Source organism: Ixodes scapularis, unplaced genomic scaffold (genome assembly GCF_016920785.2).
Source record: "Ixodes scapularis isolate PalLabHiFi unplaced genomic scaffold, ASM1692078v2 PGA_scaffold12__126_contigs__length_90152505, whole genome shotgun sequence".
In the NCBI taxonomy this organism is placed as follows: Eukaryota; Metazoa; Arthropoda; class Arachnida; order Ixodida; family Ixodidae; genus Ixodes; species Ixodes scapularis.
Genome location: NW_024609838.1, coordinates 72126273 through 72270451, shown reverse-complemented (window position 1 = coordinate 72270451; position 144179 = coordinate 72126273). Strand labels below are relative to the sequence as shown.

The 144179-nt window shown below is 47.2% G+C and overlaps 2 protein-coding genes and 1 pseudogene across 2 annotated transcripts; 2 read left to right on the top strand and 1 right to left on the bottom strand.

Annotated features, from left to right (window-relative positions):
* The first annotated feature begins 23448 nt into the window (after positions 1–23448).
* On the top strand, positions 23449–24454 carry LOC115310492 (annotated as a pseudogene).
* A 2088-nt stretch (positions 24455–26542) lies between these two features.
* LOC120842393 lies at positions 26543–27283 on the bottom strand. The gene has a single exon (XM_040213487.1). It carries the CDS (start codon positions 27281–27283, stop codon positions 26543–26545), a length of 741 nt encoding a protein of 246 aa, XP_040069421.1.
* A 31699-nt stretch (positions 27284–58982) lies between these two features.
* Positions 58983–106640, top strand: LOC120842392. Its single transcript, XM_040213486.1, has 2 exons — positions 58983–59144; positions 106026–106640. Exons 1-2 carry the CDS (start codon positions 58983–58985, stop codon positions 106638–106640), a joined length of 777 nt encoding a protein of 258 aa, XP_040069420.1.
* The last annotated feature ends 37539 nt before the right edge of the window (positions 106641–144179 follow it).

Sequence of the window (144179 nt, the reverse complement as noted above, 5' to 3'; positions counted from 1 at the left end):
TGCATCTCTTAGGAAGATATCCAGATGTTTGAGGAATAGAATTCGAAGCTGCACTAATTATACATTCAGTGACATAAACTGTCGCATTGTCGGGGCTCATAGTACGAAGCAAAGATGGATCAATCACAGCCTCTAATTCAAAAATAGACCAATCGGCATTTTCTAACTTCCACCTGGGAAGGCGAGTAGGAATCAATGGAATTGGTTTAACGCTTTCTAAAATAATGGGAAAATGATCGCTGCCAAAAGGGTTGTTTAAAACCTTCCATGAAAAACATGGGAGTAACGATGGTGATGACAGGGACAAATCAATAGCTGTAAAAGTGTTATGGGCGGCACTAAAAAACGTTGCTTCTTTTTGGTTTAAAAGACATAACCCGGATGATAATAAAAGTCGCTCAATGACTCCACCACGAGAGTCCTGTCGAGGACTACCCCACAAGGGGTGGTGGGAATTAAAATCGCCAAGAATTAAAAAAGGCTCGGGTAGCTGGCCGACGAGTCCCTGAAGTTCTTGCAAATGCAGCGGAGTGTTGGGAGGCAAGTAGAGTGATACAAGGGTAATGAGGCGGTCCAGAAGAATTCGAACTGCAACTGCCTCAAGGGGAGTCTGTAGAGGGACTGGAGCACAGGCAACTCCACTCTGCACTACCACTGCTACACCACCCGAAGGGTTTGATGAAATGCGGTCCTTTCGGAAAACCTGATGACGACGTAACACTTTTGTGTGGGTGTCACTCAGATAAGTCTCCTGTAGGCATAAGGCCACAGGACAGAGCTCATCAAGAAAAAAATGTATGTCATCAATGTTACAAAAAAGGCCGCGACAATTCCACTGCATAATGCTAAAATTGTGGACCATTGTAACGTTTATAATAAAAAATAAAATTAAAATTAACTCAAGAGTAAGCAAATTTTTTTACGACTTAAAATCTATCTTTACACGCGGAGCATTTTTCTTTTTGGAGGTGTCATTCGGCCTGCCCGTGGTGCCACCGGAGGCCGGAAGTAGAGATTCGGAGCTCGAGTGGGGTCTGTCCTCGTCGGACCTTGACCCACTCTCGTCCATTGGCTCAGCTGGAGCCAAAAGGGGCTCTTCCTTGGAGGCCTGTAACCTCGACGGCTCCCCCGGTTTCCGAGATCCACCAGGGGCAGAGGGACCAAGTCCCCGACCTCGTGGTGGCTGGAACGGAGAAGCAGGGGGTGCAGAACCCTGTGCAGGAAACGCAGACCCCTGTGCTCGGGTGGATCCCGACGGACCGGCATCCACCCTGTCATCTCGAGGTAGAGCAGTGCGCACTGCTCCAGAGGTGCCTTTCTTCTGCGACGGGGTGGTCTCCGTCTGCTCGGATGATAAATCCGAACCTTTCGCACGGCTGGGGAGGGCACCTGCCTGGGCAGCTGAGATAGCGCGCCCTGGGAGTTGCACCTTTAGTTTGGGACCAGAGGACTTAAGTGGTTGAGCAAGGTCCCCATAAGACACTTGCGTTCCCACAGACGCCATAGGTGGTGCAGGTCCCCGGCGCACCACCTCGGCAAAAGAGCCTCTCTGAAAACCCAAGAGGCGACGTTTTGCTTCGGGATAAGAGATGTTTTCCTTCACCTTCAGCGTCAGAATTTCTTTTTCTCTTTTGAAATGTTCACATGACCTAAAATACGCAGGGTGCTTGCCTTTACAATTTACACATTTCATGTCTTCATGACAGTCGTCAGCGTTGTGCTCGGAGCTACCACACCTGGCACATGTCTCACGGCCACGGCATGACCGCGAGCCGTGCCCAAAGCGCTGACAACGGAAACAACGGACAGGGTTAGGTATATAAGGCCGGACCCTACAATTCAAGTACCCCGCTTTCACGGAAGAAGGCAGGCTGTTGAGCTCAAAGGTAAGGACCAAGTGTCGCGTAGGAAGTTCTTTGTCATCCCTACGGATGGTGATGCGCTTTACAGCAACAACACCCTGGCTGCGCATGCCTTCAAGAATCTCTTCCTCCTGACTCTCCATCAGGTCATCCTCAGATATAACACCACGAATGGTGTTGAGCGTACGGTGTGCAGAGACGCTTACTTTCGTGTCAAGGATATGGTTGAGGCAGAGCAATGCTGCTTGATTTTTCTCAAATGCTTCTACCAAAAGGTCTCCAGAAAAAGTCTTTTTTGCATTAAACTTTTCCCCTACCAAGTCTTTTAAGACCTTAGCCACAAGGAAAGGGGAGAGTTTCGACATCGGTTTCGTCTCAACTTCGGAATGTATAATGAAAAACTTAGTGACGTAGTCAGTGTTGTTCTTGTCCAAAGGTGGTAGATATGCATCGGTGCAGACCCTTTTGGGGGCCCGATCAGAAGGTTTAAGCTTGGAACCCATATGAAGGGGGAGGGTTTTCGGAAACTGTGGTGCACCGCCCACCACCGAGCCCAACAAGGGAATAGGTAACACTCCATAACAAGAAGGGCTTGGCTGAAGACGTTACTCTATTAGTGCTGCCCAGTCTCTATAACCAAGTGTGGTTCAAGACAAGAGAATCTATTGCCACCCAAGGTTAGCCCTTGCCGCCAAAGGAGTTGAAAAGGAAAGAAGAGAAATGAGAAGAGTGAAAAGAAGGAGAAGACAAAGGTGAAAGAAGGGAGGGGATAGTAGAAGGAGTGGCGACTAGACTGAATCATCCTGGCCGGGCCTTACCAGGACTCCCGTCTATGAGAAGCAGGGGCCGAAGTGGTGTATTGCCTCGCCCGGGGGGCCCCGAAGGGTCCAAACCTACCCCGGGCTCGGCTCAACCACCAGGATGCCCTTTTCCCCAGACACGGGAAAGCCACGCACAGCCAGACGTGGGCGGGCGAACCCGCATGGCTCGGGGTCCGTGGAGACGCCGCTCTCCAAACACCTGCTTTCACAGGTGCCCCCTGCGGGGAGCGTCTCAGAAAGTTAGTGTTAGATGTATTTAAGTGTGTCTCCTGCAAGCATAAGGCAGATGCCTTATACTCTTCTAAAAGGAACTCAACATCTGCAAGGTTAGTGAATAAGCCACGGCAGTTCCACTGAAGAATTACAGAGCCCATTTTAAAAGATAAAAAATTTCATAATTGAATTAGAGCAATTCGCATGTGCTACGCACTAAGGAGGAACCACCGGCTTTTTTCCTTTCTGTTTTGATTTAGCAGTTTGCCATTCCATGCCCTCCTGATCCGAGGAAGGACCAGAGGAGTCAGCAATGTCAACAGCTCCCACTGCATCCTGAACCTTGGACGCAGGTTTGCCAGTTCCGACCTGGTCGGAGGCCTGAGCCACGAGTTTCCGGCCACGGCCAGACCCCGCCGAAGAAGGCTTCGACGTACTAGGCCGGGACCCTCCCACATTCGTGCTTCCGTCTTTTGACGTTGATGGAGCAGCAGGTGGACTCTGTTGCTCCGTAACAAGGCGGGCCGCCTCCAAGGAATTAGAACGACGGCCTCGCTCCCCATCTTGAAAAGAACTACTGGCACGAGGCTGCCGGTCAGCCGGAGGTCGTGCCTGAATCGACTGGGGTGGCTGTGTGCTCCCAGCGTTACCCAGGGCACCCTGCTTCCCCGCAGGTTGTTTCGGGGCCTGAGAGGGGCCTGCTAAGTCCTCAAAAGAGAACTGAGTGGCCCTGGACTCCGTACGTGGTGCAGGGCCCCTGTGCACCGCGTCGGAGTAGGTACCTTTGGAAATGAAGGAAAACCTTTGTTTTGCTTCAGGGTACGATAAGTTCTCTTTGGCTCGTAAGGTAAGGATCTCTTTTTCTTGTCGCCACAGCGGGCAGGACCGAGAGTAAGCAGGGTGAGGACCCTTGCAGTTCGCGCAGGCAACCGAACCTTCACAGAGGTCGGCCACATGGTCGTAGCTCGCACACTTTGCACACGTCTCCCTCCCCCGACAGCTGCGCGACCCGTGACCAAAACGCTGGCAACGGAAGCATCGCTGTGGGTTCGGGACGTATGGTCTGACACGGCAATTCAGGTAGCCAGCTTTGACGAGTGCAGGAAGCATGTGACGTTCAAAAGTCAGGATAAGGTGTTTAGTTTTCCCCTCTGCGCCGTCACGCCTCGTCATAATGCGTTTGACCGCCACTACTCTAGATGCCCGCAGGCCTTCCAAGATCTCGTCTTCACTGCTGGTAAGAAGATTGTCTTCTGAAATCACCCCTCGAATGGTGTTGAGGGTTCTGTGGGTGCTGTTACTGGCACGTCACCTAGGGATGTCAATTTTAAAAGAGTAGTGCTCTGGGATTTTGTTTTGCAACTTCAACAAGCAGATCACCAGAATGCAGTTTCTTTGCTTTGTAATCACCACCTATCTGATTGTCAAGAACTTTCGCTACAAGGAACGGTGACATCTTTGAGAGAGGATTGTCAGGGACCTCGGAGTGGATCACCATAAATCTTGAAAAAGTTTCATCTTCTTTATCTTTCACTATGACTGCTTGTTCGGGACGATGCGTCTTAGCGGCACGTCCAGAACTGGGGGTTTTGGTTTGGGGGGTTGCCATAAGAGGCGAAGTTTGTTCGGAAACTGTGGTGCACCGCCCACCACCGAGCCCAACAAGGGAATAGATAACGCACCATAACAAGGGCTTTGCTGGAGACGTTATGCTATTAGCACTGCCCAGGAACTATAACCAGGTGTGGGTCTGGATAAGGGGTCTGTCGCCACCCAAGGTTAGCCCTTGCCGCCAAAGGAGTTGAAGAAGGAAAGAAGAGAAATGAGAAGAGTGAAAAGGAGAAGACAAGGCTGAAAGAAGGGAGGGGATAGTAGAAGATGTGGCGACTAGACTGAATCATCCTGGCCGGGCCTTACCAAGACTCCCGTCTATGAGAAGCGGGGGCCGAAGTGGTGTATTGCCTCGCCCAGGGGGCCCCGAAGGGTCCAACCCTGCCCCAGACTCGGCTCAACCACCAGGATGCCCTTTTCCCCAGACACGGGAAAGCCACGCACAGTCAGACGTGGGCGGGCGAACCCGCATGGCTCGGGGTCCGTGGAAACGCCACTCTCCAAACACCTGCTTTCACAGGTGCCCCTGCGGGGTAGATACAAGATGTTGATAATTTTTACCAGTGGCCATGACCGATTTATAATGCCCGATACTACTTGCGGTTTTCAGTATCGACATCCACCATCTCAGCTACAGTCCACGCTTTTGCAGCCCGAGCGACGTCGCGACGGAAAATAGCGAGCAGAATCTCATCGTGCGACCAGCCCGGACCCTGGGATCCAGCAAGACTTGGTGACAAGGGCCCGGATAGCCAGCCGTAGCCAGGGTATCCCGGACTAAGGATGCCCTCCACCGGGCGGGTGCCCTAACATCTGCACCTGATGCTCGACAAATAAAGGTTTATTCATCATCATCATCATCGTGCGAGTCAGGCTTTAGCGCCCATTCTGCGGCGTCCACGTGAATAAAATGAATCGCCGCAAGTCACATTATTCACGCAAAGTTTTGCCTCGTTAATTTTGCTGAAGCCGCTCAAGTAGTTAGACATTGTTAGGAGGACATAGAATCAACAATTCCAATGCGAAAACGAGCACGGGGACTCCCACCGATGCCGAAAACATTGCAATTCAATGGTTTGTTTATGGGCGACGGCGGGCTTCTTGCCCACCGTCCACCGCGCATGCACTGCGCCGGTGGCGTCCGCTGGGGGCGCTCCGGTTTGTTTGTAAACATGAGTTGGTGTATAGACAAACATCATTTTTATTTTCATTTATGATCTCCCGTTATTAATTAAACCTTTCATGAGCCTATGTACGAAACTGCACCCCGAATTTTGCCAGTGTCAATGGCTGACATCCGTAGGTGCTGCGTGACGTCACAAAACACAAAGGTTTGTCGGGTGGTCGAAATAACAAGCGTTGGTCCATGGATGTCTTGTATTTTGTTTCGAATTATATAGTCTCCTAGGCAGTACCCTACTGAAATAGGGTTCTTTTAATGCAGTTCCCAAGCACGTGCAAAGAAATTCATGCCTTTTAGCAGGATGTTACTCGCAGACAGCCATGAGCTTTGAGCAAATGTTTGCCGTTTCGCGCAAACACAACTGCAACGGACGCCGATCGAACTATAGGGGCGCTTGCAAAGCAAAGGATGCAGATTTCGCATCTGAAGCGGCACCTAGGTACACGAAGCGGCATCTGGCTACACATTTCGGCGGATCCACTGGATCGGTGTTGAGGCCGCGGGTCATTCCCTCAGAGGCGATGTTCGCGAGTTGAAGGCAAACGGCGAACCGTTCAAATGCATGTCGTCACCTGACTCGGACGAGCTTGGACGAGCCACGCTCCTTTTCAGACGCGGGCCAAACAGATATCGGGTTGCACGCCTGCTAAATACAACTTCTGGTATCATTTCGAGATGGCCTAGCTGTTGGCTTCGGTTTCACTGCATGCTCAAGGTCTGTTCGATTCGGCCAAGAAGTTCTGAACTATAGTCGGTTACAAGTCAAGAAGGTAGCGGCAAATGCTCCTCAAAGAGAATCTTTGCATTTCGACGATTGGTTCGCGGCATCAGGATTATTTTGCGTCGGGAGTCACTGGTGGCAGCGCGCGGTCGGTATACTGGTCACCTCGAAGACGAAGGCCTGACGATAGCGTCTTGGCCAAGACAGTTATAGACCGTAACTTTGGCGTCAATTTGAAGCGAGAATCGGCAAAAAGGCCGATTCTCGGCATTTTTCCCAGGCCCGTTAGTGGGGGTCCACAGATACCAGCGGACAAAGCATGCAGTATTATGTTCAGCTACAAGGACATGCGAGTGCCAACCAACGCACTAGATCCCAGACCTCTGCATTGTATCGGAGTCGTCAATATGCATCCGAGAGCAACTGAAGGCGGGGACTATCAAGAGGGCAATACCTTTCCCGTGTCTGTAAGTAAGAATATCAACACTGTGGATCCCCACATAGCATCAAAAAGAGACAATTTACGTGAGCCAATATTTCAGCACTCACCACAGGGAGTGAAACCTACGCGACCAGGTGCCTAAAACACTTTCAGAATATCATAATCAGGCTAATTCCCACCCTTGGTTAGAGTGGCTTAAAGGGAAGCTGAAACACTTCTTGAAAAAAACGAGTTAGAGGTGAATTCTGGTGTATTTTTATCCCGTGAATCTGAATATCACATTCGTTTTCCCTGGAGATGCAACTAAAAGCGAGAAAATGCGGAAAACCTCCGACCAGTCGTGACGTCATACTAGGATCTTTGGGCCGCCAAGCGCGTGTCGCTCGTGTGGGCAGCGCGGGCAATGGCAAGCTTGCCAGGTATATTTTTCCGCAATAACGGCAGTCGTGACGTCTCTTTTTGACCTTTCTGAAAATAGCAAGAGTGCGCGTGCAAAGCTTTGACAAGCGCTGAAGATGCGCGAGAGCAGAGATTCCGAAAACGCCTAGTGTGACGTCACGCCCCAGGAAGGAGGGGCTTCGGCAGTACTTTAAAAATTAATTTCTGAAGCCTCCGTGCAGCAAATTGAAAAATAATCTCGATATTCCTAATCCTGGAGGTAGAATGAAGGCCATTGAAGTGTTTTTTCTCAAATACAGAACCGCCTCAGTTTCCCTTTAAAGGGGTAGTGTGGTTATCGCGTAGCCTCCACCATGCATCGGGAACGGCCAGTCCTTGGAAGACAGTGTAGGTGGCGCTTCGATCCGCAGCTTTGTTGGGTGCCTCAATCGGCCGGCAGATAGAGGCACCCTAACAGGCTTCATAACTAATATAAATATCTCAAAAACAATGATTTGTTTCCAGTGAACTTCCAACGACATGATTTGTGTTTGACGGTGTATAAAAATGTGAAACTAGCAGACGACAGTGTAGTCGACAGCTGCGAATCGGCCGGAGCCAAGGTGACCAAGCGGCCAAGCCGGAGCCATAGCCGGAACGACTGTGCTGCAGGCGCCAGCGCCACCCGTGGCCGTCTTCCAACGCTGTGCCGCTTCTCCGGTTTCGTTCGTTACACTACACTAACCGCGCAACAAAAATCTCACCCAACCACAAAACAAGTCGAGCACAACAACAAAAACGAAGCACACTGAGGCGTTCACTCGCAGGCAAACGACGAGACAAAAATGCTCGCTTTGTGTTTTGTGACGTCAGAGCTTCAATGTTGCCAACAAAAGCAGCGTTTGCGCTAGAATGCGATTGGAGCAGTATAAATTCAATTATTCACGCAGAGGGGCATATAAACTTCAGATATTGCACGTATGATGCATATCGAGGCAATAACAATGATATTCAATTGTTTTCTTGAATACAAAATTTGACCGGAATATCCCTTTAAAGGGACCATGAAATGACTTTTTTACTTTTTCCAGATGACTTTTACATTAAACCGTCAATGTTCACTGAATGCCGAACAGGCATCCATTTTCGTCTCGGTTTATTAACTTCTACACAAAAAAATAATGAAATATCGACTTTTTCTTGACCGCAAAACAAGCCGTGACGTACGCTGTTTCCGGAACCGGAAGTTCTCTCGGCAGTAGGAGATGGGAGCGTTAGCGGCGACGAGTTGGGGTGCGCCGGTAGGTTTTACTGCGCCAATGTCACCGACGTATTTTCTGAATCGGCGCCTCTCATCACCGCATCGCAGCTGAGCGAAATTCAATGAGATACGTTGCGCTACAGCGACAGCACAAGACTAGTCCCATACGCCGGTATGCCTGTTGGGAAGTGCAGCAAGTCTTCCGGCGAAGACTCCAGAAGTCAACCCAACTGTCATTGTTGGTAAAAGGCGGCCCGTGTCAGTCGTTTGCAAAGCGACATAGATGAAAACAAATTGCCGCGGCGTTTTTCGCGGTCTCGGAGATGCAGGAGCGAGCCGACATTAAAAAAGATACATTTGAACTACGAGTGTCAGCAAGAGCCACGTAAATACCTGTTCACACTCGGAGCGGACGCGCGCGTTTGATGGAAGTGCTGTATTCGCGCTGTTGCTAAGCGCTTCGGGACCGATCTTTTACGATTGCAACTCGATACTGACGCGACACTCGGCAAAGAAAGGTTGGACCGGTATTGCACGTATACCTCCCACGAACTGTTACAGCTCGACAGTGACGTGCAGTCTGTCAGAATAAAAATGGCATACCAATAACAAAGTGTACATACCGTGTTACGAAGGTAATCCATACAGCATTTATTTCAGCTCTATATCACACAAAACAAGAAGAGGGAATCGACGAGGATCCCTTTTCGACGAGTGTTCGTCAACACTGCCTCGGAAAACAAGGGGAAGAGATTGACCTCACCTCTTAACCTAAAATTGAGGTCAGCAATCAAACTATAATACGGGAGGGGTCCACAAGGGTAGCGCGGGCATATTCCATTCAGCACGCCAGCCGGTCGTAGGCAGACAGACGGTCTTGCGACGAAGCAACGCTGCGCCGAGTCGGAGTGCCTGCTAGGCCTATATTCTGAGAGCTTCGTCGGAGCGGGATTCGCGGCTGTTATCGCTCTTCTCGGGTGTTTGTGGATCCAGCGTTCTTGTTCGTCGTGGTCTGTTTTAAGTACATTTTTTTCTTGCTGCTTGAAGTCGGCACGCGCGAGATGAACACGTAGAAAAATAAACGTTCAGTCAGTCAGAGTTTTGAGAGGAAGGAAACCAAAGAAAATAACCGTTCTCAAGTCGGCCCTGCCCTACTGCGCACGCGCAGTAGTTGCTTCGTTTACCACACGATAGATGGCGCTTGGCTCTCAGCATTATCAAATTTGGCAATTTTTGCCACACATCTCTAATTATGCTACAAAATGTGGATCTGAATATTATTTAACAAAACTTTTAGGAAACATTCGCCGGCTATTTATTGTTTACGATCGCGGTGCTGGTGAGGTAGGCTCTTACCCAATAGGCGACGTGGATTTAGCTGACGTGCTCCGCTTCTGCGGATGCATCGTAGTGAAAAGGCAGAGCTTTCGAAGGAAAGAAGTGGCAAAAGAGTCCAGTTTTCTTTTAAAAGTTCTATAGCAAATAATTTTTTTTGGCTCCCTAGTTTTGTGTTTTTGTGTTTCTTTTCACACCTTTTACGACGTGCGGTGGATGAAATTCGATTTTAAAATCATTTCATGGTCCCTTTAAACCGGCTCCGACGGGCAGTCGAGTCGCAGCACTCATAACGTACACTTCGTCTCCCGGGTTTTTACTAACGACCCATTCCGGAAGTCGTTACAATTTTAACGGCTCTTTTCAGAGCCACCAAATCGCTACTTTATCGGTCGCACTCCTGGCTGCCTCTCGTGTCTCATTCAAACGTCAAACTGCGAAAGCAGACGATGCACGAAACAAGAACTGTCGCAGACGAAGGTATGCCATTTCTGGAGCACGCATTGGCGGTTTTATTTATTAATATTTATGGCGTGACGCTTTCTGCACTGTGAAACTTAACTGAAAACCTAAACAACCTTATTTTGGCAAATAACCCACGCAACCAAAAACTCGGATAAAAGCGCGCTTTTTCGTTTAGTCAGCGTCCAGTGGATCTTTAGCGCCATCTCTGGATAAGGCGAAAAAACATGGCCGTCGTTCGGTGTCTCCCCGACAGTTACAGCTCCGTCGTTGAAAAAATCAGTTATTTTCTTATTTTCCATGTACTCCGAGTTCCGACTTGAAATTTTAGCACAACAATGTGACCAGTTAAAGATATTTTTGAGAAAAGTTGCTACAAGATCAGTCAAGATCTTGATTTTTGCGAGCCATTTTAGCATTAAATCTTTTTGTGACACCCTGTATTTTGTAGTACCTCTTGAAAGTAAATATGAGAATTTAGAAAACTAGGAGTTTTCAACTTTTTGTACAATTTTAATATGTTCCAATCAGGGGCGGATCCAGAGGATCCCCCAAAAGAAAACTCTAAGGTTTAAAAAAAAAAAAATGGGGTGGGATAAGGGTGTTTACATGTTTCCGCTCCGCTGCGGCGGCATGTAGGCACCCTAGGTGGGATTTACAAAGAGGGAACACTCGCTGCACACCTCACTGTGCTGGATCTTTGTTTAAACTCATACAAATAGTAGAAAAAAGTGAAAGCCGTTTACAACTCGCTGTAACACTGAATTAGAGCGCAGCTCTTGAGGAGGATGATGATGATGATGATTGGGGGCTTTATGGCGCAAAATGCTACTGAGGCCAAAGTGCGCCAAACTAGGTAGTTCATTCACATTCTAGATAAAATGGGACATTGTTCGTCATTATCATGGGTATTAGAGCTGGTGTAAAAAGCCAGTGCTAGAAATAAAACTGAGCACTCGTTCAAATGGGATAAGAGGGTGATTTCCTAATAACAGAACAGGGTGAAAAGGTATACAATATCTAAACAATTCAGGAAAATGATGCCGTCGTTTTTCATCAAGACCGGAACAGAGCCATAGAATGTGTAGGATGGAAACATCATCCCCGCAGTGTATACATCGGGGTGGTTCTTCTCCACAGAGGAGATATTTGTGGGTTATATAGGAATGGCCTATGCGAAGGCGACATAACAATACCTCATGAAATCGATTTTTTAAAGAGGCACTCTCCCACAGTCCAAGAATAGGCTTGGTGAAGTGAAGCTTATTGTTGGATTCTTCGTCCCATTCTGTCTGCCATCTCTGGAAAATTGATGCCCTCACGACCGGTTTGAAATCCTGGTAAGGGAACGAGGCTGCTAACTGCCGAAGATTCCTGGAGGAAGAAGCCATCTTATCAGCTTTTCATTACCCCATATACCTACATGACTTGGCACCCAGCAAAGTATAATACGACGTCCGTTCTGCAATGCACGATTAATTTTGGTACGCACAAGCTGTACAAGCATATTTTTGGTGTCGTTGAGGGAACTAATTGCAGTGATCACACTTTGAGAATCCACATATATAATCAATCTTACTTTTCTCTTCAGTCTAATATGGTCAATTGCTAACATCACTGCATACAGTTCTGCTGTAAAGATACTGGCGATCGAATTAAGGCGCTTCGTTCGAGAAAAGTTCTCAGAATATACGGCACATCCAGTGAAGGATTGAGCCTTAGCACCGTCAGTATAAAACTGACAATAATCAGCATACTTTGTCTGCAACTTTTGAAAATCTTGCAGTATAACCACTGAAGTAACGCAGTGCTTATTATATTTCGTAAGTGACCAATCGCAACAAACCGGCAGTCTCTCCCAGGGAGCAATACAGTCAACTTGTGAGAGTAGGGACATTCCATCGGGAGAAATCTGAAGAGAGGTATGATAGTCAGCAAGGCGGAGGCTTAATGGGCGTACAATGCTGGGCTTGTTTTCGAAAAGGCGAGAGAACCTTGAACGTTTTATGGAATCATATGTTGGATGGCGAGGGTTAGCTAATATTTTGTAGGCATATGTCATACTTAGATATTGGCGTCTTTTATCCAACGACAACTCGTTGGACTCGGCGTATAAACTCAGAATGGGGGATGTACGGAAAGCGCCCGTGGCGAGTCGTAATCCAAGATGGTGCACTGGATCTAACATTTTCAGAGCTGATTGTCGCGCTGATCCATACACTATTGCACCATAATCAAGACGGGATCGCACAAGGGAATTGTATAGGCGCAGCAGACATCTTCTATCTGATCCCCAAGTCTTCTTAGCCAATCCTTTAAAGAGGTTCATACTTTTAAGGCATTTTTCCTTCAGACACTTCAAGTGGGAAATGAAATTAAGCTTCCTGTCGAAGATCACCCCCAGAAACCTGTGCTCATTTTTAACAGGCAACCGCATGGCTTTCAGTTCGAGGTCTGGATTCAAAGGCAGCCCACGGCGCAAGGAGAATGGCACACAAACCGTTTTTTCTGGGGAAAACCTAAATCCGTTTTCATCTGCCCAAGTACCAAGTTTCTTTAGAGCCAACTGAAGCTGGCGTTCACAGGTAAAACTGTTACAGGAGGAACACGAGATTTGAAGATCGTCTACGTAAAGTGAGTATGAGATGGAAGACGGGAGAATTGTGGCAACGGAATTTATCTTGACTGCAAACAAGATAACACTGAGGATGCCCCCTTGAGGAACTCCGTTTCTTGAACAAATGGATCAGACAAAGTAGAGCCCAATCGAACCTGGAATGTCCTATTCGTTAAAAAGTCTCCTATACACTTCAGCATCCGGCCCCGAATACCATAGTTGTAAAGGTCTAAGTATTCCATACCTCCATGTGGTGTCGTATGCTTTTTCTAGGTCAAAGAAAACCGAGACACAGTGTTGTTTATGCACGAAAGCTTCACGGATCATTGTTTCCAGGCGGACTAAGTAATCCACTGCAGATCGTCCGCGACGAAAACCACACTGGTTATTTGCAAAAAGATTCTCTTTTTCTAAAAGGTACATTAACCGTCTGTTAATCAGTCTCTCATATGTTTTCCCCAGGCAGCTAGTGAGTGCAATGGGTCGGTAATTGGAAGGGAGCGTAGCGTCTTTGCCATGTTTCAGGAGTGGTATGATGTGAGCCCGCTTCCATGCCTGGGGAAAGCATGCCTTCTCCCACAGAGAGTTGAAAATAAGAAGGAGTGTTCTGAGCGAGTCACGTGACAACTTTCGAAGCATAGCATAGTGCAATGTGTCTGGCCCTGGAGCAGACATCTTTTTTACATTGAGAGCTTGATCTAGCTCGCACATTGTAAAGGGCCCATTATATGGCTCCAAGTTAGACCCCCCCATAAAAATAGAGCAACTCTCTGCACGAGATTTAAACTGTTTAAATTCAGCACTATAATTATGAGAGCTAGATACACTATGAAAATGCTTCGCAAGAACATTAGCAACGTCTTTGACTGACCCCAAAGGCAGATTAAATACTGGAATGGTAAAAGCCCGGTAGTCACCTTTGATTTTGCGTACACGATCCCAAACCTCTTTAGCCGTAACAAAACTACTTATAGAAGAGAGATATTTCATCCAAGATTTCTTTTTTGCCTGCTTTCTTGTCCAGCGAGCTTGCGCTTTTCGTCTCTTAAATTCAATTTTGTTGTCCACGGTGGGGTACCTACGAAAGACATCCCAGGCTCTATTTTGTCTTGTAAGTGTGGTTGAAGTCTTTGTTCCACCATGGCTTACACTTTTTTGGCAAATTACCGGAGGTACGTGGGATAGATTGCTCAGCTGCATTGTCTATCTGTTGAGTAACATAAGTTGTAGCCTCATCAGGGGACAGAGTGGCCAATAGTGAAGCATCAAGTGTAGCAGCTATGCTGAAACGTTCCCAGTCCGCCTTGTCAAGTTTCCACCTAGGCATACGCTTTTGTAGTGTGGGGAGATCGACCACACTCTCTAAAACGACTGGAAAATGGTCGCTGCCAAATGGATTATGTAAAACCTTCCAAGAAAAGCAAGGAAGCAATGATGGTGATAAAATAGATAAATCAAGGCAGGTGAAAGAGTTGTGTGCAGCACTAAAAAAGGTTGGGGCTTTGTTATTTAAAAGACATAAATTTGAAGACAATAAAAACCGTTCAATCACTTTTCCGCGGGAATCAACTTGTGCACTGCCCCACATGGTGTGATGAGCATTAAAATCACCCAAGATTAAAAAAGGTTGTGGAAGTTGAGTTAAAAGCTTCTGGAGGTCATGAATATGTGCGGGGGTGTGGTGGAAGGTACAGTGAGACAACAGTAATGAGGCGGTCCGTAAGAACTCGTGCTGCCACAGCTTCAAGGGGCGTGTCAAGGGGGACCTGGGCACATGCCACTCCACTCTACACAACAATGGCAACACCACCGGATGAATGAAAAGATGGGCGGTCTTTCCGGAAGAGGTGATAGTTTCGTAAAACTTGGGTACGTGTGGACGTCAAATAGGTCTCCTGTAATGCTAAAGCGATTGGCCGTAGCTCATTAAGTAAAAAGTGAACATCATCTATATTATGAAGGAGACCCCGACAGTTCCACTGCATGAAACTAAAATGACTCATCACAGATTAATTCAATTATAGTTAAAATTGTGGGGTTCACAGCTGTGAGTGGACACAAGCTATGGTACACTCGGGGCAGTGACTCAAGGAGGTTTTTTCTTTTGGTCCCCCTTTTCGGGGGTATGCTTTGTACCTCCCTTGGCGGGTGGAGGTGGTTCTGTTGGATCAACAGATACCTCCATGGCCTCCTCCTCCCGCTGTGAAGGGAAGGAGTGGGCCCCTGCTGCTCTGAGAGGGAGTGGTGTCAAGCACCACTCGGGGCTTAGGGCCAGGACGATGGGGAACAGTCCTGGCACGTGGGGCTTTGGGCAGGGCCGCTGGGGTCTGAGAACCCACAGAGGCCTCGCTGGTGGTTGGGGGGCTAGGTGAGTACTCCAAGTCGCGAAGACTGTACTGAGTGCCCACCGTTGCCTTTAGTGGCGGCGCTGCCCCCCTGGCAGCCGCCTCGGCGTAGGTGCCTCCTTGGAGGAAGAAAAATCGCTTCCTTGCTTCAGGGTACGTGAGGTTTTCTTTGATTTTTAGTGTTAGGATTTTCTTTTCCTACTGAAACTTTGGGCAGGCTCGAGAGTAAGTGGGGTGGGCACCAGAGCAGTTGACACACTTGAGAAGTGTACCCTCGCATGTGTCAGCTGGATGGTCCGTAGCTCCGCACTTTGCACATGTCGTTTTCCCACGACAGGTAACAGAGCTGTGACCAAATCGTTGGCATTTGAAACATTGTCTCGGGTTTGGTATGTAGGGGCGCACCTTGCAGTGAAGATAGCCTGCCTTGATGTTCTCGGACAGCACAGTGGAAGCAAAAATGAGGACTAAGTGCTTCGATGGTCTCTCCTGTCCGTCTCTGCGTATGAAGATGCGTCGCACGGCGACCACACCCTGCCCAAAAAGGCCCTCCAAGATCTCCTCTTCGCTAGACTCCAGCAGGTCGTCCTCTGAGATGACGCCCTGGCAGCTGTTCAAGGTGCGATATGGGGTCACAGATACTTTGTAGTCCGAGATCTTGTTTAAGTCTAAAAGAACAACACTTTGCACTCCGTTTTCCACCTCAACGAGCAAGTCGACAGATGCTAGTTTCTTTGCTTTGAAGTTTTTACCAATTAGGTTTTCTAAAGTCTTTGAAATAAGAAACGGTGAAAGTTTGGCAAGTGGTTTTCCATTTTCTGAGTGCATTACCAGAAAAGCGGCTGAAGCTATTCTGGGCAGCAACTGATGTGTCTTTGCTAAATACTTCGGTCCGGACCCTTTTCAGGGTCCGATCGGGGGAGGTTTTTTGCTTAGAACCCATATGAAGGGCAGAAACTTCGGCATCCGTAGCGCACCACCCACCGCGGAGTCCAACAAGGGGATAGGTAACATCTCATAACAGGTCTGGCTTGTCTGAGTATGTTACTCTACCAGTGCTACTAGGAAGCTATAACCAAGTGTGGATCAAGAGAGTGTTCTGTCGCCACCCAAGGTTAGCCCTTGCCGCCAAAGAAGGTGAAAACGAAGAATAGGAGAAAGGAGGAAAGAGAAAGAAAAGAGGGGATAATAGAAGAAATGGCGACTGACTGAATCATCCTGGTCGGGCCAAGCCAGGACACCCGTCTACAGGAAGCAGGGGCCGAAGTGGTGTGTTGCCTCGACCGGGGGGCCCCGAAGGGTCCAAACCTACCCCGGGCTCAGCTCAACCACCAGGATGCCCTTTTCCCTGGACACGGGCTCGCCACACACAGCCGGACGTGGGTGGGTCTTAGCCACTTTTACTCAGGGTCTGTGGTGTCGCCAAAGTGGCTAGGGTCCGTGGTGACGCTACTCACTAAGCACCTAGCACCTAAGGTGCAGGCGCCCCCTGCGGAGCTCGGGGTCCGTGGAGACGCCACTCTCCAAACACCTGCTTTCACAGGTGCCCCCTGCGGGGGCTCTCGAAGAGGAGGAGGGAAAGGTACTGGGGGGTCACGTCACCTTGGGGGTCACCTGACGATGCCGATGTCATCAGTGACGTCACTGATGACGTCATCCATGATGATGACGATGACGATGCGGATGCCAGTGACGTCATCAGTGACGTAACTGATGACATCATCAGTGATGTTGACGATGACGATGCGGATGCCGGTGAGGTCATCAGTGACGTCACTGATGACGTCATCAGTGACAATGACGTCATCGGGGGGGTCGCGTGACCTCGGGGGGTCGCGTGACCTCGGGGGGTCGCGTGACCTCGGGGGGTCGCGTGACCTCGGGGGGTCGCGTGACCTCGGGGGGTCGCGTGACCTCGGGGGGTCGCGTGACCTCGGGGGGTCGCGTGACCTCGGGGGGTCGCGTGACCTCGGGGGGGTCGCGTGACCTCGGGGGGTCGCGTGACCTCGGGGGGGTCGCGTGACCTCGGGGGGGTCGCGTGACCTCGGGGGGTCGCGTGACCTCGGGGGGTCGCGTGACCTCGGGGGGTCGCGTGACCTCGGGGGGTCGCGTGACCTCGGGGGGTCGCGTGACCTCGGGGGGTCGCGTGACCTCGGGGGGTCGCGTGACCTCGGGGGGGTCGCGTGACCTCGGGGGGGTCGCGTGACCTCGGGGGGTCGCGTGACCTCGGGGGGTCGCGTGACCTCGGGGGGTCGCGTGACCTCGGGGGGTCGCGTGACCTCGGGGGGTCGCGTGACCTCGGGGGGTCGCGTGACCTCGGGGGGGTCGCGTGACCTCGGGGGGGTCGCGTGACCTCGGGGGGTCGCGTGACCTCGGGGGGGTCGCGTGACCTCGGGGGGTCGCGTGACCTCGGGGGGTCGCGTGACCTCGGGGGGTCGCGTGACCTCGGGGGGTCGCGTGACCTCGGGGGGTCGCGTGACCTCGGGGGGGTCGCGTGACCTCGGGGGGTCGCGTGACCTCGGGGGGGTCGCGTGACCTCGGGGGGTCGCGTGACCTCGGGGGGTCGCGTGACCTCGGGGGGGTCGCGTGACCTCGGGGGGTCGCGTGACCTCGGGGGGTCGCGTGACCTCGGGGGGTCGCGTGACCTCGGGGGGTCGCGTGACCTCGGGGGGTCGCGTGACCTTGGGGGGTCGCGTGACCTTGGGGGGTCGCGTGACCTTGGGGGGTCGCGTGACCTTGGGGGGTCGCGTGACCTTGGTTACGCCGACGGCAACGCCGCTCAAGCCGGGAACGGGCCCCTAAGAGCTGCGCTCTCAAGGGTATTTCCTCTTCAGCAACAGAAAGTGTAGCAATTCAAAACACAATTGCGATACCTCCCGCTACGAAGCAAGGGATAACAGAATCTTGATTTAACTCTGTGCCCACTTCACACGACCTAAGACTGTGGTTTAGGTTTTTCAGTACATTTCGATAAACCACAAAAATTATTCCCAAGTTGGCTTTATCAAAATCAGTCCTTGAATAAGAAAAACCCAAACTTTGCGGGAAGAAAACCTTCATCTACAGTTTTATTTTGGCACAAAACACTGCCTCCAATGAACTGTCCGCGAGACTGGGTTTTGCTCTGGATCCCCACGTCTTGTTCCTTTTCTTTGTCAGTACAAGGATGTCTTCCCATTATTCGGGTCACATGAATATTCCACGGTGATTGGATCTGGATCTGCCACTGGTTTTAATGCGCAGGATGTCCGGATACTCTCCCCCAAATAATGACCAAGCAATGCTGTTGAAGTGCGCCTCAACCAAATTTATCACATGTTCTTTTTCCGTAAGGCAACTGTTTCTTGTGTTCAAATTTAATTAATGTTCCTTAACTAATTCTTTCTAGTTTTACCCAAAAAGTACGAGCCAGCAAGGTCAAGCCCCAAGAAAGCTGTGCGGCCATTTGAAAACGCCGAAATGGGCTCACTCGGCTTGCCTGCAAGTAGTGGCAATGGATTGCCTGAGACTACTGCCGGCTCACCCGTCCATCCACCTGATGATGAAGCCTGTGGTGAGACCTTGACTGCGTAGGATGGCACAGGGCATCAACTGACTACGTCGATAGCCACTACTTCAACCTCTGTGCAAGACTTTGTCCCCATGCATTCTTGCAGACGCGGAGGTAGAAGATGCTGGCGACCTTTTGTCACCAACTGACAGTGAGCTGCAACAAGGAAGCACGCCAGCACAAACAGAAAGCCTCTGCTGCCTAGAGCTAAAAAAAGTTGTAGCTGATGTGACTAGAAAATATAACGACCTCCAACATCATCATGACAATGCAAAGAAAAAAATTTAGAATCTGAAAAATGAGCTACAAAGTGCACAAGAACAACTTCGGGCACTCAGGGACCCGAAGTTCCTGGCTCATGACCAGAAAAAGGTAATTGCAAAGCAATCCAGCAGGGGAATGACATGGTTTCTGCAGACCATAAAACAAGCCCTACAAATGAAGTTTGCATGTGGAACAACAGGCTACGAACTCCTCCGAACGCTGGGCTACCCTCTGCCCAGCACCAGAACTCTGTTGAGGAGAATGCAGAGCTTTCACTTTTTGCCTGGAATTCTCGGGGAGGTGTTCGACATTTTAAAGAGAAAAGCCGACGCCATGGAAGAGGCAGAACAAGACTGTGTCTTGTTCTTAGACGAAATGGAAATTGCGCCAGGCATTGAGCATGACCAGTATGAAGACTGCTTCCTTGGCTCCATTACTCTTCCAAAAAAGAATGACGACGCTAATCGTGCCCTGGTATTTATGCTAGGAGGTCTGACATCCCGATGGAAACAAGTGATCGCCTAACACTTCACAGGAAGGTCACTTGATGGCACCCTCCTCAAGGACTTCGTTCTGGACCTCGTGAAGTTGTCCTATGAGGTGGGACTGAAGGTACCTGCAGTCACTAGCGATATGGGTGTGTCAAACCGGGCCATGTGGCGCGAGCTTGGGCTTATCAGCACGAGAAACGAGGACACAACTTGTAGCATTCCTCACCCACACCTGCAAGGACGCCGGTTGTATTTTATGGCGGACGTTGCACATTTGATCAAGAACATTCAAGGCCAACTCCTTCGCTCTGAAGTTTTTGTTCTCAGCAAGCGGACCATGGAAGAAAATGGGCTTCCCAGTGCCAGGGTCAAGCTGGAGTACCTTGAGACAGCACTAAACATGGACAAAGAGAATGAATTAAAAGTTGCCCCAGGCTTGTCGGAAATCCATGTAAGCCAGGCACACTTCACAAAGATGAAGGGAAACATCGCCATACAGTTTTTTCGAGAGGCTTCAACTGCCATACGGTACAGGGTGAGCCAAGGCCAACTACCACCAGAGGCAGAAACCACAGCTTGGTATTGTGAGCTTGTCTTCGGCTGGTTTACCCTCATGTCATCAAGGCACCCAGTTGTGGCCATCAGTCACTTTGACGGCAACAAATACCGTGCTGCCATTTAGAAGCTGGACCTCGCAGCTCGGACGTTCCGCGAAATGAACAGGAATGAAACGGCACACTGGAAGCCGTCTCAGGCGGGTCTCATTGCTTCCACAACTGTGGTTTATCAGCTCCAAGAGGAACTGCTTAACGAGCATGGATATGACTATCTGCTTACAGGAAGAATGATGCAGAACTGTTTAGAGAATTTGTTTTCTGTTATCCGCATAAAGAAGCCAGTTCCAAGCGCGTATGACTTCAAGTATGCTCTCCGAATGGTCTGTGTGAGCCAGTTTGTCTACACTCCGAAGACATCTGGTTATACTGTAGATGACAGAGAGTACCTTGCAGACCTGTTCTCAGCTTGTCCGAGGGCTGCACCTCAAGAGGCTACTACGACGGAAGAGGTCATGGATGGCGTGCTTGACTCAATCACCAAAGAGGGTGATATCTTGGCGTACGTTGCAGGATTTCTTCTGCGGACAGTGCTCAAAAGTGTTAACTGCAACAACTGCAAGGGAGCCTTGACAGCGAACTCTAACAGCCAACATGGAACACTCATTAAGCTCAAGGAATTTGTCAGAGACGGTAAAAACCTCACGTACCCCAGCGACGCAGCCATGAAATTTCTCGTCGATTGTGAAGAGCAGTTCAAGGGCCTGACCTACACCACTGACATTTTGAATCTAGCCTCTCCGTTTAAAACCATTCTGGCTGTTCTTAAAGGAAACAGTACCGTGAATACCGGAGCCTGCTATCCACACAGAGACGATGTCGAGCGGCTGCTTCTAGAAAAGTATCTTCGCTTCAGGTTGAAAGTTCACTTGAAGCAGGCTCGTCGCGATGAACAAGCAAATGGCCATTCCAGCAAAACGTGCGCTGGAGTGAACCTCTCTTAAGGCTCACTTAATCCACAGAGTGGCTACAAAGGATCAATTTGGCAAATGTATTACAACTGCAAACATGGAGTCTTTAATGGGCATTATACAACGATGATAAACACCTCTGCGCACCAGGACAAATTATGTTCCATCAAACATGCAAGAGTGAGATTTCAACTTATGATGTCAATGTGCAGTGTGAGCAAACTGCTCTGTGTGCCACAGTTCTCTGGCTTGGTGTGTTAATGAACCTTACCTCGAAGCATGCAAAGCGAAACAACATGTTGCTGCTGCTCCTGACTAGGTGCAAGACCATGCTTAGAGATGGATTACTTCTGTGGCCGAAAGGCAGCTACGAGTGAGTCTTAGTGAGAAGGTTATGGGGTTGTGCAGTTGTTTTTGATGGGTCGTGGCACTGTGCACTATAGGTGTGTTCTATGAATGCCTGTAAAATCAAGGGCACGCCGTTTGGCAGACACCGCTGCAGGGCCGTAACCAGGGGGGGGGATAGGGGGTTCTGACCCCCCCCGAAATTTTTTTCTGGGTACGGCCCTGGTCGGTGCACTGGCAGCCAGCCGATTTTAATCTCCACCTCTGCGCACGCGCAGTGGCGCCGGTCGGCTACCGGGTACCAAACCGGGACCGGTTCTCCGGTTTGCTGTAACTCTCCATTATATGCCACCGATGCACATAATTCATAGGCGAAAATAAGACAACAGACACTTTCAAAATGGCCGCCGTTGTCTCCGAAAACCCCCCCGAAATTTTTTTCTGGGTACGGCCCTGCACCGCTGCCTGTGACTATGTGCAAGTCCATGCATAGAAACAGCTCTCCTGTGGCCAAGAGGTAGCTACAAGCGAGTCCCAGTTAAGCATCTGTGTGCAACAACCGTACGGCTGTTTTCAAAGGGTGTTGGAATCTGCAGTAGTCAATCGTTACATGTAATGGTTTAGACAAGTGTTCTAAAAGCGATTCAAGGGAAAACTCTTTGGAACATCCTTACCAAAAATGTGTTGTGGAGAGGCCCCCATTCCAACGCATATTTAACTTCTATTCACATGTTTTCCTGAACAGGAACAAAGGGTCAATGTTAAACGACAAAAAACATGTACAAAGAGACGAATGCTAATTGCGTTGAATTATAACAGTGATTTACAACTGGCCATTCAAAAGTAACTATTTCATTTAACTCTTTCAGGCACGGTGGTTATCCCCACTGACCACCTTTTCAACATTTTTTCCCCTTGCAGCACGGTGGTCTAGCTCAATAACCACCAACGGCGCTCTTGTTCGAGCTTCCTCCTCATAACTCTAGATGGCGCTAGCTTCCCTTGCGCTGTCTTCCATTCAGAAATAAAACTTCCATTTCGTGCAACACATGCCATGGCACCTCCAACCTTTCATCCGAAAGCTTTCTACAAGCATAGCGGTAAGAATTTGCTCTACCTCCTTTTTTCTGGGTGAGACAGTGAATAAGTGTAACGTGCACGTGGTTCAAAGAAGTAACTGGTTCGTTTTATAAAAACGCGATGCTGCCCGTTTCAATGTGGTGGTTACCACCAGTAACCACCATGCATCAATGGAGGTGGCATTCGCATTTTGATGTGTGATAAGGGGATCCTGTTCAAGGAACGTGAACGTCCGTTTCAGATGGTTGCGAAGAAATCCCCACAGACACTGACAGCCTTATTGGCGGGGACAACACGAGTGACAGCGACAGCGATTGGGAACCACCTTGCCCGCCTAATGGAAGCGCTCGGGACACCTCCCCCACATCGCCAAGGAATTGCCACGTGATTAGCGATTCCACCGACTCGGAAACAGACGATGATACTCCCGTTGCCCCAGCAAAGGTTCCTTTGTGGAGTCCGAGCTATAGGGTGCACCCACCACTAGAATTCCTGGCTGACACTCGGCTTCAAAGCCATATCCTCGATTTAGAAGAAAAAGATCCATTTTCTATTTTCAGTCTTTTATGGACCCCTTCCTTGATGAAAGAAGTGGTTTTTCAGACGAACCTGTATGCCCAGCAGGCTGGAAAACCATACACTCCTACGACAGAGCAAGATATGCGATCTTTCTTGGGTCTGAACCTCCTCATGGGTATAAAACGGAGTCCAAGCTACCGGGATTATTGGTCCAGCGCGCCGGACCTGCATGACCCATTCATATCGAAGATCATGACAGTGAACAGATTTGGTTGGCTGCTGTCTCATCTGCATCTAAATGACAATGTGCTACAGCCACCAAGAGCCCACCCTGATTTTGACCGGCTTTATAAAGTGAGGCCACTTTTATCGGAACTTTCACGAAGCTTTGCAACAAACTACCTACCAAAGGAGTACCTCGCAATGGACGAGTCAATGATCAAGTTCAAAGGCAGGAGTTCCCTAAAGCAGTACATGCCAAAAAAGCCCATGAAACGTGGATACAAGGTATGGATGTTGTGCGCCAGCACCGGCTACAACCTGAAGTTTGAAATCTACTCTGGAAGGTCCGAAAGCGGAGTGCAAAAAGAGTTGGGTGCACAGGTTGTCAAGAAATTGTGTCAAGACATATCTGGGAGGCATCACCGTGTGTTCTTTGATAATTATTTTACGAGCTATGGTCTCCTGAAGGACTTGAGGGAACAGGGAATATATGCGTGCGGAACAGTGAACCACAACCGGAAGCATCTGCCCAAGTTGCAAGCCGACAAAGAAATGGAAAGAGGGAACACTGATTGGTCAGTCAGTGATGAGAGTGTTTGTTGCATGAAGTGGAAGGACAAGAGAACTGTCCACCTTTTGTCGAACTTCCACGGCCCCACGCAGGGGGCTGAAGTCGACTGGAAAAACAAGGATGGGACCGTCACCAAGGTACCATGCCCTGCTGCTCTCCATGACTATAACAAAAACATGAACTTTGTAGACAAGTTTGACCAAATGAAAGGGCAGTACGAAATCGATCGGAAATAAAAAAAATGGTGGCACAGGATATTTTTTCACTTCCTGGACTGCTGCGTGGTGAACGCATACATAATCTTCAGGGAGATTGAAGAAGCTGAGCGGATGACAATGAAGGATTTTCGCCGCAGTGTGATCTCATCATTGACTGCTGAAGCACAAGTAGCCTCCAAAGCCAAGAGGAGGTCCTCTACCGATGCAGCTGTGCAACTGAAAAAGTCAAAGCCCCGCGTTGACACGAACGTCCGCCTGACTGAGAGCAAGCACCAACCAAAAAGATGTACACCCCGCACGTGTGCAAGGTGCAGCACCAAAACGAAGCCGTCCAGAACAACGTGGATGTGCGAAACGTGATGTTCCACTCTGCCTGAGGAAAGAAAAAAACTGTTTTTCTGACTTCCATAAAAAATAAGTGCCACCCCATTCAGCATGATGGTCACCAGGAATGACCACCTCATATGCAGTCACTGCGCGGTAATACATTTTTTTAGTTTGGGAAAATAGTGTTCTTAGCACCGTACTTGACTATTTATACAATAAAATCAGGTTTCTATTTTCAACAAAACTTCTGTGCCTGAAAGAGTTAAAAAATAGAGGGGCCTTATCAGTAAGTACACACTGGTCCACATGCCTTATACACGCTGAGGAATGTTGGAGCAGACAGGAATACACGAAGCAAAAACGCCGAGGAGCGCACGTCAACCGACTACGAATCGCCCGTCAGACCAGCCTGTAGTCGATCACTGTTGCTAAATACGCATCGGAGCAGATACGTATTGAACACATCCCGAGTACACGCTGAAGCACATATTTAAAACACACAAATAGGCACACACCGCGACACGTTAGGTCACGGACAGGAACACACGAAGCCGTAAAGGGACCCGTGACGACCCACTACATACCACTACGGATTGACGGTCAGATGAACCCCCGCTTTCATGAAAGCCCCCTACTGTAGCCGTCCGCTGTAGTCGCACAAGTTGTAGCGTTAGATTAGCTGGCTATCATTCCAAATAGCAGCGCGAACGGGAGACTGCTTGCTCTTGTAAGCGTAGCTTGCCGGGAACGTCAGCAAAACTGATCAAGCGGTCTGAAGTCATGATCAAAAACTTTGACGGTGATGACGGCCAATAGTACTGGCGTTTCGTTAAAAGCAATGCACACTTCCTGCTCGTAACTTCAAATTATGAAACACCCGAATAAAGAGAGCAACAGGCTCCACGACCGCCATCCCGCTGAGCCTTCGACCGCCACTCCGACTCGTCCTACGAGCGGAAACGGAAGTGGCCTCACAGTGTTGCCGGGATTTCGAGACTACAGACTCAACAACGTTGTTTACGTTTAGCGAAAAAGATGTGGAAAAAAATGGCGGTGGAAGAGGATCTGGGAAAGGGTAACAAGCAGTTGGCGCCACCCTAAAGCTGAGCGGAAACATGTAGGCATCCTAAGTATACTATGTGGGAAATTGCCAGCAGACAAATACTGCCCAGTCTTGAAGGACAATTATTAGCTTTTTCTTCTAGGTATCGTTTCCTACTACAGAATTGTCACTGCACCAGTCTTTCAATCTGGAGGCCCCTTTTAGCACCAGTAGCTAGCAAATCTCACTTCTCACCGCATGTTCCAATTCTTTTGCAATATTCTCTTCTGTCAGTTACGCCATTCTGCTCTATGTGTTCATGTGAATAAAAAAAGGTGTTTATTGCTGTTTGCATTTGTAAGATCCTGCATGCTTTTTGCAAGAACCATCCTTCTTGCCAAAAATTGAGGGTGAATAAGAAGTTACGCAAGGTGGAAGCATGCCCAAAAAAAAGCATGCCAACAAATATGTAGAATGCGAAACAGCGGTGGTTTACGAGATACCAACGTCATGCGGGAGAACGTATATAGGGCAGACAGGGAGGTGTGTAAACGAGAGCGCCAGGGAGCATGACCTTTCTGTTGGGCGGTCAACCTCGGGAAACTTGGCCGTTCATTGTGATCGGTGCCCATGTTCTCCTGCACTCGATGAAACGCAGATTTGGGACAATATAAAACAACAACAGAAAGAGAAATCTTTGAGGCTTTTAAAATCAGGGTGAAGGGCGATGCTGTGTCAGTACTTCCTCAGTCCTTTTATCAGATAAAGAATTTCAATTCCTTTTACGAGAAGTTTGATAATAAGCAAATGGTTGCTTGAGTGTGTATATATGTTTGTTTTTCCGAATAAAAATTCAGTTGAAAGTAGCACATTGTTTCGTCTATTCCTTCTGTTGCCCTTGTTTTCTGGCGCTTTTCGAATCTAAGATGTATCAACTTGCCCTACTCCAGATTCTTCCAAAAATTAAACTGCGCATATTTACAAGGGCGGCACGTATAACAACGATTTTGTCAATCGTTGCCATGCCCCTGTCCCCCTTTTTTTTAGAAGTGAGGCAGGAATGATGCGCTGTAGGAGGTGGAACTTCTTTAGCTGACCAATGGTTCTCTCGACTTGTATCCGAACACTGGAAATCCTTCAGAACGCTTCAACTTCTTGGCGTGTTAGCTGAGTCTTCCCTCGTGTATAGGCCAAGACTATCAGGCAAGCTCTACAAATAGCTAGAAGTTCTTCAATGGGAAATCCCCTATCGGCCATCACGAGGTGTTGCTCTGAATTAAGTCTAAAAACCCAGTGTCTTGTGAGCTCCAGATCGCTCACCTTCCCACCCCAGCATTTAGAAATGAAACAGATCCCTCCACTTGGACAAAAGGCGACTAAGAACTTTACCATGTTATGTTTGTAGGACGAGAACGTTTGCATCCTCGCCTTAAAGGTGCACGGTCGCTCTATGAAGATTTCCGACCAAACAATGATGCACGGAAGGTTCCGTAGCATTGGTACCTTGCACAGCTTTGGGAGCCGCTGTTGAACTCTGTCCGCTTTAGGCCAGAGAACGCATGGAGACAGCTCAACACTGAGGATGTTAATCCAGGCATGGAAGACTTTTGATACAGTTCCAGGAGAAATTCCAAACCTGGACAAGAGGTCCTTGTTGAGGAGGCCGAGGCGGAGCTTCATCAAAACCATCAGGAGTTGGCTCCAGTGTGGTATCCTGGCACTGAAGTTTGGAGTGTAGAGTGCCAGAATGTAATGGAGCAGAGCCCAGAACATTCCGCTACTTGGTAATCCTGTAAAGAACTCCACCTCCGAGTCATTCTTGAGGTCGACGTTACCATACACAGTTTTTGTTTCTTCTTTGAAAGCTTTATTTTCCATTTGCAGCCTCCTATTTTATTTTCTTCTAGAAGAGTGTCAATGTCAGCGCTAGACAAATCTGTTTCGGACGACACACCTGTTATCTCTAACTCATCCATTGGTGCATCGGGTGCACCGGCCGCGTCGGGCGCGTCGGCCACTTCAGGTTGCATCCGTGAAACGCACGATGATACCGCCGCAGTGCAGCAGGGCTCCGCCGCGATGAAGAAGCCCGATGAGCAAAGACGTGTGGCACCCAGTCTGGGTGATAGGGATCGTCAGATGGTGATCCTAGAGAAAGTTGAAACAAATCGAAACTTATGGCTGCGCTGCTCGCAAAGGCATGAGGACGTGGCAGCTTTACAAAATAAAGCAGTATTCTTCTCTACAAGTATACATAGCACTCATACTTACAAGTCATGAAATGTTTGGATTTGGATTGGGTTTTTTATGGCGCAAAGGCTGCTAAAGCCAAAGAGCGCCAAAGAAGTAACTATTGCATTGAGGGTAAGCGAGAAGAAAGGACTCTAGTGGGACTTTACAAAAGTGTGATATTCCATGTAGGGGATCCTTTTCATATCTACCTCTCTGCTGACGCATGTGCGGGCAACACAGTCGGCTGCCTCATTGCCTGGGATATCAACATGGCTGGGAATCCAACGAAAGACGATGGTGCAATGTTTTCTGGCTGCCACAATAGTTTTCTTCTGAACTTCAACAACAAGGGCATTCCTTGTAGGCAGCAGTGAAGAGATGGCTCGCAAGGCACTAAAAGGGTCAGTGAAAACCACTGCCAGGGGGTATCCTGTGATGGGCTATGTGTTCCGTAGCCAACAGGAGGCCATACAGCTAAGCTGTGAGAATGGTAGCAGCAGTATATATCCGTCTTACAACTTCCACTGAAGAGCCAATGACAGAGCAACCAACAAAGGTCTCAGATTTTGTTCCAACTGTATAGAACTTTGTATAATCGTCATACAATTGAGCAAGTTCATGAAATTCTTGCAGAAGCACAGAACTTTGAGTGCTTTTCTTGTTATACTGTGCAAGAGACAGGTTGCAGTGTATGTCAGGGTGCTCCCAAGGTGCCAAGGTGCCAGGGGATTCGACTACCTGGGATGCCACATCTAATCCGACAGACTCGGCCAAGGTCTTCAATCGCATACTGAATTCGTGAAATGATTGCTGCAGATCCTGGTATCGTTATTGGGCACAAACCCAATGCGTTTAACAGCGACGGCCCAAGCTTGGCGGCGTTCCTCGTTCCTCCGAAATCTAAATAACTTAACTTTTGACAGTCTAGAGTATCCAGAGTATCTACAATAAAACTGGAACGAAAAGTCATCTACTCTAAGAGCAACAGTGTTCAGGAACGGACAACCAAGACAGACAGTGGAAAAGAAAAGAGGTTGATCTCTTATTGCACCCCTCAAGACTGACCACCAACAACAAACGTACGAAAAGAAAAGTAATACTGACGAAAACGACTAAATATTTAGTGTCTGTTTCAAGACATAACCTCATTCCTTCCAATCTCAAAAAAAAAAAAAAAAAAAAGATTAATAGCAACACATGATAAGAATACAGGATGCAAACATGAAGTTTTATAAGTGTGATCCTTCTCCTTTGGGGGAAAATGTAAATATGTAAATAGGTAAATACTAGGGTATGTATAGCTATAATAATAATCTCTTGCTGTAAAATATAATCATTAAGAAAATCAAAAACAACGAAAAATTACAATGCTCTCTGCTCCCTCCTCCCCCCCCCCCCTCAAAAAATAATTAAGGCGACAGACAAATAAGAAATAAAATGAAAACATACATGAGAACGCCAAGATACGTAGAAATACATAACTAATTTTAAAATAAAATCATTAAAAGAGAATAAAATTTTAACATTGTTTCCAATCCATTTTCTTATATATTCCAGTACGAAAATTTTAAATAAGACAACTTCCTCGTCGTCAAGAACACAGAAGACAAGAGGCAGGACCAAGCGGAACAACAATAACTTAATACCAAAGGAAAAAAAACGAAACACAAATACTCACAATTGCTCGCAAGATTCTCCAAGTTCGTTCCAATGCCAATGTTCAGCTGTCTCCCTGTTTTTCTTTTTAATTGGCTTTAAGGACTAAAGAAACTTTTGGTCAATTAAGGCCCTCATTTTTTATATTATATTGGATCAAACCTGTCATACCGTCAGGTGGTGCAGGTCGAGAGGAACAGTTTATTTCTTTTTTTATCTCTCACTTAGAAATTGAGTAATTGAATTGAGTCTGTTGATCCCGGCCTGCATTGTGCAGCCAACTGCACAACAGTGTGATATCTTCGCTGCGACCTCATGTTCAGAAGACTGAACGGTAATGTAATAAATTGCTGAAACACACGGAGCTGCTCACAAGAGCTCCCTTCCATAGTTGCCCGAGTCAGGCAATCGACACACTCACGTCCAGCGGCGTCATTTTGCGGAAATATACAGAAACAAAATTGTGAAGCCGACTGTCAAACTCTGCGGCATCTGCGTAAACGGTAAACACCCAGAAAACGCAAAACATGTGGCCAGAATAACCGAACGAAAACAACCTCTTGAGGGCGTTGCCATTGAAAAACATGTAAACAAAACCTGAACCGGAAAAGATTTTTGCCCAATGTCATGGCGACCGGAAGTGCCCGGAATGCCATGTATAAGTGGTTCCGCGCTATAACCAAAACGTCCATTTTTCAGGCCAAAATACATGCCATGAGATAACTTACCTTTGTAAAACTATGTTTTATGTTAGATTAAAAATAAACCTTAGTCTGAGGGAAGTCTTTATTTCACCAGACTAGTACACTTCTCTCATGTGTCACACATTTTGAAAGAAATGAGCGACTTCTGCCTGGCGCAGCCTCTTAACGGCGTTGCGGACGGACGTTGCAAGCGTTCAGGATTGCTAACCCTGATCACGTTCCTCCAGTGATGAAAACGCGTGAAAATTTGAATTCTTGAATGCGCGCCAAAAAAGAAATTCGGGAGATGTTCGAAACCACAAATGCTTAGAAAGCACCACTGTAGTCGAAGTAAACAAACACGACGACACGGACGTTTCTGCTGTCTTGAGAGTGCCGCCACGACATCGCCACACAAGTGGGTGGATCTTCCCTTCTAGTACGTGCTTGGTTATCATAGCGACACACAACGAAAATTCAGTCAAGGATAGCGCTTTTATGCAGAACGATGAGCTTCCACCACGCCGTCCACGTCGACGATCACCACCGACGCCATGTTGGCAGATAGAAACCGGCCCGCAACCGGCATGCAACGCGCGCGACCAGTTCTCCTTGACCTGAGGAGAACTGGTCTGTCGTTGCGGTTGTTTCCAACCAGCGCCTCCTTCCATTGCAGTGGGTGAAAGTTGGGCTCGCTCCTACTCGGCTTTGGCAGGGCGAGCTCGGTTGGAGGAGCCAAGGAGAGCACACCCACAATCCAGAGCTCCAACAAACCAAATCACCACGGGCACAAAAACCCCAGGAAAAATCCAGTCTTTATTAATTCCAACGGTAAAGAACTAGGATTACAGCCTACTGAAGCACACTGGCAGCTACTTCACCTTTACGAAGCGGTAGCTGACAGTCCCGACAAACGCGGCAAAAACCGCGACAAAGAAAATGAGACCAGGAGAATCACCCGTGGCGGGCCGCACTTGGCAGAAATGGGGAGGAGGAGCTGGGAAGGGCACCACCCGGCCGCCACCCGAGGACCCATCGCTAAGTCGGATTGAACCACCGCAGCAGGCAGCCCTGGTCCGGCAAACAACAGGCCACGGATTCACCGAACTCCCATCTCCAGAGGCCAAGAGAGCTCGGCCCGGAACCTCGGTGGGAAACTCGAAGAACCCCACAGACCAAAGCTCCCCACGAGCCAATCAGCAGCAGTACAGTCCAAGTTTGAGACCTCTCACCATGCTCGCCTGTCTTCTCATGAGAAGACAGCCTGACGAACAGGAGCAACAGCCACCAGAACGGGAGAAAGAGGACCCTCCGGAGGTAATCAGCATGGATCTAGACCCGGAGATACGCAAAGACGACTTGTCCGAGGAGCAGCCCCGAGTCAGTGAATGTGTAGGGGGGGACTGTTCACTCGCAATGGAGGAAAAAAACAACGTCCCGGTTCCCGACGAGGAGCCTCCGCGAGAAAACCAGCCATCCATTCTTCGCGAATCGCCAGCGGCACCGGCGGAGCCCCTGGACCGGGAAGGCCCCTGGATAACCCAGGGGAAAAAGAAAAACCAAGGACCGACCCCACAACAAAAAGAGGCACTTGAGGAGCACCGTGCTCGTCTACCCCCTTCCAGGATCAGGCAATTTCAAATTAAAAACAAACTCCTGATCGCGAGAGCCCTGTCACTCGCCACCGACGGACAGGCAAGGGCGGTGCGCGTAAATACAAGGAAAAACGTCACGGCAGTTGACATTCAAGACACCACAACAATTGAGAAGCTCCTGCGGACAACAGTTATGCATAACATCAAAGTTCGGACTCAACTGCATGTCCCACAGCGGGGAACCCAAGGAGTGGTCCGCCCTCGCTTCCCGGCCAGAACTCACATCCAGGGGTGCCTAGAGGCGGCGGCACCCATAACAGAGACTCGGGTGTTTGACAAAGGTAGAAAGATGCAACTCCGCTTTGACGGTCCACGACCCCGGCACGTGAAACTCTGGGGCATGCGACTCCCGGTCCTGGAGCCGAGGGCAAGGCCGACTCAGTGCGAAGGCTGTGGAAGGTTGGGCCACCTTCGAGCAGCGTGCACCGATCAGCGGGCCTGCACTACCCGCAAAGGAAAGCATGAAAAGGGTAAATGCCCAACGAAACAAAACCCGACCAGTCCCAACTGCGGAAGCCCCCACGACGCTTTCGATCGACGCTGCCCGGCGTACAAACATGCAAGGGCGACAGCGGAGATTACGGCACGGAACGGAGGCGACTGGAGTGCAGCTTCCGGAAAGGCAAGTGGACAGGAACCACGAGCCAGCGTTTGGAGCAGGGGACCACTGCTGAGTCGCCGAGGCAGGATGGACGACTACGGCTCGCGGAGTGGCCGACGCGGCGGGAGGAGAGACACCGGCAAAGGCCCCAGCGCGGGTGGAGATCTGCACGAGCCGACAGCCGGGAGAGGACTGCGAGACCATGCCCTCTCCGCAGCTGCCGGGACTACCGCAGCGACCGCCGAGACAGCGGAGCAGAACTCGCTGAAACCGGCCATCGACCCCAGCGTCGGCGTTTCCCTCTCCCCTGGGGCCGGAGAGGCAGACACGATGCGGCGTTCAACAACACCCTCCCCCCAAGGCCGGACGGCGAGCGCAAGGCCGGAGAAGCGGAGGCAAAGCAACAGCAGCAATGTCAACAAACGAGGGGATGCCCCGGGAGAGGAGTGCCGACGCAGCGACGGTAGGAGAGAGGGACGCCGTTACCGGGGTGACCGAGACGACAACAAGGAAAATCCCCTGAATGGAGAGATGCCGACCCAAGGGGGCAGGGGCCACGACGAGCGACAAGAGAAGCTGCGTGTGCTCGTGATACAACTAGCACGCATCGTCGACGCGTTGGTCCCACTGCTCGAGGAGGAAATGGGGCAGGCTGTAAGGGAATCTGCCCAAATAATTTGCCGCCTGGTAGCAGACTAAACCAAGCCCAAAATTCAGCATCAAACCACTCACTCCAATAATGCCTACACCAATTCGAACAAGTCACGCAAATCAACCCCTCCTACCTAGCATACTCCAATGGAACATTAACGGATTTCAAGCACATGTCCAAGAACTAAAACTCCTCAACGAGGAACCCGAAAAAAGCCTTAATTATCAAATTATAGCAATTCAAGAACCACAGGCCCCTTCCCACAAAATTCACCTGTCAGGATATGTGCTTTACACAAGTCGAGCTGCGCGACCAAGAGCCCGTCCACGCGCGGCCCTACTCATCAAGCAGGAACTACCACAAAACCGGTTACAATTGGATGATCTTTGTGGAGTGCAGGCCGAGTACGCAGCGGCATCGGTAACCGTCCAGGGACGCCCCATCGTGGTGGTGTCCTCCTACGTCGCCCCACAAGTCACCGGTGTGCGGTGGGACCCACAAGAGGTACAAGAAATTCGTAGGCGCATTCCCACAGACAGCCAAGGCATTATCAGTGGAGACTTTAATGCGCACAGTGAATCGTGGGGCAACGGCACGACGACGCAGCGAGGAAGGGCCCTACAGGCGGTTCTGGATGACCTCGACCTTGTAAACATTACCCAAGGGGAACCAACCTACGTGGGAGCCTGCTCAAAGGACAGTGTCATCAACCTCACGCTTGTGACAGGGGGCCTGAGAGTTGCTGCAACACCGGCGCCGGACAGTGGAGGCAGCGATCACCAGCCCATCATTATTGGAAAACCGGGCCGCTCTCCCCCAAAAGAAGTGCTCCGGCCGTCACCAACTGGGAGAAATATCAGGCGCGACTAAAGGGGGTGGCCGCCTCGGGACAACCCCACACATCTGAGCGGATCACAGAGGCTCTAAAAGCATCCACTCAAACAATCACGGTGCCCTGTTACCGGCCGAACCCTGATCTCAAGTGGACAAAGCTCGGGGCGCAGAGAAGACAGGCGCAAAGAAAGTCCTGGCGCACAAACTCCTCACAAGACATCTTAGAGTACAAGCACCTCGACGCGAAGTTCAGACGCCATGGTAAACAACCAGCCAGGAGGCAGTGGCGGCTCCTCTGCGCTTCCTTCAGTGGCCCAAGGGGCACTGGGAGGGCATGGAGGATGGCCAGGGCCCTTGCAAGAACGACCGCCCCAACACAACCTGTGCTGTGCATGGCGGCAAAGTTGCGACTCAGCGAGAAGATGGCCGAGCTCCTTGCCAACGTGTTCCTGACCATCCCTGCCCGCCCTGCGCTGGGACCCAGGCCTCCAAGCTGGTCACCAATCAGATACGGCCACGCCCCCCCCCCCCCCCCCCCCCCCCCCAATGAGGTTCTCCAACGAAAAGTTCACAATCAGGGAGCTCAAACATCCGATCAATGCGACGACTAGACGCCGCACGGCGCCGGGACCGGACGGAGTGACTTCGCAAGCCATCAGAAACCTAGACGCCGAATTCCTGTCCTCTCTCCTCAAGATCTACAACGAGGTCAGGAGCACTGCGGACATATCCAGCGACTGGAAGGAGGCCACTAACATCCCACTCCTGAAGCCAGGAAAATCGGTCGTGGATCCGGAGTCGTACTGGCCAATCTCTCTGGCGTCTTGCCTGGGCAAGACGCTGGAGAGAATGGTAAACAAACGGCTACTCTACCATCTCAAAGAAACCCATGCACTGCCCGACTGTTTTTCGGGCTTCAGGCCGGGAAGGTGCACCGCAGACGCCATCGGCGAGTCGTTCGCTGGAGGAGGAAAAAGAGAACGGCGAGTCCGCTGTAGTCGTCCTACTTGATATCAAGCAAGCTTTCGATGTGATCCCACACGCTACCATCATAAAGGCCCTGCGGCGTCTGGGAGTTATTGGTCGCCCACTCAACTACATCAAGGCCTTTCTCACCGGTCGAACGTTGTGAGTGAAAGTGGAGAACCATCACAGCCAACCAAGAACAACAACAAGAGGTGTCCCTCAAGGCAGTGTGGTGAGTCCCCTACTGTTCTGCGTGGCTATCTCCTCGCTTCCCCAGGCCATACAGAGCGACGAGTTCTCCGAGCACGAGGTTCACATGGCCATGTATGCGGATGACGTGGCGCTCTGGACGGTGGCAACCTCGTACAAGCGGAAGGCCGTTGAAGAACTACAGCGAGCCTTCATTAACATTGTCTACCACCTCAAACAATTGGGACTAGAGGTGTCCGCGGAAAAGACAAAGTACCTGAAGTACGCGGAAAAGACAAGGCACTTCCAACCCAAACTATTCGTCAACAACGTGAAAGTACAAAGACAAAACAGCATGACTTACCTCGGGATGCAACTAGACTCTCGGCTGTCCTTTGGCCCGGCGGAGACTCAGGCGGTGAGGGGAATGCGGCAGCACACAAACATCCTAAGGAAGCTCCGAGGTAACGCGTGGGGCACATCACAGGCCATGATGCTACAGCTCTATAATGGTCTGGTGCTGTCGCGCCCCCTCTACGCACTGCCACTAGCTTCACTGCTGCCAAGACACTTGGACATGCTCGAACGAGCACAGCGGGTGGCACTTTGAGTCTGCCTCGGACTCCCAAAGGGGGCACCAGGAAAAATCTGGAGGTAAACTAGCAGAACCAATTGAAAGGTCGATGGAAGTTAATGACAAAGATGATGGACTAAAATAGGTTGGCTGGCCCATATTAAAAAGACAAAGACTTTGTGTGGTTAAAAGTGACTCAACAATTTTTCCTCTGACATCCTGACATGTGCTCCCCCATAAAGGGTTGTGACAATTAAAATCGCCCATCAAAAGGAAAGGCTCAGGAAGCTGGTCTAACAGCGAGTTAAAATCTGAACATTTCAAAGTAAAGGAAGGTGGCAGATATAAAGAGCATACTGTAAGAGCCTTATGGTGCAAGAACCGAACAGCCACTGTGGTGTAGACAGTGGAACCTCTGTGCAGGAAACTTATCTTGGGAGAACCATCGCAACTCCCGCAGAGAAACTGACAGAGCTCGGACGATCCCTCCGGAAAACCTGGTAACGTCTGAGGAAATTGGAATGGCTGGGACTCAAATGAGTCTCTTGCAAGCACAGCACTCGTGGCTTGTACTCCTCCAGAAGATGCTCTACATCATCCAGGTTTCTTAGAAGGCCACCACAGTTCCACTGCATGAGTACTGAGGCCATTTCAGGCACAAAAACCGGAGCACATAGAAAAGTGAGTCAGTTGCCTTACTTCGGAGGAGTTACAAGTTTTTTCAATTTTTGTTTCTTCGTCGTCTGCCACTCCATCTCATCCTGGTCAGAAACCATAGTCGATAAGGGGGCAGACAAGGCAGCGCCAGTGTTCACCTTAGTCCCGCAGGCAGACCTGTCTGCTAGCCCGGGAGGGTCTGCGCCGCGGGGCCCCAATCCGCGGCCACAACCAGAACTAGGTGGAAAGGTGGCCGATGTACTGGGGAGTGGTTCTACCCCATCCATCTGTTCCACCTCTTTTCCCGACAAGGAACCTGCGTGCGAGCCACGCAGCTCCTTGGTTGCTGGCTGCTTCTCCACGGACTGAGGCCGAGGGCCTCACTTCTTCTCCTCCTTAAAAGAGTGGCCAGTGTTGACAGGTGCAGACGGTGCTGGCCTGTCCTGAGCAGAAAAAGCAGCCAAAGCGCCCCCTCCGCGAGAACAGGAAGCCTGCTGACCCAGCGCCACAGTCTTGAAGGGTAGGGTGGGCACGGCTATTGCCGGCTCACCCTTGCCCAGGGGAGCAGCCTGCTGCTCCTGTCGAAGGGATGGGGCCCTCAGGTCAACCGCCAAGATCTCAGGAGAGACCTGGGTGGCCCTAGTCTCCAAGTGTGGTGCAGGGCCCCTTTGCACCACCTCGGCGTAACCTCCCCTTTGAGAGGAAGGACATCTTCTTAGCCTTTAAGTAGGTGATGTTCTCCTTCACCTTTAGGGAAAGAATTTCTTTTTCTTGACGCCAAAGGGGACAGGTGCGGGAGTAAGCTGGGTGGGGCCCACTGCAGTTACTACAGCGGGCCGCCGCCTCGCAGATGTCAGCAACATGCTCCTGGCTTCCACATTTCGCACAAGTTTCTTTCCTTTGGCAACTGCGTGACCCATGCCCAAAGCGTTGGCAGCGGAAGCACCATTGCGGGTTGGGGACATAGGGACGGATGTGACAATGAAGATAGCCTGCCTTCACAGTTTCAGGGAGGGTGTGTCTCTCAAAGGTCAAGATCACGTGCTTTAACAAGGTTTCCTTGCCATCCTTCCGGAACATCATACGTTTAATGGCAACAACACCGGCATCTTTCAGTCCTTCCAGGATTTCTTTCTCGCTAGCGTCGAGTAAGTCGTCTTCAGAAAGGACTCCACGGATCCTGTTGAGCGTCCAATGAGGACTCGCGGACACTTCGATGTCGACTATGCTGGTCATCTTGGAGAGTGCCTCACTTTGGACTTTCGTGTTTACTTCAATGAGAAGGTCGCCTGAGTGGAGTTTTTCGCTTTGTATGAGAACCCGATGAGGTTTTCTAGCACCCTGGCTACCACAAAGGGGGACAATTTCGACACTGGTTTATCTTCAAGGTTCGAGTGAATGACAAAAAGTTTTGCAAATGTTCCCATTTCGAGGCTTTTTCCGTGACTCGGGGCTCAGGGCGAGGCCTCTTAGAAGCCTGCCTTGAACCGGGTTTAGAGAGAAGGGGCGCCACATGAAGAACAAGAACCTCGGCAGCTGTAGCGCACCACCCACTACAGAGTCCAACGAGGGGATAGGTAACATCTCATAACAGGTCTGGCTTGTCTGAGTATGTTACTCTACCAGTGCTACTAGGATGCTATAACCAAGTGTGGGTAAAGAAAGAGTTTTGTCGCCACCCAAGGTTAGCCCTTGCCGCCAAAGGAGTTGAAAAAGGAAAGAAGAGAAATGAGAAGAGTAAAAAGAAGAAGACAAGGGTGAAAGAAGGGAGGGGATAGTAGAAGTGGCGACCGACTGAATCATCCTGGTCGGGCCAAGCCAGGACACCCGTTTATGGGAAGCGAGGGCCGAAGTGGTGTATTGCCTCGCCCGGGGGGCCCCGAAGGGTCCAAACCTGCCCCGGGCTCGGCTCAACCACCAGGATGCCCCTTTCCCCGGACACGAAGACGGGAAAGCCACGCACAACCAGACGTGGGTGGGCGAACCCGCATGGCTCGGGGTCCGTGGCGACGCCTCTCCAAACACCTGCTTACACAGAAGACCCCTGCGGGGCCCCGTGATGCAGTATCACATGTACTGTAAGTATTGTCTAGAATATGTTGGCATACGTTGCAACAGTCAACACGTCCACATTGCCACCAGAAATTTTCAGTGACAACTTCACCTTACTTTCTCATGCTACCCCTTGCACCATTACTAAAGTTCACAATGAAAAATCAACCAGGGTTAGCCCAGAAACTTCAATACAGGAATGAAAAAAAAAATATGCTGTCTTGAAGACATTTTTGATGCCACTCTGAATCAGGAACTTTCCAAATCTGGTAACCTCTTGTCTTTCTGTAACAATTTTTCATTATCTTCTAACAGTAATGGCCGGAGCTCCAGTGTAAATCTTTCCGTGCCTCTGTGTGGCTTATTCATATCATGCTAAATGAACTTCCACCAGTGTCCAGGGAAAAGAATTTGCTGCTGGCAGGCTTATGGTATGGTAAGGGGGAACCAAACATGGATATGTTTCTGAAGTTGTTTGTCGATGATGCCAAGCATTTGGCTACAACAGGACTTACATGGAAGCATGTTGATGGTACCCTTATTAATAGCAAATTTGTTGCAACCTGCTGCTGTATAAACAGCGTTGCTCGTCCAGCGATGCAAAAGTTGATGCAGTTCAATGGCTATTATGCTTGGGGGGGGTGTTGCCACCCTGGTGAGAACGTACCTAAGCAGCACAGATTTTGGCCAAGCAATGGCCATTGTCTGGCGATGGTCTTTTGGCCAGTGGCCAGAGAGTGGCCATTCATTGGCCAACGCTTGGCCGATGGCTGATGGCCATTGGCCAAAGGCCAGATAAAGACCAGTCACTGGCCAGTCTCTGACCACTGTCTGGCCGCTTGGCCAAGGACCATTGCCAGCCATTGGCCGATGACTGGCAAACTCTGTGCTGCTTGGGTAGGTAATGTCTCGTACCCTGTAGGCCCAGAAGCATTTGTAACGAAGACAACCATTTTTGGTATCAAGTGCCCGTCGACATTCATAAACATGCCAAAGTTTGGGATAGTATCCGGCTTCGTACCAGACTATATGCATGCTGTCCTTCTTGGGGTGGTACAGGTACTAGCAGAGCTATGGTTCTCAACCTGCTGGTGAAAAGTTTTATATCGGTGAGCCCTCGACTGTAGCTCAAATTAACAAGAGGTTAGAAAGGATGTTTCCCCCAAAGCTGTTTCTCGTCTGCCAAAAGCCATTTCTGAGCGACGGTTCTGGAAGGCGTCTAGTGGAAATGCTGGCTGTTGTACTATGCTTTTCCTTGCCTGGATGGCATTCTCCCAAGAAAATATCTTCAACATTTTGCTTTGCTTTTGCAGACCGTGTATGCGATGCTCAAGGGCTGTGATGCATACATATGTGAATAATGCCGACCTTATGTTGACCCAGTTTGTTTGTGGAATGCAAGAGTTGTACAAAAAAACATTGATGACATACAACGTCCATCTGCTCACTCATCTGCCAAAAAGCGAAAAGGAGTGGGGCCCGTTATGGGCCCATTCTGCTTTTGCATATGAATCTGCAAACGGCTTTCTTTTAAAATTAGCAAAAGGAACACGAAAAATACCTCTACAAATAGCAAAGTGTTATTCTTTGTACCGCTCTGTGTACTACTTCGTTGAATGCTACAGCAGGCAACAAGCAGTGCAAGAGTTTTGCGAGGGCTTGCTTGGGTCAAAGCGCTTAGTGCATACAGGTGAAGTGGAAAAATGCCACCTTATCGGCAAAAACCCAAAGGAACCTCTCCAGAAGGAAACACGCGGTCGCAGCAGTGGTGTTTCGCGCCTCCGTGTGGCACAATCTCAATCCCTTTGGAGTTTGATGTCCCAACTCAGCTTCTGGAACCCGAGACCAACCTTTTGAACACCAGCGATCAGTCCAGCAATGAGTGTAGCGACTCCAATGAATCTGAGGACATGTCTGCCGAGCCAGACACAAGCTATCGACCTAATGATTCCATCAACAGTAGTTAGGGGGCAGTCACTTCTGACACCAGTGCTTGCTTAAACGACTCCATGCCCTCATATGATGAAGGACCTCACGAGTGTGTGCTTTCTATGATCTTGTAAGAAACCATAATTCTATGCTATGACTAGGATCTAGCAAGGCATTCTTTGTTATTTTTAAGTGTGACTGAAATAAGAAAATAAAAAAGGATAGAAAAAATATAGAGGGGATAAAAAGAACATACTCTGAAATTTGAAAGGTTGTAACTGAACTGCCTGTTTTGTTTCGCAAGAAGTGCAACACCTCTGCCGAGGCTGCTGACCCTCTGAAGGAAAAAAAAAAAAACCTGGTCTGTGTGTCAAAGCTCCTGGAGTTGTTTGCAGTCTGCAAGGAGTGCCTAGCCACAACAGACACGAAACAAAAGCAACGGGAGACCCTGCTGCACGCTGTAACTACAGGGTGTATGAGCCCAAACAACCGTATGAGAAAATCAGCCGACAAATAACGGCAAGGCACTTATGAAAATCCTGCCTGCTGCTACTATCCGTTTTACTAATTTGCGACTATCCATACATCTCCAACATGCAGATCAAAATGCCAAAAGTGAAGAAAAAGTCATACATGTGCAAAAGAGCATTGCAGCAAATAAAGGCGATCTTTGAGAACTTTAGACATCCTTGCTGCAAGGGAACAACTGCACCTGGGTTAACGAATGTACTATAACAAAATGCCACCTGCATGCCAACAGCACACAATCCTATCTTATGCAGCAGCGACAGTAGCAGTGTCTCTGTTGTTGAGAGCTCGGAACCATCCTCTGGTGAAATTTGTAATGACGAAAGAGTACCTGTTGCTCAGAGGAGAGACACAGCAGCAACACAGAGAACTGGGACACCAGAGGCGGCGGAGACCAAGCCTTCGGATGAGGAACAATCAGAAAACAGCTTGAATTATGTCTCTTGCATATGGTGACAATCCACACACCAAGCCCACTTTTTCTGAATATTTAGGAACAAAGCCAGGCGCCTAGTCCTGCAGCGCTGACAAATTAGACTCTCAATGAGAACATTCCACAGGTTGCATTAACGTCTCTTCTGAAGGTCTTGAAGTCCCGTCCTTTCAACCCAGTGATGCTCGTACTTCGTTTGGTACACCCAGAGACACACTGCGTTTGTCTGCAGTAACCGCCATGCCCCCAGGGGAGTACCGCCACTTCGGGCTTGACTACCAGCTGAGAAATGTTCTATCGTGCGCAAGTCATGAAGGCAGATTGATTTCCCTCTCCTTCAACACTGATGGTTTGCCCATTTAGAAAAGCTGTAAAATGCAGCTGTGGCCCATCCAATGTATTGTCGTTGAGCATGGTAATAAAGCAACCTCTTTCATTGCTGGTGTTCTTGCCAGGCCGTCAAAGCCAGCTTCAGCAAATGATTTCTTGACTCCACTTGTAGGTGAACTAAGACCACTGAAGTCGCATGAAATGAATTTCGAGGGGTAAACCATAGAGGCCTCTGTGAATGGTTTTGTCTGTGACGCACCGGCACACTCTTTTGTGTACATTATAAAGGGTCACATGAGTTACTCGGGCTGCCCGAATTGCGTTGCAGGAGGCACATACAGCAACAACAGGGTTGTTTATCCATCAGTGATTTTAACGATACGCACCAATGATTCATTCATGCGTCGAACTGACACTTACAATCACTGTGGCTTTTCTGTTTTGACATTGCTTCCGACTGAGTGCATCCGCAGCGCTCCTCTTGAATATACGCATCTGCTATATCTGGGGGGGAACAAAGAGTTGCTCAGCTTATAATTGGGCAGTCATTTAGATGTGCGTCTCAGCTCTGCAAACCGTAGGCGGTTTTCCGAGCTGATCCTCTCTCTGCTCCAGCAGGTTCCATTAGAATTTGCACACGAGCCAAGGAGCACAGTGGAAGTTGATCGATGGGACTTTTTATTACTTTACAAAAGGCTGGTAGTACTAAAGTTTGTCTTACCACCAGATCTTTACAATAACTTCCTAGCCTTGCACTGTGCTACATTTCTTGTATCAAGCACTAGCTTGTGTAATCAGCATCTTGACTACGCCGAGTCTGTTTTCCACCACTTTGTGAAGACATTTGTCAAACTGTATGGAGATGACCAGATGTCATAGAATGTGCACTGTGTACTGTATCTCGCAGATGACGTGCGCAAAAAAGGGCTGCCGGATGCATTCAGCGCTTATCCATTTGAGAATAATATGCAGTACATGAAGCGGCTTCTCAAAAGCTTAAAGGAAAAGGAGGGCAAGGTGGCCGAAGCCAGGACGACTTCAAACTCTGTCCAACTAACAAAAAAGCATGGAAATGGGCCCGTTTCTTCTGCTTGTAAACCTCCTCAATACAAGTGTGGAAACTTTCTTGATTGCATGCTCACTGCAGAAACAGCTAAAAACTGCTGCATGATAGACGGCTCTGTAGTCCTCGTAGACAACTTTGCGCACATGAGAAGTACACAATCATCCTGCATCACTGGCCGAGAGTTTATCGTTAAAGAAAACATTTACGACCATTTCCCTCAAGCACCAAAGGTGTTTTTGCTCTCTGCCATAAAATGCTAGCCCATAAAGTACAACACTTCGTACAAAAAATCGGCATGTGTATTGGCTCTCGGGTCGCTCCTTATCTTTGCGATTTGTTCCTTACAGCGACCGGCAGGAACATTCAAGAGAGCCTGAACGACGCTCGGGTAAAAGCCATCTTTGGGTATGTTGATGACTATTTGGTGCTATGCGACACTGAGGTGGAAGATCCCGGGAACGGATGTAAAGAAAGGGTTTTGATCTGTTTCCAAAAAGTAGCCCGGAATTGGTGTTTACCTACGAACTACCACTGGAGAGGTCAATCAAGTTCTTGGACCATTTTAGGAGTTCAAAGCAAGTCACGTCTGTTGGCGCTACAAACCCCGATCGCGCAAGGGGTTTCTTCCCTACAAGTCAGGCCATTCAAAGACCATCAAAACAAGTGTAGCCAGTACTGCTCTTTTCTCCGCGCTAAGCAAGTCCTGCCATCATAAAATTGAGACAAGCTTTAAAAAACCGATCGCCCGACTACGCGATTCTGGTTACCCGAGCGCTCTTTCAGGAAGCGTATGAAGAGCCTCTCCAAGAAACTGAAGCAGAGAGCAGCAAGCGGCGAAAAAGCGGTGAATCCACCAGCGCGATGCAAAATCGCAATTGTGCCCTACATCCATGGAGTGACACACAGACAAAAAAAGATTGCAGGTAGGCAAGATATTAAGGTTGTTTGTTTGGCACCGAACAAAGCGTCTGACATGTGCCGCAGGGTCAACGAAGGACGTGATCAACAGTCGATATGTGACACAGCCCATAGAACACGCTATACCCAATGCGAAACTGGGGTAGTCTATCATATTCCTCTCTCTTGCGGGAAGAGCTACATCGGCCAAACTGGCCACTGTATGAACGATAGAGCAAGGGAGCACGCAGTGTCGCTAAAAACTAAACCAGCGGGACACTTGTCAGCTCATTGCCGGACCTGTGGATGTGATGCAGAGCTCACCAGCATAACCATCCTTCATAGGAACAAGAACTCCTTCGTGCGTGAAGTGCTGGAGGCTTTGGCTATTGAAGAAAAAGGAGAAGATTCCGTCAGCACCTCGTCAATTACGGTTCATGAAAAAGAACGTCAACATTTGCGGTTTGCCACACCCTGTTGAGTGGTAAACTAAAAGGTTGTTTTAAACGTATATAATGTGCCGTAGGACGAAGAAAAAAGGGCCTAGGCTCGGGTGAGGAAAAAGTAAAAGTCAGTTGTTAGTCAGCGATGTAATTGTCCAGTCCTTTACTTCGTGTTTTTGTTTTTTGTGTTCAGCTGACCTGATTGCCAACAGTATGTACCAACTAGCTCAACTAAAACCCGTAAAAATTTGTCGTTTTAACGTCTTTCATGCAATATGACTGGCAAAAAATAAACTAATGAATTTATTGATTGATTAGTCTATTAAAAGGTAGCGATCAGTAGGGTTAATTTTATAATCAAACTACTGCTCCAATCAACATTCAATGTTTTATTAAAGCTATGGTTTGTGCGAAATAACAGATGCGTGGGACTGTGGTTGTATGAAAACCAGCACGCTAAGATTATGGAAGCTTCCAACTTAATATTAAGGGGAGACGCGGGTCTTAAAAACTTCAAAAAACGCGAAATTTCGCGTTTTTCAAAATTCACCTATTTGGATTAATTGTAGTCTAAGGTACCTGCCTGCAAAGTTTCAATGTCGAATTCAATGTCTAAGCATGAAAAAAATGATATTTACGATGTCCCCGCAGCGCCCTGGCACAGCGAGTTCAATGAAAACAAGTGGAACTTCGCGCCCCGCGCGTTTCGCGATCGCTCGTCGGATCGCGGCCATCTTGGTCTTGTTGGAAAGCCGCTTATTTTCCCCACGTCCCCATGCCATTCGTTATCGCGACAACATCGGGGAACGTCCGCATTCCGCGGGTTTCAAAGGCCCCAATTGCAATCGCTCATTGGCCGGCTAGCAAGGTGCCCGTACGTCAGAGCACGCGCGGTGCCTAGCGCCCCTGCTATTGGCCTAAACGCGCCCCTCCGCTCTTTTTCTCCTTTCCTCCTTTCCGTTCCCGCGCTGGCGAGAGGTGCGTCGTCTGCTCCTGGGCCCGTCTCCGCCCGTCTCCTTAGGCCTGTCTGCTTTGTTTCCTCCGTGGTCGAGCGCACGTTTTAGTTCCCGTTTGCGCGCTTGCGTTGAACATTGTTGGTTTGTTTTCCTACGAAGTCGCGCGTGTTTTCTTTTGTTTCGCTTCGAGTTCTCGAGATGCCGGACGACGCTCGGTTGAAATCGAGCACGCGGCAAGCGTTCGGAAGGAAGAGGAAGCGACCGTGGAACAAAAAGCCGAAGCTGTCTGCTGCAAGTGCGCCACCGCGATCGGCACCGCCGGATGCCTTGGATCTTCCGCAAACATCAGCCGGAGACATCGCGAATCCATACAGCAGCGGCAGTTTGTCGAGCTTTGCGAGCGCGGTTCGTGCCGACACCGCATACTACTCCACGGCCGAGCAGGCGCAACGAGTCGCACGATCGGACGAATGCAAGCGTGCGCTATCGGAAAAGTCGGCGACCCAGCGCAAATTCGACCTTCTCGGCGCCACCACAGGAGGCCAGACGCGCGACGCTGGGACACAGTTCATTGTAGTGGGCATGAAAGCTCTCCAAGCATGGAGAAGGACAATCTGCGTTTGCGTAAGGCCAACGCTGCCCACCAGAGCAGCAGCAATGCAAAGCAGAGGTTCTCCAGGCAACACCAAACTGGAACAGCTGGGGACTACAGTCCTGGACGGCTGTGAGGGGCTCCCCTTTCAAGTGCTACACGAACAAAGGCCCTTTTCAGGGCCAAACAAAATTTGCTTTCGGAGCGTGCAACCCTTGGTGCCTCCTCCCGTTGTCCCTTATAGAGTCTACTCATACTTTTATAACTAGATTTTACATTGCAGACATTATTTCTCAGTTTTATATTATTTTTTAAAGGTTCTTGTGAACAGATTGCAGAATTTTTCATCTGAATTTGTTCAGATAGAACTATGCTTCATATTGCTGAACATTATTACATGGGATCCCTTACTGAATTTTATGCAATGAGTGCCAAAACTTCAACTGCAATTTTCTCAGCTTCGCATTTTTCGTCTACATGCCTAGCCTTACGGTTGTTTTGATGAGATTATTCTTCAAGGATTTCTATAAACTTTATACCGTTGAATTCAGAAAGAAGTGAACTGAAGGGTGATGCTATTTTTGTATGACAGTATGGGCCCGAAATTTTATTATTAGTGATAATGTGACCTCGTTAGGCTTTGTAAATAGTGTACTTGACCTAATTAGACTAGTTTTATACAATGATCTATTTTTACAAAAATATAAATAGCATCATCTTGCATGACAGGTCTTTAGCTACAAATCCATATCACTTATGCAAAAAAATTTGTATTAGAAAGTTCCTTAATGAGTCGTAAGAAAAAACCTAATTAGGTTTCATTATTTTCTTCGTAACTCAAAAAGTAATTGAGATATTGCAGAACTAATTGAATATTTGAAAAGAGGAAGCCAAAACACATATACACACTAATTTTCATTATAATCCATTAATAAACAAAAAAGTCGATTTTAGAACCAGTGTCTTGCCTTAATCGCTTTGCTGAATTTCTATGCATATGATACGATACAACACAACCTTCAGTAACTAGAAATGACGAAAAAACATTAAACATTTAATAAGGAGGGCCAAGCTCAGCGGGAAACGGGCTCGCGTCGTCGAAATTCATGCTTCTGAACGTGCGCCCGTGGCAGACGACGCATGGCTGTGTCACCGCTTTTGCATGTTTTTAATTTCAGCTGGAAGGTGGCGACATGGTTCGCTCTCGAGGTGAATAGGCCCCTGATAGCTTATAGGCACGCTCATTAGCACGCGGTAGCTTGGGCATCGAACGGCTTGCGTTTTCGTCGATCTTCCGAGTGACCAGTGCTGAACCCTTTGTATTGGTAAGACTTCATACTTATCCCTTGAACGTCGCGTTGTATGTTGAAACTGCCGTCGGCTCTTTCATGGTCTCAAAATCCTCGAGCACAAGCGAAATCTCAGTTACCACAACACGGCTTCAATAAGGATCTTTCAATATTCCTTTCAGTCAGCTGCGTCTATCTTCATCCATTCTTTGTTTTCTTTCAAGTAGGTGAATACATTTGCCTTGCAGTAATGCTTTATTGTTCCGGAATGGTGGGAGACATCAGTGAGCGCAACAACCATTATGATGAAGTATGCATGAAAAAAAAATGACTACATACATGTATCTGGCATTTCGTGTGGTAAAGTTTGAGATGTGCTTCGGGACGGTCATGGAAGCTTCCGACTTACTAATCGCTTCGCTGAATTTCTACACATATGATACGATACAACACAACCTTCAGTAACTAGAAATGACAAAAAAACATAAAACATTTAATAAAGAGGGCCAAGCTCACCGGGAAACCGGCTTGCGTCGTCGAAATTCATGCTTCTGAATGTGCGCCTGTAGCAGACGACGCATGGCTGCATCACCGCTTTCGCATGTTTCCAATTTCAGCCGCACGGTGGCGACACGGTTCGCTCTCGACGCAAATAACTATTTTGCAATTGGTTAGAAAAAGGCTAAATTAATTATTTTAAACACACCTGATAAACCAACAAAAAACCCTTGTTCATATAGTTCAATTTGTTGAAATTCAATATTTGGGAAAGTTTTAGAACGACTACTAAATTCTCGTCTGCATCATTTTTTATATAAAAACAATTTGTTCCATCCAAAACAATATGAATTCATTCATAATAAATCAGCTTCAAATACTCTTTATAAACTAAAACACATACCCGAAGAAAATAAAACCTGTGATAAACATTCAGTTTTAATCCCCTTAAGGAACCATGGCCAGCAGTGGTTCCGAACATCTAGAAAATATCGCATAACTTGAAACAGATAGCTTCAAGCTATGACATACAAGTGGTACTCTCAGCTTCAAAATATTACATACAAGTGGTACTCTCAGGATAGACTTAAGAGGCTTTGTCCAAAAATCAACAGACCTCAACAAATTCATAGTCTATGCACAGTGCATCATAAACACAAGTATGCAAATTGCGACGTCAATGTGGTCTACGAAATTCCGTGCTCCTGTGGGAGTGTGTACGTTGGAAAAACAGGTCGCTGTGTCAAGATCCGATTACGAGAGCATGCCTTGGCTCTTCAATCATCTCCATCAGGACATCTCGCTATCCATGACTGTGCCTGCACCCCTATGTTCAATCAAACTAGAGTCCTCAAGCGCAATCACAACAAGAGGGCAAGAGAGATATATGAGGCTAAAACTATCATGACTCACGGCACCAAGTGCATAAGTGCGCCCTCTGTCGCACTGTCTCAAAAAAAGCAGTAATATCTAGAGAACTTTTCTTAAATCTAGCGGGTAACTGGAAATATTTTTTCAATCATGTTGTTTCTTTTTAGAGGGGTAATTTAAGTCGATCATCAGTGTAGATCAAAGTGTCTTCTTCCTTTCTTCCGAGTTTCATTGCATTTGTCACTTCGTTCGCCTCTTTCATGGCCAATAGTGAAGATTTTCATTGCATTAGTCACTTCTTTTACCTCTTTCACAATACATACAGTAAATACCTAGTTGTGAGTAGCGTTCTTTCCTATCTCTGTCTCCTTCCAGCGTTGTCTTTGCACTACATTGTAATTATGGAGGTGCACCCACGGATGGTCGGGGGCACGCCACAATAACCATGCTTTATAAATTGCAAACCTTTTTAGGGCGCTTTCGAGGTGCCTTTTGCCGAAGGAAAAGCACCGTACGAAGCTCACTCCGCACAAAAAGCGTTCTTAGGCGATATATATTGCCAGTATCCGGCAGGCACACTCAGGTATGATCCGCGACTATGCATATAAGAACTCAAACGAAGTCCAACCCCCCACCGCCGAAGCCCGCTCGCATGGATCAAGTTTCGTTCACGGAGACCAGAACCCCTAGAAAGTCCAACCACCGACCCCCGAAGCCCACTCGCACGGATCAAGTTTCCTTCAGGAAGAGGCTACCAGACACTCAGCCTACAGCGCAGCGTGCATCTTGCACCTCGCTGTGCCGTTCTGTTGCGGATTAAATAAACGCATTTACCCGGAGTATGTGAAATTAGGCCTAACCAGTTTCACGATTTCACTGTCCGAAAGCGGACCACAGACGACGGCTTATTTGTTGACATCAATGCATCCGATAGGCGAAGAATGTCCGGGGCTCGGCGATTCCTCCACCCAAGCTTTGTCAAGTGTGCGCGGCATTCAGTTTCACGGTTGATCACTTCCGTAACTACCAGAACTACGCACTTGCGGCCATTACGTGAAATGCCTCGCTTGGCTTGACTTGGCCCGACCGCTTGGTGGCAAAAGAAAACTGGCTTGGTGGCTTGCCTAATTGGACGCAATTCGAGACTCGCGGATACAAAACTTGCAGTGATGGAAGTGCCATTTGACCTTTTGGAGCAGGCCTTGTAGCAGGCAAAATGTTTTGGAGCAGGTAGTGGCCCTTTTGGAGCAGGGTCCGGCATATGTGGCATATTACTTGAAAATGAAATAATGCTGCATTGCTATATGAAGCCCATCTCTATTATTGGAACACAGCGCCTGTCGCCTTTCTAAGACAGGATATATGAAATTCAACAAACTAAACACAAAAAACTTTTTTTTAAGGGGGGACGCGGGCTTTGAAAACCGGAAAATCGCGAAAAAGTCGATTTTTAGAAAACCTTATTTTTCGGTTGTATATCTCATAAACTACCTTCTCTGTAATTATCAGCACCAAATACAATGGGGAAATATTTAAAAACAATTATTTACGAGGCCTGAATAGCATCCAAGTGACGGTCAAACGTCAAAATCAACCCCAACTTCGCGCGCTCGCCATTTTCAAAGCGTTGGACCGACGGCCGCCATCTTAGTCTTGTTTTGAACGTGAATTCTTTCTCTTTTTTTTGCCAGCTCCCAAAATGGCGTCGGCCGCGTGGTTACGGCACTGTCGCCGTTCTTCCATGTCGCAATCGCAAGAACGCGATTGGACAGAGCGCGCGCTCGAGGAGCGTGCGGGGGAGCGCGCGACTGCTATTGGCTGGGACGCGATTTCTCCGCGCGCGGAGCGCTCTCCTCCTCCGTTTCTCCTGCTGTTGCCGCTCGCGTCGTCTGCTTTTGGTAGTGGTCTGCTTGCACGCGCTCTTTTAGTCAGTTCCACTTCGTTTTTCGCCATCTTTACGATCGTTTTCCGAACTTTCTTTGAGTAGTTTCGTGTAGCGTGCCCGTCTGTTTCGTGGTCGCACACGATGCGGGGTTCGAAGTACAAGACGGTGCGCGCGTTTGGCGCGCGGAAGCGGTCCATGAAGTTAGTGCGGATGGCGAACTAGGAAGTTTCTGCACGGCGTGCCGTCAATGATGATCGCGTCAACACCTCCAGTGATGGATTTTCTGTGCCATCGGCTGTCGTCGAGGAAGAACGCATCGCCCCGCTCACGCCTGGAGTGCCGAGCATGCCGACCGTTGTGGTTCCTCCCGAGATCGCGGGTCCCAGCGCCCGTCTTCCGCCTGCCGCGACAAGTAGGAGCGCGTCTTCTAGCACCCATCTGCGGACGCATTTCCTGACACGTGAGGAGATCGAAGCAGAAGCTAGACATTGTGATATTGCTCAAGCCGAACTTGGAGCTATGCCAGCAAATTGCACTGCATGAAGCGGTGTTTAGGTTCAACGCCGGCTGCTACAAGGCAACTGCAGAAATATCGGTTGCAGTGGGACTTCAGCCGACCCATCTAGCCCTCCAACGAGCTGCCGGGAAAGATGCCCTACGTCTGCACAAGGCCAGCAAACGACATCAAGAGAATTTGGAAAGGCGGAACAAGAAGAAAGTGCGCAAGAACACTTCTGACTATTCTGCAGGGTCATTCTAAAGCTGAAAATCTGGGTGCAACTTTCAAGTGCTGTTTTCTCAGAATGGATTTTTTCACTGTCGTGGCTGCTTGTCCCAGCGATATCTCAGGAACTGATGAATGGATTTTTGTGCTGTCTTTTTTATTCTGTTCTCTAATAACTTTGTGAGGGCATAACAGAGCCCTTTTTTTAGAAAACTGCGCTAAAAATTTATAATAAAAAAATTAAATTTGGTGAATGTGGGTTTCATGACTACACAAAAATTCAAAGTTGCGTTAAAATTTTTCAACAAAGAAATTTAATAAAAGGGCTCTGTTATGCCCTGAGGAATGTATCCAGGGGTAATCATAACAAATTTTACGCCGCTAATACCTTTTTCAAATTCTCCAGACCTGGGATAAGGAATGCATATGGACGATTTTGATAAATATTTGTAACTTGAGAAATAATATGCACAGCTCCATGAAACTTTGCAGTTACTCTTATGTCTGTGCTATAAACACACCCTGTAAATTTCGTTCAGATATCTCTAGAAATAAGAAAGTTCATATTTATTCCCCACCTCCTCCCTTAAATAAAGTTTATCTGCTCGTCAGATAAAAAAAATACAATTAATTATGTCAAACTGAGTTCTGATGGTACAGGCTATTTAGTTTTATCAGCCTGCGCTTCTTTTAAGGTATCTGCAGCAGCATCAAACGACCCTCACTGTTGCAGAATGTTTTAGTTCAGATTAGAGTTGCCTTTCGGGCAGCAGCTTCAAATACTGCGGTATCTGATATTCGTTTCAGAAATCCCGATTCATTTTCGATGTGCTGGCGAAGTCACGATCGGATCACGACTAGTTAACCGTTGAGTGCGCTCCTTGGCATGCACCGACGCGCTGCAGAAGAGCGACACCAGCAAAGCAGACACCGCAGTCACGCGAGTCGCGCAGTGTTTTGTGCTCCGAAAAGGACGGTGAGGCTTTACCAGCACTACATCCAGAGTTTGGTGCAACTCAACTATACTTCGTTTCAGCTTCGGTGCGAGCACAGTCAAAGCTACAAGCGCGTGCATGGATTCCGTAACGGTGCCCACACTGCAAGAGTCCATGCGCGAGTCAGGAATGCACAGAGTTCTCTGTGTGTTTTCCATGTTCAGCTGGCCCCATTCACAAGCAATGAACCAACATGCTCAGCTTCAGCCAATAACGAGGTACCTTTCTAGTTCACTGAGCACGCCTTTTATCTCTTTTAACCTCCTTGAACCGCATGACCTCTGTCTCTTAATCGCAACGCAAGTCTGCCGAGGAAGAATGCTCTCACGTAGTATCAAAAAGAGAATAATCCTGGATGACGTGCGGAATTTCTTTGGCTTATGTGAGCCATCTGAGGGACATTCCCAGCGGGTTTCAAAAATTCTTCGATCCGAAACCTGGCGCCAAGTCCGCTTACTCACAGATTTCCTGAGAGTGAAATGCCTCAGCTGCAACATCTTCCTAGATCAACTGAAAATGACGAGGAACACAACCGAATGGATGTGGACGCAACATTTCCTCCCAGCATGGAAACAGCACCTAGCAAGAAGAACCACAGCAAACACCAAAAGGCCTTCGCTTCGCGTCATTGGTGACGTCAACCTTACAGAAAAAGCCAAGAAGGTACTGGAACAGGGTCCAAAGTTTGCAGTACCGCCAAAGCTTAAGGCCGTAGACAAGGTTGCACTAGTAAGACGCATCGCGGCCAAAGCTCCAGAAGAAAAAGCATCGCAGATAATAAATGAAGGGATTGCTTGCCTTGCAAGCCTAAGGAGCCCTCAACATCAGAAAATGAGTTTTGACTCTACAGTGCAGGAATTGCAGACCAAAGATCTAAAACTATGCGTATCAGACAAGGAGGGAGGGTTCGTCGTCCTCGATAAAGGAAAATACAGAGAAAGAGCTGATCAAGCCATTACAGAGAATTTCATTCCAGTAGATCAAAAAAGAACTACATCAACAAAAAAAGCCATCCTGAAGATACTAGAAAATAACCAGCTAGGCAGTCTTGTCACAAAAGTTAAAGGATCAAAGAATAACCAACTGTCGGTTTTTTTCTCAGCCAAGACACATAAAGAGGGGATTCCGTTCCGGGCAATTATATCAGAGAGAAATACATGGCAAGCACAAGTGTCAACATTTCTGGCCAAACAACTGTCCCAAGTGCAGGTACAAGACCCTTTCAAGGTTCCAAACTCAGAAAGTGTGATTTCCTTTCTGCAAGAAAATGGGTCTAAGATCGCCTCTGGATTTCCCTTTACATAAAAGATATGTATTACTCCATCCCCCATGCAGGCCTCCTAAACATACTTCGAGAAACAATTGAACAGCAAGGTCTCGCATCATTCCAAAGTGCGGTTGGCATGTCCCTCGACAGCTTTTTGGAATTGCTTAGTACTTACCTGAAGACGACGGTGGTGTCCTATCAAAATCAGCAGTATGTGCAGAAAAGGGGCGTTTGCATCGGGTCTCGCGTGGCTCCCTACCTCAGCGATGTGTTTCTCGCATCATGTGGACTTGCTATCCAACGAAGCATGAAAGATCCCCGGGTTGAAGTCATCTTCCGCTACGTTGATGATTTTTTAATACTTTGCAACACGGAGGTAGAAGAACAAAACAACGGTTGCCGCGAGCATGTCATGAGGTGCTTTGAACAGAGCTGCTCAGGACTTGAGTTCACTCATGAACTACCCGTAAACAAATCTATCAGATTCCTCGATCTAGCCTTAGACTTTAAAGAAGACCACGTCTGCTGGCGATACCAAGCTCGATCCTGCAAAGCGTTCCTTCCATTCGAATCTGGACACTCAAAGAACGTGAAACGTGGGGTCGCCACCACGGCACTAACATCTGCCTTAAAGAAGTCTTGTGAACACCAGATCCAGAAGAGTTTCGACACTCAGATATCCAGGCTACTTGATGCTGGGTATCCGGAAACGCTACTGGTATCAATATGTGAAAAGATCTCCCAGAAGTTGAAGCGCGGACAGGAAGGCACCGAGCAAACAACAAAGAAAAAGAATGCATGTCCCATAGTGGTAGCACCATATCTCCATGGCATCACTCACCGACTAAAAAAGATCGCAGGCCGGCAAGGGGTCCAAGTGATAAGCTCCGCGCCAAACAAAGGGTATTCAATGTGCGGCAGGGTAAACGAAGACCAACGTAGGCACCAAGAGGAATGTAACATCGCACACAAAACAAAGTACGCCCAATGTCAAAAAGAGGTCATTTATAACATTCCATTAACATGTGGAAGGTGTTATATTGGGCAGACAGGGCGCTGTATCAACGATAGAACCAGAGAACATGCCATATCTCTACGAAACGTGACAGCAGCAGGACACCTTGCAGCCCATTGTCGCGCATGCCAATGCGGGGCAACCTTGTGCAACGTAAGCATCGTGGGGCGACATAAAAATCAACTCGCCCGTGAACTCCTGGAAGCCCTAGCCATCGAAGAAAAAGGCGAGGACTGTGTTAGTGCCCCTTCCGTCGCACTACACAACTCCGAGAAGATTTTCCTGCGGAGTGACATGAGGACCAGGCAAAAGTAGAAGAAGAGGAAGACCGTTTAAGGGAGACAGAAGAAAAGGGATGAGAACATTCCGAAGGCAGAAAGGACAATGCGTTTAAGGAAGAGAAATTCCGAATTAAGCGTAAAGAAAAAGAAAACGTAAATCAAGTGTAAAGAATTAAAAAATCTAAGTGTAAAGAAAAAGGAAACCGGAATCAAGGATTAGCAGAAAAGGAAAAAGAGGAATCATTAAATGTTGCTAGTCCAGCGGTGCGAATGTTATATTTTTTCTCTGTGTGTTTTCCATGTTCAGCTGGCCCCATTCACATGCACAGAGCATTGGGCTCGCGCTAGCTTTGACTTCGCTGGTAGCTAGCGCATGGGAACAGGACGGGCCAACATTAAAAACATCCACAAGCTCGGCCTTTTTTTTTTTAAATAGGCTGCTCAGTGGGATGGTTCTTCGCTTAGCCTCTGCGGCTTTGGTATCAGATGTTGCTAACGTTGTTCCTTTCAATGATGATGATGATAATGCGTCCTCGCAGTTTCGGTTTGCGTAACAGTTGCGGCGCGGAAAATACAGCGGTACCGCCACGCGCTCTGACAAGACTTCAATTTTTAATTTTATTGCTACATCTCATCTCGGCGCAGGAATGGCGCAATATTCTTCAGGAAAATGACAATTTGGCGCTACATGTAGCAGGATTGCGTCCTCGGCGCAATTTGGCGCAATTGGCACAGCACTTCCATCACTGAAATTGGAGGTGCGTTGATTACGGGATGAAAACAAAAGGTCAATATTGATGCCCGTTGTGGGGGGTGCATTTATTATACAAGTGCCTTTATTATGCAAGTAAATACGGTACTACTACCGCGCTACCACTACTCCTCCCTTGAACGTCCTGGTCTAGAGTTAATCTTGCGCACGGTTGCAATCTGTGCTTTAAGCCCTCCGAACAATGCCTCAAAAAGCTTGCTGGAGTTACCGAGAGTGACCCATAATCACGTGCCTACTTCGGAAACGCTTGAAAAGCCACAAGCGAACGTACTGCTCCGATGTTGACAACTAAGTGAAGATGCACTTGCACGGGCGAACAATCGGTAGACAGCTGTATTTGGGTTTAGAAGTTTACACTGCTGTTTCGGTCGCTCGTTACGACAGCATTCGTGCCACTTTCGCCAGTGGTAGCACTTGACAAGAGGAAAATGAATAACAGCATCAGATGGACGCACACTTGTCACGAGTGGTTAGTATGCCGCCACTAGAGTTGCAATCAAGATGCGTAAAGTATGTACTACTCGAAATCCTTTGTTATTATTTGATGATAAAGATTATCTGACAATCGAATAATTAGCTAAAACAGTAAAACTGTGCTGTGTGTTCTGTAAACGCCTTTGTGCACCCGGATGGCTCTCGGAAGTAGCAGAGACCGATAGACGCAGCGGCGGCGTTATCAGTGGGCACTGGCAGACCGCTCTGCACGTGCACGCCGTATATGCCTCGGCGCTTGTTCGTCGAGACCCGATTATCGGACTTTAGAATATGCGAATGCAACGTTGATTGCCAAGAAACGTAAAATCGGATCGACATTTGGCAGATGTTGAGTGTACTTTCCGGGAAATCAGGTTATCCAGAAACGTATGAACCAAAAAAAAAAAGAACAGCGCAACTCTTTGAGACGTTTCCTGTGCCCTCACTCGGGAACGTATGAACCGGGAAATTTTATGAACTGAAAACGTATCAACAAGGTTCTACTGTAGTACCGCCCTGCCCTACACTCGGTGAGGTTACAAGCCCAATGCACGACCATAGTTGGCAGTTCCCTCTTAGCCCCAGTGCTCGTCAAAGATATTTCATACACTCTTTTTTAATAAAAGTTACATTACACCCTGTTGAAGGCATAAATTAATTATCTGTCCTGTCTGTTACTCCAACTTGCAGGGCTGTAGTGTGCAATGTGCAGGCACCGCCTGCGGGTACTACAGCAAAATCTATCCTGAGGTCAACGGTTGATTCTTCTCCGGGGGACTCTCCCATTCTTAGCAACCTCCAGGTTGATGAAGCCGAGTACCAGGGAAGCCCTGGTGCCGCTGACCACCACACGCCGTCTACCTCAAGGGGTTAAACCTAGAGCACACCCGCAGGGTCGTCCAGCCACCCTCCAGGGTGCCCGGTGGAGCCAAGGCCCATGCACTCCAAGCGTAAGGCAGATACAGACAGAGTAGAGCAGGAGCTGTTAAAGCACCTTCGGTGCAAAATAACACAAAACGAAGCTTTTGCTTATTCAGTGGCACAGTCTCTGGACCGCTAGGACGAAAGAAAGAGCCCGGTTCAGAGCTGCTCTAGGGCAGATAGCATACAAGTATGAGTGCAATCATGAGACACTATAAAATGTCTTCTCGACCATTGTGCCTCTGAAAGTGCATATATCTAGTCTTGTTTCATCAATAATATACATCCCCTGCTACACACACTCATTGTTTATAAACAAGCGCGCATGTTTCGAAGAGCAAAGCACTTGCACATGCTTCTTTCCGTAGCCAGCGCCACCACCCTGGTATGACATTGGAGGTGTGTATCAATAGGTCTGTTCGAGCATACATGTTGACAGAGAGTGGTCAGCTACTGCTCCAATGTTGAACTGACCAGAGCAGGTGCAAGATTTTGCAAAACTGGTGCTGAACTTGCGCAGCTCTAGAATTATTCGAACCTATGAGTGGAGCGGCCTTGCAACTTTTGATTGAATTGGATACACCAGTTCCTGCACAGCGTGAACTACTTAAACCAGTTCAGGCGAATCGATGAGACCTAGTGCAACGACTAGATATTTTGAGTACCATTTTTTCCATACAATTCTGCCCCCGTTAGTAAAGAAAGCTGCATTATTGGAGGAAAACAATCCTTGTAAAGCAGTCTGGGGGAATCTGTATTAAGGGGGAAACAACTCTAAAATGCCCATTTTTTTGAAAAAAAAATGAGTTTGTCAAATGTTGCACTTTTGGCACCTCTATTAATGAGCAATATGGCAAAATTTGGTAAACTTTTGTGCCGTAATTACCGAGAAAAAACATCATTAATGCCTCCCTGGTGCTTTAGGGTGGGGTGCGCTGGCGAAAGACACGAGGAAAGCACAATTTTTCCAATTTTCAGTATGGTACCGCGCCGCACCCACGAGGCCTAGCGTGACATTCATACTCTCGTTGGAAAGGTCGTTTCTCGAACGTTTTAGTGAAAATATTAAACACGGGTCGAGCGTATGTGTGCGCCAGAGAACCCCGTCGCAAAAATAAGGAAATTGACAGAACCTGTCTTCCTATTGGTGGGAGAACCGAAACTAGAGTCACGAATGGTTTTTAGCCATCGCGTGTTATCTTTCACGGCGGTTCTTGCTCCAGACCATGTTTTATCATCGGGTCTGCAACATCTCGTCTCAATCTTATCTCATATTTTTTTGTTCCGAAAATGACGCCGAGTAAAGCCTACATGCATTGAAGCTTCGGTAAGTGCTCTCGTTTCACAAAATCGCAAGGCACAACAGGTGGCCGGCATTCTACAGCTCCCGATGCAGCCCCGGCGGCGATGTCGCCCGGACTGTCGCGCCTGTCACGGTCTCTTCATAAAATTGGTTCAGAGGGCTGACACTTTGCATGCCCTCCTTCTATATGGCTACAAACACCACCTGCGAATATCACACCGATTGAGGGAGTGGTTCAAAAGTAGACATGCCCAGGTAATGTCATCCCTTCATATTTCTTTATTCAGTGGACCAAAATCTTTTCAGCTTTGACGCTCAACATTACATAAAGCCACAGACATCTCACCCAATCAGCAGCGGCCATCCGGATCAAATCAGAGCCTTAATGACCACACACATTGGCACACTTAAATATTCATTCTTTCCACAAACCATAAAGGATTGGAACTCCCTTCCCTGTGATAGTGAAAATGGACTCTCTAAACCAATTTTAAAAATAATATGCTCACCTGCATAGCATTTTTTAGTGCATGCTAGACTTTATACTGTAACTATTTTTTGCTCACCAGGTGCCCCTGGTGAGCATATCTGGAAGCTCGCTTCGTGAAATCATAGACCTCAGCGGCCTCGCTCAGCTGCCTTAGAAGATGTGGAAAATCGCCACTTTGTTGGTTTGCTCCGTTCTACTGCATCTACCTGGAGCTTGGTGGCGTGGCCGTTTATTATGGTGACACGCGAAAGCACCAGCAGTAGCAGCAGCAGCAATAGCGGTAGCGATATACCGTAGGACGAGGAGCGCGAGTACCTGCCGACGAAGGGGCGCAAGGTGTTGCCTTAACGCCTGCGACCAATCTGCGACGTCAGACGACAGCGATGAAGCATCACCGAAGCCAGCAGCAGAGTCCTCGCCCAACGTTCTGCCGCGAAATGACGGGCACCGGCTACGTAACACACGCTGGAAAGAACACGCGCACCTGGCACAGCGTATTCCTTGCATGTGCCCGGGAAAGCGATTGTTTTGGGAGTCGTGCAAAGTTGAATTGCAGCCTAGAAAACGATGATAAATGTATATATATATATATATATATATATATATATATATATATATATACACACATCTGATTATCAGGTGCACTAGTGATTGACATGCTCTTTTGGGTATCACCAAGCGGCGGCGAGTAAGCTCTCACCTGAACTTATCAACCTTGACGTTGAGTAAACAACTAGTAGTAGTGGATGACATTCTAAAAAACTTCAAGAGGAAGAATCTCAAACACAAAACCCACAGGATCAAAGACTGCAGTTGAACTAGAACAAGTCTTCATTCTAAGTTTAACATTTGATCTAAAAGAGGGAAAATGGCCGCACCAACGAACTATGCTGATGCCAACATCATAGACTTAGCCAGCACAAACACCACTCCCATAAGAATTGAGGATATCTACGAAAACAAGTACGCCAGCAAGCGGAACGATGCCCTGGCAGCACATCAGATCGAGTGGACCATGTTCGCCATGCTGGTAAAGGGAAAAGACGTGAATGCTGCGGTGAAGTCGGCATCTAAGAGAAACCCACTTGTGCATGTACACGGTGGGTTCATTGTGAACGCCAAGGATCCCAGCCCGAGTGACCTCACGCGGAAGAGACTCTCTGCCTGCCTGCTGTACGACAACTGCAGCAACCTTGACGGAAAGATGCGCCTCTGTTTGCTAACAACTCTCGGTGCTAACAGGCCAAGAAACGCAGGGCTACTCATGCACCTGTCCCACGTAGGCGTGTTAGAACTTGACAATGCACCAGCTGCGTGTGGACTTGATCCTGCACATAGTACCGATACATTGTCCAAGTCCTCACGTGCGCGCTGTATGATCATGTATGTTTCTTGTTTCCTTTCTATTTTATGCATATGTTTCTGCAATATTGGGCTCAGGCTGGGCACTGAAGCCCTTGAGGCATGTAGCCCTCTATGCCTGGGTCAACCCTCCTGGAATATGAATAAGGTATTACTTTTATTATATGAAAAAATGTAGCTGCTGCAATGACCGCATCGCGGTTGTGGATACCCCAGAAGGCAGCTGAAGCTTGAGCAACACATTGGATTAGCAAATGAGAGAAAACGTGTGTAGCCGCACCACAGCCCACTCAGCATTAGTAATGTTGACATATGGACAAATTCATGTTTTCAACTTTGTCAAACAAGTACTGCTGCGATTCCCCCGATGTGGCAGCATGCCCACACCATTAGAAAGCATCTGCTGCAAGGAGCAGTATAAGAACAAAAAAAAAAAAAAAGACTGGGAGCCTTGCGTGCATCACCAAGCAGCATAGGCTCTTTGACCAGTACTGTCTCGACCGGGATGTCCTGGTCCTGGAGTACAAGAAGCCAAGAGTTTGCAAGCCTCTCAGAACTAGGAACATAAAGCAAATAAGTGCATACTTCCAGTAAAACTAAATTACTATACCTTTTACTATGAAATTCTGCACTTTGTAAATAAGGCAGGGATGCAAAGCGAGATGTGAATTGGATGAACCAGAAGAGGCAGTGCCTTGATGACAATTGAAGTTTCAGACACAGGTTTTTATCGGTGGTAAGCAAACCATTTATTACATGCATGCACGCTCGAATATGCACATTCTAATGAAACTACAGCTTGTGGCATCTTACTCCTCGCCATAGCCATCGAACTAAAGACAAAGAAGGCATTCTAGTTCCAAGTGGATACCTGGCAATGTAACTGAACGACTTTATTATTGCAGTAAGTACAGGTACACGGCATATTGCCAATTCAACTGGTGGGTTCACGGGAGGCTGGCAATAGAGAACCGGGTTACCCTGTCCAGCTGCATTGTGACCAGGGTGCGTGAAGAGTTCCCTCCCCCGAGCCCTGTAGACTACACTGGCTTTGTGCAGTCATAATGCTGATTAAGTTGACACATTATACACCCTCAAACTTCTTATATATCTATCTTTTCCCACAAAGCACTTGGGAGAAACAGTTGCTTCAACCTATTCTTGGTGCTGTACAAGTAACGAGGTCCAAAATATCTTAAAACCTAAAGGCGTGACAAATCCACACGCACCAGGGCCTTAGTAACAGCACCGATGTTGGCCGAGGCTCTGCATTGACTTCGCGCCAAATATGATTTGGCTTGAAATCAACAGGGAGCTAATGAACAATTGGGCTGCGCTGCTCGCTCTAGCAGTGTCAAGTCCCGGGGGAGACTAGGCAGGTCACGGAACTATCTAGGGGGTGTTGCCCAGGCCCGTGCGGATAACTCGCTCCAATAAGTCCCCCCCCCCCCCCCCCCAAAAGAAAAAGTTTACACGCTAAAAACAGCCCGCAAAAATCAAAACTTGATGGATAACGTTATAACTGCTTTGTTGTCGTGTTCGCGCAGACAGTGTCGACTTGTATTTGTGATATCAATGAGGTAAAAAGCCCCTTCTCCACTATTTGCAAATCCAAATGAGTTGCGAAATATAGGAATGTGGTTCGGGAGGCATTATACGTGGCGCTAGCTATTCAAGCCCCATATTTTACGGCATCAGGAACAAAGCAGCATAGTAAGAGTGCCCTTCAAACAATAATAGTAATAATTATTAAAAACTGCCGGATCCCCACTGGAAACCTTGAGGCACGGTGCAAGGCCTTTTAAGGCAAGACACTGGTTCTAAAATCGACTTTTTTGTTTATTAATGAATTATAATGAAAATCAGTGTGTATATGTGTTTCGGCTTCCTCTTTTCAAATATTCAATTAGTTCTGCAATATCTCAATTACATTTTGAGTTACGAAGAAAATAATGAAACCTAATTAGGTCATTTCTTACGACTCATGAAGGAACTTTCTAATACAAATTTTTTTGCATAAGTGATATGGATTTGTAGCTAAAGACCTGTCATGCAAGATGATGCTATTTATATTTTTGTAAAAATAGATCATTGTATAAAACTAGTCTAATTAGGTCAAGTACACTATTTACAAAGCCTAACGAGGTCACATTATCACTAATAATAAAATTTCGGGCCCATACTGTCATACAAAAATAGCATCACCCTGCAGTTCACTTCTTTCTGAATTCAACGGTATAAAGTTTATAGAAATCCTTGAAGAATAATCTAATGAAAACAACCGTAAGGCTAGGCATGTAGACGAAAAACGCGAAGCTGAGAAAATTGCAGTTGAAGTTTTGACACTCATTGCATAAAATTTAGTAAGGGATCCCATGCAATAATGTTCAGCAATATGAAGCATAGTTCTATCTGAACAAATTGAGATGAAAAATTCTGCAATCCGTTCACAAGAACCTTTAAAATATAATATAAAACTGAGAAATAATGTCTGCAATGTAAAATCAAGTTATAAAAGTATGAGTAGACTCTATAAGGGACAACGGGAGGAGGCACCAAGGGTTGCACGCTCCGAGAGCAGATTTTGTTTGGCCCTGAAAAGGGCCTTTGTTCGTGTAGCACTTGAAAGGGGAGCCCCTCACAGCCGTCCAGGACTGTAGTCCCCAGCTGTTCCAGTTTGGTGTTGCCTGGAGAACCTCTGCTTTGCATTGCTGCTGCTCTGGTGGGCAGCGTTGGCCTTACGCAAACGCAGATTGTCCTTCTCCATGCTTGGAGAGCTTTCATGTCCACTACAATGAACTGTGTCCCAGCGTCGCGCGTCTGGCCTCCTGTGGTGACGCCGAGAAGGTCGAATTTGCGCTGGGTCGCCGACTTTTCCGATAGCGCACGCTTGCATTCGTCCGATCGTGCGACTCGTTGCGCCTGCTCGGCCGTGGAGTAGTATGCGGTGTCGGCACGAACCGCGCTCGCAAAGCTCGACAAACTGCCGCTGCTGCATAGAGTCGCGATGTCTCCGGCTGATGTTTCCGGAAGATCCAAGGCATCCGGCGGTGCCGATCGCGGTGGCGCACTTGCAGCAGACAGCTTCGGCTTTTTGTTCCACGGTCGCTTCCTCTTCCTTCCGAACGCTTGCCGCGTGCTCGATTTCAACCGAGCGTCGTCCGGCATCTCGAGAACTCGAAGCGAAACAAAACAAAACACGCGCGACTTCGTAGGAAAACAAACCAACAATGTTTAACGCAAGCGCGCAAACGGGAACTAAAACGTGCGCTCGACCACGGAGGAAACAAAGCAGACAGGCCTAAGGAGACGGGCGGAGACGGGCCCAGGAGCAGACGACGCACCTCTCGCCAGCGCGGGAACGGAAAGGAGGAAAGGAGAAAAAGAGCGGAGGGGCGCGTTTAGGCCAATAGCAGGGGCGCTAGGCGCCGCGCGTGCTCTGACGTACGGGCACCTTGCTAGCCGGCCAATGAGCGATCGCAGTTGGGGCCTTCGAAACCCGCGGAATGCGGACGTTCCCCGATGTTGTCGCGATAACGAATGGCATGGGGACGTGGGGAAAATAAGCGGCTTTCCAACAAGACCAAGATGGCCGCGATCCGACGAGCGATCGCGAAACGCGCGGGGCGCGAAGTTCCACTTGTTTTCATTGAACTCGCTGTGCCAGGGCTCTGCGGGGACATGGTAAATATCATTTTTTTCATGCTTAGACATTGAATTCGACATTGAAACTTTGCAGGCAGGTACCTTAGACTACAATTAATCCAAATAGGGGAATTTTGAAAAACGCGAAATTTCGCGTTTTTTGAACATTTTAAGACCCGCGTCTCCCCTTAAGTAGTCGTCACGACAAAAAATCTAAAGAAACAAAATAAATAGCCTCATGGTTGGCAGCAGCGTCATGAGGCCTCGCCGAGTCTGGAGTATAACGGTCTTGCAATTCTATATCTTGTGCATTCGTTCTTAGGTGCGTTTTGTTTTTTTTTCAACCACGCCGAATTTTGAAGTTAAGTCTCTCTCCCTTCTCCATTCCAACGCATTGTTAGTTATTTAATTAACAAATCACCTTCAAATAAGGGTTGAAGACGTTGTGGCGGCCCCTAGGGCAAATAAACGAAGAAAACAAACAAGGAACATTGCAAGCAGCCCAGCCGCTCCTTCTCTCAGCAATGAACATGCCGTCGGAGCACCCAAGGCTCCCTTCTTTGCTTTTATTTTTATTCACTTTGTAACTTCATTTTGTTGTTGGGTTTGACTGTTCTCGTCTCTGTAACAATGCTGTTGCAACCGTTGTCGTCATACGATTGCCGTTGCTTTCATAATGCGATGGTCTGGTCCGACCGATTAACCAAGTTTGTTAGAATAGTGTAACAAGGTATAAAAGGGCGGATCAAATAAAAAATAAATGTAAAGAAGCGCACAGCTCTGCTCGCTCAGCCCCCTTGCCACTTTATTCTTCCAGTGGCAAGCATCACAGTGCCATGGCATTTAAGGAAGGACACTGGCTGGAGATTAAACTTGTGAACTACTCAAGTGATCGGAATGAAATTGGCAGGGGAGATTTAACATAAGATGCAGGTGTATTGTGCAAGCTTTCAGCTCTCTAGGACAATTTTACATACCTGTATGAGATGTGTCACTCTTTGCTAAGAAATCAATGGTATGCGAATGAACATATTAAGCACCATTTTAACTGTTTGAATAGGAAGTGGGGGATGTGGGAGGACTATTTAGTTTTTACAACTCAAATGTAAATATTTCAGGAAGAGTCATTATGTCAAAATATGAGATGCATATCTGCCCAATGTCATATTCATTCCCCTCTAAATCTCAGTTAAGAAACATCTTAATTGTGGTATCAGAATAGTTTTACCTTCAAACAAGATTCCTTTCTATAAAATTTGCAGCAAAAAGTGGAACTGAAAAAAATGCATTTAAACACTGAACTTTGTGGTGCTGCCTCACAATGTGTTAAAACTATTTTATTAATGTAACTATTTGGAGTATGCTAATCAAATTCAGTGTAAGGGTGCATAATTCGTTTCTAAACCGAAAAACACAAATCTGAAAAATCAACTTTGTAAACAGTATTATAAATTTATGCCCTGTGCCGTCTTCATGACGCCATAAAAGACCCTCTCGAAGCGATTCATTTGTTTCAGGGCATGGGCCTGCCCCTGGGTTTTTGTGAGTGTCCAGAATGCAAAGCTGCGATGACGCTGCAAGTTCGCTCTAGATCTGCGGATGGCTATTCGTGGAGGTGCTGAGTGTGGATAACTCAAGAGCTGCTCAAGAGGAAACCATTCGAGGTTCAGTGCAGGGCAAGGTCTCGGTATGGAACAGTTCCTTTTTCGAGGGATCACGCTTGGTGCTTCCCCAACTCATAAAAATCATCTACTTCTGGAGCCAGGTCCCACCCTGCGCCATCATTCGGCGGGAGTCGCAAGTAAGACAATAACTGATTGGACCAGCCTTTGTCTGGCTGTTCTGGTAAATGCCGTCTTTAAGCATTCAGAGACGATTGGCGGCAAAGACGTGACTGTAGAACTAGACGAGAGAATGTTCGGGCGGCGAAAGTACCATTGCGGGTATTTAAGGCCTGGCCAGGAGTTTTCGGTGGTGTAAAGTGTGGCAGCGAATGCTGCTTTCACTTGTACCCGTAGAGACACGTGATGCTAAAACACAGCAAGGGCTAATAGTCGGGTGGATCTTTCCTGGAACAATAATCACTGACTGTTGGGCTGGCTATCGCAAGCTTGCAGGTGACGCTCGCTTCACTCACCCCACCATCAACCACAAGCTGCACTTTGTCGACCCAAACACTGGTGCGGACAGCGGTATGGTGGAGGACACCTGGGCCCACGTCACTCTATTCCCTCAAGACAACGCGAAAGCCATCACTTAACTGGTCACCTCGCAAAGTTCATGTTTTGAAGGAGAGAGAAAGCGCGTGGAAACACTGATAGATTTCAGTCATTAGTCGCCACGGCCGCGAAAATCTACAGCCCCGACACGGACAGAAACCTTCCCTATAGGCTGGCTACCTGCAATGCAGTTTGGCGCTACACGTTGCGCCATCTAGCGGCTGCAAAATAATGAAACTGGGTAGGCCAGGACTACGCGGGTCGCGGGGCTGCGGGCTGGCGCATCCAGAACCACGTGTGGACGTTGCATTTCGGATCGGCGTGAGCTTTTTTTGGAACAGTTTTTTTTTTGTAAAAGTGAGTCCCAACTTCAAGTCTCTATAACCTCACCGGGCTCCTGCGACATCTCGCCTACTCCTAGAGTTCCCCCAAAAAATAAACGTTGCTACTGCTGCATGGAAGACGGCCACAGTCGAGAAGGCAACTCAAGCGTCGAACTTCACCGCTTCCCCAGCTTCCCTTCGAGATCTTGGGAAGCGACATGGCGACAGAAGTGGATTACTGCAGTGCGACGCAACAAGTAAGTGAATTTTACAGAAACTGTTGGGGGGGAAGTGAACGAAAATATATGTGTAGGCTTGGAAAGAGGTTCGACAAACTCGTTTTTCAGACTACTCGGCAAAATAACATATTTATAGAAGTTGTATTACGAGTCGCTTTACAGCCACATTAGGGAAATACGATAGGAACAATCGGGCCGATCGTTGCTTTGCTGTTACGTCGAGAATCGGGCGATCAGGCCTTCAAGCGAAAGGCCCGTCGGCCCGTTCCGGCACTCCTAATGCCGTTCGGCATGCGTGGTTGCAACTAAACCGTCTAAACCTGCGAGTTTTCAAAAAGTGGATTTTCGTAGTACAAAGTTTTGTTTGTTTCAGCAACCAAATTTAATGCTGAGTCTGGTAACAACGGTGACGGCGTGCAGAAAACAGAATGCTAAAGTTTTTCTTCAGAAAAATCTCGTGCGAAGCGTAAATATCCTTCTTACACGTACACTTCGTTGCCTGGCGCCATTTTACACCAGGCTCTGTAATGTGCGTACGGTTCTGCAGCATGCAGAGTTTGATTCTAATTACCCAAATTTTATTCTAGTGTGTGTGGGCGTCGGGAGGAGAGGACGGCCGACCGAGGCGCGAGCGGGGGCCAGCCGGCGAGGAAAGAGGAAGAGCGTGCTGCCCGAGGCTGGGGCCGGGCAGGAACGATAGAGCCGTTCTGGCTGGTGTGGCCCATGGCGATTCCCGAGAGCATTCCACCAGCGAAGTTCGGATCAGGACCGGCGGAAGCGGCAAACCCTGGCCATACTGGCCTCCATGACGATCTCGGAGTGGTTCCGCAGCGAGAGACTGGGTGTGATAGACCGGACCAGCTAGCCTACGCAGCACTGGCGTGGGAAGGGCGATCCGCACGCCTGGACACGGGCTCCGACTGTGAGCTCTGAACGACGGGCGACAACTAGGGTCGGCGGGTCCGAACTGCCGGCTCTCGAAGCCGAGCAACCGGGATGTACAATAAACCCATTCGCTGCCTTCTCGTTGTGTTGTGTCACTTCATGGGAGACGAGCGAAGCAGACCGATCGGGCGGCCACAAGTAGTGAAGTCAACTCAAACTGGTGTCCAAATGACGACTATAGAATATTCTCTCAACTCTTGAACTTATCAAGGCTCCCGATGGTCTTAAAAAACCGCATAAAAGAACCAGGGACATGGCACGCAGGTGCACACGGGGACTGCTGAAATTGGGGTCGCCGCCGCTCGCAACGGCCCGACGGGCAAACTGGCCGCCCCAATAACAGAGACGCCTCCGCTTGTGGCGCTGAATGCAGTACTATAGTGGCGCCGCCTGGCCATTGCCGGCTGCCTATAGTGCGGACGACGAGGATTCTGATGGCACTCGTAACCGAGTGATCCGTTGCACTGAGCCCGTCGCCCACTTGCGTGCATAAAGACGACTCATGCACCAGCTGCTTGCCAAATGCTCGTCAAGTCAGTTATAGGTTCTGGTAGCGATCCAAACGGCCCTTTTAGGGCCCCCATATTAGCAAACGGAGCTGCGCTCTCATTGAGGCACCCAGTCTCAGTAAGAAGTTCACAGGAAAGACCCAGCAAAGGTATGTGGTTCCCAACTAGGATATTGTGCGTTGTGATTCAAATAAAAATTTCTTGCTTATTTTGAACCTTTGACACCAACAAAATGAGTCCGTTGCAGTTGTCCCGCTGTGGTCTTGCTTCCTCAATCGCCACCAATGTGTCTCAGCTTCATCGTCTTTGCCAGCAGCGCACTGGCGAACACCGCCCATCTGACACACCGCGTTCAGGTTTGGCTAGCAGACGGTGTTCAAAACATGAAGTCAGCTGTTGCTGGCTTCACGCGGTGGTACCGTGCATGCTTCCATTCATTTGGCGTTCGTTGCCATGGTGATGCCAATGAGAGCAGACGGCCTTTATGTTGCGGAAGAACGCTGCGGCGCAGCATTACCAGGTGTGTTCTCAGGCCCTTTCCGCATGCTTTTCAATGGGCGGAACACAAACAAAAAGAGTTTGGAATAAGGACTTAATGCAGAAGGCTGATTTCCTCAAGTGCCTTATAATTTGACGAGCCTTACACAAAAAGCACGTATTTTTTTTATCACCTCTCCATTTTTTTTTTAAATCTGTAACATGGGTCTAAAGTGTAAAACTGCTAAAAATATTTCAGTAGCTGCGTTCACCTCTATGCGGCGTCATTTTTTCTCAATGCCGCTGTGGCGCTCGCTCACGTTTTCATGTGAACAGCGATGGCACCACGCCAGGCTTCAACCAGACCTGTTTTACAGGCTGGCCCAGACTTTTCAGTAACCTCAAGCTCCTCTGGTAGTCCTCGTTTGCGAAGGGCTCCTGCACAGACAGTCACCATTGGTGGGCTTCCATGTTGGCTGGGAAGTACGAGCAGCGCGAATCCACAGCTTGCGCAATGTTGGCTCACACAGAAACTTGTGCACAGGCCTGCCGCTGTACCTTGCCCTGTTCGAGCTGTCTTGTGCAGCATAACCTACTGAAGGAACCAGACCAGAATAAGGAATACTTGGCACAGTTCCATTTGGACTGCAGCAGGACAAGCCAGGCTGCCAAGAAGCGAGGACTCCGATGTCAGTTGCGCTAGGGCTCCTCCGTGGTGGCGCCACTCGCATTGGTGGCTTCCCGCTGACACATTATCCGATCGCGGCTCTTCAGTCAAATAAATATAATAATCCAATCACCATCCCGTGGTACTGTCTTGATTTTTAAGAATAGCAACGTCAGAGGGAGCTTGTCCGGGACTTATTTTAAAAAAAGGAGGCGAAAGGTAGCAAAAGTGACTGTTCCTCCTTGCGTTAACACGCCCCCCTAAGAAGGGAGGAACGGAAGCTAAGACGGAAGGAACAACGCACGTTCCTCCTTGTCCAGTTGGTGCAGGGGCAGAATATCGCGCTAGTGATCGAGTGGTCAAGGGTTCCATCCCTGAAAAGTGTGAAGCTTTTATTTTTTTTTTTTTTTTCTTGCTTTGCTAGGTTTTCTTTTTTTGTTTTTTCTTTTTTTATTTACCATGACAAAATTAAACAAAACCCACATCTATGGAAGGAAAATTAAAGTCCTTATTATCCACCGATGCAAGCTTCATCAGCACGCTGTTTGATAAACAGGATTTGGTTGGATCTAAGCCGTTGACGCAGGGGCTAAGGCGACGAGGTTGGTCCTTCAGTCGTTTCTTTTCCCATAGGGTTTTCAACATTCATAAAGAAAAAAAGTGAAAGCCATTTACAACTCCCTGTAACGCCGAATTGGAGCGCAGCTCTTGAGGAGGAGGAGTGAAGGGTACTGAGGGGAGGGTAGACCCCTCCTCCTCCTTCTCCTCCTCCCCTCATTCTTTAATATGCTCCGGGGGGGGGGGGGGGGGGGGGGGGTCACCTGACCTCAAGGGGAGGGGGTCATGTGACCTTGTGGGGTCACGAGACCTTGGGGGCCACGTGACCTGGGGGGCCACGTGACCTCGGGGGGTCACGTGATCTCGGGAGGTCACGAGACCTTGAGGGGTCACGAGACCTTGGGGGTCATGTGACCTTGGGAGGGATCACGTGACCGGTCACGTGACCTGGGGTTGACCTTGGGAGGGGTCACGTGACCTCGGGGGTCACGTGACCTTGGGGTGACCTTGGTTACGCCGACGGCGACGCTGCTCAAGCCGGAAACGGGCGCCCAAGAGCTGCGCTCTAAAACTTCAAATATCGGTTCAGCACCCTTTCAAGAACATGCAGGGACACCTGTCTACGAGGAACTCGGACAAAATTGGTGTAGCCCCACCCCGAGGGACTCTGGCATAGGTTTGAACCCTAGGAGGGGGGGGGGGGGGGGGGCAAGGGACACACCCACAAAGTTCAAACCTAGGCCAAGCTTAGCTCAGCCACCATAATGCTATTTTGCCCGGAAATGGATATGCCAGGCACAGATATGCCCGGGTGGTTGGCTAGGGGCTCTGGGTGATGTGAAGCATTTACCAAGCACCTAGGTATTGCCAGTGAGAAATCACCAAAAACGGTTAGACTGTCACCATTCAGCAATCCAGGACATAACAGAACACCCTCTCAACAAGGGCAGCTGTCTTTGACCAGACTGCTCTGTTGTGGCTAAAGATTGCAAGGTGAGGTTAACCTGAAATGTCACTAACTCCCTCGTGCTCATTCACAACTTTCCTTTTATTATGGGCCCTACAACAGAAAGGAGTAAAAAGGTGTAGCACCTGAGACTCCACTGGCATGTTGCTTTAAGTTGGTGGGGAAAACCTCAAGATGCATAAAAAATAAGATTGTTAGAACACAAAAAAATTAAGATAAACACACGGAACTTGGAAACTGCGAAATGTCGGAAAATGCAATAGCACTGTAATTTAGTCAAAACACAGGTTTTACACAAACAGAAAAACAACATCAAGAGGGTCATAAAAGAAACAATAAGGACCAAAACCATGGGAAATTGTAGTTATCAGGCTTCAATGCAACTTGGCAGTAAGTTTAAAAACTTCCTTAAAATTTCACTATTGTTGTCTTAAGGAGTCATGGGTAGAGTCTTTCCTCGCATTGGGTACAAGATATCCCAAAAAAACCACAGATATCCGTGGGATGTCCGTGGCAGGTACGAATATCATGTGCCTGAACGGACATCCATAGAATGTACACCGGACATCCCAGTCTGTATATCCAAATCAGATTTTCAACGGATGACCGCTGAACTTCCATTTATAGACGTACGCAGGACATCCATTTTGTACATCCAAATCGACGATGTACCAGATGTCCTAGGGATGTCCACACCGGACTTTTAACGGATATCCGCAAAAATTCCATCCGGGGACAACCACAGGACATCTGTTTCTGTACATCCAAACCAAAGATGTACTGGATGTTTGAGGGATATCTACATCAGAGTTTCAGCAGATATCCGCAGAACTTCCATTCCTGTGTGTGCACAAGACATCCATTTTTGTACATCCAAATCAGAGATTTACTGGATGTCCTAGAGATGTCCCTATCAGAGTTCGAACAGATATGCGAAACACATACATAAATGTTGATTACCTATGGTCCCCATTGCTTGGGGACAAAGTTTGAGAAACCACTTTGATCTAGAGATGTCTGAACTATGGTTCTGCATATCAGATATATTTTACAAGACGTTTTAGAATTATAAATTTACAGGCATTTAGGGAATATTAATTTGTTTAAAAACTGAGTTCAAAATATAATTCATACGAAGTACTGGTCCAGTTACTCGTTTTTATAATTTCATTCATTCATGCATTTATTATTCCTTGAGGGCCCGTTAGGGCATTATACAAGGGGGGTCAATAACACTAATAATCATAGTTTAAAATAAATAAACACTCACAGAGAGGAAGTCAGCAATACAGATAAATCAAAAAACAACAAAATACAAGTAGTTATCAACATTACACAATATTATTAATATTTTAACGGTGTGCACTGTGAACAGTAAAAATGAAGAAAAAAATTAGCAGATAGACATGTTTGTAAGTTCCAGGTAATTGATCAGTTCTTCAGCAAATCTATCAGAGTTAGTCTCGGTTACAACACTATCGGGTAATTTATTCCAGTCCTTGATTGTCATGGGCAGATAGGAATTATAAAATGATACAGCTGAACTAAAAATCGGGAGAACTTTGCGGGAGTTATCATGGCGGAGAGATATGCTGTGGGGTGGAAGGAAGAGGGATGCTCTAATAGAGGCATTGTTATAGTATAATTTATGAAACAGGGCTAGTCGAGAAAGAATGCGCCTAAATGAGAGTGTGTGAAGGTTAGCTTTGCTCCTTAGGCCTGTTACGCTAGTAAAACGAGAGTAGTCTGAGAAAATGAACCTTAAAGCTCGGTTTTGAATTGCCTCTAATTTCATAACTAGGTAATGCTGCCATGGGGACCATACAGAAGACGCATACTCTAGACGAGATCTAACAAATGCTATGTATGATAATTGTTTAATTTCAGGTGAGGCCAGTTTGAGGTTGTGCCGAAGATATCCTAATGATAATATTCATTAGATAAAATAAGCCTTAGATAAAATAAAATTAATGTGAGTTGCCCAAGATAGATCACAGGTTAAATGAACGCCGAGGTATTTATAAGATGTACAGGGGTCAATTATTGTGTCGTTGAGTTGATATGAAAAGAGTGATGGGGACTGTGATCTGGTGAAAGACACTAGTTTCGTTTTATTTACATTAACTGTCATTTGCCATGTTTGACACCCTTCTTCTATTATTAGTAAGTCAGCCTGTAAGAGTAGGTGATCGTTATTATTACTTATCGGTCTGTATAGGGCACAATCGTCAGCAAAGAGGCGAATTTCAGGTGTTAGATTAGCAGGAAGGTCGTTAACGTATATTAAAAACAGCAAGGGGCCAAGAACACTACCTTGGGGTACGCCGGATGTTGCACGAGAAAGAGGTGAACAGGACTCGTTTACAACAGTATATTGTATACGATCGGATACGAAATTTTTGATCCAAGTGATTACTGAATTATGAATACGCAGTTGGGTTAGTTTTTGTAGCAGACGTTGGTGAGGAACTTTATTGAATGCTTTAGAAAAGTCTATGAAAATGACATCGGTCTAATCTCTTGTCAAGGTTAATGTGAAGCTCATGAATGAAATGTATTAGCTGGGTATCACACGAATATGTCTTACGAAAACCATGCTGATTTTTAAAAAGCAGATCGTAATTTTCCAGATATTTCATGATAGAAGAGAAAATGACGTGCTCTAGTAGTTTACATGAGATACTGGTGAGAGATATTGGGCGATAATTCGATACAACATTACGATCCCCACTTTTAAAAATAGGGATGACTCTACCAATTTTCCAATCAGACGGAAGCTTGCCACATCAAGTGACTGTTGAAAAATAAGGGTTAAAAATTGGGATGAGATATGTTTTGTGTTTTTCAGCAATTTAGAATTTATTTGGTCATCACTGGAGCTGGCAGAATTTTTGAAATTTTCTATCGCTTTCACTATACCCAAATATGTTATTTCGATTGAAGGCATAGCAGAATGAGAAAGGTGATTTAGGAGAGGAATATTGTCATTGTTTTCTAGTGTAAATACTGAGCTGAAGTAGGTATTTATTACTGAGGTGCTTTCGCTATCAGACGCGGGAGTTCCATTCATAGTAGTCAGGTGGATGGATTTATGCTCTTTAGGATGAATGATCTCCCAGAACTTATTAGGCTTATTCTTCAAAATGTTAAAAAGGTCGAAGTTAAAAAATTTGTTCTATGCATTTTTCACTTCTCTTTTATATTCCTTAGCAGATGCATTGTAATTATCCCATGCAAAGCATTGTCCTTTTCTTTAGCTTGCTTGAAATGTCGTTTCTTTCAAGCACTTCATTTGGAGATTTTCTTGTTCTACCAAGGCTTTGCATTGTTTGTTTTAATTCTGATGGTTGGAACGTACATGTCAGCCAGAGTTGTTACCATGTTTTTAAAGAGATTCCAAATTTCCTCAACGTTTCTTTGATAAAAGTTGATGTGAAAAGTATCATAAAACTGTTGAAGATTTCTATTAATTGCATCACAGTCAGCTTTATTGTAGTCTTTAATAAATTTATAATGGCATGATCTGATGACGACGTCAAACTGCAGGTTTAAGTGTATAACATTGTGGTCACTAATAGCGGGAAGATGAGTGATGTTATTCACATGTGAGGTGTCAGTAGTAAGGCACAGGTCAAGAATGTTGCTAGAGTGATGGCTAACTCTTGTTGGTTTAATTATCATTTGGGAGAGGTTAAACGTAAGAGCTAGGTCGATGAACTCATTATCAAACTGATGACCTGATGAAAGGGAGTTCCAATCAATATTCGGAAAGTTGAAGTCGCCAAAGAGGATGACCGACACATTTAGTTTAAGGGTATTAAAGATGGACGAGAGGGAGTCATGAAGTTCGCTAATGAAACTAGCGTGATGATCGGGTGCCCTGTAACATACACCAATCAAGATATCGGAACACTGAGAGTGAAGTTGAAGCCATACCATCTTGAGGTTACCTGGAACATTAACTTGTGACGCACTAATATGATTGCGGATAGCGATTAGGACACCGCCACCCCTCTTTGTTAGTCTGTCGCATATGTATAAGGTATAATTCATATTGGGGGGGAACACTTCCGAGTCAGCAATTTCGGGTTTCAGCCACGTTTCTGTCAGAATGACGAGGTCGGCAGTGCATGATTCAATTAGTGATAATAGGTCATCGCGGTTTGTTAAAACACTTCTTATATTTGTAAAAACGACCGAACATGACTTGGTGTTTCTGCATACTCGGGAAGACTGAGGTGGGCGGCGGCGTGTACACATCTCCTATGGCTTTTTTTCTTCATATATACCGTTTTTTGCAGAGTCAAAGCAAAATGTTTTGTTATCAATGACTAATCTGTTCGAGCGCAATTGTGTATTGCTTTCCTTGTTGTTTCGCAAACTCAATCACTTTTCGCCGAGCTTTGCATACTGCTGGTAAAAAATCCTCGCTGACGGCAAAACTGGTATTTTTTAATTTGTAACACGCACTCAAGATACCATCTTTATGCTTGGTAGAAAAAAGCTTGACAATGATAGGGCATGTTTTATTATCGTTAAAGCGACCTAGCCTGTGCGCTCTTTCTACGAAACTAGATTGTAGCGAAAGACCCAGGTTGCGAGAGCACATGTCAAGAATTAGTTTTTCTGATTGGGACCACGTTTCATTTTGTTTGTCAGCGTGACCGTAGAACACAAGATTGGAACGTCGCATTCTATTCTCCGCGTCCTCACACCGTGATTCCAAAGTATGAATTTGTTCTGTCATGCTTTTTAAAGATATTTTTGTGCTTTCTGCATCTTTGCGTATCTCGTCCAAACTAGACACGCATGCTTCCACATTCGCTACTCTTTTAGTCAGGGCAGTCACGGCTGATTCAGTACGAGACTGATCTTCTCTCAGTTTTTTTAGTTCGCTTAAAACTTCATTTTGCCCTTCTTTAAGGTTTCGTACAATGGCCAGGACAGATTCTAATTGGGCTTCCTGAGCCTTAGTCATTCCAGGGTTAGTCTCTACATCACCGGATAATAAGAGAAGTAATTGGTTACAACAGCCACCGGCGTAAGTAATGCTATCAATGATGAACAGATACCAATGGGTCGGGTACGACACCGCTATTAACAAGAGGTCATGAGGTCATCGTTTTTGTAACAATCAAGGTGAATTGCACCAACCTGAACGAGAGCGAGCGGTAAGCCTTCCATTCCTAGAGCGGTGACATGCCCGAAGTGCCGGTCCGGAGCTTGTTGTTTAAGTAGTCGCGGGCTTGTTGTAGTAGAGCAGTGTTGCCAGCCAAGGTCTGCGCCGAGTTCCGTGATTGGCGGGAAAGGCGTTCCGATGGTTTCAAGTTGAAAAAATGGCAGGGCTGTTCTGTTGTCCATCACCCAGCCAAGCCGTTAAGGGTCGTTAGTCAGTCCGGTAGCTGTAGCTGGTGCGGGCCGGCAGGAGAACCAGACAGGCAGCCATGCTTGGATGAGCACGTGAACGAGAGCGAACGGTAAGCCTTCCATTCCTAGAGCGGTGACGTGCCCGTGATTTGCAATACCGAAGCAGTTCCAACAAAAATAAATCAAAAGCCAAGGCATTAGAGGACTTTCATGGGTAAACAAACCACTCTCTGCATGCCTACAAGGAAACATTCACCATCAGCAGGTATATTTTCATACTGAAATTCATAGTTTACAAAAAATATTGTCGTCAAGCCTGGAACAAATTCTTCAAAAGTATGTGAAAGTCAGTTTATTCAAGGTATGTTCACTCATTGTTGGAACTAGTCAAAACCTTTGAATGAGCAGTTTCTATTGGAGCGCAAAAGTTGTTAAGGGTCGTTAGTCAGTCCGGTAGCTGTAGCTGGTGCGGGCAGGCAGGAGAACTAGACAGGCAGCCATGCTTGGATGAGCACGTGAACGAGAGCGAGCGGTAAGCCTTCCATTCCTAGAGCGGTGACGTGCCCGTGATTTGCAATACCGAAGCAGTTCCAACAAAAATAAATCAAAAGCCAAGGCATTAGAGGACTTTCATGGGTAAACAAACCACTCTCTGCATGCCTACAAGGAAACATTCACCACCAGCAGGTATATTTTCATACTGAAATTCAGTGTACAAAAAATATTGTCCTCAAGCCTGGAACAAATTCTTCAAAAGTATGTGAAAGTCAGTTTATTCAAGGTATGTTCACTCATTGTTGGAACTAGTCAAAACCTTTGAATGAGCAGTTTCTATTGGAGTGCAAAAGTTGTTTTAAAGTCGCTGAACAATTGATTATTCGGATGTCTTCACGGTACTGTCATTCATTCAAATGACATTCAGTTTGTTGCTTGATAGCATGTCCTACGAAATAGAGAAGCTGGATTGCGCTCCCGCACATGCGGGAGCGCAATTTTTATTTGTGACAAAGATGAAGGGCGGAAATCATGTACTTTGCTTTATAAACCCAATGCAAATCATTTGAATGAAAAATGTTACTGCCACACGTTTTAGGTAAGCCAGCCCAATTTTGTTTTATTCTCTTCATAATAATGTTTTCTATCTTATTTGTCAACCATACCTATACCATGCTTAGGAATGAAAAAAAGAAACTGTGTAATCAGTGACTGTGATTATACAGCTCCAGAAGCTGCATCAGTTGTGCAATAGCTCGTTCAGCATTCAACTCCCTAAAATCATTTCTTGTCCATGGCACTTTCACTGAGTGCTATTGCTGAAGACAGAGACATAAAAAACTCCATATTAGAGATTTTTAAAAATATCCATTTAGATTGTTTAGTAAAAAAGGCATTTTGGGGGGAAGGCACTTATGACAAAATGCTGTATCAGGGGGAGGGAGGAGAGGAGGTCTCAGCAAAATAAAAGATTTCGGGGGGGTGGGGGGGCGGTGCACCCCCCCCCCCCCACCCCCAAAATTAGGTTTGAAATCAGGTGCGCAATTAGGTGCGAGATCAGGCGAGTATTATGAATCTTTCGTCACACTTTTTATGAGCGGATTGAGTACAAAGAGATCAAATAAGGACTTAACGCAGATGGCTGACTTTCTCTAGCAACTAATGTTTTGACGATTCCTGCACGAAAAGTATGTGTTTAGCTCGCAATTAGGACGACGTTTCTGTAATGCAAGATAGGACTAAACAGACGATGTGCCAGAACTTCAGCAAATGAATGATTACTTGCACAGATAATCTTCCATTGCTTTATGAGCAAACTGATATAATAACTATTTTCTCACTGATGCTTGACTCAATTACTTAAAATTAAACATTAGTTGACGTGCACTATTCGACAAACGGCTTCAATAACATTTCACCAGTGTCTTTGTGAAGAATCATTCTACTTTCAACAGTCTAAAGGACCGGAACACTGTAACCAAGCCCTGACAAAGAGCTGGTCCAGAAAGCAGGGCAGACTGTAGTAAGGTAGAAAACTGGGCTAGTTTGTTTGTTTCTTTATTTATACCAGAAGTTTGGGAGGCTGCAGCAAAAAGGCGGCCAAAGTCGCCTGACAAGGCTCCAGTCCCCCTTTACAGCACTACAGCAGCAGAGCAACAACAGACATACTTAGAGATGCAACGGAAGGTGCACTTGTAACATTGGCTTAGAGGACGATTTATTAAAATAGCTGGCAATCCAGCAAAAGGTTGTATTTTCTGTTACTCCTTCCTTCATTGTTCAGCTGATATCATCTGCAGTATTTTCTTTTACTTCTGGTAAGAGAAACAAATATGCTGTAGGTTCTTACAGCATTCGAAACTTGAAATGATATCTGCACTGCACGAGAAACAAAAATCTCATCAACAGTGCTCCGCAGCAGGTTCGAAACGTTGACGTTGTGGTGGTTCCAATTTTTAATACTGTCAATTCAGTGGCGGTAGTGCACTACAACAAAAGCACAATTCGTCCAAGAGTCAGTTTCAATTCGCAACATGGGCGTAAATTCGCATCCTCCTTTCTTCCACAAAGCAGCCCCTAAGTGGGAGGGGAGACCCATTAGCTTCGCGCAATGCAACTCAATCAAATAAAAACGCAAAAAAAAAAAAGACGTAGAAGAGGCCATTGTGTTGGTGGGGCTGTTTTTGTGTTTGTTTGGAGGGGAGGGTACGCCACTTGTGGGGAGGGTACGCCACCTGTGGCAAGTGCCAAACCATCTGTTGCGAGTGCCGCGCCAACACGGTACTTCAGTTTGCCCTCCTGCCGCACCACCGTGCCGTCTTGTTAGCGTCATCGCGACGGAAGGAGGAAACTGGAAGGTGTACTCCCCTGGCTTCCAAGGCTTGCATCTCCGCAGTAAATGAAAAAAATAAAAAAAAAACGCGTAGACCAGGGGTCTCAAACTCATTTGAGTGCAGGGGCCAGATAGCCCATCCCTCAAAAGGTCGAGGGCCAACCTATGTGGAAGAAGTTTAAAAATCATGCTCTCTTTTTCTTTTTTTTTTTGTAAACTCCCAGTCTAGTTTACCAATTCACTTGGGAATTATTCAAGCCCTAGATTTCTTTAAAAAAGGAGAAAATCTCTTCATATGACAGTGTTTTGTTTCTAGGGAATTCTTGATAGCAGCAGTCTAAAAAAATACTTGTAGTCGAATGGCGATCTTTTCTGAAAGCAAAAATCTCAAGCTCCTAGCTTTATCTTTGACCATTCCTCTGCTGAGCGAGAGTTTGTGCAGCCGAAGTGTGTCCTTGAGCGAAGTGATCGCGCTTGCAGCCCAAAAGCGAAATTGTGGTACAGGTGACCAACGGCACAAAACTTGGGGAAGCAACATATAAAGGAAGACACAAGGCAAATGAAAACAGAATGGTAACTGTGTGGATATGTTATAAGAGCAGAGCTATGTTTCAAGCGGAAATAAATCTGCAACATGATATCATTATAGCGCATGCCATTTCTTGCGCTCAAGGCATGGGAACGAGGGCTCGCAGCCCGTTGCCCGCAGGCCGCGTTCCAGCGACTCACGGGCTGCGTGTTGGAGACCGCTGGCGTAGACCTTAAATATTAAGAAGTTACTAACAAAGTAAATTAAACAATGTTTTATACTCGGTTGTAAAATAAATTGTTATAAATAAAAGGCTAATATCTGGAAATATCAGGAAAAAGCTTCATATCTATTTACTGCACGACTATTCTAGCCAATGGCGCCTTTTTCGGACCGCGGGTACCGTTGCTGTCTCTGCTGTTATCCTGCTACCGCGCTCGCTTTCTCTTTTTGAGAGTGTTATTGTCACTTTTAAAATTTAAAGATCAAAAGCGAGCGGACACGAATGAGCCACTCTCAAGTCTGTGCAAGCAAGCAAGTGCAAGCCTCGATTTAGGATCGGTGATTGACAGCTTCTGGTTCACCACTATTCTTCATTTCATCGAGCACGGCTACACGGGAATCGGAAGGTAAGTGACCTTTTGGTAGTTAGGCGTTGGGCTGTTCTCAGGGACAGTAGACAATTGTGTTTTTGACGCCTGAGAACGAGAGGGCGGTGGAGCTGCCGCGTTGTCCAGCCCGGGCACGGTACCAGAGGGCTGCTTGGCGTAATGAAGATCTCTCGGGGGCAAGCCAAGGGATTTGCTCTCCAAAGATCGATAATCATTTTTTTTTTGTTTTTTGTTTTTGCATTTTTCGTTTATTTATGAAGGGCTGTGATCGAAGCTACTAATGTTAGTTTTACTTCGCGTGCAAGCGAAGCCGAAGCTACTATATTCTATTTCACCTTTCGGTGTACTGCAGGAAAGGCTACAAGCGCGAGCTCCCTGCTCTGGAGCAGACCTCGGCGGCACCAGCTCTCGTGCATTAAGGGCAGCTGCCAACGTCAAGAGCTCGTGCTTCTAGCCTTTGCTGCTGTAATACATGAGGTGAAAAGCTGTATAGCACACGCATGTTCCCCTGAACTTTGCCTGCATTGCACGCAAGCGCGTGCTTGGCAGGGGCACTGAAAGCCTCGCATTTAAAATGATATAGATCATTGTGGGTCAATGTGTGCTTGCATGGGACATAATTTGGTGCTCAGCTCGATTCTGCAAAAGCAAAATGCAAAAGAGCGCCATATCATATTTGCATTCTCAATGGATTTCAAGCAGGCCCATAGTGTGCAGTGTTTAGCACAGTAAAATTAAAGATTCGCAATTAACGAGATACGGTAATTTCTCGTTAGAACAAAATCGCTTTTTACGAATTATCGCATTTTTCGAAGTTTGACGCGGTCCCGATCGCAAAGCATGCATTTTGAACCGGAATATTCGAAGTGTATCGACGGCCGGACATTCTCATTACAAAGGACGATCCTTACGAATTATTGCATTTCTCGAAGTTTGATGCAGTCCCGATCCCAATGCGTGCATTTTCGACCGGATTATTCGATGTGTATTGACGACCAGACATGCTTTATACAAAGGACAATCCGCCGAAAGTACAGTATGTAAGCCAGCGCAGCCTTTCCAAGAAGTGTGCAAAAAACCATTACCGTAAAATCCCGAGATAGCCCACCTAACATCAAGAGCAAATCGGGTGAAAATATTGAGTGGGCTAACTTTCGGTGTACAATCAAGAAAAGTTAAAAAAATTCTTCCAAGCCTGTAAGAAGACTGTACTTCCCAGTCAGGAACGTTTGCTTATATCCCGCCATAGCTAACTAGCCGCATTTATGTCAAAGCTATCATTGATATTCCAACACTACTATTACTAGGGGTGGGCTATCTTTCAGTGTTTGAGAAAATATAGCAAATCAAGCCAAAAATATGGGTGGGCTATCTTTCGGGGGTGGGGCATCTCTCGAGATTTTACGGTAGCTCTTTCGCCGCTATAAATGCACGAGGAGAGCGGAGCAAGTGCTTTGCGTGTGTAGTGTCGGTCGTGCCCACCTCTTTGGAGCCCCGACGCTCCTGCCCGCCTGCTGCTTGATTCTGACTTGTCGAGTCAAGGGAGCAAAGAAGGCGGGAGATCGCCACTTCGGGAGCTCTGTGCACACAGAGGAATGCGGCAATACGGCAGCGTGTTGAGCGCCAGTTCCGACACTTCACACGGTGCCCGTGGTGCCAGCGGCCCGGCTCTCGTCCGAATCAAGCCGGGGAAGGGCATCCCCTGCCGGCGCCCACCTGTTAGGAAACACCGTCCCCAGTTATCTATAAAAACAAAAGAAAGAAAAACCGTTCCTCCTTTCCCTCCTATTGAACAGGTCGGGACGCAATCTCTCCTCTGTAGCTTTGGCTGTACTGTAGTTGAGTTGGTCGTCGCGACGCAAGCGATGCGCGTGTTTGCCAGCTGTAGTCGACGCTGCATTTATGGATTGCGTGTGCTTCGAGGCAGTGTCTTTGATATTGTGTTCTGTGTTGCAAAGGCAGCACAGCCCGTCTGCCGCATGTACAGTAGCTGCGTGCAACCTGCTTCACGGCTGATAAAGCCGCCAAAGCCCGCGCGGAAGTGTTTGACCCCAGAACAGAAAGTCAAGCTGATTGGAGAATTGGGGAAAGGTGGTCGATTGAAGAAGTAGGATATTGCGAAAGAATTCAACATCCCGGCATCGACGCTGTAAACAGCTTTTCCCGTGCGCGCGTGCTTGATGTGCCAGCGGATGACACTGAGATTTGCAACGACCTTTACAGAACCGTGCACGAGATCGTCGGTGCAACTCCCGAAGACGACTTCGACTCGTTCGCGCTTGTGGGTGCGGAAATCACGGTTGTCACTCCCGTCACAGATGCCGAGATCGTGGAGCTGGTGTGTGGCCAGGGCGAAGACGAAGAGCCGTAGGGTGAGGAACCCTGAGAGGTACCCACCAACTGGAGAAACGCAAAACATGCTTCGTCTTTTTCGCATCAAGGCGGAGTGCGGCGGCGGCGATGACAGCCTCATACGGTGCTTGAGGCAGTTGGAGGAGGCTTTTTCAATACCTGGCACAAACGTCCGGCAAACTGATATTCGTCTTTTTTCATTTCTCTCCAGGCAAAAATTTCTAACTGGGACCAGTTGGCACCTCAACTGGTTTGACTGGGACTAACTGGTACCAAATGGGAATCAGCTGGAACCAATTGGGACCAGCTGAGGGGTCAACTGGTTTGAACCATTCCCAATTGGGAGTCAACTGGTTTGACTCCCAGTTGGGAAAGGCATAAACTGGGACCAATTAAGGAACTAACTGGTTGGAGCGATTCCCACTCGGACTTTAAATGGTTTTTCCCCTCCTAGTTCACATAGGCACTGGGCACACCGGCCGTGTCGCAGCCGGCGCCGTTTCCTGGGAGGCAATGGCAACGAACAGCAGCGCGGACAGTGTCCCCGTTGTGATTACGACGGGATTTCAAGCGGTCACAAATCCTCAAAGTTTCTTTAGTGGCGCTAATATAACGAAGGGGAAGCTCCTCCACGAATCTGGCCACATTTACGACGTGAAGAAGGTCCGTTTCGACGGACAAGCAGATGTCACGGCGTGCTGTATGCCGCAGACAAGACTCAGGGCACCCGCAAAGCACGTCGAGCTTTGCGTAAGTACATAAGAGTCAGTTTTTTTAGTTGGCGTTGATGGATTGCTGTAACGAAGTACATTTATTCCATTCTGAATTAGCTTGACAACAACCGGGCGATTGTTTTCGCACAATGGAACTGCCGTGCTAGCGTCGCAGGGAGGTGTAAACATACCGCGGAAGTTGTCGTGTACTTGGAGGAGGACGCCGCAGCATCAAAAACGAGCTGCGCAAGGAGCTGGGGCATACCGTCATCAAAAAAACTGTATTCCAAGTTCTCCCGGGTGACTCCGAACTCGCAGAAAGGTGCGTGCTTATGCATGTGTACAAATTACTCTTTTGAATGTGTTTTAATTAGCACTTAGCTCTTTTGCCATGCGATAGTCGAAAACAAATAAGCGTTGCAACTTTGCTTCTCCACCATCTGTGCAGGAACATCAGTGTCTGTCTGTGCTGTGGATGTGAGCCATGTAAAACAGTCCTTTTGCGATTTGAACTGCACCCTCAACGATATGTTGTGAGCGGAAGAGATGGTTTTGTGCTCAGGATGAGGAATTTGTAGAGCAGCCACCCTCTCCAGAGGCCCTGGTGCTCTTTGATTGGCCAATGGAGAGATTCTGCTGCCGGAACTTATTCATTGAGTTTAAATGTGGAGGGCCCATTCAAAAAGAAGAGACATTTTCGGAAAGGTAAGGTGGCGTGTATTGTGATAGTATTCATTCCCTAATTTCAATAAAAATGTATCTTGCAGCCTGCAAAGTCATGAGAGGGCTGTCTAAGATAGCAGCGTATGCAAGTCTTCTGAAGAGATTGAAAGTATCTGCAGGAATACTCAGTTGTCAAAGGACACCTGGCGAAAGGAGATTGCCTCGCATTACGGCAACAAAGGTGCGCACCACAAAGTACAATATCAATATCTTTTTGTACAGATGTAGTACAAGTTATTCATAATTCCACGTTCAGAGTGCTTGGGCACTCTGAACGTGGAATTAGTCATTTTGCGGGCAGGGGTTCAGTTGGAAGTCATATCAGTTCTCGTTTAGATAAAGCGAAGCCTTTCCAGACTACGGATGGAAAGGAAGTGGGTTTTTGTGTTTGTTTTGTTTTGGTTGTTTTGTTCAAGGTCCTAAACTTTCAGTTGGGATTGAGGTCACCGTTTACGGTTGAGGTGTAGACCAGTGTGGGTAGGATTGTATAGATAACAAAGGATGACCTTGTGACGTCGGTGGTCAGTGATTAGGTTGTGGGTATATAAGACTTTGAGGAAATGAACGCAGTAGCCGAGTTTGAGACTTTCTATCCCCCTGTCTCTTCTTCGAAACCATTTCCTTGCTTTTTACCCCAGTCTCGGGTTTTCTACATAGTGTTTGAGCTTAATTAAAACAACAAAAGCCGATCCTCGGTTGTGGGCTCATACTCCCTCCTTGGGACATCTGGAAGCAAGCTCAACAGGAGAGCAAATAATGAGAAAGATGTGGCACTAAGGCTTTCCAGCCTCGCCTCATCATACTTCACAGTAAGTTGCTTAAACATTTGACGCTTCAGTCTGTCAACCCTGATAGGTATGCAACAGCAAGCAAATTTGTCTGCTCGTTGCGCACCTTGTCCAACTATTTACCCTCGAATCTTGTCGGAATGCAAGCGTGTGCTGTTACTCCTCCACCTCAACCAGTGACAGTGCAATTCCTTGCGGGCCCCAACAGCATGTGTTCTCCACATACTTTAGGTTGTCTGTTGATTGGCATGCACCTATGTTTAATTCTGCATAGTTTTCCCGTGACATCATTCTGGTCAGCATGCGTCCCATTAATACAGTGGAAGGTATGCTGTCATGCACTTTTACGAGCGTTTCAGAAAGGTCGCCAAATGTGCAAGGGACGCCATTTCTGGAGCATTCCGGTATCATTGCAAACCACAGAACATGTTTCCGTTGCTGTCGCAACTGGCCGTATCACTGCTTACGTTACCACTGTCCAACACTGTAGTAGAACGCATATTCAGCCCCCCCCCCCCCCCCCAGGTCACCCTCACAAAGACGAACTTGCGAAACAGGATGTTGATGGAAACGCTGGAAAACATTTTGTATGTTAAATTCGGACTGTGGGGCAAAGACCAGTGTTGCAAGTGGTGTGAATACTTCTATTTGATGCATAAAAATGTATATGTGTCTTTTGTGTTTAAAATATATGTTTCAAATGGTCAGTGTATTTTGTGGCTATTTTTGGGCTATTTTTCGGCTATATCTTGTAAAAATTTGGCGGGTAAGAGTACAAACATTTGGCAACCCTGTAGATGCGGTGCGTTAGAGAAGGGTCGCCATCGCCCAAGTTGGCATCGTTATGAAAATGTCAAAACCACAGCTGCGCTTCTTTGGACCCAACTGTACACACACCATGGTGGCAGCGGTGAACTTCGAGGATGGAAAGATGCAGTTCAGCGATCGGAGGACACCCAGGAAAGACCGGACGGAAGAGGAAACCGCCGCGGAGAGCACAATGAAGAAAATGGCGGGAGGTCTACCTCGAAAATGTTTGACTGTTGTGACCGAGGCAATTGGAAATGTTGGATTGCAAGGTGTGAGTGCTACCGCATCGTATCAGGACTTCACCTCCGCAACGCGAGAGCATGGGTGAGCACCTTTCTTCACGCGATGGGGAGAGGAAGCTGAGGACGTCTTCACTAAAAGATGCCAACGGCCGATCTTCCTTCATTTCACGAATACTACCTCTGAAAAAGCGATTCAATCATTGCAAGCAAGCGGCTAAACCCGGAGGCCTGTATGTCACCGAACCTATTCTCCAAGTTTTTGACAATAAAGTCTTGTCAACCTTCCATTTTGTGCCATGTTTCATTGTTGCTGGAGTTGGCACCAGCGGTAACTGGGACCAACTCCAAGTGGGACCAGTTGTGACTGGGACCAATTCCAGCTGGGACAAACTCCAAATGGGATCATTTGCAACTGGGAATTGTTCCATAAACCAGCTGGAACTGGGACCGGTTGGCCCCAGTTGAAAATTTTCGCCTGGGTCAGTAAGCCTGGATAATCAGCAAGGTTTGGTTCATTTAATATATATTTGTAAAAGCCTTCCATACTATTCCTGTGTACTTTCAAGGTTACTGTTACTCTTTTTATAGCTCTCACGTTTTTACTGAATTTTTTTGCCATCTCGTTGACTTTGTTATAATGAGGGATTACTGGATATGTTGTTGTTAACATACCATACATAAACTCTGATGTTGATTATACAGGGTGTATTTTTTAACTGCACCAAATTTTCAAAAAAAAAAGAGCTGCGTTAGGGCACTTGTAGTTATGCCATTAGCATACCCGACCTGGCGCCCACTAGGAACCAAGTATTTTGTGCAACTAGGCGACTAATTAACCGAGATCTCTTAATTAACTTTTTAATTATTGTTTTCAGAGGGCCTATTGCATGCACGAAATTGAAGCCCAACCTTAATATGCTCCAACTCCACAGCGAAGTAAAGGCACAAACAATTTCTGCACGCGTTTCTGGCTAAATCATTTCATTCCCGCAAGCTCTTTCAAACCGAAACTGACCAGAACAAGAGCGTCAATGACGTCTATCTTTGCCCTCGCTTGGCGTCACAGCAGGGACGTCACCTGTGATACAGGCACTGTTGTCAGCGCTTTTGCAATACGTTGCTCTCTCCTTGGTGTTTTGCTTACCGCGGCAGGTGTAATTTAAGCGTCTGCGGTCGGCGTCAACTGTGCTCTGTCATATCCCTCTCTTGACCTGCGGGCGACGCGACGCTTTCGTTGGTACGATAAATGCTGTTGCATGCACTACCAACGGCCGGCAACGTTAGACAAGCTTCTGGCGTTTTATTTGGGAAAAATATTTTTTCAATGCTGGAGACTTCTGCTACCTATTATTTGCCACCGCTGCTTTGTTTCTAAGTTCTTGCTTTTTGATGCATTAAGGCTGCGGTCCCACGGCGGCCATGACATATGACGCTTTCAGCACGTTTTCGAAATGCGATCGTGGCGTGTTCAAGCTTGCTAAAATTATGTGCTATATATCATCTTGTAGTGTACAACATTATCTTTTATCTGATGTAGGACTTGTTTTCCTAGTGCAAAAAGCTAATTCAGAGGGCACCCGCGAACATTGACCTTTTCGGCAAAACATGGTTTCGTAGTACAGTGGTACAGGGTGCTCTATTGGAGCAATTTCTTTCTAATTTTAGAATGTTATAGAAGAAGAGTGCGTTCATTGTCAACGGAGGCCCTTTTTTCGTTTTTTATTATATTTTGACAGATATTTACTTTAGATAAATTGACTTTGCGGAAGCACTTCAGTCGCGAAGTTTTGGGCGCCTACTCGGTCATTTTATTTGAAACTTTTTACATCAGTTTGTAATTATGGTCGAAAGAGTTACGCTAAATTTCATTGTAATATGGCTTAAACTTTTTTCGGAATGCTCACGTGAAAAGTGACAAAAACCGTTAATTTTGGCAAACTTCATTTGGTAGTACAGTGGTACAGCGCTTAGGGATTGGCACACATGAATAAAATTGTAGGCCCGCAAAGAAAAACATATTCTGCTTTGCAAAGCGAGGCCCTTTTTCTAAATTTCACTTTTGATTTTCCATAAAAAAAGTTTGAATATAGGTGAAATCACGTATTTGTTGATAGTCAAAAACGAGTATTTTGACCCCTTTTGGCAGACATTTAGGCCGATATTTTTAGTATTAAATGGAGATTACTGTTCCAGGTCCTGATTATTAGCCCACATTTTCACTAATCGAGCCTATTTATTAAAAAGAATCATAAAACACACAGAAAACACAAATTGGATGTCTGGTTGCGCCCTCTATGTGGCGGTGGCTGAAATGTGACTACGCGAGGTTCAGGAAACTGCCGAGGATGGCGCTGATTCCAGCTGTGGTTGCCAGCTTCGGAAACTGGTTGTACACTTGGCTTCTTCCGTTTCTTGCAAAATAACGTGCTGGAAAACTTGGTCGAAACTCGTGAGGTCCTTTATAACACGGTACTTTCTGCTAATATAGCTTTTAGGAAGAATTTCAGTCGCTTTCATATTGTTAAACGATTTTTTTTTTATGCGAGGCTCCACCGGTTCAGTTTGCTGAATAAATTGTTCACGGAAGCGATATCGAAGTTTCAAATTACCGAAATGCCAAAATCGCCAGTTCTGCGTAGATACGCAGCGTGACGCACGTGCTTCTGGTGCGTGTTCACGTACGTGTTTGCTGCGTAGTTCTTCGGTTGCTGCGAGTTTTCGCGTATTTATTGTGCACTGCTTACCTCCGTCTGCGCACGCATCTCATCCTTGTAACTACCCCTGCTCTGTTTGCCTAGAGTGAAGTTTGTGTCTGTCTTTTCGTTCGCTGACTAAGCTTGTGTCGGTGTCCTTCCTACTGGCTGCTGTTCGTGTTTGCGTACCGTGTGTGTCGCTTTGATTACTAGGTCCCCTGCTTATGGGGTGGAGCAAGCGGTGGGCGTCGCGCCAGGGGTGGGTCGTGATTGGGGAAACAGCTTAGCAGCCGACGCCGACTTCGGCGCGTTTCTTCTGCGCACGCGCGTACTGTCATTGATATCGCTACTTCGCGCCGTGACGATGCGCTGATCTACAGGCCGGTCGGCGCTCGCGTGATATTGTTGAAAATTCTCGAGCGTGTATTTACGTTTCGAAAGCCATAATAGAATTAAAGTGGACATTTGGCCGGCAGCCGGCATACCGTGGCTCTGAAAACAGATTGCTAGGAGTGCCCTCTTATTGGCTGGTTCCACGCTGGGTGTGCGCAGTCCGTGCTTCTGGCCTCCCCGGCCGCCCAAATGCGTTTTTCTGATGCTTGTTTTGTTTTCAGTAAACAGACAATAGATTCCTGCTGATATTCTCCTTTATAATCTTCACTCTTGACAACTCTTTAGTGTTGGAAGGAACTCCGTCAAATTTGACGATAATGCATGTGTAAGTACAACTGGAACCTCATAGTTGCAAGAATACTTTTCCTGGATTGTCTGCCTTAGAGTGCCTCCATGTGCGCTTCGCGCACATGAAGGCTCCCTAGTCTGCACCTTTCTGATAATATGATCGGTCTCCATAAATTGCACTTCCCCGCTTCGGGAGCACGGCCAGCGGTGGTTCTCTGTCGGTCATCGAACCTCACACACGTGAAGCGTTGTCAAAGCTGTGATATACCGGGCGTTTTATTATTCTGTTTTGTTTTGTTGTTTTTTTTGCTGAAAGAAATTATACTTTTGGTATTCCCGGGGATAACATTATCGGCTGCGGCGGACGTAAAAGAACGAGCGTAAATTGACAGTTAGTGGCCTAATAAACTAAAATTTGCCATTTGCGAACGCTGGAAAGGGGGCGACCTCCTCTCCCCCGTTCGCTCCGCTGAAGTGGAACAGGGTGGGAGGAGCTCCCACTTCGTTCTTGACCTGTCACCGACTACAGTTGCGAATTCCACTTGTCATTTTGGAGCGATGACGAGATAGAGCTGAGTCATGTATTGCGTTCTCTGAGATGAAGAACGCAATGCGCGCGGAGTTGCTCCACGTATGCACCAGTCACCAGTAAAAACGACCTGTCCTCCGAGGAGGTCGAGCGAGACGCCGGCTGACATGGGGGTCGGTCACCTCACCGTCACCACCGTCTACCGTGCCTTCAAAAACACGGGGCGCAATATGTTTCTGCAGTATAACAAAAAATTGAACAAACAAGGTGCAAACTTTCATTTTTTTCCTAAGTGTGGTTTGCAGGGCTGAACCGAATACAAAAACGATACGCCGTGCTGGGATGACGTCGACCGCAATGGTACACGATCATAACAAGAGCACAAATCCTGCCACGTTATTTTGCTACAGTGATAAGAGCATATATATCTTTGTCCGCGATGCGGCAACAGAGACATTATTTCCAAATTAGAGTTCGAAGTTAGCCTTCGATGCTGGCACTGACCAACTCACTTCACTCACAGGGTGAAAACGTGAAACTTTGTATCATTCGGACAGAGATTGAAAAATAACACGCACCGCTTCAACTTGGACACCCCAAAATAATTAACTGTAGTGGATCGCACGCAAAAGCTTCGCGTACGCAATAAAATTGCTGGTCAGAAGTACGGTTCCGCAAACAAAATCAACATATGAGTCATCAAATTATGAAGAAAAACCAGGTGTGAGCGTGCCAAAAATATTCGACAATTATTGTTGTCAATATTTGTTTTTCTATCCACGTGCTTATGTCGCAGTGGAAAGCCGTGAAACTCCCTATAAAATTATTTTGGGCAGTGTTTCCGACGGTGCTCGCTCAATCGTAAAATGTCGCTTTGTTGCTACTTTGGCGAATCAAACAAGGAAGCCACGTTCACCTACAATGCCCTGTCCACAAGAAAGGAAATCGAAATTTTCGCTTCGTTTTCTTTTTTTTTTATATTCTTCTCTTCTGCACGATATAGGGTATGAATTATTATCCTTCCCTGTACTCTCGCTGCGACGAACAGTCCGATAAACGAGTCACCCTATGACAAAGATGGGGGTCCCGAAAATCTCCTAAAATCGTGTTTGTTCTCAGAGACACATCCGTGTGTAAGAAAAACCGCGGCCCTCTCCACGAAGTACGGACATATTTGATAAATAGCGTTGACTTGAGGTTGAACTTTTCATTTGCTTTGTAAACACAAGCGTGACGTCACGTGCGCATCCCACGCGACCCGACTGAAGTCTGAACTGGTGTACTATGTGTGGACAATAGGGCATTATTTTGACTTCCCGGCCGCGACGACCTTGGCGAGGGAGGACAGATGGGGGTCCCGAAAATCCTAGAATCGTGGTTTGTTCGCAGGGACACACACATCCGTGTGTAACAAAAAACGCGGCCCTCTCCACAAAGCTTACACAGGCATTGTTGTGTGACTACTGAAGATGCCTCCCGCAAGGGAGGCGAAACTGGTCAGAACTTCAGCTTGGGCGAGTTGGTTATTCATGATTCATGGAGGCGTTTATTCATGGAGGCGTTTATTCATGGAGGCGAAACGTCTAGTGAAATTGTTTTTTCCTGTTCTGTGAAGTCGGTGCTTTTATTTTAATTATGTTACCAGTCGGCCTGTGTGACCAGTGCTCATTTGAAGAATCGCCTTTGTCTTTTTTGAACCCTAACAAAAACACCCTCATAACATTTTTTTTTTACTGTTCGGCTACGTTGGCATAGCCTATAATCGACATAATTTTTGCGAAAGCTTACTTTTATTTTATAATTATCTGTAACCATTTCTAATTGAATAAGTGACAAGTATAATAATTATATTATGATTTCATATCAAAATTCGACGAACCGGGAGATGCGAAATTCGGTGAAACAGCTTTTCAAAAAAATATCCGGTGCCCAAAACTTGCTTATATTAAAATGTCTAACATGTGTATGTGTTCTAATACAGAAGATGAGTGCAATGTGGAAACTGAATGGCCTCAAAAACAATTGTCAACGAGTTGGAATTTTTGACGAATTACCCTTTGTCGAGTCATCCTACTACCGATTGGCCTCTTCAATCAATTGCCCGTCGACAAATATTGTTGTTGGTTTATTTGCCATCTGCTGTAAGGGGAGAGTGTGGGGCTCGTCAAGCCGACATCTGCCAGCATTTTCATCACGCCTCCAGCGCCTGTACCGACTGACGCCGACGAGTTGGCCTAGAAATAAATACCCACGGACTATACTATAGCCGCTAAATATCTCTACGCGAACATGATTTGTTTTCAAAGGGGCACCCGCCTGTCGGTGCTTCTTTGAATCATACATACGTCACGGTCAAAACGTTCCGCAGCTAATGAGTGAAGGCCGACCAACCTATTTTGTCCAAATGTCCGTGTATGGGAGATGAGAATGCCACTGCGTCAAAGGCAAGACGTGTGCGAGCGTCGCTAAAAATAGAGACCACTATCGATGTTTTAGTATACATGGTTTCATTCTTAGTCAGAGCGCAAACAGAGGTTAGATGTCACGAAAACACATACACAAAGACAAAAAGCACTTTATCACGGCGCATTGTATGAGTTGTTATATTACTGGGTGGAATCACCCAAACAAAGATAGTGAACGCCGTGGCGTTTAGGTGTTGAGCTGTTGGTGATGCTTGATCGGCGCAATGTGTCAGTCGAGCTCCAACTGAGGGTGATATGAGGCGGGGCAGCTCTGTGGTTTTACTTGTTGTGTTGCATAGTTAGTTTCGGCCGTCAGCAAATAGTGAAAAATATCTATCTACCTATCTCTCTCTCTCTCTCTCTCTATATATATATATATATACAAAGGCAAAAATGCGTACTGTCAGAGTTACTAATTCGAAGTTTACTACGACGTTTCGAGCGGGGACCACTCTTCATCACCTAATGAAGAACGGTCCCCGCTCGAAACGTCGGAATAAACTTCGAATTAATAACTCCGACAGTACGCATTTTTGACTTTATATATATATATATATATATATTTTACTAATACAATGTCTGGACATTTACACTTACCAAGTAACCATTTTCAGCTGTGATTTGAGACTGTCACTTATCCCGCTCTTATTTATTTATTTTTTGTTTCTCTTGTTTCTGGCCTTTTTAGTATAGGCTTCCACCAGCTCGCTTGCGCGTGAACTCTAATTTCAAGTGAAACAAGTTTGTAAATTAGGGCGACACTATATAGGTTTGAAATCCTATACCAATTTTATTGCCATTTGGTGAGCCACGTACGAATTTTGAAATATATCTTTTCATCCAAATAATCGATTAGTAAATCGAATAGCGATTCGGACGAATTTACTACGGCGGGAAGAACGAATTTGCAAATCTCATGGCAATTAGGAAATTTCAGCCATCCTTGGTTTCCGATTTGTCGCGCTCAGTAGCGGCTCCCTCCGCACAGAGTAGCCTCGAGTCAGAATTCGCGGAGTCTCTACTGACCGGCCAAAAAAGTGCGGCGCTTCAACTGCTCCCGCCCAGACGACTTGATGTATTTGTATACGCCCATGACATCGGCCGCGATCGGCGATTGAGGTTCCGTTAGCCGACGCAAGCGTCAGCGGACGTCTCATATTTCCATACTCTCATTTAACTACAGAAACAAAAACAACAAAAGAATCATCCAGTTCATGTTCACTATGTTCACCACTGACAAGATAGTCGGTAGTCGACGAGTTTCCGTGCAAAGCCGATCAAAACGAGGCACCAGATCAACTTTTACGGCTGCCATCAGGAAAGATCTGGCTTGTCGCGTTCCCTCAACGTCACTCCGAATATTGTTTGTGCCCCGCGCACCATCCTCTTGTAGCAATATTTTTATTGTCCCCATGTGATTTCTTTTTTATGTTCTTACTGGTGTTTGATCATAATTCGGCCATTGAAATAGTTTTTGCTGCCGACCCTACCATTATTTTGACCCTCTGGCAGCAAAGGAATCTTATGCCGGCATTACACACGAAATAAGAATGTAGACACTCCGTCCCATATCTCAAATTACATCACAATGTGTTTACACAACTGTAGTGCAGAGGTACGATGAGCAGGGTCTGAGAAAATATTAGTTTCAGTATTTTCAAAAGAGCGACGAAACAAAATAAAGAAAGGACCGCCAATCGGCAGCGCGTGCAAGCATAGGCAGTAGTGACAGGAAGCGCGAGGTGTGTCTTTTTATTATAATGCAATTAAATGCAAAGGTGCAAGCGAGCTGGACAAGAATGACGAAAGTAAACCCTGGAGAAGGGGAACAAGAGGGACAAAGGACAATTTTCGTACGGCCGGCATCAACTCACGCACTGTCCGAAGATGTACTCTGTTTTACTCGCAGGATTGCAACCCTGCGGAATGTAGGCGTGTGATTTCAGAAAGCGCGTCCTACCATTTCTACGCGCGAGTGCTCCTGCAACCCAAGCATTGTATACAGTTACGTCCTCGCGCCCGTGCCTTGGCCAGCCCCGTACACAACTTATGCAGTATCGAAAAGGCATAGTTCAAAATTGACGGTCCCACTTTTCCATACCGCTTCAAAACCCCATCTCGCTCAAATCACTTGGCAGCCGGACAATTTTGGCAGGGGGCCTCAAGTTGGGGATTATCCGGTACATTGTCCTCCCAACAATGAACGTGGGCGCGACGCGCCAGAGGGTGAACACGTGAAAGGAGGGGCGTAAGAGTGGAGAAGGAAACTCAAGGTCGCAAGCGACGGGAAAAAGGGTTTCGAAATTGGCGCGCAGGTTTTGCAGCATTTGCTCATACGGACAGCCAACGCCGCCCTGGTGGTTCAACTAATGTTTTGTTCAAGATGGCCGCCGTGGTACCGCAGCCTTAAACTAGCCAGGGTTTTTATTTTAAAGAACAAAGTAATCATGCTTGTGTAATATCACTTGTTGGCCCCTATGGCAGTTAAACTATTGCAGCGTGTAACAAAATAATCTTTCTTTGTTCTATGTCTTATAGGCTCTTAATAAATGAGGAAGGAGCCTTGCACTGGGGTCCTGGCTCACGTTACGGTAGTCATTTGCTGTGCCCGGCAGTGTGAACACGGCATCGGCGCTTTTTCAAGTGTAGCTCAAACAGGGCACTGTTGAGAACTAAGTTTTACTGCCTCACTTTTCACAGCACCAGTATTTTCTTCGGAAACCTTTTAGTTCGTCGAGAAAAGCAGGCAAAAGTATGGCTTAGAGCATTTTGGTACATAAACAAAAAGAAAGCTTGGCAGCCAAAGTGATTTGGGCATGTGATAAGCCACCCAGCGTTTGCCGCCGCCTGGCTGCTTTATGAAGTTGGAAACAGTTGCATTCAAAGCAAGTGCTCGAATCGGAGTCCATGTACAGGAATGCACATCATCAGTCGGCTCCGCATGGAAACCCAACGCGCACTCAAGCATTTCAGGCTGAACTGCAGCACAGGCGGCGACGATTCTTCATTTCAGGTTGTCCACGCTGGTGGGTTCCGTGGCGTAGACTTCATTCTTCACATAGCCCCAAAGAAAAAAATCCAATGGGCTCAGATCTGTTGATTGTGCCAGGCGCGGAACTGGACAACTGTGTCCAATCCACTGCTCTGGAAAAGTTTGGTGTAGAAATCGAACAGCACGCTAAGAAGAATGCGCTGGAGCGCCGTGCTGTTGAAACCACGTCTCCTTCAGCACGCTGAGAGGCAGGCCAGCAATAAACTCTTCCACGTCCTCAAGGATTGTCTCCGTTCCCGTTCAGTGTGCCATCAAAGAAATATGGGCCAACGATTTTATCATTAAATATTCCCCACCATACGTTAATAGACCATCTCACTTGATGTTCGTGCTGATGGAGCCAACAGGGATTTATGCTTGCCCAGTAATGGGCATTGTGGAGGCTCACCGTTGAATTTCTGCAGAATTGAACCTCGTCACTCAAAATAATTTTTTTTCAAGAATCCAGGATCCTGGTCAATTTAAATCAGGGCCCAATTGCAAAAATCCAGTCGTCGTTGGAAGTCACTGCCATGTAGCTCTTGGTGCAGGCTAACGTGAAACGGATGCATGCGATGCTTCACAAGCACTTTTCACACTGTAGAGATTGTTGTCCCAAAAGACCTCGCAATTTCGCGCACACTTGCTTCAGGCTTAGCTGTTACGTAGGCGAGAATGTCAGTCTCGAATTCGCAGCTAAGGGCATATTTTTTCTGTCTTCGCTCACTCACCACCGTGCCACTTGATGAAAGCTTGTTGAAAATGTGTATGAAGGAAGTGTGGGCAGGAACGAAGCGACCTGGGTGCTGAGCGGCATAGAGTTGCACAGCATGACGAGCATTCTTTTGTATAGTTAAATATGAGATCACCATGTCTGTTTTTTCTTCAACCGAAAGCCTTGTCGCTATGAGCGACGCCATTCAGATGTGTTTCCTGCCACAGTCAGAGAAAGAAAGGCACAGCACTAAGAGTCGCACAGCGCCTGTGTTATTTGTAGCCTTCGTCCTTACAAAGATATGGGTGCAAACTTGTGTCTTTTACAACAGAGGAGCAAGTGACGCAGCGTTCGTCGCTTTGTATCACCATTGGCACAAGCCTCTATCATATTAACAAAAGGAAAGGGCAGCGTCACGATGCCCGCTGGGACAGCGTGATTTACACCTGCCGCGGTACGCAAAACACTAAGGAGAGAGCAACGTATTGCAATAGCGCTGATGGCAGTGCCTGCATGACAGGTGACGTTACTGCTGTGATGCCAAGCGAGGGCGAAGATATCGACGCCATTGACGATCTTGTTCTGGTCAGTTTCAGTTTGAAAGAGCATGCGGGAATGAAATAATTTAGCCAGAAACGCGCGCAGAAATTTTCGTGCCTTTATTTCGCTGTGGGGTTGGAGCATATTAAGGTTGGGCTTCAATTTCGTAAATGCAATAGGCCCTCTAAAAACAATTAAAAAGTTAATTAAGAGATCTCCATTAATTAGCCGCCTAGTTGCCAAAGATACTTTGTTCCTAGTGAGTGCCAGGTCGGGTATGCTAATGGCATAACTAAAAGTGCCCCAACGCAGCTCTTCTTTTTTTGAAAATTTAATGCAGCTAAAAAAAAACACCGTTACTATCTGCACATACAAGAAGGCACACCATCATGTCTGCACTTTTCTTTGGCAGTTTCGCGATTAAAGGCCCATTCACACAGTAGCATTCGGAGCGACCACTATGCTTACGAACTAATGCAACCGGTTGGAACGACGAGTTGCCATGGCAACGGAGCGCCAAACGATTGTTTCGTTCGCGTTAGTTTGCAACGCAAGGAGTTGAACGGAGCTCAACTTTCTCCTTGTGCACAGGAACGACCGGAACAACAGTCCAATCGCAAGTCGAGGTGCCCGCCGCCGCGCGCCTTGGATGCCGGTCGTGAGTCCGTTCTCCCTTGCCAACATGGCGGCTCCTTCGGTGGCTCCTTGCTCGAAAGAAGCGCTCATTCTGGAAGTTTAGCGCTATCCGTGGTTGTGGAATGCCAGCCGAATGAATTACCGGGACACGGCAAAGCGAGAGAATTCCTGGTAGGCGATTGGAATCGCTTTGGGTAAGTATGACCTCTTCACAGAACTATATAATTTGCACCTTGACCCAGGGCGTCTCTCTGGATGCCCTGCCTTCGTCGCGCGCCCATTGCCTTCTGCCAAGCTTTCGCTGCGCATGCACGCTCGCGTTCACGCGCAGCTGCACGCGTCTGGGCGTTTCCACCCGAAGCTCGCAAGCCACCAAAGTGCTATCAAAGGTTCGTTTTGGGTCACTCCAGAGGCGGGACTGCCCATAGACTTCTCTGCCATTCGCAAAGAAAAGTTTGGATTGTTTTGCATGCCAAACCAAGGAAGGCCATCGCATACCTCAGCGATGAATTCACACCACCTGGGATTCTTTGGACGTGAAACTGAAATCTCGGTTACACGGCGCCTTCTCTCCAATGAACTTCTGTCAGATATTGCAGGCTCCTCAGCTAGGATTCCAACCCGCCAACTGGGGATCCGATTCTTTGTGCCGGCGGTTTGCCTCGGAGCCACTGATGCGGCCTCCCTGCAGCTATATGTGACCAAACATTTCCGAGTGGGCAGCGCATACCCACCCCCAACCTACTGCTCCCACCTCGTTTGCGTACCTCGCATAACCGTTTGCCAAAATTATGGTTCGAAATGGGAAGTGATTATTGATCGAGCGATCAGTAATGAAGAGATTAAACTGGTAGAACAAAAAAATTTTAAATCCTACATTTCAAGAAGTTGAAGAAGGTTTGCAAAGTTTTGGCTGAATGCTGGCAAATAAACCTGATGCATGTCTGTTGCACCTATTGGCTGTCCTAATTGAAGTTGTATCAGAAATCTAGTTCAATCTTGATTTCTGTTCTAAAACTTGTCTTCATAAGCGACACTTTAATTATTTATGCCACATTTACTTCTTTCACTTCAGGCAGTGACTAACGCCTGCTGTCAGACTTGGCGAGCCTTGAGGGCCAAGTATGCAAGGGAGTCAAAGAAACAAAGTGGCCGGAGCAGTGCTCGCCGCAATGATGTTCCCGTGCCAACATGGCACCTGTTCCAAGAATCTATCGTTCCTCAAGGGCCAGATTCAGCACCGACGGTAATATGCTACATTACTTACTGCCAAGAACACGCACAGTTGATCCCGAGTCTGAGTTTTAACACATTTTCACTCTCTTTTATCAGCACCAGAGTGCTCCCTGTTGCAAGGGGAGTGACATCCACTGCTGCAGCGGCAGAAGCAGAAAAGTCAGGCATGACCCCTAGAGGTAAGTTTGCTTACACGGTAACAAAATCTAGAAGCGATTTGGGAACATCTGCTTTCTCCTACAGGGTCTTGTGGTAAAGTAAAATGAAGGTCAAGGACATTGTGAAAGACAAACATGTTTAGCATGTCCAAGTGCTGTTAGAAAGGGAAGCATCTTGCTTCCTCCCACACACTAGGCTAGATGCCATGCTGACAGACGTTTGCCCCATGTCATTCTATGTGCAGAGGAAGTGTTCTCCAGCTCACTTGATTTCTTTCACGTCAAGATTGACCTCACGTACTGGAGCCACCGGCGACAAAAAAGAATAGCGTCCGATACTCGCTTTTTATTTGATTTTTGTACCTACCGGTCTTTATTCGGAGTGCAAAAGAGCTAGCTAACTTGACGTCAACCCGTCGGAGGCAAGAATGATCCCCGGGGGTACTATTTTCGTCATGGGTGAGAGCGAGATTTCCCTTATAGTAATGCGATTGCTGCGCCAAGGGGCTAACCCTGCTACATGCTGCTACATTTCGCCAAAATATGGGTAATCTGCGCCAAGCCTGCACCAAAGGACCAATTTAGGTCGCCTTTCAAAACCAAAACAAAACTGAGGCACCAGCTGGGACGCTTGCAATTCATTGTTTTACGTTTGCTTTCTTTTGACGAAAATCTGGCACGTCGGGAACCAGTAAAACGGTGACAAGCGGTTTTTCGGCAATGCCTACAGCACTGTACACTTGTGGGATGTCTGTGCAGTAAAAAACAGAAACAGCGAGTTCCGTCTAACACGTCACATCAGAACTCAACAAAACACGAAGCGCCCTTTGTTTGTACAGCACTTAAAACAAATATTTTTATTTTCCTAAGAATATCTGCTCCAAAATCCACTTTTGCTGCTCCGAAATACTGTCCTGGCTGGTCCAAAAGCCACTTTTGCTGCTCCAAAACATTGTTTTGATTGCACCAAAGGCCACATTTGCTGCTCCAAAACACTGTTTTGGTTGCTCCGAAATGTGCGCCAAAATGGCTTAGGTCAATCACATCAGTTGATTAGATCTGGGACCATTACCGTTCATTAGCGATTAACGGAAGTACATTATAGACTAACGGAATAAAATTAGATCTGTTTCGCAGTCTACGGTCGGGCAATATTTCGGTGACAACTTCTTGCCTACGCACAAATGAGAAGAGAGGTCTTGTGGCTTCTGATGTGCCTGACCCAAATCGTCCTTCATCTACCGGTCAATATTAGGATTTGTATGGCAGCAAAACGATTTCAGAGTTGCTAATAGCCTCGTCCCACTACAGCAACAAACACCGGTTTTTGTCCGACGACACCACAAAGTTCCGTGTCGCCGATGCTGTCCCACTGGAACGACCAACACCCGCGACAATCGCCGACAAGTGCTGACAAACAATCGGCGACAGACGAGTTCTTGTCTGCCGTTGGACTTGAAGTGCAGCAAGCAGTCCCACTGAGAAACATGTCTCGGAGACAAACTTATCCTCCTCGCCCACTTGTGCCTTTCCTCCCTTCTACCCTTCCTCCCGTTTTTCCCGTGCCTCGCTCCGCCGCTCGACCTTCAGAAAAGCCCTTGGCGGCCACTCCTCGTTCCCGCAGTTCCGGTCCCTCGATTGCACGTAGTGGTCGCAGGCGCAGCTTGCTTGCTGACGCCGGGCAGTCGTGTTGCGAAAGAGAAATTTCTGTAGCTGGTTTTGATTGCGAAAGCTTGGTGCGCGAGGTGGTGCTTTAAGACGCCGAGGTCTACGCCCCTGCATCAGAATGGATACACTCATGTTCGAGGACTGACCAAAGTAAGACCGCTCACCACGAAGTAGGACACGACGTTCCGCGGCAAACCATTCCAGCTGACGAGACTTGTCATCGCGTTCTGTGATCATCGGGATGCCGTATTGTCCACCCAAAAATGCCTGCCCTCGATCATTCGGATGTGAAGTTATAAACATCCTCAAAATCGGCGTAAAATTCCATGGCGCATCACCTAGAATTCCTCGAACGACCCAAAAAAGGAACGATTCGGGTATTCTAGTTCGGAAAAAGTTTGGTGTCGATTGTCACAACTGTTTGCGGAAAGTCGCCAACGGCAAATGAAGACAAGCGGAAGCTTTAATCAAGAAATAAAGTAATCGTCTGCACTTTCACCATGTTTGTCAGCACGCTTTATGCCCAAAGAGTAAAACACGAAAACTGCGTCACCAGACTCAGTTTGTCTGTGCATTTTGAAGTGTTTTGTTCACAACTCCAGTCCCACGAGGAAACCGGTTTCTTTGTCCCCGTGTTCTGCGTCGTGTCCACCAAGTGCGATGGCGGACTTCGACAAACAGGTTGTCTGTTGGTGTTTTCTGTCGCTCGTTGTCGTGCGTCGCTGTCGTTTGTTGCTGTCTGTCGCTCTATGGGACGCATCTATAAGGAATCACAGGTTTGGCGATCGCTTCCAATGTCAAATTATAAACAATAGTTGCAGCCTGCATCCGGTTTAACTTCACCGCGGCATTTGGTTCGTAGAACATAATTTGCTTTCTATTTTTGGTGTGTTTCTTTCCGCCCGAAAGCCGCCGATTGAGAGCTGGTTGGTTTAAGTCGAGCTCACTCTCTTCTCTATGGTAACATGCCGGTTTCTATGGTTAGAAACAGCCACCCAAGCTAATCAAAGTCGTGGATCATCGAAGGCACACACTCAATACTAGAAATGGACAAAAATTACACATTTTTTGTGGCTTCTAAAAAACTGCAAATACGTTGATTGAAAAAAAAAAAAAAGTAGCACAGTCACGTGATTTCTGGTATCTTTCTCCTCTATATTTCTTCCTCACCAGTCCAGTTTCAGTTTCAGTGAGTAATGTTTTTTGACTTCATTAAAAATATGTGACGCTGTAGCAAAATACTGATTGGGTAGTCTTCTTGCACCATAATAGATCGCCTGGCAAAACATAATCAACATTTGTTTCGGGATGTCAGATTCCCTTGAAAGTGTTCTCTTCTTTAATTTTCGTCTGCGATGGTGCTTTCCATGCTTCCACATTTCACCATCACAAAAAAATTATGCCAATAACTAATCGTCTTTTTGAAAGCAAAAAGGGAAATGGCAGATGCTGTTCATCAACATGGCAAAACGCAGCTCACCAGAAGTCAAAAGGCGTTTCGTGAAACCGCCTTTTACTATTTCAGATAAAGTAAAAGTTTAGGGGCATTATATGTATATGTACAAATGCTTTAACAGAAAAATTAGCACAGAAACAAAGCTGTGTTCTATTTCTAATTTTTTTAAGTGGCAGGGACCAGTTTCTACAAATATTGGACTTGTTGTATAAGGAATGTTAGAACATTATTTTATGCTTCCGCTTCTTTTTAGATTATGACAATGCTGAATTTCTTCCATTTTTGTTTTTTGATGTGCAGATCTGCTCATGAAGGCCTACAATCCTCAAGAAGAGGACGAAGGGCAGTCTGGGGTTCGAAACTTCGACAGCATGGAGGACACCCGTGTAATGTTCTATTCCGTCACACTTGCTCTTTTTCTGCAATTCCTAACACCCCTATACTTCGTTTCACCATAACTTGTCAAACTGTGGAGGCTGCGGCTTCTGCGACCCAATAAGATCGTCAAAGTAAGGCACGTGAAAACACTCGATGGTTGAGCCCACAGAGGCCTCGTTACCGCCACAGCAGCAGCACCGTCCATGACAAAAAGTAGTTCTAGGCTTCTTTTCCTTTGAATGGCACTTAAACTCGCGCGATGCCATCTCTATCAGCAATATACAGTCAAATCTCGTTAATTCAAACTTTCAGGTAATTCAAACAAGCATATGTCTCATCCTATGCGTCTCTATGAGAGGAAACTGGGAGGAAACACCCAAAGTTGGCTTCACAGCAGATGACCCTTGGCCAGCAGACGACAACCGGTTTCTCCGGGCCTCGTATTTGGCGCAGCGACACACGCTCCCGCAACATGATGTCACGTGCCTCGCTCCGATGCTCTTATTGGGTCGGAGGGGCCGTGACGTCCACAGTTTGCGAAGTTATCGTGAAACGGAGTATAGATGCATAGCATAGGGAGGTTGGTGGTCAGAGTATCATCTAACCATCTATTGCTATGGCAATCTTAGTTCAGAGATCTGCAGTGAGTTCCAGTTCACTGGTCACAACGACTGAGTCCGTTGTGACCACAGCGATTGGAATGACTGCTCTGCGCTGCGTATACACTCTTGCAACCGCTGCAAGGAACGCAGCAATTTCGGCAAACATGGCGATTGTCAGCACGTCAACTGCATCTCCATTGCTGTCCGCCATTTTTGCGGTGCCTCTGCCACACACTGGTGTAACAGAAAATGGGCAGACAGTTTTGAATAGCCTCAAGCTTTATTTATTTTCATTTTTACAGGATAGAGCTCGCAGCGTAAATTTTAGCAGAAATATATCAACATATATATAAAAGTAATTTTGAGATCACGTAGACAAAGCAAGCGGTGCAAATGCTAGCACTAATCGATTTACTCCGAGACGGAAACATATGAAAATTTCCCCCTTTCAGGCAGGAGTTTCAGTTGTCCGACCTTCAGCGTGAGCTTCCTACCTTCAATTATGCTTCGTAGTCTCGTGAACCTCTGAAGTGCACGCACGGACGAAGCATGTGTAAAGTCAATGGGCGCATGCTAGAGGCAGGGGCATTTGAAAGAGACACCCATCCATTCACACCTTGCCAGTGACTACAATCTAAAAAAAGCCCGTGAGTCTGCTCTTCCGCACAACACTCGGAGAGCCAATCACCACAACTTACGGAGGCAGCTCAGCGAATGACAATGCCGAATCATATGTTTAGACCAAAAAACGCAGACTGAGTTGTGGCATTAAGCAATGCAAGCGTGACGTTTTGCATTGCTTAATGTTGCAACTCAGACTGCGTTTTTCGGTCTAAACATATGTTTCAGCATTGTCATTCGCTGAGCTGCCTCCTTAATTTGCGGTGATTGGCTCTCCGAGTGTTGTGCATGAAAGTTGACGCACAAACATTTTTTAGTGTACTCCGGTCACCGCTAAGCTGAGACTGCATGCAGTGGAAGCTATGTCTTCGTTGGACCTGTCATAGGTGTCTTTCGCCATGTGATCACGCTCCCGCCCACACCCACGTGCAGAGCGGGGTCAGGTGACGAAAGGGAGGTGGATAATTGGTCCAACGGGCAAGCAGCTCTCTCCGCAGTCTCAGCTGAGGGCCGAACGGAGTATGGGACATGCTATTTTACCATTGCAACACAACCCTGGTCCCACGAATAAGGAGAGTACTTTACGTCAAAAAGGAAAACCTTTCACTATTTCCATGTTCGCTGGTACCATGTCCGTCACTGGATTGAAGGAATCACAACCAGAACACAGGGCGTACGGTTGTGCTTTCCGTAACACCCAATGGGTTTGTTGTTTCGGTCGTTCCGGATGCAGCTATCACATGGGAGGCGAAGTAGTATAGAGTGTTGGCAATTTTTTCCTTCCAACTTTTCACAGACATTATTGGCAACACTGATTCATTTTGGTACTGATATTGTCAATCGTAATTTCCAATGCTTGAACCACGCCAAGAAGCGGGCAAGAAAGGTGGGGCGGGCCAACGCCCACGAGGAAGAGGGGTCTCTTCGTCGCATAGTAGAGGAGTCGACAAGGCAAATGGCGAGTCGGGCCGAAAACCCAGACAGTAACGATCCTTTTAGGATCTATGGGATTCACGTAGGAAATGAGATAAGAAACTTGCCAGCCTGCCTCTGGAATGAAGCAAAGTTTAAAGTTAACTCGCTTTTATACGAACTACATTGCAGAGCTGAAAGACTGAGTAGTTCTCAATCTTCAACTTCCGAATAGTATGATGCAATTCAATCCCTCTGATGTTGTTCTTTCTTTTTTTATTGTTTCAGAACACCAAGTTTTATATGTATTATGCTTTTGTATTTTTTTTCCCCCGAATCCTCGGGTTTCATAGTTTCTGAACCCAAAGTTTTATATGTATTGTGCTCTGTATGATTTTTTCCCAAATCCTCGCTCATGTAATACGTTCGAAAGGACGTCTTTGAGCAACAATAAATTAAATGAAATGAAATAGAATTTCAACATGGATATGTTAAATTCTCTTGCACGGATCACCTCCTTCGCTTGTCATTCACTGGATGCACTCCATAGATGGTAAGAAGTGGCCTATTGTGGATTTGTGGGAAAAAAGGGCAAACACATTTAATGCTCCGTTTTTGTATTTGAGTAACACTCAACTTCAGATAACAAATTTATTTGTGACTTCTTACTGAACCTATCTTTTTTGTATTTTCAGGAAAGGCCAGTGAGCAAGCATAGAAGAGCCAAAAAACCATAAAAACGCTCCTGGTAATTTCTACCATGGAATGTGCTATCCTTTTTTACCACCAGTCAAGTCATGTACAAGGCAAGTTTGAACATTGTTATATGTGCCTATTCGTTTCCAGAGCTGTGAAGCAACATTTTTTGGTGATTAGCCACAAAATTGCAGTTCAAAGGCTTGTTTTTGTGCATATTTTTAAAGTATAGAATTAGTGCTGTATAGGCATCTTTAATATTCATTTTAAAGGGCAACTCCGCTCGATTTCGGAAATTTTGAGATAGTGGGTGATATAAGCGTGAACAGTACTTCAAAACAGCCCCAGACCGTTTGTCTAATTGAAAGCAAAATATTTTTTGTGCAATTTGTTATTTACCATAATCGCAAACCGGAACTTTGGCACAGCCGGGCAACATTGTACCCTCAACGTCAGTTGCATACGCACCCACGTGGAATACAATGGGTCACGTGATCTACCAGCGGTAACCCAGAAAAGACACGGATGCGAGGGGAAGGTGGCAACCCAAGCGGTTCGTCTGTTGGCACCGGTGGCACGTATGTCAGCGAAACTCATCCCGCGCAACTCTCTCTCCCTCTTTTTGTTTCTCTTGTTCTCAGTCATTTTTTTTTTCTTTTCTTCGTCTGCCTCGCCCCTTTGCTTGCTCAGACGGGGAGCTACGGGTAGCCAGAGCTCTGCGGGGAGTGCATCCGTAGCACCGCCTGGTAAGCTCTCCCTGGAAAAAAAATACCAAGAAAAAAACTGTGTATGCAACAGACGTCAGCCACAACGGAAATATAACGTCTGCGCCGCACGTCGCCCGCTAAATTAGCGGATTTTGGTGACTTCGCACATCTCAGTTTTTGTCGGCCGGTTTAGTGATCTTTTAGGTGGTATTACGTTATAATATTTGTCATTCGGTCTCTCTAGATGATACTAAAGAAAGTCGCAGTGTTTGCTAACAACCGAGAATCAAGCGGAGTTTCCCTTTAAGATTGAACGGTGTGGCAAATATGGTAAAATTTACTTACTGAAAGTTGTCTGCATTCATCCCTTCAAATTGTTTTGTTAAGGCCCTGTCACACCGAGGAAACACGACGGCAACAGCAACACAACACATAGTCCAATTGGCCAACTTGTTGCTTGATCCCCATGTTGTCCGACGAACCTGTCAGATCGCAGCTATAGCAGCACAACATGGACGACAACTAAAATGTTGCCTCGGTATGACAGCTTTCGGCAACAAAAACAGCAGCAACAATTGTGTTGGACAACATATGCTGCCCTGATCACTGGCTGAGCGAATGTCGGGCCGGCAACATGACAACACAGAACTTCCATGGTAGAGATAGTTCCCAATCAATGAAATCTTACTCAAATAAAGGCTTGGAAAACGTTATTGAATAGTTAGGGCTGACGTGCAGCTAAAATATTTTTTGTTGATGTTTCTAATGCGATTTTCAAAATGGTCACAGCTACCATCGCGAACGTTCAGACAGGTGTTGAAATTAGAACTGTCGAGAGACCAGCTCTCATTACTGCTAGTGAAATGAAGTGGCATGCCTACTCACCCGCCGATAAAGTATAATAAAATAATCCAGAAAAGCAAACATTAAAAATCGAAGCATTAAAACGACCACTCTAATCATGATTGTTGATGCTTGGAACTTGGAAACAGCTGCCACCAAACATTTAAGTTTTATCATCAAAACTGCACATTGTGACTTTTGTTTTTCTAATTCCTTACGCAAGTCTTAGAGGATGACCACGGCGATGCTTCTTCCCCAAGGTCAGCCGATCTACACTGTGGAGAGCACTGCAGAATCTAGGCTTTCGTTTCAAGAAATATGTCGGAACTCCACCCTGCTGTGCGAACAGACGTTATTCTGTGGCGTGCAAAGTACCTGCAGGCAATCAAAGCATACAGAGCAGAAGGGCAGCCCATCTATTTCCTGGATGAAACATGGGCAAATGCAGGGCACAATTGCTCCAAATTGTAGAAAGATACAACTGCGAAGGCACCAAGAGACGCCTACAATAGAGGCCTCAGTCTTGGACTCAAGAGTCCACCCGGGAAGAGAGGCCGCATCATCGTCCTACACGCTGGCAGTGAGGGCGGCTTCGTGCAAGGCGCAGCTAAAGTGTTCCGGGAAAAGAAGGGCACCGATGACAGTCACCAGGAAATGGACGGCAAGCGATTCAAGAAGTGGTTCACAGAGAAGTTCTTGCCCAACATCAAGGTCCACAGCGTGATTGTTATGGACAATGCGTCTTATTCCTCCGTCAAGCTCTATGCCTCTCCGAGTAGCAGTAGGCTGAAGAAGGATGTGCAAGGCTGGCCTACGCTGCATGGAGTTACTTCGGAGTCTACAATGTTGAAAGTAGAGCTGCTGAACCTTGTAAAAATGGAGAGAGTCAAAAGGCCGGAACTGGAGGAATGTCACGTGGACGCAATAGCAGAGCAGCATGGACACGTGGTTCTCAGTCTGCCACCTTACCATTGTGAGCTCAATCCGATTGAGCTAGAGTGGAGTCAAGCTAAGGGCTACATCGCAAGCCACAATGTCACCTTCAAGATTGTGGATGTGGAAGCACTGACCCCAGTCACTCCCTAGCAAGTGAGTGCAGAAAACTGGTCAAGCTATGTACATCACACCGTCGGAATGGAGGAGCGAATGTGGACAGATGACGGACTTATGGACATCGCCATCGACAGGTTCATCATCTTGACCGATGGAAACTCTAGCATGGACAGCTTGGATGACGAAGACATCGGTTGTGACATACTGAAGCAGTAAGTCGCCACAGAGCCTGGACCAAGCGTCGGCACCTGCCACTGGCACCTTGACGTTGGATCCCATCATGCCACAAAACCTTATGGTTTCGTTGCAGCAGCTTCCACACCTGTCAACGACAGTTACAACACCTGAGAGACCTCTGTGCATCCCTCCCACAGTTCAAGGGCTCGCCAAAGCAAAATGTCAATGTGTGGCTAGAGGACATTAGCTGCTTTCAACAACTCTCGACTTGGAATGACGCCACCAATCGTCTCATCGCCGCAAGAAAGGATGCTCAGCTTTCCAAGGAAAGCTCGCTGTCTCGATGAAACCCATGAAACCCGGCGGGGTCACCTTCGATGAGCTGTTGACTGTGTTACAAGCCTGTCTTGGCTCATAGCTGTCTTAGCTCTACAGTGCGATGCACAGAAGAAAGCACGGCATTCCAACAGCGGGGTCTCAGGACAGCAAAAACCGAACTAAACAAACTGCCGAAAGGGCAGTCACTGAAAAAGACACCGGCACCGAAACACAAGACAATGGCCCAGCGTTGCTAGAACAGGCTCAAGCAACATTCCTACTGTATCGGGAGGGGCGGTTTCTAGCTACTGATTTTCGATCACATTCCACCTGTTTTGCAACAGAGACACATTCAAAAGGCATGCTTGAAGTAACCACGGAGCACGAGAGGGCGCTGCAGGACGCTCGGCATTAAGGTCCCTTGATATATTCATTTGGAGGTAACGACAACGAACATACATGACGAAGCACGTCTTCTAACAAAATGGTGCCCTACAGTATATTGATGCATTGCGCCACCATTCACTTCCTAAAATCTGCAAAATTGTCTCTAATGGGCAATTCTGGAGGAAGTTCAGCGCAGTGTCAAAAAGTCAGAGATTGCCCACAAATACGAGATAGCTCTGTCGACAACCATCAAGAACGGAGACAAGATTGACAGAGCCCTAAACGATGATGCTGGCAGCGTAGACTGGAAGTAGCTCAGCAAGCCTTTGTACAATAATGTGGAAGAGGCGCTGTAAAAGTGGTTTGTCGACGCCCGCGCAAAGGAAGTTCCAATAAGCGGTCAGATCCACAGTGAAATCACATTCAGTAGTCCCACTCAATGCCACTTTCGGTAATCGGGCATAGACAGCGCCTCTCAAGCCGGATGGCGACAACTTGGGCAAAACAAGAAACAAGAAAAATAAGGTAAAAAAAGAATGGCTACAAGATTGATTACGCTATTGTTATTCTATTTAGAAAATGTAATAAACCAGGTTATTTTTGTAACGAATAGAAGGTAAGTCTTTTAAATCATTTACCTTAGTCCATTAGCATCCGTTGACCTGGTGAACGACCAATAAGAACAGACTACACTTTGACGCGCCGAAATACAATGGTGCAACCTTGTACAACGTACAAATACAAATAACGGCTGTTTGTGGTGTGCAAATGCAATAATTACAGATACCGTAATCAAGCAGCGGTGCAATTACAGAGAACCCGGTAAGATATGAGTCTTAAATATTGTTGGAGAAGTAAGAGAACGCTCAAATGCCGTCACGCTTCAAATAGCAGCTAATAGGAGGGTGAGCTTTCCAAATGGTTTAATTTCTGGAGCAGAAATCTGTGACAAAGCTTCGCCTCAAGATTTAGTGCCTTAAATTAAATCTAGTAATGAAATAATCACATCGTCTTGCATATATATTATCTGAGGTTGTGGTCTTCGTTGTTCTCTGGCCAGCATATTTTAATCATTGTGCCTTAAAAGCCGCAGCAGAATCTTCTTGAAAACATTTGAAACGATATAAAGGTGCTGTACAGAGCACGACACTGTTAGCGCGAACAAACGACCATCAGTTATTCCAGTTTTTCTCTTTGAAACCAAGGATGTCATCCAAGTTATTATAGCTACGGAAAGAGCTAATTTAGTTCTGTAATGTCAGCTATCACATTTCGTGCTCGCTAATACTATTTAGAAGTAAAACGCGAAAATACGCCGATGTCGTATTCGCGCTAACAGCGTCGCGATGTGTACGATCAAGCAAAACAAAAATAAACAAAACAACATTGTTCCCTTTTTTCTTTGCTATGTTATTGAATGCTTAGCCAATTTCCACTGATCTCCGTTTGAGACTGTAGTAGACACAAACTTGCGCCGTACAACATGCAATGATGTCGTCTTTCCTTAGGAGATAGGAAAAGGGGGGCAACTCTTTACACAGAGAAACCCAAACAACACGGCCTTGCACGCTTCACGTGAGATGATGCGTTAGAGGCGGTCAGACGCTCAGCTGATATCTGCGTCGCAGAGATGGTACCGTCTGCTTTTGGCAAGCCGCTGTGGCTTACCCCGGAAGGGAAGTTTCCGACACACAGGCAAGCGTAAAAAACATGCACTCATCCTCAACTAGTCTGGTACGTGGACAGACTGGCGCCGTACAGTGTACATGCTACGAAACCCAAGCAATGCGGCCTTGCACAATGCGCGTGAGACGACGGGTTGGAGGCGGTCACACGCTCAGCTGGTATCTGCATCGCGTGGGAAGATATCGTCTGCTCTTGGAGGAAGTTTCAAATGTGTGCCGCGATGACTTATCCCGAAAGGGGATGCAAGTTTACTACACGCAGGCAAAGGTCGTGGGAAGCACGCTCATCTTCTACTACCGTAATATCCCGAGTCATCGCCCATCCCCGAGCCATCGCCCACCCCATTTTTTAGGCCAATATCGATTTCCGAAAAAACACCGAGTCATCGCCCACCCCTTCAAATACCCCAGCGCGGACTCTGCGATCCGCGAACACTCATCGATCCTACCCGAATGACGTGGCCGCGGACCTTACAGTTGGAGGACGTCCGTGACAAAGTAAAACGAAGGAGGGAAAGACACTTCTTTTTGTTTACGCATTTCCTCCGTGAGCGACCCCAAAGTGGTCGTGTTTCCGTGCGAAAAGAAAACGATGGAGATAACAAAATAAGAGTTTGTTAATGTAACCGCGGAGTGTTAGGTCAAAGTCTGTCTCCGCCGAAGTAAGGTCACCGCGAACCCGCTCCTTCTTCCCGCCCGTCGCGACCGCGGTTGTGCAATATTTTAGGCAAAGCCAACGCGTAAATAAAGCTTTGCTGGAACGCCCTACACAGACGTTTGCAGAGCGTCCCAACCGTGCATTGATAGCCCGCCGTGCACGGACGCACGTATGTACGCACTAAACAAGAAAGTTGCGCAAGAGCTTGCAATAGACCATTTGCAGTCTCTCCCAAGCGCCCCGGCGCGCGCGCGAGGAATCTTGGGATCGGTGTTCTGTCGGCCCCCGTCGTCTGGCTGCTCTCCGTTGGAATCGCATCACCTCGCCCTAGACATACTTTTCATCTTCGTTGTTTATACTTAATAATCCTCTTTTTTATCTACTCCAGTGTATTTTTCTTGTTCATAAGTGTATCTATTTCGTTCAGCGCTTTGTATTTCTTCTGTATATTACGTGTTTTTGTGCATATTCCATCGTTTTCGACGCGGCCGTCGACGGACACCACGCCGCTTCGTTCGCCGCTCCCGGGGTGAGTACTGACTGTTGCCGTTACGCTCTATCCCGCTCCTAGGCCGTTCATTTAACTCGTGTGCGGTCGCGAGAGAGCAGTTTCGAACATCACTACAAATGTCACCGCTGTAAGCAGAGAAATAAAGTAGTCATCACGAAGCGAAGGCCGACATGCCTTCGCTTCGTGATGCGCTCGCCCTGTGAAATGTGAGCGTGGGATATCGAGTACTGCTTGCGTGCTCAACATTCGGGACGGTGCTTTGTCGTTGCGATCTTTTTGCCCTTCGGACGCTTGCGAAGCTGTACCAGCGGTCGGCGTGCCTCGGCAGCGCTCGTCAACAACCGTCCGCGCAGCATCACATCCTTCGCGTTCGGTTCTTCGTCGCGGCGGGAGAAGGGGTTCTGACTGCGTTTTATGCATAGTATGGGGGAGATTCCATTGTTTATCGAAATTACAGTTCAGCTAGCGCGCTCACTGTGGTGAGGCAAGATTGCCCCTGCGAACCGCGCTAACACAGCGTCCCGCGAGTGCATATCTTTATTGATCATCCCGTTTTCACGCAAGCGCGTGCATATGAAATGCTAGACACTTTTTAGTGGCTCTGCGAACTGCTTCTTTTGGACGAACACTGACGCATTGAAAGCTGGAGTGTCTTTGCCACTCCTGTACAACACTTCACGGTCGTGCCAGCAGCTTTATGCTGCTGGCACGAAACGGATTATGGTCAAAACGCGTTCTTCGTATTCAGAGCTGCACTATATCATGGACACTGACAGGGCAGCAGCAACAAGCAGCTCAGTGACACTGGAGATGCTTGTCCCCAATGCCAGTGCGTGGCTTGCTTTCAGAATGCTCCTTCGACTGTGTAATGTTCGAAAGTGCACAAGAAGTTGTAGATTACAAAAGCTGGCATGTTTGCCTAATAGCAAACGCTCTTTTTTTAGCACAAAGTTTACAGCAGGCTTTTTTTGAGGGGTTGTTACCCTAGATGAACTCTTACTTCGCAAGTTTAGGTTAATTCTGTCAAAACAACACCAAACCCATTAAAAAACTGTGTTGGTCAAATTTCCGTCCTCCTTTTAAAACGCTGACTGAGCTGCCTTTTTTTCAGGGAAGGCTATGGCGACACGGGATGTACCAGAGCCGCAAGAGCTACCACTTCCAGCAGGACCTTGGACCAAGCAGCTGAAGGACTTTCCTTCCGCATTCTCGGAAAGCCACATCCAAGGGCATGGCCAAGCAGCTGGAGCACAGAAGCACACAAGTTCTGGCTACAAAATGTTCAAGGCCCACAAAGTGCAGAACATCTTCCTCCACACCACAAGTGCATCAGAGACAATTGTCAAGGCTAACGTGGAGGCTTCCATGACCCTTACGAAGCGATACGCAGTGCATGCTGTGCTCTGCCAAGATGGGCAGGTCAGCAAGGCTTCCTGTTCCTGCAAGGCTGGACAAGGCGGTGTGTGCAAGCATGTGGCAGCACTGCTTTGGCACATGCTAGACCTGATAAGGGAGGGAAGGTCCTACATCCCGGATGCTCTGGCCTGCACTGAGGGAGCAAGGCAGTGGGGCCCATCTTCAAAGAGAGGTGCAAGTACGGTGTCGTTCAACGAACTAGAATTCGTCAAGCACGACTCTAGCAACAAGGCGAAGAGTGCGAGAAAAACCACGGAAGTGCATGTGGACGTGGCGCAGGCAACCGTCAAGAGGCTGCATACAGATTTCATTGAGAAGGGAATATTCCCAATGTTTGCGGACGTGATGGAAGAAGCTGCCTTCACACCCTTGCCAAGGAAGGTTCAGGAGCACTCGAACACGGATGATGGGGCCTCTGCAGCACGGATCAGCTTGCCCATAAAAGAGTGCTGGAATCACCAGATGCCACCAAGCGATCCATGCACCCTGACTCTTACACAAGCTCAGCACCTGGAGGAACAGACACGTGGCCAAAGCAGAAGTATGCTGTGGCACACGGAACGTGAGAAAAGGATCACGGCATCACAGTTCGGAGACATCGTCAAACGACAAGCACCCGTGAACGAAAAGTTTCTCAGGACGATTTTCTCGGGCGGACATGGCACGACACGTCACATGAGGGCGGGACTTCAGAATGAGGCGGCTGCTCTGAAGCGCTACAAGGCCAAGCAAAAGGTCCAAGTCTTCAGTGTTGGCCTTTGCATCAACCCTGGCCTTCCCATGCTGGGGGCATCACCAGACGGGCTGGTCTGGGACGAAGATATACAGGAGTACGGACTAGTCGAAGTGAAGACCGTGTCACGGGCGATAGATGCGAACCTGACGACCTTCGAGGAGGTGATGAGCAGAGGGTTTGTGGAGTTTATCCATGCGGACAAGAGTGTCGACAAAAAGCACAAGCACTACTACCAGGTGACAGGACAACTTGCGCTCACAGGACTGGAGTGGTGTGACCTTGTTGTTGACTGGGCGAAAGACTGCTGGGTCACACGGGTGCCCTTTGATGAGGCACTCTGGGTGAACGTTATGGTGCCACGCCTGACAGACTTTTTTTTTAAATATCGGAAAGACTGAGTGTTGATCATAAAATTGTAGTGTCTGTTGTGGGCGGTTCTAGTGCCAAGTTTGGACACTTTTGGTAATCGGGTTGCAAACACTGCCCGCGTGGGTGGGCGGCTCCGTACGTCAGCCTGCTGGTTTCGACTTCGACAACACCGGTTCTTGGCCTACCCGGTTTACGCAACTCGAGGAGTACGCTTATGCCTCCGTACTTCGCCAAGCACCACCGGACATTCAGGTGCGGACACTTCTCTACTGCATGGGCCCCGAGGCTCGGGTCCTTCTCGACATGTTCGGCTTGAACGCCGCCTCCCTGAACAACTACAACACGGTGGTCAAGCGCTTCTCGGAACACTTCCTGTACCCCGTCAACGAGGTGTAAGAGTCCTCGAGGTTCCACGAGCGGGTTCAGCAGCCGGGAGAGAGCGTCGACAGTTACTACGCCGAGCTCTGCAAGCTTGTCAAGTGGTGCAACTACCCGTCCCCCAAAGTCGAAGAACGCCTGGTTCGCGACCGGTTCGTTGTTGGTCTTTGCGACGAACGCCTGTCCGGCCAGCTCTGCTGGAAAGCCAAGCTCAGCCTCAAGGACGCGTGGACGCAGGTGAGGCAGATCGAAGACGCCGAAAAAGAAAAAAACTGCTCGCGGGAGTCGAGAGTGTCCAGGTCACCGTCAACGTTGACGCCACCAAGTCTTGTCATGGTCCGACGCACCAACGCAAGACAACAAAACGGTCAGACGACGCATCAGCAGTGTCTTCACTTGGCGATAACGACCCAGGTTCCTGCAGCTACTGCAGTCGGGCCCCCCACACACGCTCAGACTGTCCTGCTCGGCAGTCTCTGTGCAATTATTGCAAGAAGAAGGGCCACTTCGCGGACGTCTGTTGCGCTCGGAAACGAAAGCAGAGCAAGGTGGCGTTCCTTACCGCTCCACGCAATCCTCGAGACTGAGAAGGCCAAGGCCAAGTACGTTGAGGTCAATGTCGACAACTACACGGCGATATTCAAGGTAGATTCCGGCGCGGAGGCGTCTGCTGTTTCGGAAGCCTTCCCGAACTTACCTCATCATCTGGACAAGGTCGACGACCTGCTGACAGCACCAGGAGACCAGTCGCTAAAAGTCATTGGGTACTTCATGGCTACCCTCCTGTGGCGAGGCAAGACCGGTCATCAGCGTCTGTACGTGATCAAGTCCCTCTCTATGCCCCTGCTCGGGTTCCCAGCCATCCAGGCTCTGGGTGTGGTAAAGTTCTTGGACGACATGAAAGTGCCGGCACCGCAGGGACTTTTCAGAGGTCTCGGCACGCTCAAGGAGGAGTACAAGATTCGGCTACGCCCGGATGCGGTTCCGTTTTCACTTAGTGTTCCATGCCGCATACCGATACCCCTGCGCGAGGTGGTGCAAACAGAACTGGCCAAACTGGAGCAAGACGGAGCCATTCGGCGTGTCACCAACCCCACACCTCGGGACGCTGGACTGTTCATGGTTCCAAAGTCGTCGGGAGGTTACCGTGTCTGTATCGACTTTACAAAATTAAATCAAGTTGTCCCGAGAGAACGTCATGTGCTCCCCACCGTCGATCAAGTCCTGGGACTTCTGGGCGATGCGGCAGTCTTCTCGAAGCTCAAAGTTACCTCAAGCTTCCATCAGGTCAAGCTTTCCAAGGACTCTCAAGAGCTTACGATGTTCATTACGCCGTATGGGCGTTATTGCTTTTGCCGACTCCCATTTGGCATCACGTCGGCCCCTGAGTTTTTCCAGCGACAGGTGGCGTGGATCTTGGAAGTCCTAGACGGATTGGTCAACATGGTCGACGACATCCTAGTCTTCGGCAGAACGAAAAAGGAACATGACCAACGCCTGCGGCAGGTGCTGTTGTGTCTCTCCGAGGCCGGCGTCACCCCTAGCTTCCGTCGACGGTTCGGCCTCAGGTGGACCTGTCTACTCGCGTCATCGTGATGTGCCTCGTCCAGCATCACCACCACGTGTTCGTGGTGATGGTACGGGCCGACACTACTCAACCCATTCTGGAAGACAAGTGGTCGCTCCCAAGAGACTCAATCTGTAAAACTTTGTTTTTTTTCACAGCCAAGGTGTCCGATACTCTCCTTGAACATTCTAAAGGGGGGATTTTGCGGGCGGTGCTAGTGCCAAGTTTGGACACTTTCGGTAATCGGGTTGCAAACACTGTGCCCACGTCTTGTGTAAAAAGCCATTGCCTCGTGTGATAAAGGTGCCTTTTGGTTCCTAGCTCTGGACGCTCAGTTGGTTGCTTGCCGTCGCTGGTGGGCTGTGCAGTTTCACCGCCGGCCACAGCCCGGCACGGCAGTGTCACAAAGGAATCAACCTCATTTTTAATGCCAAAGACTTGGAGAACATATAATAAACCAACTTTTGTGAACTGAAAGTGGCTGTCATGACAAGTAGTTGGAATGCCTCAGACTGCTCATGTCGGCACAAGAATTTGTTGCAAACTGTAGCGCGTACCTCTGTCCGATATAGTAGTCGCAATATTTGTGTACTGAAAATAGAGTTTGTGCACTGTGCATGCTAAATTTCATACACTTTTCCATTGTTTACAAACCCACGCCCCAGCGTGTAATCTTCACAGCCTAGCATGCGCGTGGTCGTCAGTTGTGAAACCGTCCAAAGCACGCGCCATACACACAAACACTAAAGATGGTATGAGAGCGTGTGACACCTAAAGAGGGCATGATCCTCTTCTGCATTATGCGCGAAAGTTCCAACAACGACCATGTGCTGTGGCTACCAACGCCGCTTCCGGCGGCCCACCTGGGAGCAAAATTGGTTTACGGTAGTGTCGTTACTGATTTCAGCGCTATTGATGGTGAAATTTTGGTTGCACGTCAAGGTCCCCACATGTTCTTCCTCTGGGGTGACAGACATCTTCCTTTGGTTTAATCTGTAAACCCTCTAATCTTCATTTGCTGGGGCATATTGACGGAGAATTTTAGTAATTCGCACAATTTACAATGCAACAGCTTGTTTTCAACATCTTGAATTTTTGCCTGTGGCACACGCAATGGCATCTCAGTTAAAGCCCCTTCATGTTTTAAAAGTAGCGCAAAGTGCGTCGATGCACGAGGCACGTGCAACATGCAGCCCTTGGGAAGATCATGGCGACACAGCGCAGCACTGAGCTAGATTTCAGACGCCATGTCCTTCCCAGAAGTGGCACACGGTACGTGTCTCGAGAATTTCCACAACAATGAATGGCGCCACTTTTCCCAGGATAGAGGGGCTTTAATCTCAGTCTGCCTGTTGCCCCACCAAACAGTTCTGCTAGGAGTCGACTGTGGCCCCACCATTACGTCTATTTTTCTTTATTAACCACTACATTTCCGCCCTTTTTAGAGGATATGTGTGTATTAAAATAAAACATCCAAAAGTATTGAAATTAATTTAATCAGTCCTAGTTAAAAATTAAGAATAATCAAATGCTCGCTACTCTGTCGTGTAGTGTGCAACCAATCTAAAATTAAAACCTGGCAAGTTTGGACAACATTTTATTGCGTTGAGTACTTCTGACAGGAATCCTAACGTCCTTGATTTCTTTCATCATGACCATCTACCTTTGCTTTGAAACATTTATTTAACGACCAAAGAAGTGGCCACCATATCTGCCCTGCTGTTTGGGCATAAAAAGAGGAAAAGCTTTTAATCTTCTCGGGAGCTTCCAGGGCGAATGAGACAAGTGGCAGCGATCAGGGACTCCTGGGGCTTCAGTAGTCTGGAGTCACCTGGTTGATCTCGGCGAGTATGGTTTCCTTGAGTGCCGTAGGGAGGTTCTGAAGTTGCCCGACTGTGACGTTGTTGGGGGCCAGGTGCACTGCGAGTGGAGGGTGAACGGGCAATCCATCCCAAGAGCTTGGTGACAGGGTGAACACAAGTGTAGCATCCAGAGTCATGTTGCGCTGGTTGCGGAAAAAAGACGTCCGAGGCCCGTTCAGCTAGCTCCTCGGGAGAGACACCTTTGCGAAGGGCAACAGTGGCAGCAAATTGCCTAGGTTTGTGGTCCCCGAGGAGAGAACGGAGGAGCCTTCAAACTTTCGAAAGATGGCTATTGCCGGAGATGGATCTGCACAGGGAAGTCCAGCAGTTGGAAGCGAGTTCCGAAGTGTAGCACGAGATAGTCTTTTGGAGTTTATGTGAAGGTTTGAGGAGTCGTCGTGGTCTGCGAGAACGGCGGTAACAGGCCAACAGGTGAATGCGGCGGTCCAGTAAGTAAATGCTCGTCAAAGCGGCATCGTCCGGTACGGTTAGCCGCTTTGTGGCAGACTTGTGGGCGGACTGGATAGCTTGTATAATGTCGGAAAAGCCAGCAAGTTCCATGACAGAAGAAAGAGCTGCTCGGAAGTTGTCCCACTTAGTGAAGAATGTGTCGCAGCAGGCGCGACAGTGAGATAGGGTTGCGGATAGGAAGTCGTAGCGTAAAATAATGGGGAGGTGATCACCGCCGAGGCGGTCGCCGGCGACATGCCATCTCCAGCGTCGAGGGTAACGAGCACAGGTAAAGTCGGGGCAGGTGTCCTGCTGTTGGGAGGATTGTTTGATACGTGTGGGGGTGTCTGGGATGTTGAGGAACGAAAGTTTCAGCCCTGTGAGGTCTGCAAGAAGCCGCGTGCCGTGGGGAAGGTCAATGTCGTAGCCCCATGCGTGTGTTTGGCATTAAGATCACCGCAAACGGGAACGTCGTCTTTTGGATAAAGACGGGCGAAGTGCTTAAAAAAAGGGATGTTTAGCGGCTGCCTTGTCCAGCGGTTTAGCGATGTGTCTGGAGCCACATAGACAGAGAAGAGAAAAACGGGCCGTTGAGGAATTGGCGGCAACCCGTAACGCTGGTCATTGCAGAGCACCTCTGTGAGGTGTCGAGAAGAGTGAAGCACACTGATCGATGAACGTACAGGGCGGAACGAATCCAAGGCAAGGGGGCACTAGTCTCAATGTTCGGAGCAAGTCCATCGTACTGTGGCAAAGAAGGGAGGGGGCCGTTGATTTCTTGTAGAGCAAACGCAGCGGCCATGTCGGATGACGAGTGAAGATAAAATTTTTCGATGAAGTCTGCCTTCTTCTGTTTAAGCGAGCAACAGTTCCACTGAACAATCCTGGGGGCGCTAACCATGTTTGCGTGGTGATAGTGGGGGGCCGCCGAACGGAATGATGCCCTGCATCGCGAGGCGCCCGATTACTGCACGGGTGCAGGTATCCACGAGAGTAAACAGCGAGTTTTGCATCGTCGGAATTCGCTGCGTGGCTGCCAGCATTTGTTTTGTGAAAAGGGTGATTTGTTGTTGCAAGCCAGTAAAGTCTGACCCTGACGGAAGTAGGGCAGGCGTCTCACTAGTGCTGTTGACAGCTCTCGCTGATTCTGCGAAGGTGGTCCGAGGCGGTTCTGATGTTGGGACTTGTGTGAGGTCGGCGGTGATGTTGTGTGCCGGCGTTAGGAGTTTTGTGGCGAGCACCGGGCGGGAGTCAGTCTTCTGCTTCGCAGACCTCGGTGCTGCGATGAGGGCTTTGGGCGCAGATAACAGCACAGCTTGCTGAGCAGGAGCTAGTTTCAGGCGTCACTGGTGGTGACGCCGGCTTCTCTTTGGATGTTGATGAAGGCAACTGACGACGCTGTGTTGTGCCGTTGGCTTGGGTGCTGTTGGGGCACTGGGCAACGCGAGGCTGGTGCCGTCGAATGTAATGAGTGCCGACCCAGAGTTTGTGAGAGGACCGGCCTGGAGGATAGCAGATTTCCGGCAATGAAGGTTTTTTAGGACGCAGAATCCAGGTCGCCAGACTTTTTTTATGAATCCGCGAACCTGGCCACGGCGAATGGCCTCGTAGCCTTGCACGGAGACCTGCAGAGTGCCGATCGGGATGTATGTTACATTGAGGAATGCATCGCACACTTGAGACAAAGCAGCATCAACTGCAAGTTGATTACTGCAGTCGAGGTACCTCACTTGGTAGGGGGCTGCAATGGTGTAGGAGACCTGAGGTCTATCTGTGCAGCAACTGCAGAGTCAATGGCGAGAAAGACCCCGTCCATGATGCGGCATGGTTTGGCCGGCCGTAGAATGACAGTGTGGGAGAACTCACTGCAGAACGATGCTGCTGGAGGCGCCGCGGGCGGGGCCGCCTTACGTCGGCGAGAGACAGGATGCCATCCGTCCTCCAGGGGGAACGAGTCAGGGTTCGAGTCACGTTGGATGCACCGGGGTGAGGTGGTAAGCTTAGTCGCAGCGGCGCCGAAGAAAAAAATGCCACGAGCACGCTTCGTTTCATTGGCGGCAGTGCGGATGTGGCAACTGTTGTTGAGGGGCGACAACTTGCTTTCGGGATCATCGTCGCCGAGGATGGAGAATGGATTCTGAGTAAAGACCGCAGGTTGAATTCACGCGGCAACAAGTGGTGCATCAAGAAGCGACGTGACGGCAGGAGTGGTTGCACCGGCTGTGGGTGGTGCATTGAGCGGTAAGCTTCAGACAGCGGGAGAAGCCAGCGTGGCCTCGGTGGGTTGTGAGTCCATTTCGTTGGGTAGAGGAAAGTCCCGAGGGCCGTAGTCGGTGCTAATGGTCGTCATGGGTCATGAGGGCGTGTGGGCACAAAAAGTTGCCGGAGCTGAAGTGAGCTAGATAGAGAGATATGGCCTCTTTTTTCTCCACGACCATCTACGAAGCCACAAGACTGCAGCTCTAGCTTCGACTGAGCAGTGGCTCTCTCGTGAAATTGCACAGCAAAGCACAGACCTTCCAGATAGAGTCCAGGCTCTTGCTCATACTGTTTGGGAAAGTACCCCTCAAGATTCGAAAACACTTCATTTGTCCAATCACTCGTTCCACGTGGATCCGGACCTTCGCAATCGCCCTAGTTTTCGCTTCGTCCTCCAGGGAGAGCTGTAGCCTTCCCCCAAGGAAAGGTGGAATGTTCAGGTTAGCCCCTGCAGCTTCGACCTCTTCAGTGATCAAAAAGCCTCTGTCCGCCATGACAGAGTCTCCGGGCTCAAGAAGGTTGCATAGCCCGGAACATGCGGTCAGGGCTTTGTCAGAGACGCGGCCAGGGGCAAGGTCGCTCACGAACGACACGAACCCATTGGGGGTGATGCCCAGCAGTCCCTTGGCAGTGTTGTGGCACTTGTAGCTTGAGTAGGTATCACTCTGCACCCTGAAGTCGCTAGGTGTCTCGATGAAGATTTCCGTGCAATCCAGAATGACTCTCGTCGATGGATACGCCTCGATGAAGCACTCCGGCATGTGCTTGTTCACAACCTGTCGCGACGGCCAGTAGTTGAGTTGAGCAAGGTAGTCCGCTAGGTAACCAATCCAGAATGTCCACACCCGGCTGACTGTGCTGATGTGGATACGAAACCGGTATGCAAGGTCCTGCTCCAAAAGTCCCACCCTCAGGCGGGACAACACGAGCAGCAGCTGATCATCCATGGATAGATAAGGTGACCTTCTCTGCGGACCTTGACTTTCCTTGTGAGCTTCATAACCTGCCTGAACAAACTTGTAAAAGGCGAGAAATCTCTCCAGGGAGTCGAATCCCGTGTAGAAGGCCAGTTTCTTTGGGTCCTGTTGCACGGCTGTGAGCGTGAAGTTCTGAAAGGGGATTGTAGCATCGATGACCTCCTCTGCTTTGTCATACATCTCCTCAAGATGGGCTACTTTCTTCCGCAGAGCTTCATTTTCTTTCTGTAGACGATCGTTGTCCTTGCGCAGTTTCTCGTTTGCAGAAGCGAGCTCCTCTAGCTGCCTGATGCGATCACGCAGGGCTTGATCGATACATCCTGTGATGCTGTACTGGTGGTCTGCCAGATGGGGAGATAGCAAAATAAATATCACATCATTTTTGCAGTCAAATATCAAAACAAAAAACTAGGCTTTCTCCTTGTAATTGCCTTGGCTCTGCCAAATAGCATATCATGTGCCATACAAAAAAAGCATCACATGTTAAAGGGGCCAAGAAACGATATGCATTTGGATGTTCTGCACCTCATACAAGCATACTGACGTCTGTAGCACAAATATAATCTATATAATAATCTATATACCACAAACCAGAGGCTCCCCTGCCAAGGTTATATTCTGAGGAATAGAAGGCTAATTTACAGTCAGAAATCACAATGTTGAGAAAGCCTAGGGTTCACACCAGGGTGACGACACTTGAATACAGACGGCTTATGAACTGGACCCAAGCACTGAGTGAGCACCTGACTATTTGGTTACAATCAATGCCATGGTAACTATTGGGGCTTGGGCTTGTGTCTAATCACTGCGCCAACAGTAGCAGCTAACCCCTAACAGTAATCATGTGATTATTTTACCTGGCTGTGAGGAAGAGCAGAATATTGCTTGTTCTCAAGCTTTATTGTGCGACAGCAGCATTTAGCAGAAGTAACTGAGTCGGTTTATGACCTCTTTAATGCTGCTCTGTTCCACACGAAGGAGCTATAATGGGAATGCTGGCTATTCGCCTTGAGATCCGATCGTCAGGGGTGCTGCGGGGAAATGCGGAACTAAGCTTTGTTCTACACTTACTTGGAGCACGGAGAATGCTGCGGACGCTAACTCGAAGCCCTGAGAGGCTCCGGTGCAGCGTTCGTGCGCATGCATTGGAGTCAACTGCGAATTCTAAGAGCATGCATAGCCTTGCCCGTGCTCCATAACAAAAGTGGGGATGGTTTTTTTGTGGACGCCAGAGAATCGCCGCTTGTCTTGTAGGAAACAATGGATAAACAAAAGCATGTGTCCCCACTTTTCAATCTGGATCTTGAGGCAAATAACATGCAAGCAGGGCTGTGGCAGCATCTCCTTTGTACCTGGCAGACAATGAAGTGAGGGTGTGACCGCAATCTGAAAGAACAACTCCGCGGGTACCTTGCATGTGCGGTATCTTAGAGTGCACCGTGCCATATGGTGCTGCGAGTATGGAACGGCCACAACTTGCGTGCTATAGCCAGCGGTGACTGAGTTAGTACAGTTTGTAAAGTTCGACGTACTGCATGTAAGTGTTCCATGCACCTATCGGGACTGCTGCACAGTTGACAGGGATGCCAAATAAACAGACGAGCAACACTGATGCTCAATGTTAGGAGCTTACCGCTAGCTATTACATCATCAGTGTCAGGGGCACCAGCGGAGGCCAAGGGGCTGCCGGGTTGTGCTGGCTCCTGGCTAGCAGGCAGGGTCACGGTCTGTGCCAGGTCAAGGTCCGACAGAAAGTAGGCCGGCAGCGGCTGCAGCGCATGGCGCTTCCTTGCGCAGATCATGTTTGGGACCTTTGGGCAGGCCGCAACATCTGCAGGCAAGGATAAGGCAATTGTTCACGCAATTATTTTATAAGCATTACATACCGGCTGGAATTCTGTCTAGCACAGGGCACAGCTTACACTGTACGGAGCACATAACATGTCAAACAACCAAGAGCTCAGCTGGATCAATAGCGGTCACTGTTTCTACCCTTTGGTAGCTGGTCTGGAATGTTGTAGCCAAATAGCGATTGTTGCAGTTCTTTCTGAGACGAAGTGCATTCAACAGCCACCGGCGTATAAAAGAAGGGAACAAAGTTTATATCCTTATTCAACATAGTTTGGCACACAACAAAAGGTTTGTCCCAAGCGAGCCAATCAGAGTACACTTCTCTAGTAAAGAGCTGTCACATACATTTGACTTCAACACTTCAATCAGTTCACAGGGGTTATAGAGTCTGCCACCTGCCATGTTACTGTGAAATCGACTATATTCGGTGCCATCTTAGGCTGTCCATACTTGCCTAAAGGGCCCTTTATTAAACATAATTATATTTCCGCATTCATATGTGTTTCCATTTGTGACACGAACGATATGCACAGCTGCAACTTCTTACAAAGCAGTTGGCTCAAGCATATTACGACCGCAAACTCCTGACAAGGCATGTCCAACTCTATCTGCTTGAATGGTCACTAGGAAGCTGCCTAGTCAAGCAAACACGGTGGACAGTAATTATAGAGTCCTTGCACCTGACGTCAGTTTTCGCTCAAAATATTTCTAGAATTCATGTTGGTACATTTTCTCCTATGTTTTTCTATGTGCTAAGAGAGTGTTTTCCAGCTCGCTGAAGTCCTCTTGCATTGTGACCGACTGTGTCAGATAGAGCAGTCGGAAATATAAAGAAGCATCGTCTGGTACCGTTCAAACACACTGCTGTTATTTAGAGTCGAGATGAGCTGGCACTTCAATGTACGACAGGAAACATGCAGAGCCTTCACTACTTTCCACAACGAGAGAGCTGGATTAAAAGCTGTCATTTGGGGCCATCAGAGATGAAGGCAGCAGAGCGACATCCCCTGGTGCCTTGAGCAGCAAGCTAGCTAAGCCAAGCCAAATCCTTGAAAAAGGCAGTCAGTAGGTTTATATGCCACCTATTCCCACTGCAAATTTAATGACGGACGAGAATGTTATACTTTTTCAGTTTCAGTGATATCCTTGATGCTACTTAACCGCACGTCGCAAAACCTCTTTTCGATTGCAGTCCATTTGCGTCGTCTAGCCGTTGAGAGATCTCATGTATTCAGACAAAACATTGTTATTATGTCTGCAGCTCTACAAAATCTGACATTACGATTGCTTGAAGCTCCGTCTTTTTCTATGAGAGCGATGATTGCTTCCGTAGGTCACGTATTTCGCCATGCTCACTGGGTAGCACCGCTGTCCACAAATCACCAGACGCCACCAGCAGTGACGTAGCTCACGTGAGAAACGACCCATGTATACAGTGATCACAAGCAAGAATATAAGCAGGGAAAAACAACTATTGCAGAAAGAAACAAAAATAGGCAAATAACATACACTTCGGAAATGTCCTGGTTGGAAAAAACCGGGGAGCTTTGTCCTCGTACTTCTTTCTCCCAGTTTCGTTAAAATGAGCGCCGCATATTCTGCTGTCAGAGGTTGGCGTCCACAGAGAGAACCGTCCAGTGGTACCTGCATGCAAAAGAAGCAGTTAGCACCATATTAAGATTCACCCATTCAACTTTGGAGCAAGTGCAACTCAATCTCAGTGGTAAGAATGGATGCAGCAGCCGTGGCGTCTGAACAGGGGCGTCAGTAAACTATCCGGGCAAGGGGGTAGAATTCAGTTCTCCTCCTCCCCCATCGTCACCCCACCGCCTTCTAAACACTTCCAGTACCATTGTGCAGCGGGCACTAAGAACAAGCACATAGTTTATGCCTAACAAACCTGGAGTGGATGCACGCTGAAAATGATAGAAGCACTGTGAGAGTATCTTTGCTTTAGCTGTAGGGTAGTGAGATGAAGCGACATTCCTGCGATGCAATCAAATATTGGTATGTCGGTGCAGGTGGAAGTGGCCAAGAGAGTGAAAAGGGCACATGCAACATCTGGGATTCTTTGAGATTGTCTTTTTTGTTTCAGTCGTATGTTGCACTTATAGGTCAAAAATAATGAATGCTATTTTTATTTTTAAAAAAAATGTGTTTCGCAGGTATGTTGTACATATGGGTAAAATGACTTGGGCCACGTCGGACAGTACACACACTGTACCTTCCTGATCATTGTCAGGAAAGTGTAGATAACAAGTAAAAAAATATGGTAAATACCTTTCCTGTTGATTCGCTGTACCCAAATGTTGCGTAGATGGCTGTTCTTCGGAAAGCGATTCCAGGACACATGCTTGGCAGTGAGAGTGGTGTGGGCACAGCCCGGTACACAGCAGGTTGTACCGCCCGTCATGTGGCTTCTGAGGGTGACCTAAGAAGATACTACATTCAGCTGACATCTCGAATAGTGAAATAAATAAGTGAAGTGACCATCAGTTTCAAAGTTGCAGTTGCTGACATAACTCGCTTGCTAAGGGCCCGCTCAACTCACAACCGCTGTTAAGAGCGATTGTGAAGCTATGCGATGTACTACATACGCATACCAGCCGCGACGATGAATCACCGGCGCTCGCGGACGGTCAGCGAACGCGAGAAAAGTGACGCCGCGCGGACGGTTGTTGACGAGCGCTGCCGAGGCACGCCGACCGCTGGTACAGCTTCGCAAGCGTCCGAAGGGCAAAAAGATCGCAACGACAAAGCACCGTCCCGAATGTTGAGCACGCAAGCAGTACTCGATATCCCACGCTCACATTTCACAGGGCGAGCGCATCACGAAGCGAAGGCATGTCGGCCTTCGCTTCGTGATGACTACTTTATTTCTCTGCTTACAGCGGTGACATTTGTAGTGATGTTCGAAACTGCTCTCTCGCGACCGCACACGAGTTAAATGAACGGCCTAGGAGCGGGATAGAGCGTAACGGCAACAGTCAGTACTCACCCCGGGAGCGGCGAACGAAGCGGCGTGGTGTCCGTCGACGGCCGCGTCGAAAACGATGGAATATGCACAAAAACACGTAATATACAGAAGAAATACAAAGCGCTGAACGAAATAGATACACTTATGAACAAGAAAAATACACTGGAGTAGATAAAAAAGAGGATTATTAAGTATAAACAACGAAGATGAAAAGTATGTCTAGAGCGAGGTGATGCGATTCCAACGGAGAGCAGCCAGACGACGGGGGCCGACAGAACACCGATCCCAAGATTCCTCGCGCGCGCGCCGGGGCGCTTGGGAGGACTGCAAATGGTCTATTGACAAGGCGCCCGACTTGGCCCGACGCCAAAGTATTTGCCAACGCGACCGCCGGCTTTCCCGCTTTCCCAGCATTGCGCTCTTGGTCGCTTCTTTGGTCCGCTCGCTCGTTGCGCCTGGTCAGTTTTTCTATTTTCTTGTAGACTTTTCTTTCTTTTTTTTTTTTTTTTTTTTTTTACTAACCAGGAGAACATAGTGGTGACATTCTTTCGCGGAACAAGTGTTCGCGCTATATGCAGATCGGGGGTGTTTCTAGCGCGTATGCAAGCAACGGACTACGCTATAGTAAAATATTCTTTCGTGAGCATTTTTTTCTATAAAACAATGAAACTAAATCGAGTTTTGAGTTTGATGTATCTCTTGTGCATCAGCGCTAGATACGCAGAAAAAAATAGGCGTTTTTTCCGCTTTTTTTCAAGTGTTTGTGCTCACCCACCGAGACATGGCCCACCCCACTTTTTTAATGAATTTCAGGCGCTAGGGGGGTGGGCGATGATTAGGGATATTACGGTAGCTATGGCTATAAAACGTGGAACACGAATGAGAAGGACAATAGCACTGCAATGCACTACGCAGTTCCCACTCCGAGTGTGTTAGTAATTGGAATGCAGAATGAAAAATTGCTGTATATGTGGTGCAGGTGCCGAAGGGTTTCTACATCGATTTCCAAGAGATCCTCAACGGTAAGTAAACAATTTATATATCCATTTTGTCTTCAATCTCACCCTGCATGCATAGAAATTGGTTTAATTGCTGTAAATTGTTTTTATAAAAAGATAGTTCTTCCTTTTTTTTTATGTCATTGCACGCATTACTCTTTCTTAGATTGAATCACTTGATGGATATGGAGCAAAGCCATTGAATTAGTCTTCATTTTATGTGCTCGACACAAAAAAAATTCACATTTGCTAGCTGTTACGTATCGCTTCCCGTTCGGCTTATTCCGAAAAAATTAATAGCACAAACGAGGGAGAAAAAAAAAGGTGCACGTATGACGATGGTGGTGATATCGGAACAATGCAGTCTGCCTCATCTATCACCTTTCAATTGATGATCTTCCTTGTTCCCAATTTAGTACTATAAAAATAGACTACAATGCATAGTTTATCTTCCAGTAAAAAGAAGAAAAACTGTATTCTTTTTATATTGTGGGGTGGGGGGGGGGGACCCCATGTATGTACATGCACAACTATATTAGAACTAAGAAAATAATAGCATCGCTGTCACAGCTGCAACCACCAAAGTCAAGGTGCATTCACAACTTGCAGGCTGCAACTTTGGCTCCAGGCTATTGGGAGTAGCACTCTGCAGGCAGTAGAGCACCAAACTCTCCTCTACACAACCAATACAGGCTTTGCAAAAGGCATTCTAAGGGTGATTTTTCAAGCACCTTGCAGAGATGGCTAGCCAAATCGGCAGTACCAAGCCTAAGGTAACCATGAGATATATGTGACTTTATTTTCGATCTGTTGGATGTAATTAATTTGTCAGAAAAATGTAGTCTTGTACAAATTGAATTTTAAGTGACCATATATGTAAGCAGTATATTCAGCTTGAATTGTGTAGTTAAGCGCGAAACACATGTACGATGGAACGATGCTACGAAAACCCTCGCCCTCCAAGGTCATTCCGGCAGTCCGCACGTCGGATCGGAAGGTTTCGTCGTACATGTGTTTCGCGCTTTATGTACGAGACAATAGTAAGATATTAGTAAAGCAGAATTTTAGTGTCCAAGTTCTAACGATTCTGCTATGGCATATTTCGATTAGAAATATGCAGATGTGCCAGCTAGTGTGAATATTTAATAAGGTAATTAGCGGATTTCAAGTAATTAATTTACACTCCCTACCTGACGTCCGCCACAGTGTGTACCAGTATCCCAAAGGGATCGCCTTTTTATTTCTCTTTAAACTCTTCTTATAAAAAACACCCTGTATAAGGTGGCAGTGAGTAATAAAATTGAGCATTATATTGGCGACTTGCGCGACCAAAAGCGTCGCTTTGGTCGGCCTTCCACAATTGGCCGAACGCTGACTATGACGTCGGAAAGATTTATTATGGACGGAAACAAGAAGAATGAAAGAACTTTAGTTTTGACGGTGTGGGCAGTGTTCCTTTGAGAGCGCAATGATTTCAAGCTTCCACCATGCTATTTACAAACACGATTGAACTTGTTGTTTGCAAGGTAATGACGTCACAAGGGGGAACCATAGGAGGGCGCCACTAAAACATCTCGCCGCTAATACATCCTGTCGAAATTTATGTTTAATGCACGACATTATGTTTCAAAGTTTTCAGCAGAGACCGAGCCATGATGTTTTTAATTTGCTTGTTTTTTTTCTTTATTGGCAGGTTGACTGCTTTGGAGGGAACGAACGACACTTCAATGATCAGATACGGCGGCTGATTCCCTTGGTGGCAACCCAAGCACGCCCTCAGTAAGCGATGCTCTTTCGCTTTGGTTGTTGCACCGAATGCAAGAATGCTCTAGCACTAATTTTGCTTTTTGCCCTCTCCAAACTTCCCGGCTCAGAGCCGAGTCGGACTGTTTGGTGGGAACAGCGCAAAAAAGACGTGGGACCAGGTGAAAGAACGCACAGACAGACAGCACCCTGTTTCTTCGTCCTGGTCCTGCGTCTTTTTTTGGGCTGCTCCCACCAAACAGTATGCGCCACCAACTGGCCCAACTACATGCCTTGTTGCGAGTCAAACGCAGCTTGTCTTCCTGCCTGTGCCAAGCCCAGAGCCTGGGCCGTCGCTGCTGATCGCTTCGGCAGCAAGCCAGGCACGCCCTTAGTAAGTGGTGCTCTTTTGCTTTGCTATGACAGGGGTAGAACTCATGACATGTACTTGGGAGCAGCCACGGGAGCAGCTAAAACAGCTGTTTTGGAGCAGGTTGTGAGCAGCTAAAACTACATTCTGGAGCAGGCTAGGAGCAGCTCAGATCAGTGTTCGTTGTACTTCAGCTTGTCTTAGACAAGCACGGGAGCAATTTAAATTGTGCTTAGCAGCACAGATGAACATGAGTGGTTAGGGGCCTCGATAGATAGGATAACAGTGCAACAGATGCAAAAACTTGAAACTTCGTGAGGCTTAATGAGAACCAAGAAGCAAGTACCATATGTTTCTGGAGATAGTGTCCTTAATATTTTCTGAGTGGCTTTCAGCTGCTCAAAATGCAAACCAGCACAGTTTATCGCACAACTCACACATGCTTGACATAGTAATTATATGTGCGCACCATGTGACGTGCGTAAGCAGCAGACGTGCAGTTGCGCGAAGGAACAGGGTAACAAATTTCAAGTTTATCCTATTTCAGTTCTATCAAATCACGATTTGTCTTGCGGGAATGCGGTTCCAACTTCTAATGATGAAGTACAAAAAGGAATCTTTTGCTCATTTGTTTTCAACTGGCTGACGTCCGGATCCCGGGCCGCAGAGCCTCAGGCAATCTGACACTAAACGACCTGACCTCACCTCGGCCGACTTGCTTAACCGCTGATGGTTGAAGAATAACAATCCAGTCGCAGGTGGTGTAGCACTTGGAATTCGACCCTCGAGTTTTTTCGCGCGTTTTTGACTCGGGATACACAGGAAGAATAAGCAGAACAAAGGATTGCAAGGCCGATCAAGCTAAATGCGCTCATTGTTGCCAATCGAGTCGAGAGAAACCGAAACCAAGACAAAATACAATTTTTTTGGCACACGTTTTACGATTTGGTACATAATGGCATGAGGTATTGGCTGTGGTGCAGTTTCCGCAACATGGCGCACGATGGCGCAGACAAATGCGTCTGGCGCAAAATGGTGTAAATGGCGCAGCCTTTCAACCCCTCTATGCCCACCCAACGTGCAAGACATCCACGGGATCCTCATTTTGCTTTTTGCTACTTCCAGGCCTCCCTGCGTGGCTGAAGAGCCGAGTCAGTCGCCGCCTGTCCTCACATCTGTCCTCAGCCTAGTCATGAATCAAAGTAAGGCATAAATTCTGTGCATGATCTAATGTAATTATTAAAAATAACAATTGAAGGAATAGGTAAACTGTATTATGAAATGTTTCTGTCAAATTTGGAGCCATCTTAGGAATACACAACACACTGGGAACTATAGATGCTATGATCTCCTATTTACACATGATGTTTCTGTGTCCTGCTGAGAATAGTGAGTTTAATTTAGAGGTAAATAATTGCCTTTAACTAAGCAAGGAGCTTTGCTAGTCTCCATCTCCTCTCCTTTGTCAATAATAGAGAAGAAATAGAGACTGCAAAATTTTCTAAAGTCCTGGTCACATTGCCAAATGTAAACCACTGCCATTGACACACCTTAATGTTTCGTGCCTAAAAGGACTCAACTTTTTGTGCATTATTGCATTTGCCTTCTCCATGTAGTGCAGCTTTCTTCTGTTAAAGCCAAACATGCTAAAATTCCTGCTGAACACCTATGTATCTTTTCTTGACATTCTCCCCTGCTTCCTTGAATGGAACAACTTGGAATGCTACTCTTTAATTCTGGCTAGGATAGAAAAAAGAATCAAGGGATGGTGTTGTCATTTCTAGTTTTGTGCCGGGGTTCAAGTCAGTTTTGCTCAGTCATGGGCACGTTACCAGTAAAAAGCAACAGTGTTACAGTTTCCTAGGGGGACAAAGTAACTCTGTTACAGTAACAGTTACCGGTTTCAAAAAGTAATGTGTTACAGTTACTGCAAAAATAGTAACGGCATTACTTTCTCGTTACAGAAGAAAATTTGGACACAAGGAATCGCAAACCAAAACAGTATTATTTTATTTGTTAGACTATAGTGAGAAGAAAAGCTAAATTGAGAAATTAGAAAAATTTAAACCCGAAGGGTGTTTCTTTTTTGCGTCATTCACCGTTTCATCATTGATGTGCATAATTTATTTGCAATAATTGTTATAACTTAGAATCAACCGTTTTTCAAAATTGTTGTCAGCCCGCGTCAATGAACGTTTTGGTTTGGTTTTCACTTTGAAATGAATGAGGACAGAGATGGTCACATGATCCCCTTATGGGCAGGCCTGAACATAACAGGTCAAACAGCTTCGAAAATATAAAAGGGGAAAAGAGACAATTAGCTTCTGGTGCTTTACGAGTGTACGGAAACGCCAACTGTGGAAGTCGTGTTCACTCGAACGGCTCCGAAGAGAATGAATAAGTTAAACAAGCGCCGGCTTTCTACACAATATGGGGACGGTTTCCTTGAAAACTAATATGAATGAGGAAATGGCGAACGATGGTGTAAAAACAACAGCAAGGACATATCCCAGACACAGCCCAGATGCAATACTCGGAGACATTGCACGACCACCGACACCCGCAGATGGTCCCCACAAGAGAAGAGTGAGCCAAAGTCGGTGAAACAGACATTGTTTGCCGCCCCTACCACCGCGGGCGCCGCTTCCTTTATCTCCCGGTTTCGTGCTGACTCGTCCGTCGTACATTCTAGGTCGCGGGCTGAACCAGGCAATTTTTGGTTTGTTCTTTTTTCTTTTTTTTTTTCTCAGCGAGGAGTTTGGAGAAAAATACTTCAAGATGGCAATTTCTCCATGTCCGCGACAGTGAGTTCTAATTAAATTTATATAGTAAAAAAAAGTAACTGTAACGGCCTAAACAGTTACAGTTTCCCGATAAAAAGTAACAGTGCTACAGTTACAAGTTACCAGTATTAAAGAGTAACTAACGCGTTACAGGCAAAAGTTACCGGAAAAAGTAACTAGTTACCGGTAACGCGTTACTAGTAACTAGCTACTGCCCAAGACTGGTTTTGCTATTACCCTGTTGCAGGTTAAGAAAAGCACGACCAGCTCCTACCTGCAAAGCCGTTCACTCCTTCGATATTAGCAGAGCAAATGTTGGAGAAGATTCAGTCCACTCACCTTCTCTCCAGCATTTGCTAACTAAATTTGTGGAAAAGGGGGAGGGCTTTGTGAGTAGTAGTTCGTCCTGCTTTTCTTAACCTGCAACAGGGTATTGGCCCCGAGAGCGAACACAAGCGTCGCTGCGGTCACCGCTCCCTGATTGGGTGAGGTGTACCGTGACGTCAGGGGGAGGACTCCGCTCCGCGATCTCGCATCGGCTCGCTTCCCAGCACCGGTTTCCTGGTTTGGCGTTACGTGCCACAAGCTCTTCGAGGAGCTGGACTTCGTTTACCCGGCGAACAAGACGTTGAGTTAGGCCGATATTGACGTGATTCCGTACATTTCATAAGCCTGCTTGTCCCTTTTACCTTAAAAATTGGGTTACAAATCCCGAAAGCTATCGGCGGAGGCAATTGCGCCGATGAACCTCCCCGTCCGTCCACACGACACAAGGCAATCTTGTGAGGGGTCGGTGGAGCAGTGGCGCAAGTGTTTCAGACGCTGGAATTCTGTTTCTTGCATGTTCATGATTTAGGACGATTTTACATCCCACTTTCGAGGCATTTGAAATGGCATTTATATCATGGGCCTTTGGGTGGTCGGTAAATTAGCTCGCGACCCCGACTCTGCGCTGCCACTCTGCATGCGCTGGTTCCCAGATGTTTTAAAGGCCCTGCGTCTGATGATCTTTGAAGTGCTCGTGGAACAAGGTTGTTTTACATAAATGTAGCTTCTTCGTGAATTAATTATATAGCCTATACATGTATGCAGGCATATTTCTTTGAAGATGCACAATTCCTGAAAATTTGTTTTTTATGGTAGCAGCAAAAACGGCCGAATTGCACCCAGTTGCCTGTATGATATGTATTGAACTGCCCAAAATATGCACAGCAATGGTGCCGTAATTTTTTAATGTTTATACTTTTTCCTCACATTCTTTATTCCAGCCTTGGGTATTCAAAAAATACACCATTTAGTCTGAAATGTCATTTCCAATTAAAAGAGACAGTGCTGCAAGTCCCCAAAAGCTTCCTCAGCCTCCAAACTCCCTACAGCTGGACTATCTGACAACAGAGGAAAACAGGAGTAAAAGCAAGCATTCGAATTTCTGTCCAGTGGGAGATGCAGCACTAGTAGCAGAAAATGTGAACCTGTGAAGGGCGACAGTCTGCGTGAGAAAAGCTCTGGTATTTATTAAGCTTCAGGATAATTTGATTTAAGTAAAATCACAATTTTAGGGCTTAAGGGACTAATAACGAGCTAGACACCTTCGCTTACGTTTGTTATACATTACTTGAGGGTTAGTCTAAACAAGTTCACAGATACCATCCGTGTAGTTCATTGAAATACTATCCGAATCCGCAAGGGGGCGCCACGCGAACTTCTCAGGGCTAATAGGCCCTTTTACTGTTTACTAACACACTCTTGCTCCCCAAGAGACTACTGGTCGTTCAGCTTCGGCAGGTTTTCCGAGCCTGGTGACATCAAAATTTTTTTTGGAACAATGCAGTTCTACCAAAATCTTGAAGGGGATCTAGCGAGGTCCTTCTGCTGTGCTCTAAAACAGATAAGGGGGGCGGGGGGGGGGGGGGGGGGGGGCAGTTGTTTTACAGAAGTATTAAAGTATCTCCAACAAATCTCTCGCTAACTGGTCATCAAATATTTAATGAATGTTGCAAGAAGCACTGCTATGGTGGGGGTTTGTCCTCTCATTTAACCGCAAGTTTGCGGGGACGTATATTGCCAACAGCACCTATCTCGGCGCTTTCAATAAAAGGGCCTTTAGTTGCATTGTAGTGTAATTTGTCTGATTAGTTTCTGTTGTACTTATGTATGCTGCATTCTTATTCTTGTCCAGCTCTGCACTCCCGACAACTACCATAGCGAGGAGCCTGAAAAGGAGGTCCCTGAAGACAGTAGAAGCGGCAAGCGGCGACTGCTGACCCCAAAGACCAAGCTCTTCTAGAATATTAGGGTGAGAGTCAGCAAGTTGAAGAAAAAGCTGACTTTCAGTGCCAAGAAGACGGCAACTAGAGGTCAAATGCTGAAACAGCTCAAGTCCTGTGTGTCCGTCAACGTGTACAACTTCGTCCTAAGCCAGGTACAGGCATTTTCTGTTTGCCCTCGGGGCATGAGGTGGACTGCAGGACATAAGAGCCCTGTAGCATATAGAATGTTGAAGAGGTATTTGCAGCTACCATCCAAGTCGACATAGAAGCATAGCACTCTTGGAGTTGCGAAGGTTCCTGGCTTCTGTCCTGCGACACTTCAGGCTATCAAGAATGCTACTACCTCAACACCTGATATGCAGATCTGCATTTTGTCATTTGATGAGATGCACATCAAAGCTCAGCTGCAGTACTCAACTGCATCAGATTCTGTCGTAGGTCTTGAGAATTTTGGGACAGAACATTCTCCTCGACCTGGGCAGATACCGGCAACTGAAGCACTCTCCTTCATGGTTCGTAGCATAGGAGGAAATTGGAAGCAATTGCTTGGCTACTTCTTTTCCTCGTCGTCGACGCCAAGTGACGTTTTGCAAACACTTTTGTTCAGTGCCTTGAAGCACCTTGCAGAGTGTCGCCTGAATGTTATGCGGTAGTCTGTGACCAGGGTCCAACAAACCAAAATTGCTTGGCTACTTCTTTTCCTCGTCATCAACGCCAAGTGACGTTTTGCAAACACTTTTGATCAGCGCCTTGAAGCACCTTGCAGAGTGTCGCCTGAAGGTTATGCGGTTGTCTGTGACCAGGGTCCGACAAACCAAAGGCTGTTCTAGAAGCTGGGTGTTTCACCTGACAAGCCATTCTTTGCTTTTGGTGAGTCAGCTGTCTTTGCCCTTTTAGATCCACCACACCTTTTAAGTCCACAACGAATATCCTTTCCAAATATGACATCATCTTTGGTGGATCAAAAGTGGCGAAGTGGGCTGTGATCGCTCGCTTCTATGTCACTGATTCAAAGAACCGTCAAAAGGTGGCACCAAGACTGAATGACCAGCATACACACGTCAAGAATGAAATCTGAGTGAAATAAGCTGCATAGGTGTTTAGCCACAGTGTAGCTGCCGGCCTCTGCATGAAGCAAACATGCAGCAGTGGCCTTGATGACTGTTCTGGCACATCAGTTTGTGGAGCACATGGACAAACTGTTTGACGTACCGAATTCACGATCCATAGCTCACTGCAAAGTGCTCGCACGTGCCATGGCTGCATCCTCCACACACGTCGGCAGCTTGAGAACAAAGCTTGACTTCATCCGGTAAACCATTGTTGCTATTTTGCAGCTCTGGAAACAGCTGCAGGCTGAGGGACTCTCCTTCTTGATAACAAATCGTCTGAACCAACACTGTCTTGAAAACTCCTTTTCTGTCATTTGCCAGAAAGGGGGTTTCCGGGAGAGCCCTGACACAGAACAGTTCAAGGCATCAGTGAAGGCAGTCATGACCGAGAATCTGATGCGGACGAGTTGGGTGAACAACTGTGAGGAGGACCTGGATGAAGTCCTGCTTTGTGCTAGCAGTTTCTTATCGGGCAACTTGCCACCAGATGTAATCGGTGGGGAGGGTGAAGACCATGATCATGTCTCTGGGCCTTCAGATACCGTACCAAAAACGTATTTTTGAGGACAATGCAGCAGCCTACTAGGCAGCCTACTGTGTGAGTCACACACTAGCCAAAGTTGGGCAATGCTCTCAGAGTAAGAGCCTGAAGAATGTGCCAAAGGCCCTAAGCCCGCAGCTTATGCTGCTTCATTTTAAAGAGTATGATTCGACGTTGATGGCTCAAGGTCTTAAATGGCCATCTGAAACCGTGGTTGCTGTTCTGGCACAAGGTACAGACATATTCGAAGAGGAAATTGGTAACCATTTACATGAAACGGGTCTTCACAGAAAGTTTTCTAGTTTATTGGATCCGGACAATCTCTGTGGTGTGTGTTGTCCAGAGCACAAAGATGTTGCTCCTAAAACTCTCTCACATGTTCTCTTCATGGTACCAATCCGCACGAAACTAAGAGAAATGAATTCTCCCTTTAAGAAGTCCGCATCAATGTGCCACATGTGCCATGCCCCACATCAGTAGCCAAGCTTAACTTTCCTACACTTTAGCCAGCATTCTGTATGGTATTGCACAACATTTGTGCTCTACCAAATGCCCGTGACATTTACCATAAGCGGAAAGTTGCAAAATATCATACTTCCTATAGGGCAGTTTCCATGTGTGCCATATATAGTTATGTCATTTCGTCTTCAGTGTTCATGTGTGTGCCACATATAGTTACGACTTCTTCATCTTCAGTGTTCAATTCTCTACATACGATTTGTTTGGCTCGGTTGTGACTTCTTCAAAACATCACATGTGCGCCATGCCTTACATCTGTAACTAGGTTTTGCTTTCTTGTACTCTGTTAGCATTCTGTGCACAGTTGCACAGAACTCTGGACTGTGACATATCGGAGCTGAAAATTGGGGAATTTCATACTTCCTTATAGTATATGTGCGGGGACAACACTGTTTGCCTTCGAGACATGAGGTGGACAGCAGCAGATAAGAGGATGGCCCTTAATTTCTCTACCTGAAGAACCTTGTGGCATGTAGACATGTAGTTGAAGCGGCAATCCAAGTCGACTATGAAGCATAGTAATCTTGTATTCCTCCTTCAGGTTATCAGGAATGCTGCTGCCTGAATGCTTGACATGCAAAAGATGTGCATCTTGTCATCTTATGAGATATGCATAGGGGCTCAGCTACAGTAGTCAACAGTGTCACATTCTGTCGTAGGTCTTTAGAATATCAGAACGGAGCATTTTCCCCGACCTGGCCAAAAACCACCAAATAAAGCGCTGTTTCATGGTTCGTAGCATAGCAGGAAAGTAACATTTAGCAGACACTTTGATCAGTGCCATGCAGCACATTATAGTGTGTGGCCTGAAGGTGTGGCCAGGCTCCGACAAACCAAAGGCTGTTTTCACAGCTGGGAATCTGTTTCTCCCAGCAGGCCATTCTTTGCTTTCTGCTACTTAGCTGTCTTTGCTCTTTTTGATCTACCACAATTTGTAAAGTCCACAAGGAATATTATTTCCAAGTAGGACATTAGTTTTGGTGCATCAAAAGTGGAAAGTGGGCTGTGATGGGGGCGTTTCTATGCCACGGATTCAGAACCGTTACAAGGTGGCATCAAGACTAACTGACCAGTACATATAGGTCAAGAACAAAATCAGTGTGAAATATGCTGCACAGTTATAGTTGTGACAGTACACGTGCCACGACTGCATCCTGCAAACACGTTGACAGCTTAAGAACAATGCTGGACTTTATCCAGTGGGGGATCTCCTCACAGTAGATGGGAGGCACCTGCCATAATCTCCATGCAGATGGGGCTAACCTAGTGACCATTGCTACTGTTTTGTAGCTCTGAGAACAGCTGCAGGCTCAGGAGCTTTCCTTCCTGATGACGAATCATCTGAACCAGGACTGTTGCAAAAACTCCTTTTCTGTCATTCGTCAGAAAGGGGGTTTTCGAAACAGCTGACGCAGAAAAGCATCAGTAATGTGGGCAAGTAGGGCGCGACTAACTGTGAGGAGGACCTGGATGAAGTAGTTTCTCATTGGGCAACGGGCAACTTGCCACCAGATGTAATCACTAAGGAGATGGCAGATCATGGTCTTGTCTAGGGGCATGCAGATACTGCACAGAATGAGTCCACACTTTATGCTGCTTTATTTTAAAGGGGACATGAAATGAATTTTGGGCTGGGATAAATGATTTCAGCTTGGAACTTTACTAATCGCATATTGTTTAGTGGGCCAAAAAAAAGACGGTAGAAAGCCAAAAGCCAGCTTTTCGGTACAAACACCTGAACATACAGCAGACTATTTCAGACCTCCTTTCCTTCGAAAGCTCTCTGCCTTTTCACTGCGATATATCCACGGTACCCAAAGCACGTCAGCTCTACCCAAAGCACATCAGTAGACCCCAGCTCACGCATTGGACACGAGAACTGCATCAATCAAACGTATACGCTCGTCAGCAATCGATACGTCTTGGCCAATAAGTGCCCTGACGGAACTGATCATCACTTGTGAACTACAAGTTCTATGGCGTGCTTAAAAAACATGGTAGAAGCTTAGAGTCATTGCACAGGTGCCCAAGCAGATTTATCAATTCTCTTTTGAGTTCAGGATAAGGATTGAGGGTTGAGGAGTCGAGCTGGGGAGGCTAAAGAGGAAGAAGTTGAAAAATAATTTCATGACCCCTTTAAGAGTATATTATTCGAAGTTGACGGCTTGACGTCTTAAATGGCCACGGGAAACCGTGGTTTCTGTTGTGGCACAAGGTGCAGAAATTTTATGGAAGGAAATTGATGACCACTTGCACAAATGAGGCTATACAGAAAGTTCTGAATCTGAACAGTCTCAGGGCACATGTAGTGATGATATGCTCCTCAAACATGCACGAAGAAATGAATTAAGAACGCTTCAATGCAGATCAACATTCAGTGCAGTGTTGCACAGAACTTGGGCTCTGACTAACAAATGCCTGTGACATAAAAAAAGAAAAATTGCCGAATTCCTGCCATATCCATATAGCGTTGCAATTTCGCCTTCACTGCTTTGTCCTATGCTTTGCAACTGCTTCAACACATATCCCTTTCCTGCCCTGCCCACACAAACGTGCGGGTTCAAATAGAATTTGTTTTGCCTTTATCCGACAAAAATCTAGGTTCCCCGACCCAGCCCGCACGTTTGTGCGATTGCATAAAATAAATTGAAACGAGTAGTTCCCGGTTTGCGCTGCAAAGGGGCTAGTTGGACCTTTTCCAAAATGGCGCTTTCCTCGAGAGATGCACGCCGGCCGCCTTCGAAAAGTAAGTGCATCATTTTGCTTTCTTTTCTTGTGCATTTTCAGAACTAGGAATTAGAAAGCAATCCCGAGACCCGCTAAACGGCATTAGGCGTACAAATAGCCATATCAATATCGCACAGAGGTGCCGAGCACGTTCAAAACAACCACCCGCACATTTGTGTGGGTTGGGCATGCATGACGACAAAAACACCATTTGACGTCTCCATGAAAAAATGCTTGTTACTTAGATTTATTTTATTTTATTTCTAGGAATATTAAATCCTCAACACGACGCTGACATGGAGGAAATACTCAAGATTCTCGAGTCGTCTGACATCGATTGTGACAGCAGTGATGACGACAACCCCGATTGGCAGCTACATGCTCCAGATGCAAAAAGCAGTGATGATGAAGGAGAAAACGAGAAAACCGCCCCGGTTCCTTCAACGTCGAAAGGGTTCTTTCCCCCACCTTCATCGTTAAGTGCGACATTGAAGAAAAAGACCAGCCTACACATGATCGACCTCTCTCTTGCCAACTGTTGGATAAAATACAGAGACGCCTGCAGGGGGAATGCTGTGCCACAGCGAGACACCATGGACCTTCTCGACTTCCACCTGGCAGTCGCTGAAGCTCTCTGCTCAACACCCAAAAGAAAAAGAAGTGAAGCCGCAGAAGAGGTCGACGTCTCAAATGGCCAGATTCAGCAGCCTTACAAGGTGGCAAAGCTCCCCGGTGAAGATAAGCGGCTAGATTCCTTTGACCACTGGCCCACCCGTGAATGCCCTGAAGACCCCCCGAATATGCGGGCTGTCGGGATGCAACTCACGGTCGAGGACGCGTTGCAAAAAATGCAATGTTTACCTTTGCCTGAGAAGCGAGAGGAACTGCTTCAAGTTAGTTCATATTTCCCTGTGAGGCAAATGTGTCTCTGAGGCAATGTTTTCCTTGGCATATATCTGTTTACAGTTCGTAAGATTCATAGCAATAAAAGCCCGACCCACACATTTGTGTGGGCCCGTTTTGAAAATGAAAAAGTCTAAATTTTCTTTTTTATCTCGCAGATATATTATAAGAGGCGTTCAATGGTCTGAAAATCCACAAAAGATTTCATATTTGTAGTCAACTTTTTTACCAGGCAGGAAAGGGTTAAGATGCATTGAAGCAGTTTAATGCCCTACATCAACAGAGCTCTGCTTTCCCTATGCTCTGCCAGCATTTTGTGCATTTAAGTCAAAAATTGCAGAATTTCATACTTCCTATAGTGATGTCCCCATACTAATTGTGTCATATACATAGTTTAACGCCATTTCATCTTAAGTGTTTATTTGTATACATACGATTTGGTCTGCACTGTTTTATGTTTTGTGACATGGTAAAGCATTTTATGTATACATATATTCTCGCAACATGAAAAAAAAATTGGAGAAAATTGTTTTGGTCGTCAATTTTTTATCGATACTTGAGTACATTTTGTTGTAACATTGTCTACGTTTGTGTCCTCCATTGAATCGATTTCATACAGAATACAAATAAAGCTTTTTGTGAACAAGAAATTCTCTTTCTTAAACTGATCACCTGCAGTTGTTGTCCACTGATGGGCGGACTACAAGAAAGAGCAATGGCAGCGAACGCAGGGCCCCAGAACTAAAATGCCATGGGGGCCGCCACCTTTAATAACGAAACAACCAAGCTGAAAGATAAAGGGAGCTTTTACGAGTTTAAATATTTATTAAAGAAACTTTCGCTCTTTTTAAGTTGTTTCATTGTTAATATAATTTAGATTGTTTGAATAATATATTGTGAGTTTAGTTTCACAATGCACTTTTATTGGCACAAGGTCCTTGATTAAGTGGCTTGCGATTACCACAGGCTTATTCTACAGTGGGCAAACTGTGTATGATCCTTGTGGAAAAAGCAATGGGTGAAGCTCCACCGGAAGTTGCTATATACAAGACGGTGTGGTACCATCTCGTGGACGCTTGTCAAACCACAGATGCGGGCTGCCATCTCGCAGACTTTTTGTCGAACTCGCCTCATTTCGCGCATGTCGCGAAGGGTGTCGGTGATTCCTTTGTCGCCCACTTCATTTCGCGCATATCACGAACGGAGTCGGTGATTCTTTCACCTCGTCTACGGTGATCAAAGTAGTCATGGAGATCTGACTCTGAAAAAGGTTTGAGTCGTACAAGGATTGCAATAAAGCTTTTCACCTGCTTCAAGTGAAAACCAACAGTGAAAACCAACACTTTGTTTGTCAAGAAGACAACAAAATCGGTGGACGTTGTCAATGCCCTCTTAGCTGGAACGGTGAAACTTAAAAGCAAGCTCCAGTTCGCTAATGCAACTTTCACCAGTAAGCGTGGTGGACGTCACAGGAAATCGGCACGTGGATTCATCTGAATCAAAGGTATGTAAGTTATACCTTGAACTAATGAACATTTTTCTGCAAGCCCATTGTTTCGGAAGTGGTGGTGATGCCGCTGATTGGTTGTCAGTTCGGTCTGACCAAATAGCGGTGCCATAGCCACTTCTGTTAGACTTTTGTTACCCTTGCTAAGGAAGGTAATGAAAGTCGACCATAGGTGTCCGAGCCTTACTTCTAGATGAGTGCACCACGTAAAATTTAACTGGTCTATCCATCTTTTTTTTTTCTTCATCAGAACAATGAAGAAAGACTGCCACGCTCAGGTGATCATCGCTGCTAAACGATTAACCCAGCAGCCGGAAATCACAAGCATTGTGCTCCAGCATAACCATGAGACATCATGCGAGATGTACAACTCCTACACAGAGACGCACAGGCATCAGGATGATGAGAAACAATCCGCACAACCACTCCTAGAGATAAAAGTTCTCCACGGCCTGGCTGTGTAAAAGCTGAATGAAAAGAAGTAATTATTTCTTATGTTGTAGTATGACAGCTAGCCATTCCATAATTCACATAACACTAACATCACCCTTAGCAAAAACTAATACGTTTCATATATGTCCAAATGTATTTATGTCTATTTTGTATTTTCAAATGCATTAAAATATACACTAGAACAGGGGTGGCCAGGCTGACGCGGCTTAACAGCCGCAAACAAAAATAAACTTCCAAGGGCCACGGGGGGGGCAAGGAAAACTTTTGTTTAGGGCAATAAACGAAACTAATTACTTTCAATCTATCCCAGTCAAAGCAGTCCAACTGTATGTAAGGTAGCAGTAGCGCAAGACCGTCGGACCGCAACCCGCCTTTCGATTTAAAACGCGTTCCAAGGGCGGGGGGGGTAGGGGAGAGAGGCTCGAGCCGCACTTTAACACGCAAAAAGCCGCAGCTTGGCCACCCTTGCACTAAAACTGCACTTGGTGTTCAATTAATATTAAAAATATATTTGTAAAAAACCTTGAAGCTACGTGTATCAGATTATACTCCAAGTACACTTAAATGTTAGTGTAAGTACATTAGAAATTAATTTCCAAATATATTTTTTCTAAATATGAATTATATTTACCCGGTATTAAAATGTATTTCTAAAACTATATTAAAATATACTTACTAAAATGCCTTTTTTGTAAATAAGAACTAGATCCAAGCAAAAAAGCTTTTAAAACACCCCAAAAAGATTTTTAAAAAAAGTCATCTTATTTTTGCTATGTACCCCAATCAAATCGTGATGAGTTTTAATTTAGCCAGCACAAGGACCACCAGGTGGGCAAACGCCGAATGGCTCCGCTTGAGGGACTCGTGGAGAAGATCTTAAGAGCAAAAAAGCCCGAGACCAAGCGTCAGGTGCGTTCGTTTTTGGGGTTGGCAGGGTACTACTGGAAATTTATTTCCGGATATGCGGAGATCTCTGCCCCGTTGACCGACCCGACGCGAAAGGGCAGCAGCAATAGAGTGGAATGGAAGGGCAAACACAAGGAGGCCTTCAACAAGCTGAAAAGGCTGCTGTACGCACTCCTATTCTCAAGCTGCCGCACCTCGAAAGGCCATTCGTCTTGAGAACCGACTCTTTGGATCGCAGCGTGGGAGCGGTTTTGCTCCAGGAGGACGATGGGGTATTTCACCCGGTCACATATGTCAGTAGAAAGCTGCTCCCAAGAGAGGCTGCCTACGAGACGGTCAAACGCGCCTATGTGGCACAAAATACAAGGCGATAGAGGAAGCTCTTTTCAAATGGTGCCTGGATGAACGAGGTAGAAATATCCCCATCAGTGGACCCCTGCTTATAGAGAAAGCGAACGGCTTCGCATTTTTTTTTTTATTGCCCGCAGTTCAGCCCTGCTGGCGGATGTGTGCAACGCCTTAAGAAGCGCCAAGGCGTCGTCTACAGGGCGATCGTTGGGGAAGGTGCAGCGGTCAACCAGAACACGTCAGAGAAGTGGCTAACTGACCACCTAGATCAAGTCTTTCAGTACAGCGACCGGGACATTTACAATGCCGACGAGACGGGTTTATTCTACCAGATGCTCCCCAACAGCACCCACACATTGAAAGGAGACAAGTGAGTTGGAGGGAAGAATAGCAGAGTGCATGTGACAGTGCTACTTTGCTGCAACACGGCTAAGGAGGGAGACTTTAAACAATTGCTTTAGGAAGGCCGGGTTCATGCGTCCATCGGTATCGCTGGCAGTAGTCGAGGGAAAAGAGGCTGCCATTTCCGACGACCGAGAAGAGGTCGGGCTAGCCTGGAAGGAAGCGCTCGAGGCTAGACTGGTCAAGAAGGCAGACAACCTCGAGGACTTTATTGTTGCCAACAATGACGTACGGGAAACTCAAGAGCTTGACGATGCTGCAATCGTCCGCGAAGTGCGTGCCACAGCCGGTCAGGGGGCCTTGTCATCGTCGTAACAATGATGACAGTGACAAGGACACTCTTCCGCCGCCACCCACCAGTACTGCTACGGTGCTGGAGTACATCACCGCACTCAAGGACCTTGTCTTCGCAAGAGGGCTTCTGGAGGAACACGCACGCCACCTGGACAACCTCAGGAAGACAGTCGAGCGCACTACGGTGCGAAAGCAAGCAGCGATCACTAGATTTTTTAAAATAAAGAGCTGGCACAGTGAAACTACCAACACCAGCTTCATTATCCTTATTCATAATGTGTTTTTAGAGGCAAGTCCAGATATAATAAACTACTGATAGAAGACCACTTTTCGCGGAACTATCGCATTCGTTATAAGTGGCTTTCACTGTACTACATAGACCAGCTCCGAGGGGGCATCAACACAATAGCTGCCCCAATCTCCCGCTGAAGCTTTCCCGAACCCCGTGACAGAACTGCAACCCTTCTGGAAGGTGGTGCATTGTAACTATAGAGCCTCAAGCGCATCTTCGACTGCCGTGTTTACTATGTCCTCAAAACAGGTCTCTCGATTTCCACCCGATGATGATGTCATGAAAGTGTAATGCTGTTGCCTGCCACGACCCTGGCAGTGGCACTACAGCGGCAGTGGATGCAGCAGACGCCTGTTTGCTGTAGGTCGCTTTGCAGTCAGAGTCGAGGAAAATTAAAGTGGTAGCAGCGCGCAAAACAATACACAGACAAAGGGAGGAATGGAGAGGACGAGCACCAAATTTCAACTGCATGTCTCATGAAAAGAAACCACCAAGGTAAACCATAGCGTCAATTTATGCACAGAGAAGTTATCTCTCTTGTGTAAATACACCAATGTTTAACTGACAACAATTATCACTCTCCTTACATATCTCGTAGGCTTCCAGCTATTCCCTCACAGTTTTGTCTGCCCCTTTGCCCAAAATCATGGTGCTGTCCAATTGCGGCTGACGCATGCATGTGACACAGTGTAAAGGTCTCCGTTCCTCCTTTTGTCTGTGTATTTTTTTTGTGCACTGCTACCAGTTTGTAATCATAAACCAGCTCGCCTGCATCGCTACAGTGGAAACCAAAGCAGACGTAAGATGGGACAATGCGACAACAGCA

Bases quoted from the DNA above. Each gene is read 5' to 3' on its own strand.
- LOC120842393 (XM_040213487.1), bottom strand. From the start codon at position 27,283: ATGGAAAATAAAGCTTTCAAAGAAGAAACAAAAACTGTGTATGGTAAC.
- LOC120842392 (XM_040213486.1), top strand. From the start codon at position 58,983: ATGGCCGCACCAACGAACTATGCTGATGCCAACATCATAGACTTAGCC. The intron at 59,145-106,025 runs GTAAAGGGAAAA...TCCAAATTGTAG, and splicing joins GGACCATGTTCGCCATGCTG to AAAGATACAACTGCGAAGGC.